This window comes from Glycine soja, chromosome 4, assembly GCF_004193775.1.
Source record: "Glycine soja cultivar W05 chromosome 4, ASM419377v2, whole genome shotgun sequence".
NCBI lineage: Eukaryota > Viridiplantae > Streptophyta > Magnoliopsida > Fabales > Fabaceae > Glycine > Glycine soja.
This window is the reverse complement of record NC_041005.1, coordinates 50,874,873-51,001,446: the sequence shown is the minus strand read 5'-3', so window position 1 is coordinate 51,001,446 and position 126,574 is coordinate 50,874,873. Positions and strand designations below refer to the sequence as shown.

The following is a 126,574-nucleotide window of genomic DNA, read 5'->3' as shown; positions in this document are numbered from 1 at the left end:
ATCGATATAAAATTATTTTAATTTAACCGAATTTAAAATTGTATTAAATATATAAAGAAAAAAAATTGTTGTCCATGATAATCTTATCAAAATTAAATAAAAAACTGTTTCCAGCAAAAGATATTGTAGTTTTTGTAAAAATAAACAAAACAATTTTATTATTTTTTTTCGAAAAACAAAAAATACTTTTTTTTATGATGAATAGGCAGACCAAGCACAAATAGTGTTAAAATCTGCACACCAAAATCGTATATACATCTAATTATTGTATTTAAAGTGGTTAAATTATTTATATAAAATTAAGCAATTAAATCATTTTAGTATGTGCAGTAAATTGATTAAAAATATACACAACTACTCAACACCTTAGGAGTATATATATATATATATATTCCGTTGATTAAAAGTCATCAGTCTTAAGATATTATTAATGAAGTTCCTCGATGTTCATAAATAAAACAGTTGACCTTATTGTCTGGACCGATATTAATAATTTTCTACTTTAGTTTTGATTTCCGATGAGAATATACTTAAACATCAGTTCAATTAAAAAGTAATTATGATCAACTAATGAAATGACAAGTAGTGCTAAAAAGGTGGGGTAACACCAACCAGGCAACGACTTTGGTGTATATATGTAGCTTGATGTGTGTAATTGTTTATCACCTCAGAAGCAAATGCTGAAAAGCACCATTCACCAATAAAAGGTAGACATATATCATGAAGATGAGATAATCTTTTCTTTGTGGTGGGAAAGGAAAAGAAGGCATAATTAATTGAACAGTGAATTGAGTATAAAAACAAATTAATTTAATTAAGAGCATAAACAGAATCTATGTGTAATATTCATGCACCCTGGACCAATTCTTTGTCATCCTCATTGTCGTGGGTGCCTTGTGAGGGACACTATTACTCAGCACCATGTGTTCTTTATTTCATCTTCTGCCATCACAATGAGGGGGATCTTGAAAAAGAGGGCATTGAAGGGAATCCAATCCGAATTTTAAAAGTGGCATATACAATGCATGAATTTAACTGAAAAACTCTAGCTTTGTCCCTAGACACGCGCTCTCATGTCTTGCTCATAATCTCTGCTGACACTTTGTCCTGGGGGAATGTATTGTACTTCATTCTATGCATGACTGCCTCACATTAATATTGTTTCCTTATAACTACATAAATTATATATCAGCTTATCCTCATCCCTTTTGACTAATTTAGAAACTAATAAAATAATAATATATATATATAGGGTAAATTATGTTTAGATTTTTTTAATTTCCGGTCAAAAATGAGAAGTCACAAGTTCCCGTCTAAGGCAAACTAATTATATTGTTCTACCACATGTTTATGCCTCTAGGTTTAAGTCATAAAAAAACTTGTGACTTTTCATATACAAAATCATGTCTTACTTCACTTGTATGTCTATGTGTTTACCACATAAAAACAATCTTATATTTTATTGTCTTTATAAATTTATACAATTAGACCTCTTTTACCTTTTTAAATTAAAAAGAAACTTTGTCTCGTTGTGAAAAAAAATTAAGATTAATTTAATTTTTTATTTTATAATTATAGCATATTAGTAATTAATAATAAGTGAAGTTTTAGTTAGCTAGCTCCAACATAATTATTTATCGTAGAGAATATGTGGTCTCTAAAAAAGAAAATAATAAATGGGGTTTATAAATTCTAGCCATTCCCATTTTACAGCAAAAAAAAAAAAAATACTAATCATTCATGTCAAAAGATAACTAAAAGGGAAAAGAATAAGGTGGGATGCATTTTTGACAAAGTTTAAGATTATGACCATTAGTTCACAATAAAAAAAAAAGGGGTTAATTGTCATCTTAACCAAACCTCCAAGACAGTGCTACTTTAAATTTATTCATTAAAAATAAGGATATTTACAATAACTTTTTCGTAACGATAATTAAATTATTGACAAAAATAGACATTTGATAATGAGATTTGATTGTCAGTGGGATATAAAAGTTTTCTTTTATCAACAAGATCAATTTCACATGAAAAATTATACTTATCTCAACGATAAAATTGTCGCTACTAATGCCACTGGAAAAAAAGTGTTTTATATGCAAGTGCATCTGTTGTCACTATGAAAAGTATTTTTTAATGGCAACAACACAATGTTAATAGTTGTAGGAAAAAAAAAATGATTTTTTATGCCACTGTAACTAATGTCGTTGGAAAAAGGTCTTTTTCTATCCAAATATTTCTGATGTCGCTGGAAAAAGATATTTTTCTATGACAATGACATTAAATAATGTTACAGTGAAAAGTTAAACTTTTATCCTTTTAGGCAATATTAACCAATTTTAAAATATATTCTAATAACAATATTTATTATTATAGGAAAAACTAAAATACATTATTACCTATAAAAATAACATAATGCAAAATTTTATCCTAATTATTTTTTTAATATATCAGCAATTTTATCCTAATTACATATCAACGAGAATTGCACTAGTAGTTCTCTGTCTAATATTGTCATGAAAGTTTTTTTTTTTTTTTCTAATTACTTGCGCTATGGAAATCTATATATGAAGTTGTACCCTCAAAACTTTTATTGATATAAGCCTGAGTGAGTGAATTCATTTCTTATTTCATTTAATTTATTAAGTTCAAACATCTTAATAATTGTGAAATTAATGTTCAAATTCTCCCTAACTAATAATTAAGGTGATGTTTGATTTGAGTGTTTGTTGTTTTATTTAAAAAAAACAGAAAATAAGAGCAAAAATAATTTTGTTTAAAATTTAGAAAATATTTTCTCTAAAAAATATTTTCAAAAACTGACCCAGAATTAAAAGTAACAAACCAATATTTTTAGTCTTTTTTTAAGAAATAAAAATATGATAATACCTTAAAATACTTTCTTCTGTATTCATATTTTCTAAATTTTAAAATTTTAAAAATAAACATTATTTTCAGAAAATAATAATAAAATAAACATTTAACCCAAACGTCACCTAAGTTTAATATAAAATAACACAGTATGAGTAACACGATATAGTCACGATCGACAGCACACTCTGAAAACCAAAAGAAAAAAAAATGGTTAAAATGTATGATATAAATTGTGAATTTAGTTGAAACAAGTTGACAAATTCTACCAACAGTGATCAGAGCTTGGTTGTGCACGATGCATGCAGCCAATAGCCATACTGAAGTAGGACAGGTTTTAGAAGTTAGAACATGGCGTCTGGCATTTTGGTACTTAATTACGTTTTCTCTCATAAAAGTAGGTTATCAATTAAGTACTCAACCAGTTAAGTTTAAAAAAGATGCATTATACCGTAGGTTCAATCCTCAGTAATACTATTGTAACAAAAGAAAAAACTACACAGTTAGTTTAAACTTTTCTTATATAATTCTAGGCAAGGTTGTATATTAAGTTCAAAAGTGTAATTGTCGTCGCAGCATCAAAAAATTTAAAATCTTTGTATCGCATTTGTCCACAACTTTTTTGGTTAAAATACTATTTTAAGTTTTTCTTTTTATTTAAATTATTTAATTTGATATCTCTATTTTTAAAATATTTGATTTGATTTTTTGGTTTTAAAAAATGTTCATTGTTATCCTTTGGTGTGATTTTATTAATGTTATTACTTATTAGTATCAATTTGAATAAAAAGACAACATGCATGTTTGCATATTTCTTCTTTTTCACGTCAAGGACACCAAAAAGACGCATAAACTACTCTTTGTAACTTCTGTCAAATCTACGTCTAAGGGTAATAAACATGTTATTGAACCTACTGAAACATTAAACATTTTTTTAAAAAAAAATAGCTAAAAGTTCAAATTGAACATTTTATAACAAGAATAATTTAAGTAACAAGAGTGACTAAAAAAGTAATTTAATCTCTTAATTAGCATTTTCTTTTATTAGATAAGTCATTCTTCTTTCTTTTGTGATCATTTTTTTTATTTTCTATTCTAAGAACTCAATTTTTTGTATGTCATGATTTTGTTAAGGAAATTAAGTTTGTTTTCGTGATTTTTTTTAAATTTTAATCATTGTTTTAAAAACAGGCTTGAACTAGTCATTTGGTTCAACCAATAATTTGACTGGAAATCGGTCTAGTATTGGTTCATTAACATCAAAAACTTGACTCATCTTATAACTGGTAAGATTTGGTTAAACTAGTCCATAACCGATAAAAAGAACTAGGATATTTAAAAAAAATCATTTTTTATTTTATATTATTACTCAATTTGATTTCTTTATTTTATAATATTTAATTTAATCCTAAGTATTCAATGTTACTCTTCCGTCCAATTTATTATTGTTTGTTAGTTTTAATTTGAACGAATGAGTAATATAACTAATATTAGAAATTTTAAAAAAATTAAATGACCACATTGAATAATTTGATAGTAAAGAAAAATTAATTAATTTAAATAAAAGGAGAGGTGGCTAAAACAACACTTTAACCATTTTTTTTTATTATATTAAAGTTTCTGAAGATTTCAAAATTGAATGACAATTATGATCACAATATAAAACATTTGGTTCAAGGATTCAAGACATTCAGATCAACACTTAAAGTTAGTCCAGAAATAAAAATAACAAGGTCACAATATCAAGTTGGATTTTAAAAATTAAATGAAAAGTTATGTAACTCAGGACATTGTTTCTGAATATTTTCTACTATGTTAATGGTTCTGTATCATCTGCATGTATCGACAAGTTATGTATACATCCAAGTTTCATTCTCCTAATTGATTGCCAAAACACATACATTTTCTAATGATTTCAGAGAATACTGAGCTTGAGTTGAGCTTGATGGTAGCACAGGAGTGAGTTTTGAGCTGGGTGATAATAATTGAGCACTATATGAACATTTATTGAGGGAAACAATGTGAATAACGTGGTAACCATAAAGAAAAGAATAATGTGAAATGGAACCATGGAAGCCGCTCAAGGAAAACTGCTAGCTTTCACGCCCATTGGAATTCTTCTTCTCAATTTTTTTTTTATCTAGCATGTATTAAGATTTCACACTTCTTTTAAATTTTCTATTTTTTATGAAAGAAATTTTGTTTATGTACTTTATTTTTGTTCCTTACTTATACATATGGGACGTGAGACTAGTTCCATTAAAAAAAGAGTTTGACAATTAATTAACTCATTTTCTTCAAGTAAAATCCCAAATGACTCACTTTATGTAAGTTTAGGTGTGTTTATATCCAAATTTATTTTAAAAAAAGTTTGACAATAAGTTTAATTACTTGCTTTTTTCTATAGAATCATAAATATTTCATAAAGAGTCTAGTTACTAACTTAAGAGTTAGACCTTGATGATGATAACAAAAGTCATTAAATAAGAATGACACTTAAAAAATAATGTTATTAAAAAAATAGTGTTAGAAAAGTATTTAAAAAAATTTCTAATTAATCATCGTCAAAAAATGTGAGCCCACATAATATATATATATATATATATATATAAAAATTATAAATGAAATGTAAAGTTTTAAGTCAAAAGATAAAGTGTATATATAGTAAGAATTGAAATTTTATCACTAAGGTTTAAATACGAAGTGAGAAATTATATTTTATTAGATAAATTTTATTTGATTGAATGTATTGGAAGTTATTTTTGTTTTAACTTTCAAGAAAACTTATTTATTATAGTTGGTGACAATGTTCATCATAAATAAAGAAGAGAAAATAGCGTAGAAACAACACATGAAAACATTTCTTATAACTATTAGGTGAAATACTCGAATTTGTAGGATGATATATTATTTAATGTGGATTATAATCTTATAATCATTTTTGTATTAAGTGAAATACTTTTGAGATGTTTTCGTGAACGTAAATAAGATGTTTCAAAATAACGTTAAATTCTTATGTTCATTATTATTTTTGTTAAGGTGTTTCTTATCTGAATGTGAATAATTTTATTTTATTTGTTAGAGCATTAATTATCCAAAATGAAATTCCAACCCCACTTAGATAAAGTAGTAAGTTGCAAACTGAAACACACATCGTGATTTAGTCACAAAGATTTGAACCAGTTAAGTTACTTAAATTTCTCTATCCCATTCTTAATTATTGTTTATTTCTCTAGCCTCATACCTCAGCTTTTGTCGCCTTGAGTTTGGTTGACCTTCGATAATGAAAGCCACGTTCCGATCAACATGGGAAATTTTGGGGGATCGTTACTTTAATTTTGACAGAATATATAGATAGATAGAGTTTAGTGCATTGCTGACTCCTGATTGCTGAATTAGATTTCTAATCTGTCTCCAGTACGTACTTTCAATTCGCATAACTAGCTAGTCTAACAAAGCTCCTGGATTTTTAATAAGACTAGCTAGCTTTGCCTAGATTTCAATCTGGCTCTAGTTAAATTATTGCAAGTGGCTACTATACTATATGGGCTATTCTTTTTCTCAACGGAAAGTAGGATTCGTATATACAAAGTACTAATAGAGAGCTGAAAACTAGAATGAAAAACTCATATATTTCTACTGTTTATTACTTCAAATTAATAGCGTATTTGAATTATAACGTCTTACAATATGCTTTTATTTTTTGTCAGCTACAAGCTGTAAATGCTCGTCATTGCAAAAACAACTAAGGTTGCTTCTGTTATATTTTACCATTTTAATGTGATATTCACACTAAAGTGGCCTTGTGGACGTGGAAAAACACGCTATAAGAAAGTGGGAAGAAATGCTGTGGTACGAAAAAGGTTGCACAATTCAATGGCAAAAACTGTATTGTTTAACTTGTACCTAATTAACTAAATATAATCAGCAACCAGCAAAAAAAAAAAAAACTAAATATAATTAAACATGTGGCTTGAATAAAAAAAATATAGACATGTGGCTTCACAATAATTTTGTACAGTAACATTTCGTAAGAATTAAAAGGGTAAATGAATAGATTAAATTCAAGTAAATGATTTTTTTTTATCAGCCAGCAATAACAATAATTATAGGTCATAAAAAAAGTTCCCAAAATATACGTATATTTGAAACACTGAATTAAAAATTGAGAAATATGTCGTAACTAGCAATTGAGAACGCAGGGCTAGCTAGTGCAAGCATTGCCTATGCACTCATTCAGTGATGCAGATGACATTACCCGAGCAATGAGAAATCAATGATAAAAGGTACGGAAGACGCAAGGTATACACATACTAATTTTACTCCTCTCATTCATTATTGTTATTGACTTGAAAAAAATAATTCTTGTAAGCAATCAAAATCTGAACGTGGCATGAGAAACTTTGTGAAGATCAACCTCGTTCAACATTCTATCTCCTCCTGCCAATATCCTCTTTTAGATCATAATTAAAAACTAATCAACCGTTTAGATTAAAACTTACTTAAAAGATGCCACGTGCCTATCTTTTATTTGCACTCCAAATATGAGATTATTTACTCGTTTATCAATAAAATTGAAAAGCATTAGGGGAAAATGCACGAGAAGTCTACTAATATATATATAGCTTAATGAAAAAAGATAATAAAAACAAAAGGAAAACTCCTTGTTTAATTTATTCAGGCATATAGTTCAGATATTATAAATTTAATTATGAATTTACTCAGATTAAACAATATAGTATTCAATTGTATTTGGTCGCTTTAAAATCCATTGGCAAAATTACTTCAATCAATATTTAACAATGATAGTTTCCAAGACCAAACTTCATAATATTCCAATGCAAAATCATCATGTATATGTATATACATGTAAAAATAGGTACATGAATGCATATATACATGGACAGCTGGCCACCCACAGGTTACGTACACATATTAATGAAATGAGATTAGTAGGCATGAATCGCAGGAAGAAACAAGTAACAAGACGATAAAACATCAGTTAAGAAGGCTCCCTAATTAATGCAGCTGTATAACAGTAACAATGCATTGCAAAGCATGTAAACCAAAACAAATTAAACCATGCATTATGCATATAATGATGTGTGATTAGACACTACAAGTGCTCAAGACCAAACCGAGATTATCTAAATTTGATTTTTGGATTGAATTAGGAGTTTTCAAAATAGATTCGCTATATTTTTTAACTAAAATAATATAATTCATTTGGGGTTATTAGTTGTCATATGACTAAATGATGTATAATTTAAGTTATTGAAAATGTATTCTCATCACAATGAGTTTTATGTCTCTAATTGGGGACTAGGTGACAAGTGGACATCATATCAATAAAATGCCTTGTACGAGCATATTGAATATTGATTATACATTATTTTATATATAAAAAAACGCCTTTTGGAATGCTAGAAACACATGTTTATTTTTATATTTTAAATCATAGTCTTCATTTTTAAATATAATATTTTCTAAACTATCTGATGAATAATCAATATTTTCAATAATAGAAGGTGTGTCAAGCATTTATAATTTCACGGAAGTTAGGGATTTTGGCCCGTGGTTAGTGGTTACCCATTGGAGAAAAGGAGAAGGAGAAAGGGAGAGGAAGAATGGAAAATGACTCTGCGACCTTTGCAAATGCGGTTTGAGAATGGCACACTATCTGGAACAATGGACTGCGACAAACAAGAGAAAAGAAAAGACTTAACATTCTATTCTATTTACATTTTTTATTTATATTTTTTTGTAAAAGAAAGAAAGAATCCTACTCAGCTTCACCTATAAAATAATATGAATGATTGAAGTTTGGGATCAAACCATGAGCGCTGGCACTAAACAGTTATTTGTCTTCACATAATGATGATGTTGTATACTCCAGCGTCGCGGCCAGAACAGTATGCTGGTCCCATATATATTTTTGTTTACAAATGCCATGCCAGTGATGCAATCTCAACCAATTTTTGATTTTTGACATTGTGAAGTACTACAAGTACAGCCATGGATTAGTTAAGATTGTAAAACTCAAATCCTTAATCAGACGCCAATATCATCTGTTTGCTCAGAAATGTATCCTAACATTCGGACAATAATTGGAATCAAATCAAGCCCCAATAGTTCACCAAGTATTCTATTATTCACTATACATTGATGTTAGTTTTGATCTATTAGAGATCAGTGACCACCGCAAAGAGGAAACTAAAAACGATTTGATGTTGCCATGTTATGCTTAATAATTACAAAAAGGAAAATATCAACTATACTGGAATGTCAATTGTTAGAAGTTGACAACGTTATTAAATTAGAGGTAAATGATTGTGTAAGTGTAATTAATTAATTATATATTGAAGCCTTGACCCTGCCCTTCCTTGCCCCTAAAACTATGGCCGCAAATTTGTGTATTAACAGTATAGTATTCGAAATGGCAATGGTCACAAAGGAGAACGTCATGTGTGAGTTCATTGGTAGTAGTTCTACAAAGCAATGTGGGGTAGTCAACATATGATTATATTAGTCGGCAGAGATTTAAACTATACGCAAAATGATCGTTTTCAAAGTCTACAAAAGGATAAATTAATAAGAGTATATTATTAAGAAGATAAGAATTTCAGATGAATGAATGGTACTGTTTCCTTCATACTCGTGAACCAATACCAAAGGAAAAAGCAAATTATCTCATGATTAGTGATAGAGGAAGTCATATTCAAATGATTCATATCGATTTACCAAAGTAATATACTTTTGCAATGGTTTAATGAGTTAATTGGGTTGCTTTTAACTTTTTTAAACAACATAAAATGAAGTCAAGCACAGTGTTTGACACGGATTGATAGTAATTATTAATCAACAAACAGATCTGTTACTAATAATAAATTAATAATCAAGCCATGCTTGTGTGATTAATCAAATGAGTTAATTGATGGTGGGATAATTAATAAGATGCATCACCTGAAAAGGAAGGGGCCTGTGTTGTGGACTTGTAGGCTAGAAACAAGCAGTAACTCCCAAAGCAAGCACTGACATTATGAAAATTCTAATTAAATGTGTCACCGTCCGTGACCTAACTCTAACGGCTGCTTACTTTAAAAGGGAACGTACACTATTGGTTGAAATCCAACTATGTATCCAATAAGGTGGGAAGTTTTGCTATAAATATGCATAGGTACCTCCCATTGAAACCACAGCACAGCAAAGCTAGCCAACCTTAAACAACCTTGTTATCTCTCTTTCACACTCACTTGTACTCTTATCTCTTTTTCATAACTTTTTTTGTACCTTCTGATCTAATGGCAGTTCCAGTGATTGATTTTTCAAAGCTCAATGGTGAAGAAAGAGCCAAAACTATGGCACAGATTGCTAATGGATGTGAAGAGTGGGGATTTTTTCAGGTACGTATCATCATTTATGTTAACAATGAATGGCTCCTAATATGATTTTATTTACATATCAAAACTCGTACTTTGTGTTATAGTTGATCAACCATGGCATTCCTGAGGAACTCCTTGAGAGGGTGAAGAAGGTTGCTTCTGAGTTCTATAAGCTGGAAAGAGAGGAGAATTTCAAGAACTCCAAATCAGTGAAGCTACTAAGCGATTTAGTCGAAAAGAAGAGCAGCGAAAAGCTGGAGCATGCGGATTGGGAGGATGTTATCACTCTCCTTGATGATAACGAATGGCCAGAAAAAACACCAGGCTTCAGGTATATAAAGTAAATCAACAATTCTTCATACTAAAAGAAAGTCAGACAATAACAAAAGCCTTATCTCAATTGGTGAAAAAAAAAGTCAGACATCACATAAAAAAATGATATTTCATATAAGGTAGGACACCACCAATAATTTCATACACACTCTCTTCTACCATACTTGCTCTTATCCACAAGAAATTAATGCTCTTATCTACAACTTTAAGCAAATTGAAGTAAATCAGAATTCAATCCGTCTTATTCTTGATGACTAAAATTGGTGATTTCACCAAAACATGGATGACATGAAAGGGAAACCATGAATTTGAAAACCATGGACAATGACCAAAGAACATACTAATTAAGTGGTGTCATGTCATGAGTCATGACACAATAGGTAGAGCATCAACATGAATGCATAGCTGACTTCTCACATGGATGACAGGGAAACCATGGCGAAATATCGGGCCGAGCTAAAGAAATTGGCAGAGAAAGTGATGGAGGTGATGGATGAGAATCTTGGCTTAACCAAAGGGTACATCAAGAAGGCACTGAATGGTGGAGATGGAGACAATGCCTTCTTTGGCACCAAGGTGAGCCACTACCCTCCATGTCCCCATCCAGGGCTTGTGAAGGGTCTGCGAGCTCACACCGACGCAGGAGGCGTCATCCTACTCCTCCAAGATGACAAGGTTGGTGGCCTTCAGATGCTGAAAGATGGGCAATGGATTGATGTGCAGCCTTTGCCAAATGCCATTGTCATCAACACTGGTGACCAGATTGAGGTCCTGAGCAATGGTAGATACAAGAGTTGCTGGCACAGGGTTCTGGCCACACCAGATGGGAACAGAAGATCAATTGCCTCCTTCTATAACCCTTCATTCAAAGCCACCATATGTCCTGCACCACAACTTGTGGAGAAAGAAGACCAACAAGTGAATCAAACTTATCCTAAGTTTGTTTTTGGTGACTACATGTCTGTCTATGCTGAGCAGAAGTTCCTTCCCAAGGAACCAAGGTTCCAAGCTGTTAGGGCCATGTGAGAAAAGCAACTTGCTTTCTTGTAGAAAATGCTTTTGCTCTTCCCCCCCCCCCCCCCCCCACACTTTTTTTATTTTTTAAAAAAAATAACTTCATCTTTAAGGGTCTTGCTACTATAAGACATGCTTGATAGTAGCAAAGGATATACCATTTGGTTATCATTCTCTGTATGGATTTCTCCAGAATCGAAAACCCCCATGGGTATTAGTCTTCCTTTCTTTACAATTTTGCTTTATTTTTCAGTGTTATGGGGGGAGCTAGTGTGCATCCATGCTTGTATTGTGCAATAGTTCTTTTAAATATATTCTACTCTAAAGTTGTCCACCATAAAGTTCTCTTTATTCTTCAGTTTGTATACTGTTGCCGTGTTCTGGTTTCGGTTATAATCCACATGAAGTAGAACAAACGCAACTGTCTCCATGTCCTGTAATATTTTCTAAAAGGCACCCCCTTAAAGGACATAACCACGGAGCATATATCTTTTTCAACACAATCAATTACAAAACGTTTTAGGACAAAAAATTGCCACTTACCCTCAGCAATGTTATGGAAATTTTTAAGTATTATATTTTCTTTTACTTTTGGCGAGGCATCATAACAAGTTTCATAATTGATTTCAGTTACACTATTTCGCTTGTTAAGTAGACAAATACAGATTTTATAAGTCACCAAATAGCCAAACATTTTTAAATCTCGAAACCCTTTCAAGGAAATAGTAAGTACTAAGGTAAAGTTTCTGTGAATCCAGTCACCCGACAGAAACTGTAAGGTCGATTTTCTTCTTCCTAGGAGCTAGGCCATTGCTAGATGAAAAATATAAATAAGATGGCAAAATATATATTTTCCAGAAAGCGTATGTTGAAATAGAGAGAGAAGATCTAAAGAGAATGTAAATAGGAGTCGGAGAAGTCTCTAACACTTTGCGTCTTGTATTATTTATATTAAAATGTGGCTAAGTGCAGCCAAATAGTACTAGTAGTATCTAATAATGAGAAGAAAAAAAAAAAGTCTATGGTCAGGCAGACAGTGGTGATACTGGTGAACTTTGAGACCCATCTGAGATCAACAATTTCCAGCTTTAAATGTAAATATACAACAGCCTCTTGCCACAATAACATGGAAAAAACATTGGCAAACCCTATATTCTCATGGGAAGCCAATATTAGAATTTGGTAGTAACTAATATACTATTACGATAGCAAAGTTCTGCAATCTTAATGTATAATCTGTACATGAGAATAGCGCATCTCAGTTCTTCACTTTTATACGCTTTATAGGGCCTTTTGATCAAGCCTTTCATTCCAATTTAGGCAGCGAATCAAGCTATGAAACCAATCACCAGTTTGGTCAAACTTGTTAACTGTTGGAAGTGGATGCTGACTCATAGATATTCGTACTGAATCTCCTCTTGAAAGTTGCTGTCTTCTCTTTCCATCAAATGAAACCCAGGCGTTGCTTCTTGCATCCTCTGGAATCTGTTAATAATAAACCTGTGTCACTCGTATTCTAATCACAAAACCTTAAATCATTAAATCATTAGTTAACCCCTAATTTCCAAATCAAATTAATGTGTCCATAAACTCACTGATTTTTATTACCATGCGATGTTAACCATGTAGCTTTTTCCAATACATGCCTAGAGACAATTTAGCATATTTGAAGGGAAACATTTTTTTTTTCTTTTTCCATAGAAGATGCATCATAAGCAATGAGACATACAGTGAGTAACTAACTTCACCTTTAATTCAAGTTGAGCAGAATCTGGAAGTATAACTGGTCTAAATGAGAGTGAATGTGGACAGATTGGGGTAAACAGCATGCAGGGAACGTTTGGATGGACCTGCAGTTTTGTTTTTGCCATTTGAAAATTGAAATAGATATCAATGAAAACAGTAATTAATTCAGGTCAATTTCATACTGTTACAGTGTAGTTACCATGCCATTAGAAGATTCATGCACAAATAGAATTTAAGAAGTTATACTAAAGCAAATTATACAAGACGACTTCTGAGGTTTCCATACTAATTTAAACTTTGTATGGAAATTCCTTGGATAATGACTTACCTCGCCATCCACAAGTGGATCAAAAGTTTATTGCATTACATCTTCAGAGTCGCTTAATATTTCTAAAGATGTTTACTATTCCACTTTCACATGATACAAGCCACACACAAAAGGAAGCATAAAAACAAGAGCATTTTCTTTATGGAATAACATAATGTAAGTACAGATTATAAGAAACTTCTTTTGGGGGAGGGAAGGAAGGAGAGGATGACTCTATTTAAAAAAATTCTTGATTTCATAAAATGGGGACAAACTAAAAAGGGGTTTTCAAAGGAAGGAAGGGGACTGCATTCAGGTGCAGTTATCTGCAACTCGCTCAGCTTTGTCAATCACCAAAATTTCCAAAGTAGTTAAGAAAAGATTGATGATTACAACTTAGTTAATATCACTAGTTTCAGTCTCCTTAGAACATAATATCTCATATAGTTTCTTAAGCTGCCTGTTGTAAATAGACACTAATTTAGGATAGAATCTTCCTGTATATATTCAGAATATATTTGTAATTATTAGGATAGATTTTATCTTTCCTATTTTTTCTGTCTTTCCCTTAATATGTTTAGTTTCCATATTTACTTTAATAAGTTTGGCCGATAAAAGGAGATATAAGGTAGACTTAGTGGTGAAGGGAGAAGTGAGGGGGGAGAATTCGTTGGTTCGAATCCACCCACTAACAAAAACTAACAAACTAACAATTAACATGTGACGATAAAAAAAAAAAGTTTGGCCGATAAATAGGGATTAAGTTTTCATATTTCCTTTAATAAGTTTAGCCTATAAATAGGGATTAGTGCTTGTATTAAAAAATATCCAATAATATTCAGCTCCTCTCTTTTCAAGTCTGCCACTTATAGTTCAATGCAGTTAAAGTAGGAAGACACATCAACACAATGTTAACCAATAATAGCTAGGGTTTGTAACCATTGTTTACCAATATTAGAAATGTACTAAAACTAACTCAACCTCAAAAGTTAGCTCGTGAGGGAAGGATTGCCCAAGTCTTACAAGGAGTATATTGGCCATATTCCTAGCCAATATGAGACATTAACAATCAAAGTATTCCAAGGCAAGGATATCAAACCAGTCATTCTAATTATTTTAGTAAAAGATACAACTCAAACCATGCTCCTAACAAATACAACTCTGGCTCAAGCTTACCATGGAACCTCCAGCAGCTGTAGAATAGGCAGTGCTTCCAGTAGGGGTGGCCACAATGACTCCATCACCTTGTACCTGAAAGACATGATAATCATCATCATATAGAAGGAATGACACTGCTTCCAAAAGGTGTTTAGAGATGGTGAAAGCTCTCATCACCGAATATAAAAGACAGAAATTTGGTGTACAAATAACAAATACATGATCAAACATGCCTTGGTTATAAGTCTACCATGTTCATAACATTCGATCTTTGAAAGGTATGGATTAGAACCCCGATCAACAACAACTTCATTGAGAATATCAAATACTTTCCCTGGTACAGCTTTACCCTTACGAAAAATTTCACATCGGAGACGCATTCTGAGAGTGATGTACACTCCATCTCTTGTACTATTACCATGGATAACTTGTTGTAAGTCCTGCTTGTAGTCTTCAAACTAGAAATAGAAAACAGAATTGAAATCAAACATATGGCTGAAAAGATACCAGCATTTCCTTATGGTGAAATAAATGATGGATTTGAAAGACATACATTATGAGAAGTCAGAAAACCAAGGGAACCAAGGTTAAATGACACAACAGGGGGAATAGCATTTCTGAACAGATTTGAAGCATGCAGTATAACACCATCTCCCCCCAAACATGCTACAAAATCAACTTTCTCATGTAGATCACTGAATCAGAGGCATTAGATATGTTAAGCAACAATTTAATGAAGCATGAATTTAATATAATGGGAAAAAAATAAAATTGTTACGCATAAATTCACAAATTCCAGTACCATGTATCCTGAGTATAGAAGGTCTGAACAAATCCAAACCCAGGAATTCTAGCAAATATATCATGCGCATCAGGTTCCACAAAAACATTCATTTTCTCTTGGTAATAGAGAAAAGAAGCAACCTGTGGATGAGATACAGAAACTCTACTGAGAATGAATTTAATCAAATTAATTACAAAAAAATCAGAATAAATATATAGTTTCCAAAAGAATAACAGAAGTATAAAATGCTGTTAGAATACCAATCAAAGCTCAAAATAGCATTCCCCAGTTCTCAAATTCCCTAAAAGATTTGTTTCCTAATTTTAATTCCTTTGTTACATAAGGAAGAGATTAAACATCTTGTCTCTAGCGCACTTTTAGTAATAAAAAAAATCCAACCATCCCCAATAGAATTCCATGCATAAAATTCCTCAGGTCCATCTTTTGAAGTTTACATCTACAATCCCATCAATATTGATAAATCAAATCTTTTACTAATTGATATTCAGCTCTCCAACTCTCTTATTAGGAATAATCATTAGATATAGAAACATGAAATAGGCAAACAAGATGTCTATGTCATAGGTTTTCATGAAGAACATCAGAATACCCGATGTTAGGATTAATATGAAAATTAATAATCTCTGAAATCATAAATAACTCAAAGTATATATGGAAAGCAATGTCAATGCTTGACATATGATGCTAAATCATTTTCAAATAAAGTATTCCCGTTAAGCTCCTTCATAGAGCAATTAGCACCTAGCCTGAGCCCTTATCTAAATGCCTCTCCCCTCCCCACAACAGGACTTGTCCCTATGTATACCAAAACACAAATTTGATCCTAAACATCATTGTTAGAAACTCTGATATCTAGGCTATTGGAAACCGAATATGCCTATTTTTCAATGGCTTGGATGCTTCTTAGAGCTGGAAAGAAAAAGAAAATATTACCTCTCTAGCTTCTTCCATGAGATGCTCTCCTGGCTTTTTCAACAGTAACACAGTCTTTGGCGTAGTTTTCCACATAAGCATCTGTTGCTGGGTGCTAGGATGAGTAAAGGCCAATGAGGATTCACTCACCCTCTCTCTGGCACAAGAAAATCCATCTGTTCGTACTAAGAACATCTCTGCTTTCTTTCTTGACTGCACCCTTACCACCCCCGTTGATGAGGCACACATGTCCCCTTCAATGAGCCCCAAGTCTTCATCAGATAAGGCTAACCCAGTCTTATCCTTATTAACTCCAATCCTTTGAGAGTTAGTATTGACATTATCAATATCATTGTTCACAATGGTAGAGAAATTGGCATCACTCCTGTAATACATTTCCCCTTCACTAAATCCATTAACTGTTGTCCTAACAGAACTGGAATTATTCAAATTTACTAACTTCCAATTGCTACCAGATGGATAATCCACATGAGCTGACCCATTGGAACTTTTTTCAGGATCCACAAGTTTAGGTTCAGGATTCCTCGAATCTGGCAGGCCTTCCAATCTTTTACCCTGATGACTGAAATGTGAGGGCTTTGGAATCTGTCTACTTCCCAAAAATTTGGACATCTCTTTTTTGGAAAAGATATCAAAAGGAGGAACTTGAGCTTCTAAAGGGCTAGTTTTTCTGGAGAAAATTGGAAAAGATCCTTCCCCAGTAGCAGCAGTGGCTTGTGATGAAGCAATATCATCAGGACTAAGTTCACTTAAGGCTCCATTACTTTGTGTTTTTTCATTATTCTTCTTTAAAGAGGAACATGAGTCAAATCTGCTAGCAGAACCATGTGTTGCACCCAAACCCTCTTGCAGCAAATTAGTATCTTTTTCCAGGGAGGATCCCTCGGCAATCATTGAGTCCTGCAGCTTTCCAGATCCAATTGTATAATATGATGACATGTCATTGGAAATAACTGCTTGATTAGAAAAAAACTGTGATGCAGGGCGAGTCATGTACTGCCTCCATCTGGAGACCATGGCAGATGTTCTCCAAACTCCCTCCTTACTATGAAGATACATTGGTCTTTTGCTGCAATCTGAAACATATGATGCAAACCTCTCAACCTGTTCCATCGTAGGTGCAGTCCTAACTTTAACAGGGATTCTGACCAACTTGATACTTCCAGATGAAATAGCATCACACACAGCTGCTTGATAGAAGTTATCTTTTACATCCTCTTCTCTGAGATCTATGATAGTTTTATATCCTTTATCCAGTAACCACTTTAGGCCTTCCTCTGTTACCTGCCCGCCCATGCAAAAAGCTGCTTCAGATTCTTTGGAGTCCATGTCCTCTTTTGAAGTGAATAAATACACAGGACTCCAATTCGCAAAGATCTCAGGAGACGGATAATCCTCCCCGTGAGGAAAGCCAGAATCATAGCACACATTCTTCAGTCTCTGAAGTTTCCTCCACACATCCAAGCTCCGATCATCACCGGGAATAAAATAGTTCTCAAGAGCAACATGCAAGCTCTCACAACACTTCTTCATCTCACTTCTGAAAAGGGCAAGTGGGGGGAGCGTATCCTCCATCATGCCAACCTCTGTCGAACGAAAGGGAGTCCCAATTGAAGACCTTCCAGAAAGAACATCCTGCCTCCCACCATTCACAAGGGCCACAATGCATCCAAGGACAGATACTATTTTATCCTCTAGAAGCGGTTTCTCATCCGAGAGAACCTCGTAGGAAACACTGCATTCACCAGTGAGAGGGTTACACAAGGCATCCATTAACGCAGAATGAAGCCTCTCAGAACTCCTAAAGATCCTACAATATGCCTCCACTTCAGCAATATCACCTGGAACTGGACCAGTCCATGGCAACCGTGATGGAGCATGGGACTGAATGGAATTCAAACTCTGCAAATGTAAACAAAAACATTTCAAAAAAAAAAAATTGAAAAAAGAATATCAGTCTGTAGTGAATTCATGAATGCATATAAAAATACCCCTAATGTGGTCATGGAAGATTTATTTACGCAGCATCAATTGGGTCTTCAAATAATTATATTTTGTCATCATATTCTATTAATCAGTAAGTAATCGTGATGGAAATGGAGGTTTTACTCAAAATTTTGAAAAAGTGTTAACAGTGAAACAGTAAAGAAGAGAAGAGTTAAAGAAACCTGAGAATCCAAACCGAAATTGAAGGAGAAAGAGTTGGAAAGTTGGGCGGTGACGAGGTGTGTGTTCCTCCGCAATTGGAAGCGGAAAGCCAACACTCTGGCGTTGCCAGAAAACACAGACACGAAGGTGGGAGTGATCCGGTCGACGGAGAACACCATGTGACACGTGCAGAGACTGCGTGCCAACATGGGACCTCACCAACACAAAGAAAAGAAGGACCTCGTTGGGAATGTTGATCGTTTGGATTTGGATTTGGATGCCAAGGAATGGAGGAACCCGACATGACTCCTTTACTTTGATTTTGATGTACACTGCCCTCATTGACAGCATGACATTATGTTAATTGTTTTTTTTTAATTAGGTTAAATTACTCATTTAATTTGTATCATTTTATAATTTTTATATTTTATAATTTTTATTTTTTAGTTCTTATAATTTTTGAAAATATTTTTTTAGTTTTTATAATTTATATTTTATTCTCTTTTAATTTATGTAATTTGAAAATTATTTTTTTAATCTTTATAATTTGCATTTTAATTTTCTTTTAATCCTTATCATTTGAAAATAGTTTTTTTAATTCATATATTTTATATTTTAATTCTTTTTTAGTCTTTACCATCAAAATGTGAATAATATTATCAATTATAATTAATTACAAAAATATTATTAAGTAATTTGTAACTAATTTATCGTAAGATAATTTGTAATAAAAAAATAGTTAATAATTTATAATTAATTTGTAACTAATTATTTTTATATTTTTTTAATAAGAATTAAAAGGTAATTAAAATACAAATTATAGGGACTAAAAAAATCACTTTCAGATTAGAAGAGAATTAAAATATAAATTATAAGAACTAAAAAAAATACTTTTAAACTATAGGGACTAAAAGATAATTAAAATGTAAACTATAGACATTAAAAAATCATTTTCAAACTATATGAACTAAAAAGATAAAAATTATGAAATTATAGGGGACCAAAGGAGTAATTTAGCCTAGGTATAAATTATTAACTATTTTTTATTACAAATTATCTTGCAATAAATTAGTTACAAATTACTTGTTAATATTTTTATAGTTAATTGTAATTGATAATATTACTCTATTTTGATGCTAAGAACTAAAAAGGAATTAAAATATAAAGTATATGGACTAAAAAAACCACTTTCAAAATGAGAACTAAAAGAGAATTAAACTGAAAAGGAATACAAAAAAATCATTTTCAAGCTACAGGACCTAGCAGAGAATTAAAATGTAAATTATAGGGATTAAAAAAATCACTTTCAAACTATAGGAACTAAAAATGTACAAATCGTGAAACTATAAGGACCAAATGAATAATTAAACCTTTTAATTATTTATTTAGTCTATTATTTTTTTAACCATGCTAATTAGGATTTTTTATTTCTTAATGAGATGAGAAATGATACTTTCTTAGTTAATTATGGAATTAATTTTCATTTTGGAACGTAATTAGATTTAAAATTTTCTTATTTCTCTTAAATATGTCTTTTAGGATAATTTAACTAAAGTTTGATAAATAAATTTAAGAGTCAATGAGTCTTATTCATTAAATAATCTTCTCATTTGATATTACATTTAAGAATCTGTCTCTTTTGAAGAAAAAATAAAATGAATTAGATTCTTTATTTCAGTTATTAATGAACATTGGTTATCATTTTTATGTCTTATTTAACTATGTAATTGTGAAAAATGTAATCATAGACGTGAAATAATGTGGTTATTGAGTTTATTAGTATTAATGGTTAAATTAATAATTTAGTTCATATAAGTTATTTTACTTTAAAAGTTAGTTTATGTATGAAAAAATTATAAATCTTAATTCTTTTACTAATATAAATTTGTCTACATAGTTATATTTTTTCTTAACCTCATTCATTTCTTCATTATTTGAGTCATACTTTCCGTCATCAATTATAAATGCTCATTACCTTAATTTATATTTCAAATACTAATAGTTGAAATAGTGAAAGATACAAGAAAAAGACATCGTAGAAGCAAAACTAAATATTGTTATAAAGAAGTTTGGCAAGATTGTAAAGAAATTTTTTATGTGCTAACATGTGTCGTCAATACTTTTCCCTTAATTTCGTAGGCATCAATGACACTAAGGATGTAAACACAAGTCTCTCATCTATAATTGCACCCTTAGATTTTCAAAGTTGATATCAACCATGGGATAAAATAAAGGTGATAAAAAGATATAAATTTAAAAAAATAAAAAGGTTTACGACAAATATATATATATATATATATATATATATATATATAAAGATATATAACACCAATGATTGTGATAGTCATGGTGGTGATAATAATAATAGTGATGAGATTGAGAGTGTTGATAATAGCGACGATAGTAGTGGTAGCAATGGTGACAACAATGATAATAATGATGAAATGATGGAAACAATAGTTGTAATGATAATGATGATAATAGTGATAATCGTGAAATGATGATGCTGACAACAATGATAACAATAATGATAATAATGACAAAAATGATGGTGATAATAGTCATGATGACAATGACAACATCAATGGTAATGATGAACTGATAATGGTGATGATGATAACAAAAATATTTTTTTTAAATTAAACCAAATTTAGAAATCTTTTTTTTATATTTTAAAAATGAATGTAAAAATGTTTTAAAATTGAGTTAAAAATCATGAAAAATGCTAACAACATTCTCTTTATGATTGACTTTTTTTTTTAAATTATCGATTTTGATATCTCATATCTAAATCAAGAAAAAGAATCATTAAGTTCAATCTATCAAAATTAATGATTATGATTTTTAACAAATTTCAGTCAATCACAAAAAGAATGTTAAAAAAAGTGTCAAAGAGAATCTCACAAGTATTTTCAAAAAATATTAGAACTTCAATTTTATCAAACACATTTTCTTTTAAAAATTACATTTCAAAACTAAAAACCAAAATCTAACAACTATCCCGAATGGACTCTTAACTTTTTTTGTGTGTTTGCATCACTGTTTTGCCATCCATCGCACACATTCCTAGGGCACCAACCATGACTGAAAGAATTCGTAAGATCCACGTTAAACATGGTTTTAACGTGTATTCAAACACACACTAACTGATCAAAAATTGCAAGCGGAGTAGAGAAGAACAATTGCCTTAGAGAAGCGTAAACACTCTTTGCCCGTGCATCACTAATAACATTAAATCTATATCTATATTTCGAAGAACATTGCAAGGACATTTAATTACAAAAATGATAAATAAACTATTTGATAGAGAAGAGGATTAGGAAAAAAAATGAAAAGAAAAAATGAGACAGACATTCTGCTTCGTAAACCTCTAAACCTCCTACATGATACTACGTTAGCTTGACTGTTCAAGATCAGGCAGAGATGTTGGCTGAAGATTTGATTTGGTGGGAAGTGGCCCTGTAGACTGCTTTAGGGACCTGGGTCTTTCTTCTCCCTGCAAGGAAGCTACTTTCTCAGGACCTAAATGTGCTCCTTCCAACTCAAGTTCTGGTTTTCTCTTTACCTTCTTTGTCAAAACACCATCTGCAACCCTGACATCATCCACGGAACTGCTTGAACTTCCCTTTGCTTTTTCTTGTTTTAGACCATTCATTGGACTTGGGGTGCTTGTATTAGAAACTTGCTTGTTCCCTGAAGTATAAGCATGACTGCTAGACTCTGGAGCTGATCTCTCTCGTAGGTTCTGCTGTGAAGTAATTGTATTAGTATCAAATCGAACGTTCTCCTGTTGCTTAGGTGCCAGCAACTTTTTCCTCTTAATTTTCTCCTGATCCTAAAAACAAACAAGTAAAACAACTGAAATAAAAATCAACTAAAATATCAATATTGTGCAATCAGATATCAAATCCTGGTTATCATCTGGGCATAAGAATCAAATGTTCTTCTTCCACTGTTAATTAGGTTCATTCAATTTTTTCCCTATATTATGGGCAAAAAGAAATTATCTTTAAATAAAATCTATTAAAAATACCAAGACGATTTGACTCCTTTTTCATGCTATGTTGCTTTGTGGAGAGTAAAGAGTATGAACATTGAAAAAAGACTCAAAGAAATCAACATTTTGAAGGCTTCATGAGAACAAGAAACATCTCCTTGGAGCAACCTAATTTTGGAATCCCAGACAGCCTCAGTTGTTTGAATTAACATCAGCTTTATTGTTTGCAAAGGGATATGTCCTTCTAATAGACAAAATAGACAAATGCAAACAACACTATATATCATATTCATTACTAACTTTTATTCGGCTTTTTTCAATAGCCTTATCCTACTAGGTGAAATCAGTTACATGGATCACATAGCACCATTGATTAAAAACCAAATTCTCACGGATATTATTCATTGTAAGATTCCTTATAATAATTTCCTCCAATGTTCCTTTTAGCTTCTCACTACCCCTTTTAGTTTTCACAAAGCTAAAAACCCTGCTATCTACTCTCCTCACCAGTACCTTCAATGGCTTTCTTTGCCCATGCCCAAATCACCTTAACTGATTTTTTATCTTTTTCTCAATAAGTGTCACACTAATATCTTCTCATATACAATCATTTTGTGCCCTGTCTTTTCTTGCATGGCCACACATTCATTTAATATTCCTATTTCTAACACTTCAAGTATGCAAGGAATACAGCAATAGGAGAGGTTCAGCCAATATACATTTGTCTGATATCGCAAAAAAGCATGGTAGTGTCACTATTAGAACCATGAAGGTAAATAGCATGGCCATGGGTTTTGAAGCTCTGAGTTCAGCTTACAACCAGAACTTCATCTTAAAGCTGCATGTTTTAGCTTGGGGTTTCAATAGGGTTCAGTTGCTCGATTTTGGTTAGGCACATGAGTTTCTCCCTCTTCCATCCAGAAAGGGTTAGAAAAAAAATCATTCTCTCGCCTTCCCTTTTTTATTTGATTTGTTATCTTCCCCTCCCAACATCCAAACACACCTTCAAAATTGGGGAACTTTGAAATGTTTATAAAAACGAACATGGGATAGAAACAGGACCTTATGATCCAAGTATCCATTTTTCTATTCACATTTCACTATAAGATCTTTGGTAAAATATATGACCTTGGCGACCTTAACTACCACGCCAAGCACATCTAGTTTCCAATATTGCAATTCCATTTAGGACACTACAGTCTAGAGCACAGACAATATTCATGAAACTCTTTCCTTAGTTAAACTTTTAAGAACAAGGGAAGCTTGTTCTTCTACTTTAGAGAGAGGGTGAGATTGAATAATGCATCACTAATATAAAAAATCATTAGTAACTGCAAAAAGGCATACCTTATGTTTGTTGTATAGTGCTCTGCGCCTCTCTTTCGCCCTGCAAATTCCACGTTTGATCCCATGGTTGTCCATGTAACCACTGGGCCATAACTGTGCAAGCTGAAGACAAAGACAACAAAGTTGAAAGTTTAAAAAATCAATATATTTGTTCATAGAATGCAAACAGATTAACTTTACCCAAGTCACACAACAAAAACTATACATTCAGTATACACATATATTAACTATTAAGTAGCACTAATGCTCCTGAAAGAAGAAAGTTGTTTCTTGGAAAAAAATTAAAAATGACAGTTAAGTAAAGTTCCCTGAATGAGTACTTCCTAATGCCAATAAATTCTCAAAACAAATTGCAAATCCTTTATTCATTGACTTCTAGGGATAGAACAAGGGGAAATTTCATAATTAACAGATTGTTATTTTACTTTATATGCAAATAATCTGTACATATAATAGTTTAGCTTATATAAGAAGGCATTAAGAAACCAAATCAAACTTAGAGAAAACAAGTCAAGAATTTCAAAAACCAAGTTGATTGAGTTTTTGGTCCTCAGCCAGAAAAACACAATGCAAGCAATCCAGTATCTCTGCAAAACCATTATTGAGAGGAAGATTTAGAAAATATGAACCACCTCAGCATACAACTTTCTAATCTGTGGACCGGCATTTTCATCCAACCCCTACAGCAATCACAAAAGGGATTCAATAAGAAAGCTTTATCACAAACAAAATAATTTCAAGAAAAATATCTATAGATCAAATCAATACATCTACAAAAAGATCGTAGAGATCACAAATCTTGTCCTCCAATGCAGCATCCATAGTAAACTTCCTTTTAGTTATTGGTTTTCCATCAGTACCAAATTCTTGAAAATCACCAGATGCTTCACCTTTCAGCTGCTGCTGAAGTGCCCAAAAAACACCATGTGTCCAAAAATTAAATGAACAAAATATCAGTTAAGCAAAAATATGATTGAATATCAAGATACAGCGCAGACATAATAAGATATAGAAAGAAAACACAATCATAACAGTAAACAATCAAATCCCTTTCCAATGATCCATTAGTAAGCTTGCCATAACTAGAGTTTGCAGAGCAAAAGCTAAATTACATTGAATCCATTATTAAGAGGAGTAACCAATAGAAAGGATGACAGGAGACATAGTATGGATTATGATGGAGGAAACAAGGCTACAATGATGGAGGACATGCAAAACATAAGAACACCAAAGAACATATCACATGATGTTGACAGACACAACAACAAACAATTAAAAGAATCTCAAGCTACATATTGGAGACATTGTGAACTCATAAGAATTGAACATGAGTGAAAATACAACACATTTAAGCCAGTTTACCAATATTTGATAAAGAATGCAATAGCAAGGGAAACTACAATAAACCTTGGATTCCAGAGTTGGGGCCTGCATCTTAATCAAATCAACAACTTCCTTCTTTATCTGTTGAAACCTATTATCCTCCTCCTGCTTTGCTGACAGACCCATATTGATCATTATTTTTAAGTTTCTCTGCAGTAAAAAAAAACATTGAATGAGTAGATAAGTAGTTTCAGGAATTAAGAGAACCTAGTAAACCTAAACTACACTGAATGAAAACAATGAATAACAGTTACAGATAATGTCAAGATACTATGAGATCAAAATATCCAAGAAAAATTAGAGGTGAAATTTGTATTCCTCGTGAAGACAGTTTTAATTGAAATAAGAATTGGCAAAGTAATTATTTATTAACAGATGATATAGCCATATCTTCATAGTCACATCACATTAAGGCGCTCAAACAGAGAGGAAATAGGAAAGGAAAATTGAAGCATTTTTCTTGGAAAATCACAGAAATTAATTAGTCTCTCAAATCTACAATCTTAACTAAACATGCAAATGGTTAGGTCAACATTGCACTCAAACCATATTTTTATCATTATTCTTAAATGATATACTAATAATTAAATCAACCCAAAAAAAGTACAAAAGCACAGAAACAGTGGACAGGGAACTTGAGAAAAAAACAAGCATACTTAAGTCTCTACTCCACATAACTTTTGGGTTTCAAGTTTCAACTATATATGTTAGCTAAAAGAAGCGAAGGGAGAGATTAAAGTTGGAAACTGTAACAACTAACACTAAAGGGTTGTCTGTTTATATTTAACAGGCTGCCAAACCTTTAATGTTCTTAGCTGAATCAGATGCCCAAGAATACTCATAAGACGGTTAATTAACTCTTTTGATACTTTCCCGTGCGTTGCCTGATGCAATGAGAACATATAGTTAATATTACAATGTTCAAAGCCCTTGAGTAAACAGTATAAAATAGTATATATGTTCAGAAGCATAAAACCAAGAAAGTAGCATCATCCAGTACCGCTAGTCTAGCAACTTTAGCAAGCTTTAGCTTTATTTCTCTAGGCAACCTCCTTTTGACTGCCTGGGATGTAGCATCAGCCTCTTGGTTATCCACTGCTGGTGGCCTAGCTGTAACATTATTCAAAAGGAACAAAGGTAAAGAAAAGAAAATTTTAGCATTCGAAACAAACATTTCACAATTCATATCCATGATAAATGTGAACATAAATATTCAATCTTACATTCTGCAACCATTTTTTCCAACTCACGAAGAGCCTTTTCAAGCATTGAAGTTTTTGGCCTAACACTAGAACCCTCTTTCTTGTGCATGTTTTCAGACTTCTGCATAACATTCAAATGAACTCATGAACAAGATAAGAACTAATAGAACATATATAGTTTCATGCTGTGCATAGAATTCCAAAATCCATATGCACAACTTTCACCATCACTGTCACAGTAATTGAAACAAAAATGTATAATTCACAAAGTGCTGGTTAAAAGGATAGTTTACTTCATCACTTAAATTCCTTATAAATATAACACACCACACCCAATGTATGCTGGCATACTTAAAATTAGGTGAATGTCGTTTCAAATGAAAAATCATGCTTCATGAAAACCAAGAGAACTAGCCAAGGACTGGGTTGAAGCAATAATGATACACAACTAAGAACTTGTGCCCATTGCTTAACATCTACATAGCATCTTCATGCAAAAGAAAAGGGATTCAGCAGTGCTTATTCTTTTGCCTTATTAATTGGCTCATTATTGGGGAATTCAGCTCTCATTTCATCTGGCACACAGGCATGTTTGGATTAGATTATATTTGGGAGAAAAAAAAAATTCCAAGAATAAAAGATTTTCTTGAAAAAGCTGGTATGTTTGGTAAAATAATCAAAGTGACATAAAAATAAGGCTTTTTTCTATGGTAAAAAAGGCTTCAAAGCGTGTGATTGAAAACTATCAGCTTATTTTTGCTTAACTTTCATTTTTCCCATTTTATCCCCAACAATTGATTATTTTAAATACAAAACCAACTAATACAAATAACTTCATACTCTTAATTTTACTATAAAAACCGATTCTTATAGACAATCCAAACAAAATAGATTATCTTAAAATCACTTTTCACCTAACATGATCAAACACAAGTAATTTCATATAATTAATTATAACAACAATTGATTATAAACAAATTGATTTATTGAAATAATCCATTTTTCATAGGTATTCCAAACACGGGTCTTGTAATCCCTTAGTTTCAGTGTAGGACTTGATCTCTTAGTTGCAATGGAAAGTGGTTCTACTAAGAAAATGATCATTTGGAAGGAAGTCATTGATGGTTGAAATTATCATGAGCCACTTGAGACCCAAAGGAATAACCCTTTTGTTTAATAGTAAAAGAGAATTGAAGAAAGCACTGCAGTGCAGAGCACCTCTTTTTATGGTATCGCTGGTTTCTTCAAATTATTTATCAAATCAAAATTAAAAAAGGGAGACACAAAAGCAAAAGAATAAAAACTTACTGTTGCTTGGGTAGCAGACTTTCCCTCAGACAAGTTAAGATCTGGCAGTTCACGCATACCATTTTTTTCTTTTGTCCAATTGATATCATCAATATTACTTGAGGGTCTTCCAGGTTGGGATTTGGAATGAGCATATGCACTTTTTTCATTGTATTTATGATGAGATGCATCAAACGATCCACTTCCATCTATATATTTATCACTAATGTTCTTAGATTGAAAAGCTCCTATCTTCTGCTTGTCAACATCTTTTGCATCTGTTACAGCAGGAGCATCATCACTTGATGTTTTCAAAGAGACAGAAGGGTTCAATATTGGTTTAGTATCAGCAGTTTTCTTTTTCGAAATAATTCCAGAGACATCCGATTGATTTGGAAGTTTCAAGTCTTCAATATGGTCACCAGGTGCAACCAAATTCTCAGATAAATTTAACATATTCTTTGCCTGTAGTGAAGCTGTTTTGGCAGATGCTGGCCTGCCAACTTTTACATTTTTATTTGATCCATGACCATCATTGTTTTCACCAGCATTCTTCAATATATCTTTTCTGCGCCTTTTCTTTGGTTGCTGATTAGGTAGTACAGGAGGTTCATTTCTGGTAATATAGAAAGAAACAATAATCAGCAAGAATAATTCATAATTTTTAAGACTCAATTCATTTTCTCCAATCTTAAACAAAATATATTCATTAAATCACTACAAATTTGTAGTCAAGTGTCAAAGGAAAGAATGTTTACGAATAAGCCAAAAGATAATGTTAACATCATTAGGAACACAAATAAAGAACTTACAACACTAGATTACCAAAGAAAGACAAGCATGTTGATAGATACCAAAAAAGCAAAAAAGTTATAACTGATGAATAATTTGAGCCAGCTAAAAAGATGTTATTTAACAGCAAATACAATAAAATGATAACAAGAGACCAACCTCAGAAATGAAAAGGGATCAACAAATAAAATAAGTTTCAAAGAAACCTTTCTATGATTTGCTTTAAACATGTGTGGTTTGAAAAGAACAAAATGTAATATTCAAAGTAGATTTTTTAAAACAGAAAAACTTACATGCGTTCCAATTTCCCCCTATTTACAAAGAACCCATCATGTTTGATTGCAGAATTATCAACCTCAAAATATTCATCCTGCATAATGAAAAGTTTAAGAGCATAAGAAAGAAATATAAAAACAAAAGGCCCATCATACAGAACAGTACTATTCCTGTCTTGGCAATAAAAGGTCATGAGAGTGATAAATAAACCAAAAAAAATCCAAAGATACCAACCAGTTCAGCATCATCTATAAAAGAGTCTTCAGTATCATACTGATCATCATCAGGAACATCAAGCAGATCCTCATCATCACTACTGTCCTTACCCTGAAAATGATTCAGGGTCTCATTTATTCACAATACAGAAGCTACAAAATAATGCTTAACACACATCTATAATACTAATCAATGGTTCAAATAACTAATTCATGCTGCTGATGCAGAGCATATAGTAACAATCTTAGCAAGCAATATACAAATACCGTGTAAAGGCGCTCAATCTTCTCTATTACAGCACTGAAACGGTTTGGCTGAGAAGGATCTGTTTCTTCAACCTCCACAGGTTGACCCTAAAAAAAATGGGCAGAGGCTTGTGAAAATAGTGAAGCATAAGACAACACATAATTTCAAAATAAATTTGAGGGGGGGAGGAGGGTGAATGAGCATGAAATGAGAGGACTTAGTATCAAAAGCCTAGAGCATTCAAGTCTTGGTTACCTTGACTAGTATAATTATGTTACAGAAGAAAAAAAATCAATTATGTATACCACATGTTTAAGAATTATGAGAGTAAATTCAAATAAAGAGAACTTAGTACCAAAAAAGAAAACCCATGTACACGTCCACTAACTACTACACCTTACATAATTCTCAAATATTAAAGACTCTACTAGATCATGGTAGGCCAGTCGTATCTATAACAGACATGTAAAACTGATTTCATAAAATTCCTAGCATTATGTAAATATGCACTAAAGAACAACACCTGAAGTATGATAAACAAACAGATGCTTGTTAAATAAGAGAGAAATCCTGCAAATAATAGTATCGACTGGTTTAATTGCTTAAACTAATGAAATAAAGTTCAGTAACACATCTCGGAAACTGGTTTACCTCAAACAACAGGAATCACGTTACAGAACAATTGCTCCTGTAATCCTATTTCACATTTTAGTACTCTAATTATACCAATTTACATCTAATAACCCCGAAATAGGAACATATATTAGGTTAAAAAGGCATATACAACACCATTGAAAATAAGGAATTCAAAGTCAGATAGGATTGATAGCTTGGAAGAACAACAATTCCAGTTTGGCACAAAACCCCTATCAAACCCAAAATTCGATCCAAAAACAACAGCGGACCACAATGTAAAGCACCGAAGCGAAAACTCCAACAGCAGCGAAAGCTGAAAAGACTTCACACGTGGAAGCGAATTAACAATGCTCTCGGAAATTAGAGAAACAGAGTGAGATGGAAGAAAAGTCTCACCGGAGCGATTGCGACGTGTTGTGGCGCCGAAGTGGATCCGTTGTGCTTGTTAGCGTCCTTCAACAGCTTCTTCCACGAAACTATGGTGGTCTCACCTGGCCAGAGCTCCACCGTGAACATTTGCCGGTCGCCTTTCTTCACGAACGACGACGGCGCCCTCTTCTCCTCCGCCATCGGAACACCGATACAGAGATTCGAGAATTAGGGCGCGCGAGAGAGAAGAAACATAACAAAACAAAAGGAATTGCTTGCTTGCTTGCTTCCGACAGATTGCGCGGGATTCCAAAATTAATTCATTCACGAAAATTAAAGAAAATCGAATAGATGGAGTGTGTCTGTTGGGGTTTTAACTGCAATTCGATTTTGGTCGTAAAAATTTTCCTGCTCGCTCTTTTCCGAGAAAAAAAAACAGGGAGGGAAAAGGGAGCTGGGTCGGGTTATTCTCTACGGGTCGGGTCAAAGTAAAACCGGTACTACTTTTTTGGATACCTTTATACTAATTAACTGTTATGAACTGTGCAGAGTGTCTGCTTTCGGTGAGATCTAGTGGCGACTGGCGATTACATACATCACATGCGGCTTGTCCATGAATAAAATGAGAAAAAGGGAATGAAATTGGTGTTAGAGTGTTGGGGATAATTGTTAAAGGGGTCAATTCATTAAGGCCTTCTTTATTCTTTTGGACCAATTTCACCTAACAAATTATTAGGGGTGATCCTAGGTGCACTTAACATTTTAAGTGAAAGAGTGAAAATGTCTTTCACTCAAGTTAATCCGTATGAGTCGTACGGATCAATTTGATTCATATGAATCTTACGGATTTCATACAGATCAAGTTGATCCGTATGTTTAAATTATACTTACGGATCAAGTTCATCCGTACAAATCATATGGAGCAACCATAGAATAATTTTAGAATTAACAAAAAATGTTGGGTATACAAGTGGTGCACCTATCATTACCCTTATTATGAGGGATATTCATCCATACTATTTTCTTGTACACCCAAGCCAAATAAATGAAATACCAATTTTGCCCTTTACTTAAAAGCAAAAATACACCATTCAAGTGCACTCGTTTGTTCCTCTTCTTTGCTAAGCTCTCATCCTCTCGTGGTGTGTTTTGAATCTATGGCTCCTCCACATACATGGTTTCTCTTCCGTGAGTCTCTTCTCCTCCCTTGCGAGTCTCCTCTCCTCCATCGTCGTGAGTAATGTTGTGTCATCGACGATGGGTTTTTATTTTTTTGGACTTCGTTTATTGAATAAGAAAATTGTTTTTTTATTAATATATTTGTATAAATATTATTACATTAATACTATTAAATATTTGTATAAATAGTGATCTGAAGTATAAAAAAATATAAAAATGATTTTCTTCATTCATTTATAAATATATAAAAGTTTTAGAAAATATTTAAAATAAAATTGTAATTTGATTTTGATGATATATTTTAGTTTGCTACATTAATCATTTAAAGTTAATTTAAATTTTATTTATTATATTTGTTAAAATATACTACATTTAATAATACAGTGGGATTTTAGAATATTTATTAATTACTTTTTTAGTTAGTTTTTTAGTAACATAATGAAATATTTTTGTTATGAAATATGAAACTCAACTATTATTTGAACGATTAAATGTTATTATTGTTTAAATTTTTAGATTATGATTAGAATTAGAAGATTGCGTTGGACTTTAGGCAGAGTTTTAGAAAAAAACTTTAGGTAAATAGGTTAATGGTGATGAAGAAGAAGGCCCTCGGCATGGAAGGCCGACAACATCGGCATGTAAACAATGAGCATTTGTAACTGTTGCAGAAAATGATAAGAATATGGATAATGTTGCTAATGAACCTCATGAGCAGCCTCAGGATCTAGTTACGAAGGATGTAGGTGGTGACTCACAGGATTTTTCAAGTAGGCCCCAAGATACATCAGTGCGACGACGAATTATGCTTATCATGTGGCATCAAAAGTGTGGACAAGAGAGGTAATTATTTGTTTAATTAAAACTTATTTAAATAAGTATTTGTCATTTTAATTTACGTAAATAATAATTATTTTCATGAATGTCCTGAGTTGAAGTTGGTCTATGATGGGAGGAAGGTGGAGAAATTTGGAAGGCATGCACTTGAGATTGAAGGTATAGTGGTTACTACGAAATTAAATTCTTTGATTACATGTTCATTAAAGACAGGCGACAAAGAATTTTTATTTATTTTTGCGGAGAGGTGACACAAGAAAACTAGTAATTTTCATCTACCCATAGGACATGGGACAACTATCTCTTAGAAATTCATGTTATAGTAACAAGTACACATTCAAATGTTGATAACACATGTTATAATAAAAAAAATTAACAAACATTGTTATCATTGTTATACCCGAACAAAATGATTGTCATACACATGACCAATACATATCATGCGAAGAACAAAACTATCTCTCTAGTTGACTTTTAAGAAGAAAAAACGCAATGCTTTATTGAAGAGAAAGAAAGAAGGATGACATTATATCTTGGTCCAATCACATAACTTATATCGATAGTATTCATCCACTTATCCATGATTAGCTACACGTAACAAATTTAATTAGTATTATTAAAAAAATATTTATATTAAAAGAATATTTATACATGAATGCATAACCAAAAAAAAAAAAAACTGTTCACGAATATTACTCAATGAAAAAATGGAAATCAATAACTAGTTTTTGGAATTATATGTTGGTTTCTTTGTAGTGCTTTAGGAATTAGGACAATGCATAAGAATAAGATTATATGATTGAAGGGAGTGATTTAGTGGGCTTATACGGCAAGAAGGGATGAAACTCAATTTGTACATATTTGTATTGAATAACTACAACGGGTATGCTTGACTTGTCATTTTTAATTTGGGAGATGAAGTTCCATATTGCTAGTTATATATATATAACTTCCTTGCTTCATTTTAGTTGGAGCGTGTGTTTAAAGGCAAGGTTTTACGAAAATTAGACGATTGAAAAAGATATGAACTAATGAGGCTGGTCAATATCGTTCTATTCGTCTTTGTGCTTTTTTGGAGAATATATTCCTACTGTTATGCATAAATACCTGCTACAAACTGAAATTTCTGCTCTGGCTTTGACTACGTGGGGATTTTTTTTTTCCCCTTCTCCTTGAAGATGGTAGTTGTTTCTTGCATCTTTCCTTATAGGTATTGTAGTAGAGGAAATTTCATTATAAATTTGTAGCAATAAGTCCAAGCATTTGAAAAAAAATTAACATAGTTACTGAAATGATGCTCTTGGTCTTTGCTAAAATGGCTCCCTCATCAGACTTGTTTCGGTTACAGGTGTACTTGACAAAACACTACAAAAATAGGAGGAAGGGTGATCCTGAGTTTGTGCTAGATTTTGAAGAGATTTATGTTATCGATTCCAAAACCAAGTCAATTACGAGAGCCAAAGTTTTGGTAAAAAAATTGTTTGTCAATTCTCAGTCTAGTTGCTTTTGGAATATTTTCTGCTGGTTGTTGCAACTACTTGTCTTCCATAGTCATTTTTCTCAGCCTTGAATTTGGATTACCTTTACTGTTTAACAACTTCTTTGTTAATGCTAGACATTGTATTCATGGAAGTGCACCTTTGCTCAAACTTAATGTTCTAGCATATAGATCTAGAATCTTAGTTAAAATCCTGGAAAATACCCTTACATGATGTTTAGAAGAAACAAAAAGCTCTGGTTTAATTTATTGGATTTATGACAAGTTCTAAGTGAATGGTTCTTTTTTATATATAGACGTGAATCCCACAACTAGAAACATAACCAATGTAATCCTTATTAAGTTTAAGCAGGTGTTACCTTACAAGAAGATTTTGAGGGGTTGAGTTAGGCTCTAAGTCTTAATTTTAAAATGATAGTAAAGCCTATCTTAGATCTTAGGTCCCAAACTCCTGATGTGAGCTCAGAAATCTTGTTTTTTTCCACCTCTGCATACTTCTAGTTGTTAGTTGAGAGTTGAGACTTGAGATGGATATTATGCTTTTACATGCGACTTTGTGTGTTGGGTATATTGATAGCTATATGATTCTCATACACTACAAATAAGCATGATAATTCCCGATGGTATTTCTAATTTTATAGGCTATACATTATTTTTGGTGTATGCAATGTAGAATTTTTGCTATTATAAAGTTTCCATCTCTGTTAAAAGAATGTCTCTGAAAACTGATGGCTGTATTAATTGTTTCTGGAAATGACCTTGCTTTGCATTTTACTGTCTAAAGAAAACAAAAGAATCCAACCAAAACTGGATAATTCTAGCTGATGTGTTAGAAGTTGGAACTAGAACTCGTTACCCTGATTGAATTTGCCTTGCATGGCTCTAGCACTTGTAGCTTACGGGTGCTTAAGTAGGGTTTTCTCATAAACAGGGGAATTTTTTTTTTTCTTCTCTCCTCCCACCCCATCCCGGCTTATCTTTGTAAGGCAGGCGTTATTAATTAATATGGATAATTGTCGTCTGTAATGTTAACATTTACACTAATCATCAATGTGCCTTCTGTAGGTAACAGCTCCTGGAGGGAGAACAAGAGATAGAAGGAGTGATTTGCTCCTTCAAAAGATAATACATGCGGTGACTATTTCTTTCCTGAATCATTTGTTATTTATCTTGACATTACAATTACACCTCTGAAACGCAATCTTATTTGCAGAGTGAAAAAGAGGATCCAACGACTGTCATAGAAAAACAAGAGTGGGAGAATAGCAGAGAAGAAATGGAGAGACATCTTAGAAAGCTAATAGACTTGAGCATTTCAAATTGGTTTTGAGTGATAAGAAGATATTCTAAGAGTGCCTCATGGGTATACACAGCATAGCATGACAGGATCTGCCAATATGCTGTTGTGAACTGCAGATGAATGCTCTCTGGATATACCTTGGTTTTGCCCCAAACCTAGTGAATTAAGATAAGAATACAATACATTTTCTTCTCCACATGTATGTGCTAATTAATAAACGTAATCACAGTTCAAACTTCAAAATATTTTTTATTTGGTTACAACTATACACTTTTAATTTGAATTTTACTTAAAATTACAGTCTCTTTCTAACATAATTAATTTTATTAATGGAAGGAACCCAAAAAAAAAGGTTAATTAATTTTATTTAAAAAATTAGTCTTTTATTTAACAATTATATATTTTTTATTTCATGAAGTATCCATTGTAGAAGCAATTTTATTTCAGTAATGGATTAACTGTTTCTGTTCATTTTTTATGTTCTATTTGATTCATTTAATTTTAAGTGAAAATTTTCATTTCATTCTTTTTTTAGTCTAGTTATCACGAAGCATCTCAGAAGTGGGATCACATTACATGCTTGCAGTCGAGTAAAGACCACGCAACCACTCTCTTCGATCGGTGCTGATTCCTCATTCGATGGCTACTTCAAGTTCAACTACACTTTCAACAATTATTTCTTAGATTCAAATTCACAATATCAAGCACCTTAGTTCGCATTAAAAAAAATGATGAAAAACAAATTCTAGCAAATAAGGATGAATAGCTTCTGACAAATAATTTCATTTGGAAACAATTCAAAAATATGTACCTCTAAAGGCTCTAAAAGTGTGAATGGTGAAAGTGGTTCCAAGGGGCTAAGATGTTTATTTGGGTATAACTAGAATCTCTCTAGTCTCTACTTCAATTCGATCCCTTTTAGGGTCTGCCTATGTTTCCAGTTTTTACCATTCCAGGCCTATCAATAAATGAACATAGGAAAGGATGACCCCATATCATCGTAAACGATGAAATGCAGCTATGAGATGTTGAAATTTTAGCAAGCAAAAAATGAAGCAGGGAACATTTCCTTTATCCTAAGGTCATATTATGGAGGTTGAACTATAGTAGGCAACGAACTTTGAGTACAATGCCTGGGCTCCTAGCCTGCATATATAGATACTATAGATTAGATGATGTTAAATCAAAACCTTATGAGCTTCCTAGCAAGAACAGCTTTCTGAAGTTGGCTTGGAATGGTTAGCTGAACTTGAAGAAGTGGAGAGAAAAAAGGGCCATATGTATTAAATTAAGTACATAGATTGGCATTGGCTGAAGCCTAGTTGCAGTTTTGTCCTAACATCTCTTCAAAATCACTTTGTCATGTGTTTGATTGGCCTCCACACGTAGACTGGTCACTGCACCGCAACAAGCAAAGACTCCTGGCCTGCACCACCTGTTAGATAATATTGATATTGAATTAAACATTTTTTGCATGGGGATCACCATCTTATTAAAATACGCTTTTATTATATAAATAAATGCTTAAGGGTGTGTTTTTCATATTGATATTGAATTTAGTCAAGATTTGACTAAATTCAAATTAGAGCTTAGAAGCATTTTTTTTTAAAAAAAACGGTTACAATAGTGTTTTTTATATTTCCTAAATAATGCTCCACGTGGTTTACCAAATTAATGAAACACGTCTGTATAATATTTTAAGCCTTCTGAATGTCTTAATTATAATATTGAATTTACTAAAATCCCGAGATCTGATGCAATACTTGCATATACTAAATGCCTTGTCAATGTCATTTTGCAGGCTAGTCCGGATTGAACCACTATTAGATGGGGGATAAAAATGCTTGACTTTAATTCGTGCTCAAATTTGAAGCTTGAGCGCCCTACATTTTCTCAAGTGATGAGATTGATTGCAAACTTGATGTAAGTCACAAGCTATAACTAGTTGAGGCAAAAAAGTTTTTTTTTTTCTTTTCAAATTGCCTAAATTCAACCTTCATTACTAAATAATAAGATGGAATAGACATGAAAACTTAATTTGTATCAGATTTTATGGACTAAGTCCATTGAAAAACACTTAGTTTTAATTCATATATAATTAGAATTGAAATCTCAATTCCCACATTTTAGCAATGAGTTTATGTCAAATTGGTTGATATCTAATCATTTTGTCACCTTAACAAATGACATGTTAGGGTTACCAGCAAAGATTTACCTATAGGATTACTCCACATGCTCGAATTATAAGTAATTCAATCCAATTATAACTACACAACTAGTCCATAGGGTCCAAGGAATCTCCTTAAGGAGGATAAAGTGGTGCTAGAGGGATTTGAACGCACACCTATGAGGAAGGTGAAAGTCAATTTAAGATTCTTGACAATTTGTGTTAATTTTTTTATTTGAATGATGTCTCATGAAAAAAAGTCTATCATAATAGGCTTAATTATATTTTTTTACACTCAATTTTTTAATTTTTGGTAAATTTTACTTTCAACAAATTAATTTGACTCATTTTATCTTTAATTTTTTAAGAAACTTGTGAATTTTATCCTGTGTCATTTATCTATTAATAAATAAAAAAAATTGGGATAAAATTTGTCCAAAAAATAAAAAAGATAAGGGTAAAATTCAACAAAAAAATAAAAAAGTTAGGTGCAAATTTCACCAAACAAATAAAAAATTGGGGTTAAAATTACAATCATGTTAGGAGTAAATTGGCATGGCTAAAATTTATAAATTTTTTAAAAGTTAAAGGTAAAATACATTAAATTAATTTGTTAGAAATGAAATTCATAAAAAAAATTGAAGATAAAAAGTATAATTAAGTCATCATAATATTTACTTATGAATCATATTCTATAAGCATACAAATGTTAGAGTTATACGACATGGATTAGGGGTGAGGACACATCACAATACATGACTGATATAGTAAATTTGTATTGTATTTTATTGATGTAACCCTATTTGTTAATACGGATAGTAGAAACAACCGCAACTATCACTCTTCCTCACAAGGATGTATAAACATACTTGCTCAACCTCGATAATCTTGTGTTTGTGTGTATTTACTCTAATTTTGGAATTTCGGTTGCTCCTGTTAACACTAATTTTATATTAATAGTTATATTATAAATTTGAGTTTTAATTTCCTTAAAAAAACCTCTCAGATTCCATCTTTAAAATAAAGATATGATCTTATTATAATTTCTTCTTATGACACATAATTTCACTATTATTTAATATTTTGTGTTTTTTAGAAATATTTTTCAATCTAAAAAAAATACGTACATAAGAAATATTTGCTACTTCTAACTCTGTAAGGTAAGCAAAATATTAGATTTAGATCATCGATTAATCTATCGAAATCACCTTTTTTTTACATAGAAATCACTATTGGTTGTTTCATCAGTAAAATAATTATTTATATTCAATTTAATAATTTGATAGAATTGAGAAATAATTTTTTGGATATAAATACTACATTTTAAATTTCCCTTTCTCTGAATATGTGTGATTTGGTTTCTTTGTTATAGAGAGGTTAAATACAGTTTTATTATTTAAACTAAAAAAACATCATATCATGTATGTAACATTATAATTATCTTCATTTATCACTTACTTATTTTTGTATTTTTTTCATATACATACATTTAAAAATTAATGAAACAATTTTTTGGTTGTCCTATTTTGTTCAAAAACCATTTCCCGGAAATAATATATATATATATATATATATATATATATATATATTATAATACTAAAAATTAATTTGTTTGAAGGCACATACAATTCCTTGTATCAGCTAGCATGCAAGATATAGCTGCAGTAACATAACTTCTTCCTCTTGAGTCTTGAGTTTGTCATGTCATGCAAATCTTCCAGCCATAGCTAGCTAGTGATTTGAGGGTTGCAGTTTCTACCAACCACACCTTTCAAATCAGAGGTTCCACCCAGGGAGTCACCATTATTTACTAGCTATAGTGCTTGCGCTTCATGATATATCTTTGGTCTTCCATTAATTTGATGGATAAGCTTGAGACTTCTCCTTTCCATTGTGGTCGCGACATTTTAATTGTTTTCTCCTATGCCCTTTTACACATTACTCTAAAAAGCTTTTATTCCTTGCACACAAATGGGAATAATAATCCTTTCCTTTCGATTTGATGGTTGAGCGCCCCACACCTAGTTTCCACTACCCGTCATTCAAACCCTAAAAAAGTTAATTCAATCACACACACACCAATACAAGTTAATCGAACACCAATATATATCATCTCAAACCTGCACCAAAACCTTGTTTTAAGTATATAATAAATTAAGTACACCCTAAAAATCCACATACTTTGGAAAGAGAACCCTGAAACAGTTCCAATTAATTAAATGAGCAAAAGAGAGATGCATAAAGAAACCAAGGGTTAAGAAAATGGATCACAAGTGTTCAAAACTGATAAAGGCAAATTAATCAATAAACATGAAATAAAGGCATAGTTGAATTGGCTTTAATTGTCACAAACCCTTAAACAAACACTTCCTTTCTGTGCCACTCAGAAAGTTGTTCATCCACAAACCCATAATGGAATGCTCCGCTATTACTTTTCTTTCTTGCTATATACCTCTTTATCTTTCCACCTCTCCATTCAACAAAGCAATTAAGAAACACAAAAGATAGAAAGAAAATAAAGAGAAGGAGAAGGGGAGAAGAGAGAAAGGTTGCATTGAGAGATATGGGGAGGGGTAAGATTGAGATCAAAAGGATTGAGAACTCAAGCAACAGGCAAGTTACCTACTCAAAGAGGAAGAATGGGATCCTTAAGAAGGCAAAGGAAATTAGTGTTCTATGTGATGCTCAAGTTTCCCTTATCATCTTTGGTGTCTCTGGGAAGATGCATGAGTACATCAGCCCCTCCACTACGTAATATTATTAATTAATGAGTTCTTCTTTTAAACTACTTCATCTTCATCTTCTTTGCCTTTATCTTTGTTTCCTCAAGAAGAGTTCAAGTGCAGGAAAATATATAGCTTTATTTCACTTATCTATCTGCAAAAGTACTCATCACTTCTTTTAATTTTTCTTTGGATCTTTTGTTTGTTAAGGTTGATTGACGTCCTGGACAGATACCAAAGAGCCTCTGGGAAGACCCTGTGGGATGCTAAGCATGAGGTAGGGTTTTTTTTTATCTTTGTAAAGAAAAAAAAATGAAAAACTAAAAGCATATCTAGTAGTTTTGCTTGATTTGCCTTGCTAAAAATATGTTCAGGCTCAAGAACCGATGTTTCTATGAGTAGATCTACATTTGAAACATGTACTCTACTCCCTCTCTATATATATCTGAGTGTTATGACTTACACATATTATATATGTATTATTATCATAACATCTTATTGACAAAGAAAGGCAAGAGCAGCAGTATATGCCTATATATGAACGGATCTGACTATAAAACAATATCCACTTTTCTTTGCAAATGTTTCAAAAAGCTGAATGGCGTAGGAGTGAGCAACAAAGATGTGATGAATTTTCTCCCTTGACTACACTTTTCTTCCCTGACATTGGAACCAGCTTTAACCTATAGACTATAGAGCCAGATCTAGTACAAATATAATGTTAATTTATATGAAAATTTTTGCTTTCTCGTCTATTTTTGTCTTTTTTTGGGGGGTGAGCACACAGAATGTATGTTCGGATTTACAACAATAATAATGTTGTTGAACTCGCTGCAGAACCTCAGCAATGAAATTGATAGAATCAAGAAAGAGAATGACAGCATGCAAATTGAGCTCAGGTATATATGTAAATATAAACATTGATGCACCTTGTTCTAGCTATATATATATATATATATATAAGTATGGTACTTGATAGAACATTATGGCGGAAGTTGATCCATGTAGCCGACCCCATCTAGTGGGATAAGGCGTTGTTGTTGTTATATATATATATATATCCAACAGCATGATCTCTTATTTTTCTGATCAAGTCAAGTGTATACGTTACAGGCACTTGAAAGGAGAGGACATCACGTCACTGAATTACAAGGAACTGATGGCTCTAGAGGATGCCCTTGAAAATGGCCTCAGTGGAGTCCGTGAGAAAAAGGCAATTATTTTTAATATACTTATCATCATATATAGCTTTATTATTGGGTTAGCAAAACTTAAACAAGAGTTTAACCTCAGACCTTAATTTCTTGTTTGTGCCACAGATGGAAGTGCACAGGATGTTCAAGAGAAATGTACGTGGCTCTTTTTTCCACTGTGTGTGTATATATTATTAACGATAAAGATTAACAGTTAATTAGTGTTTAAATATAAAACATGATATGTATTTATAACCATAAAGTTATTGGTTGTTACTTATGATTCCTATTTTTTTTTTTACAATAGTCAATTATAATTCTCATTTGATTATTCTATAATGTAAATAATAATAATGATGATGTCTTTTGGAGTAAAAGTTTTTGATATATATGATAAAAAAAAGAATACTGACTCTTGTTTAATTCCTTTGATAATACTGCTCAGGACAAGATTTTGGAGGAGCAAAATAAGGAACTCAATTTCCTTCTGGTACGTGGCAATCTATTTGTGTATATATATATATACATTAATGTGTGTCCCCAACTTCTACCATTCATGTTTCTAATTTGGATCGATATCCTTCTTGTTCCACACATAGTTGATACAACACATATACTAGCTCGTACAGTGATGCATTTGTTATCATAGTCACAAATGCCCAAGTGTGTGTTTGATATTTAGTTGACACACATTTCAAAACACGTTCAACTCAAACCATGAATCTAGTATCATTGGATTTAACATCTATTTCAAGCTTTCTAAAGGAAAATCAAACAAACATTCAATTCTTATTTGCTGCAGCGTATTCAGCTGTTCCATATACAATTGCAGGTTTTATTAATTGAGATAGCTGGGAACGAATATGGCTGAACTTTTTTATTTTAACAGAAAAATATTGTTGAACTTAATTAGTACGTACACACACACATATATATATGCAGCATATTATATTATATTAAGAATAATAATTCTCACGTGTACAAGCCAATGGGTTTAGTGACGGAGTTTTAAATAATTGCCATAAATTTTATTGTCGTCATGGGATATAAAAATAAGTCAAATCTCTCATCTACCTAGGTGAGCCATGACCATGAAACAAGTGTGATGATAATGAAAGAAATAAAACTAAAAGAATAGGAAAGTGAGAGATGTGATATATATATGATACTAGCTTGCTAGGGTTAAAGAAAACATAATTCTATTATTAAAGTTTTAGTCGCTTTTAACCTAAGTTTATCTATGTTATTAGGTTTAGGATATTTATTTATTATGAAACATTTATGAATACCAATTTTGGTATTGATAAATATTTGAAGGACACCCAAATCCAATTTACCATTCAGCAACTGGTTTTCATCCATTCAAAAAGGATTTTTCTTTTTTTTGCTTTAGTTAAAAAGAGAAATTTATACTATAATCCTCACGGGAAAATTTATGAACCATCTAATGTAACTAAGTGTATTTTAATTGTTCTCTTTCTCTTTCTCTTACAGCAACAACATTTGGCACTAGAAGGTATGGGAAACATGCATGGACAATGGATTTAACGAGATTAAAAGGGTATTCAATTCGCATATGCAACGCGCAGCTAGCCTAAAACAGCCAAATCTAAAAGAAAGAATATAGATTAATGGCTGGTCTTGTCAAATTAGTTCTGCTCAAAGCCTTAAGTTATATGAACTTCTATCATTTCTGATTTCGGCCGTATTTGTTAAAGCTCGGTAGTGTATCTCTAAAACTTGTTATACGATTATTGAATTCTGATTACGAAACTATCAATTAATGTGCATGTATGCTGCCAATTTGAGTTATATATACATGCATGGAGAAATGCTAATTACTTGCATGAATTTAATTTTTATGTAGTATAAAAAAAATTATATTCCTAAAATCAATTAGAAATTATTGTTAATATAACTTTTATGGTGATTATAATAAATCAACAAATTAACTTATTATAAAAATGATTTATAATTAAATGATATTATAAAAATATCTATTAGTATTAATAGTACATATACTATTTACTCTTAATTACTTGCACACCAATTCTTTATTTTTGGGTTAATAGGCACTCAATTAATAAAATTAGATGCAGAAAACTGATCCACCCCACAAAGGTCAGCATTGCAAAAGTAAAATAGCACTAAAAGCATCAAATTCTCATTCTTAATATATTAGGACCACAACGATATTATATACTTGGAGATTTTTTTAAAGTAAACTTGGCGATTCAAGTGAGTATCACTTTACTGATTATTTAACTATGTAACTTACTGATCAATGTTAAGAATAAACTACAGTTTACTTTCTTGTAGCTTGGCTCGAAATCCTTTACCCCCTCCAAATTGTTAATTCTACAAAAAACTGCTAGGTTAAATTGTGTAATAAGTTGTTAGTTTAGTTGAGAAGTTGAGAGGGCTTGTGCAAGACCTAGTTAGAAGACGTGAGTTGCCTTGTGAAGGTTGGGGGTTGGTCTTTCCTGGAGGCAAAAGTGAAGGTGCTTGTTCTAAATTTGCCTCTGCGCGCGATTAGGCTGAAGCTCAAAATTCTAGCTAGCACATGGGCTCTAATATTGTTTATGTTGGCTGTGTTGCGAGAGAAAATAAGTTTTGTTTCTTGAATGCTAACCTTCCTGCATTTGTTTTCTGCACTTCTAGCTACTATTATCTCCTGCACTTCTCCTTGCATTTCAGAAAGCTCGTTCTGAAATGCAATGAGAGGTTTAAGATACAATAATACTGAGAGTGCATGATGCAATATTAGCCTAACCTCCCACCAAGGCTTTGCAAAACAGGTGTGAAATGAGAGGCCCTCTTTGGGAGAGTTTAATGGACTTCTAATTGTTGTTAACTCAGGACCTCATTCATGGTGAATGAGTTGGCCCAATCTTTACATGGCAAACCCAAACAAGAATGAGGACAATGGATCTCTTGGCGAATGGCGCCTTTAGAAGGTATAAACGACTCTGTCTTTTGGCCATTGAATAAAATCAGCATGGAATATGATGAAATTAAGGTTGTGAAATATAATATTGCAAAAATAGATGGAAATGGCAATGTCCTTGATAGTGTTGAGGATGAAGCTCCACTCCAGGCTATCAAAAGCTTTCTTTAGTTGATAACCATGAATCCGTCTTTTTTTCCTTTGAGATGCCTTATGAAATGAAAGATTTCATGCGCTATAATGATGTGACTTTCCCTTTGTCTTCTAGGAATGAAGCTACATTGGTTCCGAGCGATTGGCTAGGATGGAAATGACTTGCTTGAGGTGGGTCACGATGATCTTGATAATAATCTTGTTGTTACATTGCACAAGCTTATGGCTCAGTATTACTTCAGGATTTCTAGGTTGTCTATCTTAGGAATGAGCACTAGTGAGATTATAGAAGGAAGCATTGGATAATCATTGTCGAGGTTCCACTAATATAAGGAAGATCTTGTTGTTTAAATAGATTTGAAGAAATTCATGGTTAATATTTCAAGGTTAACTATGTCATTGATTAATTTCCTAGAGTCATCGAGCAAATCTTTGATAACATTACACTTCTTTCTAATGATAGTGGATATGTGAAAAAATATGGTATTTCTATTGCAAAACTTTCACCAATCTTTAAATGTGTGCCCTTTGATATCAAAAAATGTCTTCCTGGTATAGGAAGTGATTCATCTTGATTTTTTTGCGAAAATAATGTCAATATTAACAAAATGCTTGCTAGATAAATTACAAATAAGGTTAGGAAAGCAGCATGAGCCCACTCCTTTAACATTCCATGATAAAATGTTAAATATGAGAAATGATTAGAGGATGGACCACACACCAACCTTAGTTCAAGGGGATAACCTCTAACGTGCGTCAACGTAGTATAACGAGATCTCATACAATAATTGTCTTTCTTACCTTATTTGTCACCTTTTCTCCATTTAATGGACTCGTCACTTTGCTTGCAACCTACTTGTCACCTTCTATGTGTGTCCTTGACAAATTACTTAGTAGGAAGAATACAAGACTTGTACATACCATTTGGTGGCATAAAAAACATCAAATCTCACTTGAATGCCCACGAGCATATTGAAGGCAACCATTCATCCCAAATCTTCTATATCTCATGAGCTTCACGGGTGTTCATGCGTCCGGGGTCGGGTTTAACTAAACTTATTATTCAACCTTATCAAAATTTTACGGGTTAGATTGGGTGAAATTTGTATAATTTTTTTTACAAACTCAATCTAACTCAACTCAATCATAAACGAATTGGATCGAGTTATGTTAATTGCATTTGAATATTTAAAAATATTTTTTATTTAAAAAATATTTGTTTAAAATAATAATTTATTTTTGTCTAAAACTTTATAAGTATACAATGACTAAATATATTTTAAAGAAACTAAATTATGAAAATATTTCACTAATGTAATTAGTGATTTTAATGCTAATATAATATTTTTATTTTAGATAGAAATAAAGTATGATACTAACATGTGAAAAATAAATAAAATCAAGACAGATAAAAACAACAACTTAAAAAAGAAAAATTATGGGTGATTTAATTTAATAAATTGAGTTAAAAATTATTAATTTGTTTTATATTTAATAATTAATTTATATATGTTATAAATTAAATTATATGGTATGAGTTGTGTTGATTAGGTTCAAGAAAATAAAACTAATTACCCAACTTGCTCATGATTGGATTTTGATTGGGTTAGGTTTGATTCGATCCAAACATTTAAAAAACCCAATCCAATATAATTGGATCAGGTTATGTCACGGATAGACCCAACCCCGTGAGTAACATGTTTGGTCTCAGTCCTAATATCTTCTATATGAGTGACTAGTCCATTAAAAGTCTTCTCATCAGTTGCTTTAGCTTGTTCAACTTGCATTACCTCTAAAGGCCTAGTGGATCAACCCTTATGGTTTGGATGAATGCTTTTTCATGGGAAACACTAGATCCTGTTTCTCCAAAATCAATTTTTCCTCCAAACTTGAATTAAAGGCCTTACATTGTTTCTTCTTCAACACTTTCATTTGATAGAGAAATTGTAATTCCTCCTTGGTGCATATACTTCTCTTGTCATTATTAGTTCCAAAATCATGTATGTTTATTGTCCCCACTTGTACAACCATGCACGTGCCTTTTATGAATAACCCCTAGTAACCATCGGTGTTATTTTATTTATTATTCCTTTTTGGTTGGTTCTACCATCAACCAAATTCTTTATTGACCCATGCTTGACATTATTTGAAGTAGAATCCAATTGAGATTTCCCTCACGTTAATTATTTCCTACACAAACCTCTTTGTCGTTTCCATGAATTTGCAAATTTCTCTTTGAGCATTTTGTGCACAAATCACCATTTTATCTTGTCCATTAATAGTTATAGGACTTACCACTAGTACTATTCTCATCAACAAGACTACTTTTTTTATTCCATTTAATGATTGGGATTGTGATCCAGTCTTGGCTGTTATGGTGTTTTCCATCACATAAATAAATCCTATTTTTTTGTCATTTCCATATCAAATACAACATAATAAGTTGGTAAAAAGTAATATCTCTTGAATGGAGACAAATATTTGTATGATTTAGGAGTCCATGAGTAATTCCCTTTTCCATAACATTTTCATTATTGTATTGCTTTTCCTTAAACCCAGTTTAAAAGCCTTGTGGTTGTTTATTCTTCAACACTTTAATTTGATAAAGGATTTGTAATTCCTCCTTTGTTCGTCTAATTCTCTTATCATTGTTTGCTAAAGAATCATGTACTTTTGTTGTTCCTACCTGCAGAGTCATGCACGTGTTTGCCATAACCCCTTATCTCCATTGGTGTTATTCATTTTTGGTTGGTTCCCACCTTTAATGAGATTATTTCTTAATGCATGCTCGACATTATTTGAAGTAGAATCCAATAGATATTTTCCCACTTTATTGCCTGAATGAACCTTTTTGCCACATCCCTGAACGTATAGATTTCCCCTCTTAGCGTTTTGAACATGTATCACCATTTTATCTTGTCCATTAATAGTTGTAGGATTCATCCTTAATATTATTTCCATCAACAAGACCTTTATTTATTCCATTTAATGATTGGAATTAGGATTTTGTCTTGACTGTTATAGTATTTCCATCACATAAATCTTATTTTTTTGGCATTTCCACATCAAGTGAAAACACCAATAAGTTGGTAGAAAAATTGTATCTCTTCAATGGAGAAGCAAGTATTTGTATGATTTAGGAGCCTAGAGGGCATCCCCTTTTCCACAACATTTTCATTACTATATCGCTTAGACTCCAACCTTGATTTATAAGTCTCATGTTGTTTCTTCTTCATAATTTTCACTTGACAGAGGATTTGTAATCCCCTCCTTAGTGCATCTACTTCTCCTGTCATTATTTGCTCCAAAATCATGTACTTTCGTTGTTTTCACCTGTATAGTCATGCACGTGTTTGTCACAAATAACCTATTTATCGCCATTGGTGCTATCCCTTTTTGGTTGGTCCCCTCCTTTAATCAAATTTTTTCTTAACCCATACTTGACATTATTTAAAGTAGAGATTTCTCCATTTTTTTTACCATGTGAATCTCTTTGCCACATCCTTTGATTTGCAGATTTACTTGGCATTTTGCACATATATCATCATTTTTTATTTTATCCGTTAATATATGTAGGACCCACTTTTAGTATTGTTTTCATTAACTAAGACCTTCCTTATTATTCCACTTTATAATTTGAATCGTGATCTAGTATCTTGACCATTAAAATATTTCGACTAAAATATGTTTTTCATCCCTATAAATATCGAAAAGTTTAGAACCCGTCCCTGCAAAAATTTTGATATGTTTTTCGTCCTCTAAAATTGAAAATTGTTATATTTTGGTCTGGAGCCAGACTTGGATGAACTCGAGCCTAGGTGACATTTTTAAAAAATGAAATTATAGTCTAAAATATGTTTTCGGTCCCCATAAATTTTGAAATGTTCAAAATTCGTCCTAGCAAAATTTTGAGTCTTTTTTTCATCCTCCAAACATTGAAATCTGTTACTTTTTGACCGAGACGTTGGTTCGTGTATCTGAACCTAGGTGTTACTCTTTCATTGGTTCCATTGATGACTATGAGAATGAGTGATTTTGGGGGGCTAGAAACCACCATAAAATGGTGGAAAAAAAACCCACAAATTTGTAAATCTCTCTTCCCTAACCTCCTTCTGCCCTACCTTTTTTCATCTTCTCCGTCCACTAGGCTAATCCGAGAGAGAGGTGAATTTAAAAGCCAAGTTGTTGAGTTTGTCGGCAATGTTTGATTCTGATAGAATATTGGAATTGATATTCATAACATTGAGTTTGAGAGTGATGATGTTAGGTTTTTAGAAGAAAGGGAAATTCAAAGAAAAAGAAGATGACATGGTCAATAAGCTGGTGCTAACCATTGCAGTTGAACAAAACATTTAAAAAAGAAAAAATAAAAAAAATGTTTATTTAAATTCAAAGAAGATGAAGAAAGTTAGGGAAGAAGGAGATTGGAAAATAGAGATTTACAAATTTATTGGTTTTTTTTTTGTATTTTGTGACAATTTTTAACCCCAGAAATCACCTACTCCATAGTTATTAATGAAATCAATGAAAGAGTGACACATAAGTTCAAATATCCGAACCTATGTCCGAACAAAAAAATAATAGATTTTAATTTTTTAGGACGAAAAAAAGATTCAAAATTTTATAGGGATAAATTTTGAACATTTCAATATTTATAAAAACGAAAAACATATTTTAACTTATAATTTAATTTTTTAAAAAAAGCCAAGTAGGCTTAGATCCGTCCAAGGTTGACTCCGGATTAAAATAAAATATATTTTAATTTTATGAAGACGAAAAATATACCAAAAATTTAAAAAAAAAACAAATTCTAAAATTTTTGATATTGATATGAAAAAATATATTTTAATAAATTATTTTGATAGCATAAATCCTATTTTTGCGCATTTATACATCAAGTGGAACATCATAGATAAGTCTGTCAGAAACAATATCTCTTGAATGGAGTCAGGTATTTGTATGATTTCAGAGCTAACAGAGGATCCATGGCCCCCTTCTACATCCACACTCATCATCATTACTTACACATTCTCCTCTCTCTTATTTTCACTTTCTTCGTGCTTTATTTCAGTAAATCATCACACTCTTGAGTGGTAGAGTCACCTCATAAACTCTAGGAGAGTTTTCCTTCATCTTTTCCCAAAGACATGTCATTAATAAAAATAGTTTAGTAAGTTTATGAATATCCCTAAGCTAAATGGTTTGTCTATAAAAAAACCAAAATTAAAGGTGTGCCATATATGTATGAGTTAGTATACCTATGGGAAATATTAATGGTAAAATATATATAGTTGTAAATAAAAATAAATAAAAGACAATGAATATAAAATAAAAATACGCACATTATCTCAATAAAAAAATAAAATTGTATGATAATTACTTTTAAATTTATTTTAATATTTCCCCCTTCAAATGAGAATAATTTTCAAAATAAATTTGTGTTTGAATTTTACTTATTATTATATTTTCAATGTTTTCATATTATTTTTTAATATATTTATTTAATTTGTTTTTATATAATAAGATAGTGTAACTTAATTTATTTGATATTAAATATTTTATAAATAGCACAACGTTTATGGTTTTTATTGTTAATTTAATTATATTTTGAAAACAAAATGTAACTTGCTATATTATATATACACATGAAATTAAACTACAATATATTAAATTTGATTAGATGAAATTGATTATTAACCTAAAATAAAAATTCAAATAATTTTAACATTATATTAATATGTATCTTTTTAAATTTGCCAAAATAATATGTATTTTAATTGAGCCACTTTAAAACATGTTTTATAAAAAAAGTTATAACTAAAAACACGTACTTTTTAAATATATATTTTTGGAAACAATTCATCATACTTTACTTAAAATAATAATTAAGCATAGAAATTAAGAGATAAATTATTATTATATATATTTATCAATTTCTATATATTACATTACTATATATTTGATTTATATATATATATATATATATATATATATATATATATATATATATATATATATATATATATTAAAAAACACGATCAATTAACAAAATCGTGTCATTCTATATAAGAAAAATCAATTTATTCATATATTTAGATAAATATTACATTAATAGCATAAAATATTACATTAATACTTCTTCTCAAATTTAATTTACTTTTACATATATATTTATCAAAATTCTGTATATTATATGCACATTTGAATTTTTTGAAAATCTCAATTGAATAACAAAACTATGTCATACTATATATAAAATTCTATTTATGTATACACTTTCTTAGATATTATATTAATGAAATTAAATGTTATATTCATATTTACTTTCAAATACAATCTACCTATATATATATATATCAATTTTTTTATATATTACATTAATGTACATTTATTTATTTTTTTTTAAATTTCATAAATTGATTTAGGTTTTCTAAAAAACAATTTATTTTAAAAAAAAACCTAAATCAATAAGAAAAACTGTATCAGACTATATAAAAATTATTAGATAATTTAAGTGTGACCACTTGTACTTAGTTTAAGAATTTTATATTTATTTGACTCTCTTGTTTTTGAGCGAATATTTAGATTACTTGAGGCCTGTGTAAGGTAGCCATTGAACGGACTTAAAAGAAAAGTATTTTATAATTCCAACTGTGGTTAACCAGGCATATTGGAGAGATACAAATGTGAAGGCAATAAGAAAAAAAAAGTCCAACAACTATATAATTTTGATATTGGATAAAAGTTATATAATTAAGTACTTGATGAATTTCAATACTTTTTTTATGTAAACATTATTTTGAGGAATTATTTATGTAAACATTAATCCTGATAATACGCTGTAAAAAGCCCGTTCCTTTTTCTTTTTTTTTGAAAAAAGCCTGTTCCTTAATCTTATCATCTTTCGCATACGTTTGGACTTCAAATTCAACCGTAATTTTAATAATTATTTTTCGTAGTATTTAATAGAAAGGTAAACAAGAGGATTTTTTTTTTTTAGTTTTTAAGTAAATAAATAAAAATCCTTTTACCTTTTGATACTGTAATGAACATTCCAAATTTTTTTAAAAATGTTATGTCAAGAATGTTTATTTGGAAGCATTTTTTTTGAGCTGGAATACAATTTTTTTCTTAAAATGCATTGATTTTTAAAGAAAAAATAATCTAGCTATTAAAATTATTCCAAAACTTAGAGGGTTTATTTGTCAAAAACCAAAAGTCACTACTCACTAGGTAGTCATTTATTAAAATTATTAATAATCATTAAGCTTTTCCCATTCCAAACAATGCAGTGAATGTTATCCTAGTTCCTCTTCACCGAGTGTATATTTGATTTGGTGGAGAATTAATTATTTGTTTTGTGATAGGAAGAAACTAGTAATAAGTAGTAGCCAATAATCCCTCTACCAATAATAATAATAATAATAAGTAGCCAATAACATTAAAAAAATTACAAAAAAAGTTATCAACAAGAAGATATGCACAGACTACAAACAAACCGATAAAAAACATATTAATACGAAAATGAACAAAGCGAGGATTCAGGTATCCCAAATCTGAAATCTCCTTCAAAAGGATGCTTTCTTTTTCTTTTTTCTTTTTACCATATTTAATTACATAATTTTCACTATTTTTTTTTTTCTATAATCTAATCCCCTCCAAAACATAAACGGAAAGATTTGATGGAAAAAAAAACTATGGGTGGCAAGGTTTTAGGGACGTGTCATAGGAGGGACAAAAAGAGAGAAAAACATTGATGAATGATTATGAGAGGCGCGTGGGGCAAAACGGTCTAATCAACATCGAATTTAGGTCCTCGCAGAGTATTACTAATTACTATAAATAATAATTAATAAAAAAGAAAACAAATAGTTGAAAAAAAATAAAAAAATCTTGCTTGGGTCGGAAAGAAACGAAGGAAGCAGTGTCTCTCGTTCGCTTTGGTTTTGTTTTTCTTTTGTTTGTGCTGTTTTTCTCAAACCGTTTTGGTTTTGGTTTTTATTTTTGTTTTCGTTGACAATTTCACCAACCATCTCTTTCTTTCTCTCTTTCCTCTGCGCGCGACGCAGACCCAACTCTCTCTCTCTCTTCAACCCAGAGGGAAAAGAAGAAAAGAATATTTCTCATTTTATTATCTTTTATTTTCTGGAAAAAACCATTCTTGAAAAAGGCCTAAGCCTAACCTCCTTATCCTCAATCTCGCACATCCTGAGAACAAGGTAATATCTTCTTTTCTCAATTTCTTCTTTTTTCTTTTGTTTTTTTTTTCTAATTTTTCGTTTTTGGTTTTATATTATTATTATTATTGTTATTATTATTATTATTATTATTATTATTATTATCGTAGCGTATTTGCACCTAGGAACTCGTGACAGCGTCTGCATTTTTCTGCAAGTAGGGTTTTCTTTAGCTAATTTTTCCCTCACTTTCCGTGCAGAGGGTATCAGGATAATGCCGCTTTCTAGGGTTTTCTTTGCAGGCAATGGTTTTCACGTGGAGGTAGTGTTCTTCTCTATTTTGCTTTAATTCGAGGTGCCGTTTCGTTTGGTTGTTGTGTGGTTAGGTATTTGGTGATGCATTGTGGTGATTCATTTACCTTTCTTCGTTTTCTCGTTTTGTTTTTTTTGTTGAAGTTAATCAGAGAGTGACGGCGGGTTAGTGGTTGTGTGTTTCTATCGTTGATGGTTTTTGAATGATTGAAATGGGGTCGTGTGGGAGATCTGCTGCCATTGATGATCCCTCAGAAAAGTTTGTAATTGAGCAGCAGCATTTGTGCTCAGAGGTTCAAGAGCAGGTTGTTTCTGTGCAGGAGTCTTGTTTAGAAGAAGAGGCTTACAATGTGGTGGACTCTAATGTTGAGCTCTCCACTGTGACTGATGGTTGTCTGCGAGGGGACCGTGTCAGTTCTGAAGGACGTGTTGATGTTACCGAGGGGTCCGGAGAGGGTTTGGGTTTGGCGAGTGAATGCAAAAATGCTGATTTGTTGCCACTGGAGAAATCTACTCAGGATGATTGTCAGAATTGTTTGGGTGTTTCTTGTGGGAGCATTGAAGTTCTCTGTGTAAACAGTGGCTCAGAGGGAAATTTTCAGAATGAGGGTATCTTTGATCAGCTGTCGGGGTCCTTAACTGCAGATGATTCACAGAGGCGTTGTGCTCAACAGGATGAGCAGAAGGATGATGAGTCAGGGTCCTTAATTACAGAGGATTCACAGAGGCATTGTGCTCAACAGGATGAGCAGAAGGATAATAAGAGTGACGTATTGCCTGCAGCAGGAGATGATTCGGATGTCGTGGAAGGCAAAAATGATGAGACTGGTGTTCTTGCTGATGCTTTCAGTCATGCACTTGATTTCAGGGATTGCGAAGTGTCTTTGGAATCAGAATCCATGGCTGACTTGCTAGTTGATTGCAACCAGCAAAGTGAGCAGGAGAAAATTATGAGAAATCCAGATCCCTTGTTGAATGTAGTTGAAAAATGTGACGCTCTAATTGGGGAGGAAACTGATGCTTGCAGGAAGATATCTCCTACTCCGGCTATGGAAGTGCCATCAGGTGCATTATGTACAGATACAGAAGTAGAGAGCATAAATGATCACCCATGTGATCAGAAAGATGGTGAGGAAACTGATGCTTGCAGGCAGATATCTCCTACTCCGACTATGGAAGTGCCATCAGATGCATTATTTACAGATACAGAAGTAGAGAGCATAAGTGATCAGCCATGTGATCAGAAAGATGGTGAGGAAACTGATGCTTGCAGGAAGATATCTCCTACTCTGGCTATGGAAGTGCCATCAGGGCCACCATCAGGTGCATTATGTACAGATGCAAAAGTAGAGAGCACAAATGATCAGCCATGCGATCAGAAAGATATTGAGGATCAGAATAGTACTTGTGAAGAAAAGTTTAAAGCTTTTGTTGATGAAGAAGTCATCAACATTAATTCATGTATAAAAATATCATCCTCTCTAGATTGCCAGGAGACTGTTGCGAGCTCACCTGTAGTTGGTTTTCCTTGTGAGCCTGCCCTGTTGGATCCAGGGTGTGAAATGAAGAATGACATGCTGCAAATAGATGATTTCTGTAAATTGAAGGACTGTTCCTCAGAGGAAACTACCAACTCTACCTTTAGAAAACCATTTTCTCCTGAATCAGGTCTGCCCTCTGTTGCTTTAATTACCAACTGCTCTGCAAAGGATGTTCTTGATCTCCATTCTAAGGGTGATGATGTTTCCATTAATAATAATAATGCTGTTAACAATCCAGGGCAGATGGATAATGATGGAACAAAAGCTGTTGAAGTTGATTGTATCACTGAAAGCATACCGTTACCTTCTCTAAGGGATAGTCGAAGAACTAAATTTGGCCGTAAGACACAAACCAAAAAGGCTTCAAGAAATTGCAAGAACAAAACCAAGGTGACGCATTCAAATGGGGGTATGAAGCTAAACTTAGAGGCTGCTAGAAAGAAAAGAAGTTGTTTCTCCAAACCAGCTCGTTCTTCTGTCTGGGGATTGATTGGGAATATTGAACAGTTTTTTGAGCAAGATAATGAGCTTGGAGTTGGTGAAGCTGTGTGCCAAGAATTGGGGAAGGCTAGAAGCAAGCGTCAAAGTGGGAAAGCGGTTAAGAATGGTGCAAGTACTACCTCATTGAGTTCAGTACAGAAGTGTTCTGTTTCAACTACTCGTGTTCGTCTGAAGATTAAATTTGGGAAAGAAGTTGATTTAAGTTGCTCAAATGTCTTGATTCCAGAGTCAGTTGATGGTTTGGCTTCTGCTTCTTACTTGGTGTCTGATTCAGGTTCTCAGAAAGTAGCCGGCAATGCTGATGATAAAATTTCTGATGCGGTGGCTTTGGGAAATTCAGAATCTTTCAGTAATGACCTGGGCAAGGATGGTCTTGTTCTAAATGAACAAGTTGCAAATAACCCCTTAGAAACTACTGAAATAACAGAGAAGTCATATGGGGATGCAGAGGAACCTTGTCTTGCTGTTCCTCCTGAGAAGGTGGTTGAAGCATTGATTGAACCTATGAGTAATAAGGGTATGGATCCTGGAACCTCACCTGATTCTGAAGTTATCAATTCAATTCCCGAAGTCCAGATTGGAGAAAGACATCAAGAAGACGTACATCATGCTGTTTTAGGTTCTTCTAAAGAATTAAATTCTAAATTGGATGTTACCATCAGTAAGAGAGGGAAGAAGAAAGAGAAACTTATTTGTTCTGGTAATTGTATCACTGAAGATGGATCACAAGGTCCACGTGGGAATAGTAGAGCTAAGCATTCAAAGAATCACAGACGTAAGAAAAATTGCAGGGATGCATTTAGCTCTTTGGAGTTGCCCACTGAGATAAGCAAATCTGTGACCAGTAAAGAATTGTCCCCAGAATTATTGCCCCATTCTGGAGAGACCGAACTTGGAGGCTCCGTCGAGGCTTTGAAAGTTAAAAATCATATGGACGCTAAGACAAGTAATAAACCATCTGTTGACCATGGATTTTCAGATTCCCTGGTTTCTGAGAAAATGCTGTCATCTGCAAGACCTTTGGGGCGTAAACTACCTAAAAGTCTTAGACCTAGTAAAGTTAGCAAGACCAAATCTAAAGCTTCTGACTCATCTGGCAGGAAAAAGACTACTGCTGGTACATGCAAGGAGAAACAGAAAAATCCAATTAATAAGAGCAAAGTCAAGGGAAAAGGTGCCTCTCTTAAAGTTACATGTGAAGTGGAAGATTGCCCACATCCAGGTAGCTTTTTGTGTCAAATAAACAGCATCATATGTGATATTATTTTTTGCATTTTGGATTCATCTGAGAATGACCTTGTGTCCTTCATGAATATCTAAGTCTTTATTTTATCATTTCGTTATCTTATGTGTTAGTTATATAAATAGGATGTTTTTTTGTCTCTTAGAAGCAAATGCTGGAAATCATAAGCTGGATGCTATTGGAAAAATTATTGCTGATGACAACAGAGTATCGGTCAATGTATCTAATTTGGACATGCTGTCTGGTGTTGGTTTTGGGGAGCAAATTCTATCACCCCGCAATGCATGGGTGCGTTGTGATGATTGTCACAAGTGGCGGCGAATTCCAGCTGTGCTAGCAGACCGAATTGATGAAACTAACTGCACCTGGTATACCATGTTTCATGCATATTATTCATTATTATTTTTCTATAATTTTTTATTAGAAGCTGAAGAGGCAGAATATGATATAATCATGTATTTGTTTGTAATATATTTTTTCACAATTGACTTCACTTGTAACTAATTGACCATGCACATCAGTCATTATCTGGGTTTTAGTTGTAAAACTAGTCATGATTTATATTTCTACAATCCTCTTATGTCTTTGCATACAGAGGTACATAAAGCAAATGCCTTATTCATAATATTCCCAGTTTAAATAACTTGCACCTTGTCATGGGTGATATTCTTTTGAAGGACATGTAAGGACAGCAGTGATAAAGCCTTTGCTGATTGTGCTATCCCTCAAGAAAAGTCTAATGCAGAGATTAATGCGGAGTTGGGATTATCAGATGCCTCGGGTGAAGAAGATGCATATGAAGGTTCCAAAAATTTTAAGGAATTAGAATATTGGCCACCTATAGGTATGTTACATTTGTTAGCAAGTTCCCCAGGAGTTTTTTATTTTTAAAATGAAATTTAAGCTTGAAGCTAGACTGTTTTAGGAATGTGATTTTATCGTATTGTCTGATGTTTAATTTCCTTTATGCATTGCAGTTTCCCAGGAGTCAACTTTTACCAATATTTTGACCAATGAATTTCTGCATCGTAGCCATAAAACTCAGACTATTGACGAGGTCCTGGATTGTTCTGGTTTTTAATTTATTACAAATGATTATTATCATATTACATAATTTGATAGTTATGTATATGTTTTAGTGTACTAGTGACCATGTTGGATTAGTGTGTACGTACTTAAATGTGAAACTGGTCATGATGGTTTCCTTCTGTGACTTAGACCTTAATGTGCTGATATGCATATGTTCTTTCTTTCTTAAGTACATATGCGTTATTGTTTTCCCCCCTTAAATATTGTGAAATAGGTAACTGCTCCTTTTACAATACTCTCTCACAAGATCATGAAAGCCCATCTGAATCAGAGTTGATCGACATGTAGAGCATATACCTAAACACAATGGTGAAGCTAGACTGTTTTAGTTGGGGTGGCTATATACATAAAATATTAATTAGAAAGAAACTTTTATATCTTTTATTGTAAAATTTCATATGTTGGGCAATAATCACTTTATAAATTTAGAATTCCGATTATTACATAGGGTCACATATATAGTAATTTTATGTAAGATTACTTCAAAATTTCATAGATGCCTACACACAAGTTACATATAGCAAGTTTACTAAATTTGGAAGAATAATTATTTCGCATAGCGAAGAGCCTCTGGGCAATGGGGTACGAAGTTTTTTTTAATTATGATGGGACTTATATCAGCACAACTAGAAAATGTCTTCAAGTCACTGTATAATGCATGTATATGTACAAAAATAATTCCCTTATAAACCAAGAGATTTGAGTCATAAAATTACTATTTGAAGTAAAAAATTATGTATTGTAATAATATTGGTTAAGTTTTCCTCTTGATATAAATTTATTTATATTATTATCATATTGTAAATTTTTGCATAACGAAGACATAATCTATATGCTGTGTGAGATTTTTCAAATTAAATTGTAAAATTGAGTGAATTTTGATAAAACTCTTTACCTTCAAAAATTTTGATTTTTTTTTCTTTATATAAAAAAATTCTTATAAAAGACAGCGAATTAGAAAATTTGGTGGGGCCATGACCCCCTGCTAAATATTAATTGAACTTTTTTGTAGGTGCAGAGGATGGATGAATTGTTGACCTTATATTATTTTCTCATGTATGATGAGGAACTGTATACTTCGATGCCTTGCTTCCAATTGCTACATATAGGCCTTTCTTTTGCTTTTACATCAGTCACTAATAGTTTTATTTTGCATTTTGATTGAGATTTATATGGTGGATAGCGCTTAGGTTTCTATTAAGTTTGCTTGGAATTTGCAACTTTGTGCATCAGATTTATATTCCTGATTCATGGCTCCTCTGAACTTGTATCAGATAATGGTATGTCATTGCAAGCCATCTCAAGGAGGAAAGTTAGGCTGTGGGGATGAATGTCTAAATCGGATTCTTAATATCGAATGTGTGCAAGGAACCTGCCCATGTGGGGACCGTTGTTCCAACCAGCAGGTTTATAAACTTGATTTTTTTTATTTATTGAAAATATACTAGTATTTGGTCTTTTTGTCAAATGGCATGATTGCCGAACAAATGTTTGATTTCAGTTCCAAAAACACAAGTATGCTAGCCTGAAGTGGTTTAAATGTGGGAAAAAGGGTTACGGACTGAAGGCAATTGAGGATGTAGCTCAAGGCCAGTTTCTTATTGAATACGTTGGAGAGGTAACACATACAATGCTTCTCTTTTTTTTTATTATCCCTATACTAATTTAACAATTTTACTTATTTTGTTATGATACATGAAATATTGACCGTTGAGACTGAATATCAAAATTGTGATCATATTATGCTTTGGTTCCATATTTTAGCTGAATTTTTTGGGAAAGGATGAACGAATATTACCTTCTATGGAGTTATAGGTGCAGTTATGTTAGATTTGTCTCACTCAACTCTATTCTTCTCATTTGTTTCTTTTCCCCCGATATATTGTTTGTGTCCTCATCCTCCTTTCTCTTCTTTTCGCTGCAGAAAAAAAATATTATATGATGTAATGCTGCTAATTGATGTATTGGCATTGCACTCAGTGGGGAGGGGGCTGATTTAGTTTTTAATAAATCACTACCATGTGTATCATCAAGATGGACATAGTTTGTCTCGCTTCTTTTTGTATGATTTGAATTGCTCTAATGCTCTTTAAATAGCGGTTAAGAGCCATGGAAAACTATTAACATTTTGCTTAGTAGTAAACAAAGAATGTTATATTAATCTAATGCAGTAGCAGTGTAGCACATGTGAAAAAGCCATTGGGCTTCGTGGACAAAGGACATGGTTTTTCTTTATGGGTTTGATCCACTCAACCTGATAGCCTATGCATGTAGGCTGGGGCTAAATAATAGCTTATGTCTAACAATCTACTTTTCTTGTTAAGGGAGGAGAAGGATTATTCTAAGCAGATTGGATTCTGTAATTAATGGATTAATTTATATCTTATAGAGTTAGAATTTGCAATGCTATTCTATGTAGGGGCATTGATGTGATTTGTGTTGTATATCCAATTTATGGTCCAAACAGGTGCTTGATATGCAAACGTATGAGGCACGGCAAAGAGAGTACGCTTTGAAGGGCCATCGGCATTTCTATTTTATGACCTTGAATGGTAGTGAGGTATGAGTTTAACCTGTATCTGCATACTTGAGTGGAAACAACTTGTTTCTTTTTTGCCAAGTAAAAATTTAATTGGTTGGCTAAAAACATACAGATTTGTTCATGATAGCATGCTACGCAACATAATTATTTACAAAATTAGATAGCAGTTGTAGTTTAACTTTTCATATAATGCATTCCATATGCATATGCTGTGGAAATTCTCTTCTCTTCCCTTCCTTCAAAGAAAAACAAAAGTGGAGAAAGTTATATTCTGGGAATAGAATTCTTTTGCATTATATCTCCTGACTTCAAGGTGCTACAGTAATTTATAAGAACCCAACATGTAACCCATACTGCCTTCCCCCTAGAAATGTCCCTGTACAAATTAGGGAACCCAGAAACCACCTCAATATGAAAACCATGCCTTTGAAGCGTCACTTACTCTGCCATGCTATAATTGATTGTGAACTGTATCTTGTTAGCAATATAATTGTCTTGGTAATTTACTGTTAGTGGCAAGTTAAATGGAATGTTCTGTTTTACTTCTGCCAATAACTTGGTGGGAATCCACAATGGAAATAGAGAAAACAAATTAATAAAATAATGATTATATTGCTTGATTGAAAATGAAACAGAGCAAGGAGAAAGATCTCTCCTCAAAGGGTCTCCCCTTTCATTGCTCAGCACTTGCTCAATTCTCAAATGCCAACAAATGGCAATTTAGAATGATCCTCTTGCCCTTCCATCCCCCTATTTATTTATCTAAGTAATTCCTGCTAATTGTTCTTAACATGAACCGTTCTTTATTTTTCCAAGCAAATGTCCTTTTACCCGTCTGTCCTAACATAGCTTGTGTGAATGAATATGTTGGAATTGATGAAGTAATACCAAGAACCAACAAAATATAGTTTGTCTTGATGATAGCTTTTTTAGTTATTCATGCCTTCTAGTGTTGATTAATCCGGGATGTCTGTTTATTTTGAGCTCATTTCATGACATGCCTGTATCTGGATTCTGGACAACTTATCAACTCATCTGGATAGTTATCACATTAAATTTTCCACTTTTTTTGCTATTTGCATCATAATTATTCCGAGAATTCAGTTGAGACATGGGAATGGTGTCCTGTGGTTCTTTCAGCATGATTTGTTATTGTATCCCTATTATTATTAGGTTTTTCAGTTGTTTTCTGCTTTGCCATTCACATTTCTTTATTTTCAGGTGATAGATGCAAGTGCAAAAGGAAACTTGGGGCGTTTCATTAATCATAGTTGTGATCCTAATTGTCGGACAGAAAAGGTGAGTATTATACTATTATTACCTGCTTTTTTTTTTGTGGTTTACTAAAGAAAGGTTATGATACTAGAGAAGCTTTTTTTTTAAATAATAATATTGGGAACTATATTTTTGCTAGCTTTACATTTTGCATTCTGCTTATCTTATACTAGGAAATGTGGATTTAGGCTTTTCCAGAACATTTTCTTAATGCCATTTTGCACTTATTAGTTCCCGGAGTATGAAATTCATAATTATTCTGTTGTTTTCTATCACTTGACCTTGTGTTTGATCCTTTTTTGCAACAGTGGATGGTGAATGGGGAAATCTGTATTGGACTGTTTGCATTGAGGAATGTTAAGAAGGTGTGCCTTCAGCCTTCACTTACTACTTTCATGTGTGTGTGTGTGTGTATTGTTAATTCCACTAGATCTTGCAGTTTTTGATGTGGATCATTGTTGCTTCTACTTTTCAAATTGTGACTTTGGAAGTTTGAAATAGTTACTTCAATTTATTTTCTTGAGTCCATGTCTGTTGTGTATTATGATTTGTGATTATCAAATATGTGAGAAAATGTGAATCTACTTAATTTTGTACTTCAAGTATTAAAATTGTTAGTTATGCCACCTTTCCACTACTGATGAAATATAAAAATATTTGGCCATTTGAGTCAGAAATGCTTAATTGAACAGAAGGTTGGATGATTAATGATTATAGCTCTTTTTTTCTGTTAGTAGATTTGTGTTGATAGTTTGGAGGACTTGGAGGTCCTATTTTCATACCTTTTAGTATTGAAATATGAAACTAATTGCTAACCTTAATTGTTTCCTTTAGGCTTTAAGCATGTTTAAGTATTATTCTGTGCTAAGCTGAATTTGTTTACCTCCACCTTCCCCAGGATGAAGAATTGACATTCGATTACAACTATGTAAGGGTTTTTGGTGCTGCTGCCAAAAAATGCTATTGTGGTTCGTCTAACTGTCGAGGTTATATAGGTGGTGGTGATCCACTTAATGCTGAATTGATAGTTCAAAGTGATTCAGAAGAAGAATTTCCCGAACCTGTTATGCTTACCAAAGATGGTGAAATTGAAGATGCTGTACCTACACCCAAGTATTTTAATAATGTTGATACAGAATCTGCTAAACATATGTTGAAAGACAGGGATATATTGGAAAATCCTACAACTGCTATAGATTCAGATGGTTCTCCAGAGAAAGAGAGTTCTATGAACCCTGCCTCTGCCGTTTCTCTGTTGCACAGCTCAGCAGAAATGGAGGATTCAAAGGGCAAATTACCATCTTCTGTTAGAGATGAAGAAATTTCTCTACAAATGGAGGATGTAACAAGCAAACCCATGCCTTCTGTACACCAAGGATATGAAAAGGAATCAGAGTTTGCAGACAAAACTTCTTCCATTCAAAGATTAGAGACTACTTCTCCCCCTACAACTGTCAGCAAAATGTTACCGAATTCTGCTGGTAGTAATAGGGAGTCCAAGTCTGAAATAATTGGAGGCAAGAAGACTCCTAAGTTAAATGGTTCTGTTAAAAAGGGGAAGGTTCATGCTAATCCTCCAAATGGCCTTAAAACTGAGGTGACAGCCAATCGATTACAGGTGTCATCTATAAAACACAAAAAAGTAGAAGGTTCTTCCAATGGACGGTTTGAAGCAGGTTGGTCATCCTCATTTGTTTGGTAACATTATTACTAAAATAAATTATAATGGATAAAGCTTTTTGTTACCTGCAGTTCAGGAGAAACTTAATGAGTTGCTGGATGGAGATGGTGGAATAAGCAAAAGAAAAGTACGTACTTTCCCACATTTATAGTAGCTTAGTGAACATAATATTTTAAATAGGCACATTTATAGTAGCTAGTGCATGCATGTGTGCTACAGTGTGCTTTCCCACAGTTAATATTGGTTATGCAACAAAGCAAGGGACATCAGCCTCTACTGCTGTAATATCTTAAATTTATGTTACAGACAAAAAAAAATCTTAAATTTATGTTTGTCTTGTAATCGGTTATGAGAAATAGTTTGTGTCTCCTGTTATCTTTTCTTTTTTCAATTTTATTACTTGCTCTTGAATGCCTTTATATTGGAGGTATTACAGGGATAGCTACCTGGGTAGTTTTATGTTTGAATTTTCACCATTTGACTGCCCTCACCCTTTTTTTTTGTAACAGGATGCCACCAAAGGGTACTTGAAGCTTTTGTTTCTCACTGTGGCATCAGGTGATAGAATTAATGGTGAAGCTATTCAAAGGTCCTCTCTTCTCTGCCTTTTCTGTTTCTCCATCAAGCACACATTATACACTCATATTTTATCATGGTTCATGGTCATGAAATACTTTCTAAAGTAAATTTTAAACTTTGGTTACAGCAATCGAGATCTTTCCATGATCCTTGATGCCCTTCTGAAAACAAAATCTAGAGCAGTGCTGAATGATATAATTAACAAAAATGGTAATACATATTTTCTTTCTATGTAATGTAGTTTCCCCCCCTATATATCTGAAATGTGTAAAACTCATCGCACATTTGGTTGTGTTGAAAAGTAATTATAGTGTTGCCTTCCAGGTTTACAGATGTTACATAACATTATGAAGCAGTACAGGCATGACTTCAAAAAAATTCCAATACTACGAAAGCTTCTTAAGGTGCTTGGGAAATTACTCATAATTTAGTTGTTTGTTATATTCCTTTTGTCTGGAGAGGTTATATATATATATATTTTAAATTACTGCATATCATTGAATCATAAGATGTGTATTTTTACATCTAAAGGAGTATGTGTGCTTTCCTTATGATACTAAAATGGGGAAGGTTTGTTGAGCTTGAGCAGTTGGAAACTTATTTATCATGACATGCTATTATTGTTCTTGCTGAACAATAGAAATCCTTAGGTAGTGTTTGGATAGAGAATTTCAGAATTCTTAAGGAATTTAAATAAAATGCATGCAAAAGAAAGGGAGAGGAAGAGATAGAGGCGCAGAAGGGAGAGAGGTGCTGCAAAGATATAGCACACACCGAAGTTTCTGAGTGAGACTGTGGAAGCATGAAGGAATTTTTAAATTCTTTTTTTAGGTGTTATTTGAATTCTTTCCATTTTACTTGAAAAATACCCTGTAAAATTTCCATCATTTTAAAATTTCTTTGGTTTTGATATCCAAAATGTCATTTTGATATATGGTATTTTAAATCCACTTCAAAATTGAATTCCTCTTAAAAATTCCCATCAAAAGACTTAAATTTGTGTTGAATTCTGTATGTTATATGATTGTTATGATGCTATTTGTTCTATTCACCTGAAACGTAAAAATATATTTTGCAACTTTTGTTCAATGACCATATTTTGACATTTGCATGATGATAAAATATTTTATTCCCCCTTCTTGATTTTGGTCATTTTCTCTAATCATTGAGTTTCAATATTAGAATGTAGGGAAGGTTCAATCCTGTAATTATTGATCATATTATTCAATAAGTTGATGGATGGTAGATCCCAATCTTTTCTTTGTTGTCCTCCTTTCTGCATTCTCTCATTCTGAGTATCAAGAAAATATCTGGCCCTTGCCTGATCAACTTTCTTTTGCAGGTCTTGGAGTTCCTAGAAGCAAGCAAGATTTTGACATCTGAACATATTAATGGTGGTCCTCCTTGTCATGGAATGGAGAGGTCAGAAAATTTCAAATTATATCATTCTCCCCAAATTAACTGAAGCAATTGTAATATTTGTTAAATTTTGTTTGTTTGTTGTATGCTGACACTAAATTTAGTAGCAGTTTTCATTTGACTTTTTCTTCATCACCCTTTTTTGTGTGGCTTGTATGAATATGATTGACATAAGCTACAAAAAACGTTATTGTTGAGTGCTTGGAAGCATGAAATATGTTAACATCAACATTTCCTATTCCATATTTTGGGAGGGAATTGAATCAATTAATGATTTATAATATTCCTGATTCCGAAATGATTAAAATGGTTGGGCTTTTACTTACCCTTAATATCTTAGTATCTCAAGCTTATTTTAAGTATAATGACCAAAAAATATTGTAGGGATTACAAGGAGATGTATAATCTTAGATTTTATTTATTTTTTATTTTTGCATTTATTCATAAGCATTACATTAACATGACATATTTTTAGTAGTCATCAATAAGTATTGATATTCCTGTTGTGCTTGAAATATTAAAGAATGTCAGTCTTGTAGATATATTCTTCCGATTAGGATGGAATTGATTGTTAATTCATTGGTACTCATGTCTCATTTACATAGGCTTTTGTTTCATTCTAATTCTATTGATACCATCTTCACTTGTTTATTGTTGGAAACAACTTGAAATTTTCTGCCCTTCTTTAGTTTGTTAGTTGTTGTTACTTGCAATTTTGTTTTGACTTGAAGAGATGTTGTAATTATTTATCCTTGCAAATGAATTACCTTATTTTCTTCCTTATAACTTAGATGAAATTGTTCTGCTGCTCTCTAAGCTTCTATTCTTTTACTAATAATTTGTTTTTGTTTTCAGCTTTAGAGAGTCAATGCTTTCTCTGACAGAGCATGAAGACAAACAGGTATCTGTTATGTTAACTTGTTCATTTCTATAGTGTACATGAGTGCCAAGAAATATACTTTGAGGATTTTTCTTATAACCATGTGCATAAATCTGTTTTGGGAGGAAGGAATTGAATCTTTGAGTCTTCTCATTGTTTTGTTTGCACATGTAGGTCCATCAAATTGCTCGAAACTTCCGAGACAGATGGTTTCCCAGACACGCCAGAAAACATGGCTATATGGACAGGGATGATAACAGAGTGGAATCTCACAGAAGTTTCAAGTGCAACAGATTTTCAGCATCACACAGTCAGAGGCATGAACAGGATTTAAGGACTACAGAAGCAATTGATTGTAGTCAGCAGGCGATGCTTGTGACAACTCCAGTAGATGCTGAAACCTGGGAAGGCTGTCCTGTGCAGTCTCTAGATGGGGTTGAAATCAAAAGAGCTAAAAAACGCAAGCGCAAAAGCCGATGGGATCAACCAGCCGATACAAACTCGCATTCTGATGCCGTTATGAGCTCTATCGGTGAAAGCCAGAACATTCCCGAGGATGGTCCACCAGGGTTTTCATGTCCAGTAGGTTCATTAAATGCTTCCCTAAACTCTGGTAATCTTGCCTTGCAAAATGCAAGCCGTTCTGGATGCCCCTCTGATATAGTTATTGGTCATCCAAAAGAGAAATTTAACTCTCACTTGCCTGTCTCATATGGAATGCCATGGTCTGCCCAGCAATATGGAACACCTCATGCTGAATTTCCTGAGTGTTGGGTCACTGCACCTGGCATGCCTTTCAACCCATTTCCTCCACTACCCCCGTATCCACGGGACAACAAAGACTGTCAACCTTCTAATACTACTAATGCTATGATAATTGATCAGCCTGCTGAAGTTAAGCAGGGGGATACCAGTGGTATGGTTAATTGTTGCTCAGATGATATGATTCCCAGCACAACTGGTGTTAACTCTGAAGACTCCAACCTACTGTTTGAGGACGATAAACACAAACGATTGAAGGGTGATTCCAATGATTTGGGAACGAGGTACTTTAGACAGCAGAAAATACACCGACCATGGTTCAAGAGGAATGCATGGAAATGTGATGAGAACAACTCTTGTGGTGATATGTGCAGTATAGATGTAGGAGATGTACCAAAAGAGTCAAAAGTTACTTGTGACGCGGAGGATGCAATCTGTAGAGAGGAGTAAGGTGGCGATATTATTTATTAGCATGCACAGCAGCAATATCAATATTGTTCACAGGAAAAAGAAATATTTTTGTTTTCTTTTTTCTTCCTTATACATTAATGTACTGTCAATTCATTTGTTCCTGAATCTATTATTCAATGAAAATATCATTCAATTTCAGCATTCTTCTCCTTCACTTTCTACACTACCTGGGGCAATTCCGCCGTTCTTAATACTAATCCGCCCAAACCTTCAAGAGGTAGGTGTTTCTCTTGACTTATAATCCTCTACAAAAATGGAAAACCTCATATGGTAATGCACAGCATTGATGAGACAAGTATTGTTTGTTTCAACATTTTCTTAACATTTAATGAGTGGGCTGAAGTCTGAAGCTAATGGCTGTTATCTTTATTTACAAATAAGTAAAAAAATGATTAGTTCCCTTTCTATCATGACTTCTGTATGGTTTATTGTTTGAACCGGAAAGATCATGTGTGTGTGTGTCATTGATTTTAGATTCTTTTTTAAAGTTGGTTCTTTTTGTGGTTCAAAAGCTTCGAAGTTATACCTGTGAATGTCTGGAGAATTCGGGAAGAAATGTTTCTAGTTTTTGATAGGGCCCATTTTCTTCTAGATTAGAAATTGTTAATGGTTGCCAATGTTATTTTTGGTATAGAGCAGGGTATTCTGTTTTTATTCTTCCACAGCAAACATACGCAGAGTTTATTGATTTTCCAGAAGTATAAGAGAAAGAATTGTCTCGAAGTAGATCTAAAGAGTTTTGACTATCAACAAGGTAACACCCTAGGTATGTCTTTTAAAATAATAATCATACAAGTTGATGATTTTCGATCGTATGCAATCAAGGTTCTAGGGTTTGTTGACAGTACAATATATTCTAAATGCTTGGATTCTAATATATATGTTTAAGCAAAAGCGATTGGCGTTGAAACATAGGCAATGTGCGTATGCACTTAACTCTAATTTTTTTTTCTTTTTATGTTAAAGTTGAGAGTGGTAAGGATTGAACTTCAGATTACTAAGGCATAAAGATTCTGATTTTATATCAAAATTAATCTGCTAAAGTTTTATGCTTGTAGGTTAATGTTAATGATTTTATATCTAACAAATTGGACGAGAATATATTTAATATTTTTTCATGTTGGTTATTTCCATATCTTTCCATCATAGTTGATACGTGCACTTTTTGTTATTAAACTAAAGAAGAAAAGACAACTTGGTAAAGTTGAATGTGCCATAATCAAGCTGCTTTTTGACATGCTTAAGAAATTTTTTGCTGTCCTTTTCTGTTCGTTAAACCTGACCCCACCGTGACATTCCCGTTGTTTGAAACTGAGAGTGAGATCTCTTTCACTTGGTTTGATGGCGAGAAAAGTAATCGAATGAATGAAAATGGGAAATAAAGTGAGTTTATTGTGTTTGGTCTGAGAGAAATTGACAGTGAAATTGAAAGGAAATAATATTGAGGTTGTTTGGTTTGGATAGGAGAGGAGAGTAGAAAAATTAGATTAGAAATAAAACTGCTATTTACTTGCATACAACTGTTGATCCAACAATGTTATACAATTGATTATGAAATAAAAACAACAAGGTTACAAACTAATGATCCATATATATGAAATGACTGGCCCATTGTATAATGAATCACTTATTTTTTCTATAAAAAAAATGAAATGGAACAACCCTAGTTCTGTCTTAATCCTTAATTGAGTAAGCTAGTAACAGGGTTACGATTGCGGAAAATAAAGAACTGAACCATGTCATTAATGCAAAGTTCGTACCAAAGAGAACAAAAGAGAGGTTGTAATGAAATTGAAATGAAATGGTGCTAGTTCTAGGTTGGGCTTATTCATTCGCATGCCAAATATCTATGCCCGACAATGTGCCCCAGTTTTCTCTATAGTCTAATCTTATGTCCTCTTATCCAAAGATTCATATACCATAAAAACCATAAAATTTGTGTGCTTCAAGGGAATTGGTTTGGAGAGTAATGGTACATAGAGAATAGATCCTCTCATGAACTTCCACGCGACCACTTCATGTGAAAATTGTGTCTATCTTTCTTTCAGGAAAATTAAATAGGTGCATATTAAAATTTGCGTACTTTTAAGAAGATAGACACAATTTTCACATGATCACATCATGTGAAAATTCAACATGAGAGGATTCCTTCCCTGATAAATATGTAGAGAGCAGCTTTGCCAGCAATCATTTGGGTGGGGGAGGGAGGTTAATTTATAATGCCATGTCAATCTTCAAAGTGAAATTTCTTTTATACACATGTATTTGAGGCAATAATAACAGGATGGTGAATGAATACGTTGTGAAGAGAGCATACTGGATTATATCAATAGTCTTGCAAAGGATGTGAGAGCCATTTTGAAAATCTGGGAGTCTTCCACCGGGTTTCATGTTAAAGAATGAAGAATCCAAGTTCTTGCCAGTTATGGGATTGGCATGGTGAGATGTATAATCAATGCCTTTCTCTTCCACCGCAAGTCTCACCTTCTGGGAGTCCAAGATGATGGTACAATTGCATTTTCTTATGCTCTTGGAAGTATCAGGTTGTGCTAGAAGTGAACTATAGTTTGTTCCAATCAACACCAGAAATCATTCAGATCACTGACGTCTGCAAAAGAATGATATCCAAGTTGTCACTAACCAACATCTATTATTATTAAAATTCTTGTATAAAAAGCTTATAAATTACAAAAACCAAATATATTATGTGAAAGGCTAGCAATCAATATGAGACAATGTGAGATAGGGTCAAGAAAAGGATAAAGCATCTTTTACTAGCCACTCTAACTAAATAGCCAACCTGTGACAGAAGCCTCCAAATAAGAACTAATGCCACATGTCACAATTCAAAATTGATGGATAATACAGAAAAATCAAAGCCACAGATTAAAATATGTATTGCTATCATTCCAAATACCAGAAAATTGACATGCAACCTTGATTGGCAGTTGTTACATCTGATTTACAGCTATGATTTATTATTACTCAGTAAAATTTCAGTATATATATGACCCCATTAAAAGAGTAAAGTGTAACAAGAGGTCTACATTCAGAAGTATACGAAAAATATGGGAACATCCAAGAAGAAACCATGACCAACCCCAGAAAATGGATAACTAAGAGTTGATCAAATGAAATGTATCACCCCAATTCACATAACTTCAATAATCAGACAATAAAACAAATATTAGATGGGGGTTCAGAAGATTCACAAAGAAAACAAAAGCAATCAATTCAATTATTACGATGAGTGTAGAAAAGAAAACTCTATAAAATAGTTGGACAAACCCAGATAAAAGAAGTGAAATATACCCAGAAGCAGAAGAAGAGTCAGGAGACTGGAGTGAAGAAGAAAAGAAGTCAGCGTTGGGGATCGTGTGAAGAGTGAAATAAGCACAAACAAAAAACGAGTCTTTTTGGTTTTGCAGAAATCAATGACAGCTAAAAAAGTGGAAACCACAAACGGATTTGAGATCAGAATTTTACAGCAAATAATAATAAAGTTACACTTTAAGGTTGATGTTGAAACACAAAGGCATGTATGCCTACTCGGTCAACTGAATGGCTACATGTCACGTAATAATTTTTCACTTTTTCTATATATGGACCATCTTACATCATCCTTTGACTCCCAAAACCTTTCTTTTCTTAAGAATCATAAATATTAAGAAAAAAAATACCAGCTCCTCTAAACTGTATCTATTTAATAAATAAATTTTTTTAATTTTAATTTTATGCAATTGATCTTAAATATTCCTAGCATTTGATGTCGTATTATTTCCTGAATTTGACATTAATTGTCATATTTATCTCTTAAATTTGATTAAATTTAATTTTTAAAAATATTAATATATATTAAATAAATTTAATCTAATGTACGTTATATTTATTAAATATAATTATTTAACTTTGAGTTACTTTAAAAAAAAATTGAGTTAACCGGGTTTTCATGAACTATATTAGATTATTTATTTTGAAGAGAAAATCCATATTACCTCATCCATACGACCATACCTCATCTCCTAGGCTAAATACTATTAAATTTCATTTTAAATATTGATTATTGAAAAAGAAATTCCACAGTTTTAGAATCTTACTTATTCCAAAATTCTCATTAATTTTACCTAACATTCAACAGTTATTTATGTTTACTCAAATAGATTAAATAAATTTTCTTCACTCAAATAGTCAAATGTACTTTCCACAAATAAATATATAAGCTGTTTGATAATTTTATAAATATACAAGAAAGTACATGTTGTAACAGTATCTTGTATATTGCATATATGTTTTTTTATAAACTTTATTCAAACGTAAAAGAAAAATATAAATTAAAAAATAAAACATTAAAAAATATACATAATTAAATTTAATAAAATAATCAGAAAATATAAATAGTTTATGTTTAGGAGAGGAAAAAAAGAAATTTTAGAAAATTCAAAAAGGAATCAACTCAAATAAGTAACTGGAATTTAAGAAAAAAGAAAAGTTGAATATAAAATCAAAATAATTAATTAAAGAAACCTAGGATTTGAGAAACAACGAAAATTACATGTTAATTAAGAATATGGAAATTTGTTTCCACTGTGTAAGAAAAAATTAACAAAACGGAAGCTTTTTTTTGTTGCAGGAGTGTGAATTCAAAATACACAATGGAAATAAGTTTTTAATATGTTAATTTTTTTTCACTTTTTTTTGGAAAAAATAAACACTAGAAACTTTTTTTTATTGTATTAATTTTTATATATAAAAATAACACAACGGTAACAAGCGTTAGTTGTGTTAAATTTTTTCAAAAACATTAACAAAATGAAAACTTATTTATTTATTTTTAATCAACAGAAATATGTTTCTGTCGGGGAATTTTTTGACTAAATATCGAAAGGATATTTTTATCTTTCCACTTTGGTTGGGTAGTTTAAATAGCTATGAGTGGTGCTAATAGCAATGCTCGTCCTCTAATGAGAAAAGATCTACAGAAGTTTTAAAGCACATTTGGCCCATAACAAACGGCTAACCTCTCATCGAGACCCCATACATGAAATTTTTAGTTTCTTTTTTTAAAAGGAGAAAACAAAGTAATAACAAAAGCGATAATTTATTAATTTAAGTCAAAAGGGTCATATTGATTTTCTTCAGGCCTTTCAGGTTGTTTGGGATTTTAGAAAAACATTATATACTAAACGCCATTAGTTCATTTTTCAAATTTTAATTTAAATCTAAGTATAAAATAACTAGAATTTATATTATTAGTGTATTTTAACTGATTCAAGGAATTCTACTTCTTTTTATAGATTTTATAATATATTTATATCCAAATACATTCTGCAATATATTTCACATTAGGGAAACTAGTTTTTATGGTATAAAAAATTATATTGCAAAACTTAATTTCCTAAAAAATTACAAAATAAAATCCAATCTTTCGTGGGCCCTCGTCTCAATAAGAAAAACCCAATCGTTAAACTCAAATCAACGTAGCAGCAGCTCAATAGAAATATGGATTTTTCTTGCTGAAGCACTGTGGCTAAGCAAAATAACTCTTATACAATAGCAATATCTGGTAGTTCCCATTCTCAAGCATCAAAGTTCAAAAAACGCCTACCAGTCATATCACATGAAATGAAAGTTGTACAAACTTATGGCATAGATACTTAAATATGACCTTTTATATATATATATATATATAATACTTAAATGTGACCTCTAAGTAGGCATAACAAGTGATATTAATTAGACATATTAATTCACTATGCCCTCTCTTTCATCTTGAAAACATTTGCGCTCTCACTGCAATTAATCACGTCGGATGCATGCATGTCATTTGGTAGGACCAATGGAGGCTCCAACCATTCATTTCAAAACTGGTGTTCTGGACCAAAATCGGTGCTTGAACTTGAACATGTCTTCGAATTCAATTTGGGGAAATCAAGAATCTGTTTGATGCTGCAGATATGGTTCCAATTTTTTAACTTAATTCTACTCAAAATAAATTAATGCTAAGGACCTCTCCAATCACCCCTCTCGAACGGCTTTGCTAGCAGATCCTGCAACTATAACGACATTAACCAAGAAGTGGGAGCTACAAATAATTTGTAGAATTTGCATTTTCATTTTTATTTTAATTTGGAAAAGAAAACACAAATAAGTTTACTTTTGTGGTTTTTGTTTTCGGAAGAACACATAATTCTAACGATTTTTCTATATGTATAAGGTATATAGACTAATAGGACAACAATACAAGAACTATAATATAATAAATATTTGTTTAAGTAATAGATTGATTAGATTCTTTACTTTCAAATATAAACTTTTTATTTTTATTCTCTTAACATATGCATTAATTGTAATTAATATAATGCTTAAAAATGTTAATATAATGTTGAAGTGATTTTAGTAGTTTGCACTTGAAGGAAAAGATCTCCTTTCACGCCAATAATCAAATTAACAATTGAAATTTATTTATTTTTAACATCAATTACTCCATCTTTACATTTGTTATTTAGGAAAAAACAAAAGATAAAGAAAATGTGTTTATTATGTGTATATTTTTCTTATTCAAAATTGAAGTATATTTTCTTATGAATTATTAAACCTTTTAGTCCATTTTTTCCTTAAAAAAAAGTATTCTTAACTTTATTTTTTATTCATAAATTCGATTTTTAATTAATTGTATAAATATTTATTTAATTTTTAATATTTTTTAATTTGATTTTTATATTAAGGATTAATTTTTTATAAATAATATTGTTGATAAATATTTTGATCATGTGGTAGATATAAAATTTTTATAATAGCATGATGCAAACATATGTTTTTAATTGAGTACCAAATAGTTATTAAAAAAACATTTTTAAATTATAATAATTTGAATCAAGCTATTTAGGTAACTAAATTTAAATGTGAATTTACGTGTCTACTTAATAAGAATAAAATATAATCGAAAAAAGGAATTGAAGCTACTAACAAACAATCATATAAAGAAGATCAATAGTAAATTATATATTCCGTTCTTGTCTTTAGATATATTCGAGATTCCTCTCTCTCTATATATAATATCAGTTGACTAAAACTTTTGTATCAGGCATGAATAGTACTATATATATGATATGTGATGAAGTTGGTTAAGAAACAGGATAATTTATTCTAATTGGAACAAAAATCGGTAGCTTATATTAGTGTCTTATCATGGAAAGTAAGCTCACCAGCAGACAAGCTAAGTTTCACTGTCATAAGAAAAAATAAAAATTCAATAGTTAGTTTAAGAAAAAAGAGTGAGGTTTTGATGGGTTTGTGGTTTGCCATTGCCGCTATCCCCGTTTTTCCCTTTTGGTTAATATGTCGTTTTGGTTTTCCAAACTCCATCTTAACGGCCATTTATTGCCAGGAAACAACTCTTACTGTACCAAAATAAATCATTGCATGTAACTGCCATCACAAATACTATGGTTCTAATAAGACTATCTTGCTTTCATTCTAGGGAGCATCATTAATTGTTCTATATTGCGGTTGGGATGAGTCAAAAGACCTTACGTTGTGGGTAATTAATTATGAGAAAAAAAAAATTGATGTGATTACAGTTGTGATCGCGATGTGATTGTAATAACTCAATTTTTTTTTTATATTGCGATTGCAATTACAATTTAAAACCATACTGAGCATCATTAAAGTGTTTATTTGTTTCATAAGTTACCTAGGCCTATAACTTGGTTCCTTTATTTGGGTAAATGGTGAGAAGCTAGCTATGTCCAAGAGCAATGTTTTAAAGCCTTAATTAAGGTCCAAGAAACGGCTCCCCCTTGATGTTTTATTAGTAAATGAATGAAAGATGGATAGAGCCTGTCATTTTTATGTTGTTATGTCTGAATGAATGGAATGATGTTTTAGTAAGCAATGCTAGATATGTTCTCTAATCCTCCTCACCTTGTTGCTTGTAATTGCCGATGAGTACCAATTACATCTTCATAATTAATTAGGCCCTCATGGATGGTCAATACTGTAGTGTAACTAAAGTGAGAGGCGCAGATAGAACTCTTCTTATTTAACACTTCATCGCTTCTTTTTTTCTTTCAAATTTGGGTTTTATGATATTTCACGCAACATATATATAACAATTACTTTCAAACAAAATATATGTTAGGAGATCAAACAAGTAAACAACTAATGAGTTCAAATTTCTCAAACATAAGAAATCCACTAAGATATGTAAACTACGTATAAGGTTATAAGTTCTAATCTCAGTACAATTGTAGTATAAAAATATTCTCCAACAGAATCCAACTTGAGATCATGTCCATCCACATAGCCCTGCTGAAAATGAAATACACAAAAAATGGCATTCAAGTTAGTGGGATTGCTTGTCTTGGTATCCATGATAGGGCACATATGGAGCTTTGTTTCAACTAACCCCACAAATTCGCCTCCAATTGGGTTTCATCTTGGCTTGGTATCCCAAATATCTCTACTATCATTATTACGTTGTAGCCTAGCCTGCATGAGTTATATTTATCTGTTTTGCAATTTATTGTGCACATGCCTTTATCGGTTGTTCCCTAATATAAAAATAATACTCCAAACAATATTACCAAGTTTAACGAATTTGTTAAATAACTAAACAATTAGTTTGAAAATATTTTTGTGATACCACGACGTCATTTTTCTTATTCAACTTGTCATGGTAGAAATGTGAAAAATAGATTAATCTGATATTAATTTGTGTTGCTCAACTATATATTTTAATTAAGTACAGACTCAACTACACCAAAATTTAAAAAAAAATAAAAAATTGGCCTTCTCCTTTTGTGATCAAAAGATAATAATTGTAAATCATGGTAGCATAAAAAAACAGTAATAATCTTTTTAATTTCAATGTATGTTACTATTTAACAACCTAAAATGTCGCGAACTAAAATGTATTCAAAATAAAAAATATAAAACTAATACTGAAACATTTCATGATAAATATAGAATATATTCTGTACTATGAATTATTATACTCAAACTATCAGATCTAACTCCCTGCATGCCTACTTGAAACACTAGGCTCCTAATTTGATCTGTCATTAAGAAAATACGTTTTATATGGATTAATTTGTCTCTACATCCAATGATTCAAACAGAAGGTGAAAACCTTAAATATATCGTTAATTCTTAAATATAATATTGGTGAATATTTTAAAGTGGTACTATTTGATATGAATTCTGAATATGTATTAGGATATTTGAATGTTGATAAAAAGAAATATTTTAAAAATTTTAAAATTTATAAAAATTAAAGTTAATAATTTTTTGAAAATTTAAAAATTAAAATTAACTATATTTATAAAAAAAAAATGAAACATATTTTTACCGAAAGAAAAAGCAAAAAAGAGAAGTTGTGTTGCATTCTAAATTCCGAAGTCAGGCCCACCAACATTAGTATAGAAAACCACTATCCGCAAGTTTTAACCGCTCCAACTTCTATTTTGACGTTGTCAATTTCAAATGAACGAAAAGGAGAACATCCAAGATTTTTAAAAATTAAGGGATCCAATTGAATTTTTCAAAAATTGAGATATTTTATTGAGCATTTAAAAATAATTAAGAGACCATTTTAATAATTAAGTCCAAAAGAAAGGAAGAACATAAAATTGCTACTTTTCCCAGTAGCGATTTGAATTAAAGTTACGTTAATTATGATTAAGGTGTGTTTGTGAGGTTGTTTGCATCAACACAAATGAAAATTTTCACTTTTCAAAGCACAAAGATAGGAAGTAATAATTTATTGGTTTTCTGTTAAATCTAAGTTTAAAGGTTTGAAAGTTTAAACCAAACACACACTAAATAGTAAGAGGAAATAAATACTTTAGATAAAAATTAGAATAGGTGTAATTATGTAAATAAAAAGTAGGGAAATACATAACAAGAAAACTAAAGTAGATCAAATTTTGGAATTTTTATTAGAGAGAAATAAAAACATTGAAAAATAATATTATAAGATTGTTTGACTTGGATAAAAGAAAAGGAGAGGAAATAGATTAAAAATAAAAATACCATTTTATTCTTTTATATATATATAAAAGATTTATCATGTCTCATAAAAATGACCATGTATTCTTTATCAACATCTACATAATTTATTATGATCCTACCACAACTAATTATGGATAATGCATAATTAATTATCAATCACTCATTTGTAAGGGTTATTTTGGACACACTTTATTATACAATTTGTTTCACTATTTCACGTCACTCAAATGAAGAACTTTTTCATGTGAATCTATTTTTTTTATTTCTCTCTCGTAATTTCATATTAACTAAAGAATATTCATTTTTAGTATCTATTCTATTTTTATTTAATTCTCTGATCTCAACCTCTCACTTAAATCAGCTCTTTCAAATATTTTAAAAAGGAATAAATAATATATGTATGAAGAGTGTAAACATTTTTCAATTAAAAATTGTTTCAATCTCAAATTCTCAAATATCTTGAGATATTATCTGCTTTAGTGCTCAATATGACCTATTGCAGTTTTGTCCTTAAAAGACACATCAATTGATTAAAGAAGAAGGTCGTTTATAAATTCTCGTTGACCTCTACTCCTAAGTGATGAGACTTTTTGGCATACTAGAGCAAGTCTCCCAACTAAGGTTATGGGACAAGAGTGGTAGACACCATGTTTCGACTTCAAATCCTCAAATATTGTTAGGGTCACCTCATCTCATATGAGAAGTTGTTCATTTTGATACTTAATGATCTGTCATGATTTTATCCTTAAAAGTTTTTCAAGCCCATCGTGGGACCCAAGGCCATTCCACTCTGGTCCCTTAGTCTCCATTGAAGGACTTGTTCTAGTTTGCCAAAAAAAATTGTATCACTTAGGAGTTGAAGCCAAAGAGTGTTTATAAATAATCTCCCTCCCATAATCCACCGAGATGTCTTTTAAGGGCAAAATCATAACAGATTATTGAACATTAAAGTGAAAAATACCTCTGATAAGGTGATCTAATGATGTCTATAGATTTGAGTTCGGAATAAAAATTATTATGAATAATAAATTAATTTTTTATAAAATTTATATTAAAATTTATTTTTAATTAATTAATATTATAAAAATTTTACACTAATAATATAGAATTACGAAGTTCAATAAAAATAGTCCTTTTTTCCGGTGAAACATTCAATAAAAATAATAAAATATCATGTAATTATGAGTTTCATACGTGAGACCAAACGGCCCATAATCATCAATGCCCTTGTATGTTGGGCAAAGTAGGAGATATTTAGGACAATGCAATTGGCACGTGGTCTCAAGAAATTATGGTGCAATTGACTATTGTTAACACCTTTCTACTAGGCAAAAAAAAAAAAAACATTTTATTAGTCAAAGATTTCATTTTAATAAAAAACTTATTTAATAAAAAAACTTATTTTAATCATTTATAATATTTCAACCTTTTAACTCGTAGTTAAGAGTATTTTTATATTTGTGTAATTTTATAGTCTTTCATTTATTTAGAAACTTTAACTAAAGACTCTTTTTACTCTTTCTCATACGACATATTCCGTACTTTCTTCATTTTTTTTCCATTCACGGTTATATTTTACTATCCAATCACTTTATTTTTATTTCCCTCTTTCTTTCTTATTATATAGTAATCCAACAGATCTCTTATTCATTATATTCTTCCTTTTATCATTATTCAACTTAATTTCAATGGCTCTATAAGATTAAGAAGCATAAGAAAAGAAGTACTCCTCCTCCGTGAAACAGGTCAGAGCCACCGACAGTGGGACATATATAACAACAGTAGTGTCCATAGTTGCGGTGACTAATTCTTAATTAATCATTTTCACTTGAATGCTAGTGGAGGATCACGCACAAACAAATGAAATAGGGGTTCTGTGTTCTGCATTTTGATACAATAAGTGGTGCTAGACCCACACACACGATTTGACGTGAGAGACCACTTTAATTTGTTACAAAAGCCCATCCATCACGTGCATTAAAGCACCACAATATTAAAGCCTTCCTCCTGAATCCTCATATGGTCGGTTTCAGTACACACATTACACAACCTACGTTCATCATCAAATGCATTTAATTTACTCTTTTTTTCTACTAAATACTACACAGAAATTAAAGGGGTGCTATCGCAGCGAGCAATCTGTGGGTTGTATCTACACTTAAATAAATGAACAGTCTTACTTACCACTATTTCATTGATATTGGTTAAAAATTAAATGAAAAAAATATTTATTACGTAAATTATAAGAAAATGTCAAAAAAATAAACCATAAATAACATGATTTTTTATGTATCAATAAAAATATTTTTACTTTAAATTTTTTAACTAATGTGACTAGGACACTGATGATCATTTTCTCATAGATGAAGATGAATATGCTGGACTAAACTTGATGAGATTATAGCATAAAGAGTACAACGGTGCAATTATCATATCACTGTAAAATGCTAAAAAGAAAACAATTAAGGTTCTCCTAGAGTCATCAGATTGTCCAACTAAACGTTAATTATTACTCTGTTCCCATACCAGCTTGTTTCAAATTAAAACTCTTGATATTTTACAAATCTAAGATTAAATTTATAACTTTTGTCCCATTATATACTCTTGTTTGCATACGAGAGTTTAAAGCTTAATGAAGTTTTCTTTTAACCTTCAACTATTTCCTTGCATTTGATATTTTAAATATAAATAAATAAAATTAATTATAGTTAATATTTGTTTTGGGCAAAATGAGGCTAACACACCTCAAAAGAAAAGACTTCATTAAAATCCACGAGCAAAACGAGTTTCCAAAGCATCAGCCATAATAGGACAGTAAATGAAGGAAGGAGGAAATTCAAAAAAATTTACATTTCCATTTATGGCTAAACCATGTTTAGCCAACATCCGCAACTTGATTCGCTTCTCTGATAATATGATTCCAAGTGAATTTGCACCAATGTTGTTGAAGCATAGTTAATATACTAAATCATAAAAACATTTAATATATTTTACATTTAGTATATCAGAAAAAAAATTAAATTCAAAAGATTAATCGAGTAAAGTAAAATAAAGTTCCAAATTTGACGACTTATAGGTTAATTTCTTAAAAAAAGTTATAAATGTTTTTTCAATTTGAAAACTTTTTCTATCTTAAATTTAACACTATTCTCTTGCTCTAAACTTGCATTAAAAACAGCAAAGGAAAATATTGAAATTATTTATTAAGCATACTGAAAAAAGATAATTGTCTTAGTATTTTGTCTTTTTCCTTCTTGAGATTTTTTTCTTCAGAATAATCTCTAATTAATAGAATTAATAATTGATGTCATGTACCAACAAAACAAAAAGATTAGTGTCAAATTATAGTTGGTTATGTATCTTTGATAAGATCATACACAATTGTACATTTCAAATCTCTTATTTAGAGAGTCTGTTTAAAAGAATTTATTTATGATTTATTTGAACTTATTTTTTACATAAACACTTGTGTAAATATTTGAAAGATTTTATGAAAATAGATTATATATAATATGTTCATAATTTATAATGTTAAATTGATTTCAATAAATTCTATAGAATAACTTTTGAAAAGAACTTACAGCTTGTATGAAACAATTATTTAACTTATTTTAACAAGTACTCATTCAACAAGTCTTTAATTAAGTTGTTTATTCAAATGGATCATAATTATGTTAATTTGAAAATTTAAGTGTCAAGATAAATTCATTAACTACCACTAACTACTTACGGTTTACTATCACCTACCTACAGTTCAAACCTACTAGTACATGGTTACAAACAAAAACAACTAGTAAATATCTCATACCATGAGTATTTTTTTAATATAAATGAAACATTGAAGAATATTTTAAAAAACAATTTATTAACAATATATATATAGTATACTATTAAAAAAGCACGGGAATTTGAAATTTTACGTTCACAAAATATTAACATTAATCTAATTAACAAATTATCGATTTACCAGTAATTTAAAAACACTTTATTGTATTTAATGTTGATTAAAAATAAGTATTAATTAAAATTTTTAAAAAAATATTTCAACAAATCAATAATTAAGAGAAAAAATAATTTGATATAATATAAAAATTCAAAATGAAAAAGATACATGACTATGTAAAATGAAAAAAAATACATTTATAGGCTATCTAAATTTTTTTTGGTAAGGGTAGGCTATCTAATTTAAAATAATTATTCAAATTTATTATATGGAAATAAATTAAATGAAATTTTCTATTACTTTATGAATGATTCTAAATCATGTGAATGAAAAATATAATATGATAATTAGACATGGTTTAAACGTTTCTCGGACTAGCGATGACATATTAACTTGGTGGATTTGATTACTTTTGCTTTTACAAGTGAAAATGAAATGAAAGAAAAGTGAAGGAAAATTAAACGATCTGAATGGTTGTTGAATGGAATAACGAGAACGTGAAAAATGGCGTAATTAAAACCTAAAAAGACAATCAAACCACTATCTAATAATCTTACTTTCGGATTGAGACCTGAATTGAAGCAACATAAAATAGAAAATGCATATTGTGCATATGTATTCGTCGAAGCATACGGAGATGGATGTTAACACAATGATTGAAAACAAAGCAAATTAAAAGATGATGTTATTGAAATGAGAATGACGTAAAAATATCAATTCCTACACAAATGCAGTTTGCAATTTCTTATTGACGCACACGGAACCTTCATCCTCGTCATAATATTTCCTTATATCACGCTTAACATAACTTAGCGCAGCCTCTCGTTAAGTTTGCTATCCTGATTTCATTTTTATTTTCTTTTTTAACAGTAAGAATCAAAAGATCTATAACAATTCACAAATCTTTTTTAACCATTTGAACTAAAATATTTACAGTGAGATAATCCGGTCAAATATCATCATTACAAACTAATATTTTACTATATATAAATGTTTATTTTATATAATTAAAATTTATTAAACACATAAATTATATTTTAGATTTATAATAAAAAAATTGTATCATAATATAATGTTATTTTAATTATTAATATATTTTTTAATATATATATATATATATATTAAAATTTAAATTAAAACTAAAGATATTCAAAATGATAGACAGAAAAAGATGAACAATTAATTTTTTTCTTAAAACACTCTAGATGGGAAAAAAAAACAACTAAAAATGATCCCGTTGAAAAATAATAATAGCTAAAAACGTATTGATTCAAGATAATTATATATATGTAAAGATAATATTTTAAAAAATATTTAATGCAGTTATATGACTGAAATTCTAAATTATAATAACTAGATTTAAATGTTATCTTCATTTGGAATCTCTTTTTAAAAAGCTGGATAAAAACAACCAATAATTTTTTTATGGATTAGATTACAGATTCTAATTCAAGAAAAATTGGATTCCCCTTCAATAATTTATTAGAATAAATTATACTGCCATTTTATAATATTTTTTTAGATTACAAAAAAAATTATTGTGAATGTTAAAAAAAATTGTATAATTTCACGAAGTAAAAATATTTGTATAATTTAATCAATTTCTAATAAGGTAGTTGAAAGTAAAGGCAACAGACTTTATAAGAGGACATAAGAATATAACATCATAAATTTTAGTTTCAATGTGTTCTTGCACCCGGAGAAGAAGGTCGGGTCCGGTGGTCAAAATTGTAGGACATTCAACTTGGTAAGCTATTATCTTTAAAAAGTCACATTAATACTTAATAATAGTTTTAACTGAAAAGTTATTATTGTTGAAGTGAGATCCTTCATAGTTTGGCGTGGGTGTGGGTGGGAGCTTCAAAAGCAAACCGAACGAACCAACCTCTAGTAGTTCCAAACCAAACCAAAGTTGTGGCTGCATAGTATATCATCATATTCATATCACAAATTCAAAACACAACAACAACAGAACACACTCACTTAATTCTTATTTAGTATTACTCACTCACTCGCGGTCTCTGTCTGCGACAACACAAAACGACATCACTCTGATTGTCTCATTAACGTAAAAAATGCTGCAAACGGATCCCGCCGGAGAACCCGCCCGAGGCGGCGGCTCTGGTGGCCGCACGGTGGTGGTGGGGGTGAAGATGGACTCCCCCTGCAAAGAATTGCTCACGTGGGCTTTGGTCAAAGTTGCACACCCTCGTGATACCGTGGTTGCTCTGCATGTTCTTGGAAGCCATGGTAGGAGAAGAAATTCTACTTTTTTTTTTCTTTTGGGCTTTTGTTTTTCTAATGTGGAGATTGATTGGTGAAATGGGGTTGCATAGAAACTGTGAATGGAGTCGGGAAATCGTCGCTGCTTTCGCTTGTCAAGGCATTTGACTCTGTTCTTGCTGTTTATAAAGGATTCTGCAATTTGAAACAGGTTTGATTTCTCACCGTCCTTCTTTGTGGATTTTTTTTTTCAATTTCTATAACGGGATATGCAAATTCACTTGGTGTCTTCAAATTGGTTGGGAAATGCAGGACCTAAATTGTCGTCCTTTTGCTTCCTATAGGAAACCAAAGAGGAAAAAAAACATAATTTCAAGTTTATGGAATTGGTTCTTCTTTGAATTCTATGAATAGAACGTATTGAATTCTAAATTTTGTTTTTTTGTTTGTTAGGTAGATCTCAAGCTCAAAATTTGCCGTGGTTCATCAGTGAAGAAAAGTTTGGTTCGAGAAGCGAATGGTTATTCTGCAACTCACATTGTGGTTGGAACTACTCATGGCCTGCATAAAATCCGGTCATCTACCGTTGTAGCTAAGTACTGTGCTAAAAAGTTATCCAAGGATTGTTGTGTTCTTGCGGTCAACAATGGGAAAGTTGTGTTCAAGCGTGACAGCTCACCGCCGAGTGTTACAGAGTTACAAGGTTTCTGATTGTTCTTAGTTTTGATTGTTGTGAATCTCATGGACCTAGTAGGATTCTCAGTCATTGAGTTTGTTTTGCAGGGATTGATCGTCATAACAGAAATGGTTTGATCGGTTCAATTCAGTGGACACTCGGTAAGAGCACAAAAGTTCTGAGTGATGACAATTCAGGGATGGAAGCGGATGAGAAGAAAACTGGCCAGGTTTCGGATCACAGTTTGGCTAAGTTATTTCTGGAATCTAAAGAAACTGTTCGAAATCCGAGCTGTTCAATCTGTGGTACAACCCTGGCATTGCCAGACTCTTCTTGCTACCAATCTGCAGATGGGGTTTCTGGTGATGATGGTAGAGAGAATTCTTTGGCTATAGTGCCAGTGCAACCCTCCGTTGCAGCCATAACGGAAATGAAACCAGGTTGGCCACTACTACACCGCGGAATTTTATTGGACAGGCAATCTGCTGATAGATTATTGATGCATCCCCAGATCTCCGTGGTCCAGTGGGCAATGAGGTTGCCTTCTAGAAACCTCTCATATGCTGTAGATTGTAATGAAAAACCTAACATTTGTGATCAAGGTCAAGATCAGCATGCCGCTTTAGATAGTGAAAGCGGCGCTCTTGTTCCAGTAGATGCTGAATTAGGGACCGCTTCTTCGCCAGAACACAATTCAGGAAACATTCCCAAAGAATTGGAGGGTCTTCATGAGAAATACTCATCAACTTGCCGATTGTTTGAGTACCAAGAACTTGTATTGGCCACATCGAATTTCTTGCCTGGTTTGTTTCCTAGTGTTAGTTTGACTGAGTTCAATTTAACAAACTGGTTTATTTCTATCTTTTAATGTGGTTACCAATGTGATTTCAGGAAACTTGATCGGGAAGGGAGGAAGCAGTCAGGTTTATAGAGGCTGCCTTCCTGATGGCAAGGAACTTGCCGTCAAGATTCTAAAGCCTTCTGATAATGTGTTGTCAGAATTTCTTCTGGAAATAGAAATTATCACTACCTTGCATCACAAAAACATTATTTCCCTCCTGGGGTTCTGCTTTGAGAATGGCAAACTTCTTCTGGTTTATGATTTCTTATCAAGAGGAAGCCTTGAAGAGAACCTTCATGGTACACAAATACATTACTATTTTTTCTTTTCCATGCGGTGTGGTAACTGTTTATTTACTTCCTTTTATTCCATGGCAAAACAGGTAATAAGAAAAATTCACTTGTGTTTGGTTGGTCCGAGAGATATAAGGTAGCAGTGGGCATTGCCGAGGCTTTGGATTATCTGCATTCTAAAGACGATCAACCTGTGATCCATCGGGATGTAAAGTCATCAAATGTATTATTATCTGAGGATTTTGAACCCCAGGTATTTATCTTTTGATTGAATGACTTAATTTTGCATAATTTGTATTTATCATGCTCATGTTCTGCTTGATTTTCTTTAGCTCTGTGATTTTGGACTGGCAAAATGGGCATCATCTTTGTCATCACATATAACCTGCACAGATGTTGCTGGAACCTTCGGGTTTGTACTTTTAAACCCTGCATAATTATACCATCTCCCTCATGCGTACATGCTGCACTGAGAAAGTGTATTAGAATTTAGAAATGGTCCTAAATTATGTATTACATTCATTTATGCAGTTACTTGGCTCCTGAATACTTCATGTACGGCAAAGTAAATGATAAGATCGATGTCTATGCATTCGGTGTCGTGCTCCTTGAGCTTCTTTCAGGGAGAAAGCCCATAAGCCCTGATTATCCAAAAGGCCAAGAGAGCCTTGTTATGTGGGTGTGTTTCTGTAGTCCTATGCTCTGGCATCTCCTCGTTTACTTATTTCCTAATCATATGTATTGTGAAAATTACAATCGAAACACACTTTTGCAGGCAACTCCAATTCTAAATAGTGGAAAGGTGTTACAATTGTTAGATCCTAGTTTGGGTGAAAATTATGATCATGGGGAGATGGAAAAGATGGTATTGGCAGCCACTCTCTGTATAAAACGTGCTCCAAGGGCTAGGCCTCAAATGAGCCTTGTAAGTGGTCCACTTTTGACTTTATTGCAAATTGTGTGCACTATGTCATCAAATAATGGACTCCTTTGTTGCATATTGAGTGTAATTTCCTGGACAATGGACGGACTTTTTGCGTTTTGCTTATCCTAAATCATGTGGTATCTGACCTCTATAGTGCAGCCCTTAACTTTATCTTCTTGTTTGATCCCCATAGAAATATTCTCATTCAGTACATTAGTCCTTTTTATTGAAAATCTCATAGATATTCTCTCGGACATTTGGACCACAGATCTCAAAGCTCCTTCAGGGTGACGCCGAGGCAATCAAGTGGGCTAGGTTACAAGTTAATGCTTTGGACGCACCAGAAATGCTTGACGATGAAGCGTGTCCACCTAGTAATCTACAGTCGCATATAAATCTTGCACTGCTTGATGTGGAGGATGACTCACTTTCCATGTGCAGTGTTGAGCAGGGTCTCACTTTGGAGGATTACTTGAGAGGCCGGTGGAGCCGTGCATCAAGCTTTGACTGAGCAAACTACTAGCAAATTGCTATAACAAGCTCAACTCTTTGATCTTAATCTTTTTGTAGATACAGTTTTCTTGTGCCTCTTCAATTAACATTGGCATCTTCTATGGGTTTTAAATGGATTTAGGATGAGAGGTTGTTTGTGTGTACCCTCCTCCTTTCCTTAATAATGAGGAAACTAGGCCTTGTAAGTTGTTAGGCGAGTTCCCCCTTTTCATTCTATACATGAATTGGTGTTTTTTTTTTGTTCATGATCTCAATTGGATCGAGTTTTGTAATATGTATTGGTAAAAAGATGAAGAAGTTGTATTTAGAGCATAAGGATCATAGTTCTGCATTTTAACAAGGCTAAGCAAATCAGTTTCTTTTATTTCATTGAATGTCTGTTGCCTTTTAAGTTCTCCACACATAATCTGTTTCTTTCTGCAGCTGTATTTGTATCGAGTTATACAAACATGAATACCTGTCATAAATTGGATGCTAAGTTAACCTCTTAATTTGAGAAATATCCTTTATAGACAAAGTTTACAGAATTGGGGTTGACTTGATCAAATAAATAAAATTCGATATAACCTCTTAATCTGTTTTTTTATTTTTTATAATTACATTCTAATTGAAAAGAAAGGATAAATTTTTCACTGTCATACATATTTTCTGTAAAGCTAATAGAAGTAGTACAATTTTTTTTTATAACCCACTAAGATTGGCCTAGTAGCAAAAAGTTTTGGTAGTTTGCATAAAATCTTTGGTTTAAACTTAAAAAAAAAAAAGTACAGATTGTTTGTTTATATATAGTTTGGATGTGGACCATAAACATATGATTATTTCTTTATAATTGGTTTCCATTTTCTTTTGTGCTATAATTGAAAAAATGCTTTTCTTTTGGCCTGATTTTATCAATCATGTGCATAATTTTGCTACGGAATGCAGCAGATGATGAAACGCAGACGAATCCGACCGTGATGAGGGAATAATAGGAGCTATTAAAAGTAGCAGTTGACGCATTGGGAAAGAGGGGCAGCGGCTATGAATAATTGAATGTGACATTGGAGGATTTATAATTTTATATCATTATTCATTACAGTTATCAGAAATTTGCTTTGTACAAATGGGACCCTCTTCAGAATTGTTTATCAACACATAAATCCAAATCACGAAATGTCTCCTTACCGTGCAATGAGCTTTCTAAGTTTTTTTTTTTTTATCGTGATAAAGTCACTACCGCTACAACTTTGGGAATTGGAGATAATCATTCAACAATGGATTAAGAACAAAATATACCTTCTTTATTGTCAACAGCTTAGTGGGCGTTTGAAAAAGAATTATAAAGAATTTATACGAGTTTATAAAAATTTTATAACTTTTCCTATTTTTTAAACTTATTTTAATAAAAAAGTTAAACATTCAATTGATGTAACAATTCTTATATAAGAACAATTATTTATATAAGCGATGGTTTTTTACTGTTCTCAAGAACTTTAAGATAGTTATGACCCATTTTAAATTCTGAAAAATTACTATACAAGTAGATAAAAAAATATTGAATTTCTTGTGATATTGTAGGGTCACCAAACACGAATTAAGCAACTCCGCTAAAATTAAATTTATAAAAAATAAGTTAGGCGTTTCTTCCAGTTGTAATATCTTGTGTATCAGGGTGCGCCACTGAATCATGTATATATTCAAAGACTTTGATGAAGATGCTCGAGTTATATTTAAGTTAAACTTGCACCGGTATGTCCGGGAGTAAAATGCTGGTAAAGTCGGTAGCAAATTTAATTAGGGGAAATGTAAGCATATAAAGATTAATTTTACAGTAGCTTTTAAGTAGTGGCGAATCAAAAACCCTTATTTAAAAAATAAGTCTAATAAATCAATATGTAAATAAATTAATAAGAAAAGTGAGAAAATAAATAATGGGTTTAAACACATAAAATTAAGATAGAATATTAAAACATGTATTTATTTATCTTCATGTGAAAGTAAATAATGAGATGTAAATATATAAAATTAGGGATATAGATAACTTTATTAAGATGAGGAGGTATATTTGTTCACACTCAAATATATTTCTTAAATGTATGTTTAGGTAAAAGAAAAAAAAGAAAAGAAACGCATTAGATAGAATGCACTGACCCTATGTAACAAAAAATGGTTATAAACAAAGAATGTACATGGTAAAATAGGAAGTGCCGTATCCATTTAAGAAATTAAACCTTATCCATAGTAGAAGGTCCGAAGCTACTGGCAAACTAACAATAACACCCTCTCATGTATGTCTTGGCTATTCTGTTTTATTTAAAGCAACCACCAAAAAAACAAACCTTAGCTACTACGACCACATCCTTTAGTCATGGCCACAAGTTGCTCCTACATGGTTTCCACCAAATTATCCATGCTAGGTTGGAGTGGAGGAAGAAGAAGAGAAGCCAGAAGCCGGAGAGCATTCTTGGTCTCAGCTCAACAACAAAGCGATGTTAAGGAAGCAGAGAGCTTGAAGGTAGAAGAGGAGCAAGAGCAGGAACAAATGCAAACTCAAACACCGAAGCCAAAAGGAACAACACCAAGGCCAGTGGAACCTCAGTTGAATGTGAAGAGCAAAAACATGCTGAGGGAATATGGAGGGCAGTGGCTGAGCTGCGCCACACGCCATGTGAGGATCTATGCTGCGTATATCGACCCGGTGACTTGTGAGTTTGATCAAACCCAGATGGATAAGCTCACCCTTATTCTTGATCCCACTGATGAGTTTGTGTGGAATACTGAGACTTGCAACATGGTTTATTCTTACTTCCAGGAGCTTGTTGATCACTACGAGGTACTTTCCTTAGACACAATCTAATTTATTTTCTTTTGATATGTCTTAGATTAGTGTTACTTACAAACAAGGTTTTAAAATCGTGCCTGATTGTGATTTTGGCTGCAACATTAAGGATTTTAAGATTTTTGTGTTAGCAATGCGACCACAATTATGATCATATTAGCTACAATTTTTCACAATATCAAAAAACATGACGAAACAAAAACTATGATCACAATTTAAAATCTTGCTTAGCAAAATTAGATATATACCTGAAATTCTGAAAAGAGATAAATAAAGAATTTTACTAAAATCTCTAGATCATGTAATTTTTTTTTATATGGTCATCTAATCATAATTTGTTGTGTATATTAAAATTGTTGACTCATGGTCTTATCTAGATTGATGTCTAATGAGTTGGCAATGTGTAAATCTTAAGTTAGCATGCACAAAAATTAAACTCTAGAAAATATATAAAATAAAATTGATGTTCTTAAGCTATGGTAATCCAACATGCTATGGTAAACAAGAACACATTAGATTTTTGATGTTCTTAAGCTAGTTTTGTGTGTTGAAATACTAACCTGTGATGATGCAAAGCAGGGCGCTCCATTGACAGAATACACACTTCGCCTGATTGGTTCAGACATAGAGCACTATATAAGAAAGATGTTATACGATGGGGCAATCAAGTATAACATGAATGCAAGGGTTCTGAATTTCAGCATGGGCAAGCCACGGATCATGTTCAACAACAATGATATCCAACCTGAAGATGCAACTGAGAAATGATTTGTGAAATACACCAAGAAAAAGTGAGTAATCATTGGTGGTTTGCATGTGATTGTTTTGTAAATTATAAAAAAATTCTAGACCAAAATTAGACATTTTTTGGAGTCGAGTAAAACTAATGCAAACCAAAAGATAGTTACAGATACAGAGTATTCTTACAGTCCGTAATATAGCTTCTGTTCCTCCTCATGTTACTAAACTAGTATAACCACCCCTGCTACACAAATGGGTGTTATATTAAATATTTAGTAATTTAATTTTTATGCATTTTACTTTTGGTACAAAGTTATAAGATATGTATGACATTAGTAAACATACACAACTATTTTAGAGTTTAAATATGTTTTTAATATTTGAAAATATGATTATTTTGCAATTAGTTTCTCTTTAGATTTGTTTCACTTTTATTCCTTAACATTTAAATTAAAATGGTGGGTTTTTAGTCTCTTATCAGGGTATTTATAGAGAATAGAGATAAATGATTTTATATTTGTCCACAAATACAAATGAAAAAACTTTAATGGTAGATTAATTGCAAGAATAATATATGGTTGCGTAAAATAGAGACTAGAGAGGTACAGGTACAGCAAAAGAAAATGTAAATCATTTGATAGTCTTCCCCTTTGATAAGAGATTGTACAAATGTTAATTAAGTCACTTGAATGATTCTACATGGCCACTGGGAATATAAAAATATTCTAAAACAAAGGATATATATATATATATATATGATTTCCTTTATAAAAGAGTGCAATTTAATAATGCCAAATTCATGGATAAAATTAACTGTAAATAAACATAAACTTAGTTGCCCTCCAAATTTGCAGGACTCTTTTTGCTTCTAAATATATAGCAAAATCCCAGTAATTGATCATGCTACATAACGATTTATATGAATATTTATTGGCCCAAAACTCATAATAATATCCACAAAGTGGATCATTTTATTGAAATTGAAACGAATGTTTTGTTAAAAGCTGTAGCTTGTAGCATTGTCAATTCCAAAAATTCCGATTTTTCTCTTCTGTTAATTGCACAAGGTCCCGGTTATAGCAAATAAGTTAGGTGTTAGCCTTTTGAAGTGGAATGTTCAGCAAATGAAAGAACAATGTTTGCCTAGAAACTATTTCCATATGCATCTAGTAAACAGTAGAGAGCAAGTAAACTTAAAATAAAATAAAAAAATAGACCTCTAGTTTGCTACCAAGCTTTAATTCACATAATTGTAAGGCTCAATTGTTGTACGCTCCTTCCTAGGGTATATTTGGATTTCAAGTAAAAGAGTCCAAAAATATGTTTAAGAGTAAAATTTTATCTCCAAACTTCATTTTGAAAAAGTAAGACTTAAGATAAACTTGCAAACTTTAATTCAAACATTCACGTAATGATTGATTACTATCACCTCCATTTTTCCTGCTTCTAATTAGTTAGAATATCTCCAATAAAAGATGTTTGTTAGATTTCTTAAGAAAATAAATCATTTATTCAAGAAATTCCATCGTTAAAAAAAGTCTACGTGTCTTTATAATAAAAATAGTTTTTTATATAAGAAATCATTTTTTAGTATTAAAAAATTATTTTCTTTGCATCAACCAACATTAATCCAGTAAAAAAAATATAAAAATATGAATTTTTAAAAGTTTTTTATCATTGAAATAAATATATGTATGAATATCTTAGCTGAAAATCATAAAAATAAGTCTCCATATATTAAGAAACTCACTCAAGACGCTTAGATTAAAGATGTCTAATGTGTTGTTTCCCCTCATTAAAAATATATGAACTATACTATCTCGTACCATTAAATCAACACAAATATGAGGAGTGAGAGTATGATGAAAAGTGGGGTGGAGAATAAATATGATTAAAAAAGTTGTGCGTATCTGCAGAAAAAAAGGCATTAGAAAATCTTTGCTCTTTTCAGTTGGTCCACTTCACTAAAGTGTTTTTCTGTCACACACACTCAAAAACCTTTGCATGGAGTATTTGGTTTATACTTTTAGACTTATCAAATTTTTTTTTTGCAGATATTATATTTTGTTTTTCTGTCACTAATTAAAGTGTTTTTCTGTCACACACACGCAAGAATAGTTTTTTAGATTAATATTTTCATTCCAAATGGAAGAGTAACTCTTAAAAAAAAAGTCCAATTTATATATACAGAAGATTTGTTTTAAATTGAATTAAATCAGTTTTTAAAATCAGTTATTAATTATATCGTGAGTAGACCGTTTTAACCCTTTGGATTCACACTCCAAAGAACTTTTGTCGCCAACAAGTGCTTATTACTCTTCACTGGTCATTACGGTCTAAACTCACCCTTTTGGTATGCTATGATAAAGGAAAATCAGATTCATAGAATATTAAACACAGACACAAACATGGTAGAGATTCAACAGGAAACTGGGACCGCATCACACCCCAACATCCAGAGATTCAACTGGAAATTGGGGAGGGTTCTAAGTAAAAAAAAACCGCTCATACAACCAAACTTCAATACCTCAACTGGGCAAAAATATGAAACCATCTCAATAGATTTTAATCACACAAAAATACAAACAATAGAAACTTCAATACCACAGCCACCACAGATTTTAATCACAGCATATCAATTATCAATTTTGAAAAAAAAAATCCAATCTTTATTGTGCAACCATTATCATTGTGGATCTGCGAGGACTCTGTCATCTTGTGGGTTGTCCTTCTCGTGGTGGAGCTTCTTCCAGGTGCTGTGGGGCACGGCGATCTCCGATAGAGACAGGTTCTCCTGGAGGCTACAATGGAGATTCGAGGCGAGGGATAAGGGTGTGGGTGTAGCAGAAAAAGTGAGTGTGTGAGAAAGAGAAACCGAAAGAATAAACGAGCTACACGTGTCTAATTTTTAGTAGACAAGCATTTAACACGTAATCTCGGATGAAGCTTTTAAACTAATGGAAAAATGAAAAATCAATAATTGAATAATCTTAATAACATTATGAGAAAAAAACAGCTGTGCTGTGCTGGTATCACGTGACGTAGTGTGTGGGTCCCATTAACTAACTGAGCGCGACCCGTGCCTTCCGGTCAGAAGTGAAGTTGACGGTTGTTGGATCAGACCCAGATCCACATACTCACCGGCACCCCCGGTTCACCAGTTAATAATCATAATCCTAACAAATGACAAACAAAAGAATTTGCATTTATTTTCATGTTAGTTCTTCCGTCTTCACACCACCACCTTCCACTTCCACTCTCTTCTCCATCGATCCCATTTCCATGGCTTCCTCCCTCGGCGACAACTTCAACCTTCTCTCGCCTCAACAGGTTCCGCTCCTCTCTCTCTCTCTCTCTCTCTCTGTTTCGTTCCTATTTTTTCGAATTTCAACGAACGCTTTTTCTGATTCTGATTCGGTGACTCTCTCAGCAAGAGCTGGTGAAGATGCTATTGGATAACGGCCAAGAGCACCTGTTTCGCGATTGGCCTGCTCCCGGCGTTGACGACGACCACAAAAATGCGTTCTTCGACCAGGTTTTGTTTCATTCATTCGCTCAATTCAATCACATACATAGTAACATAGATAGATCTGTTTCTTCCTTCATTCCTTCTATATTCCTAAACGACACTGCGTTTTCATTAGCTGACTCGACTAGATTCGAGTTACCCTGGCGGTCTGGAAGCATACATCACAAATGCTAAACGGCTCTTGGCTGATTCTAAGGCTGGCAGAAACCCTTTCGATGGCTTCACACCTTCCGTAAGTCTTTTAAATAAACGTTTTTTTTTTCTTTTCTATATGCTTATATTTTCAACATTGCACATCTTATGTATAACTATATGCTACTGTAATAAAAATCAAATTCTCGGTTTAGCCATTGAGTAATGCATGAGATTGTGTTGTGTGGTGGTGGTGGATTTCCAGGTTCCAACGGGTGAGACTTTGGCGTTTGGTGATGAGAACTACATCAAATTTGAGGAAGCAGGTGTACTTGAAGCTCGGAAAGCTGCGTTTGTTCTTGTTGCCGGTGGTCTTGGCGAGCGTTTAGGATACAGTGGGATTAAGGTATGCGTTGTCGATTTGTGTCATCCTTATTTTGTTCCTCTGCTATTTGTGTGTAATGTAGATTTATACTCAGGTTAGAGGAATGTTTATTCTAGTGGTTTTTATCTTACTCCTATAACAGAATAATCGTGGTAGATTGAGGAGGCACCCCTAATACTAGGGCAGAGTGGCATGTTGGAATTGCACAGCCTACCCAAAGGATTGCTTTACATACCTAAACCGCAAGCAGTCTTACTTTTACCTAGTCACAGTTACTCAATTAGCCCTTAGGCTCCAAGGGATTTTCCTAAAGAGGGTTGTCCACCAAATTAGATTTTTGTGGCTTTGGAGAAAATTGAACTGCATTCATGGTGAGAATGAGAGTTAACTCTAGATCCTTGGTCACTTGTGCCAAGAGGCGCTACACCCATTGGCAATTGGCAGAAACTCTTAAAAGTCTAATACTATGATATGAGGACTGATGGAGTCTTTGCTGCATTTTTTCATATTACAGTTGGGTATGATTTTCATTGTCTGTGCCTCGGTGGTTATGAAAACTTCTTACCAATGGGTGTGTTTCATGCCTTTTAACAGTCTTGGTTCTGATGCATTGTAAAGGGTTTGTTGTGTTTGTGTGTGTGGACAGTTCCAGTATGTCAAGGGATTAATTCCTGATTCTTAATTGTAGCTTCTGCCTCTTGCAGCTTGCGCTTCCTGCAGAAACCACTACCAGAACATGTTTCGTACAGAATTACATTGAATCTATATTGGCTCTTCAAGAAGCCAGCTCACAAGGTTAGTATCAGTTGCAATTTTGTTGTATAAAAATAAGAGTCATGCTCATCCTCCTGATTTGGTTACTTATGTGGTAAAACAAAAATGAAACATTGATAAACTTGTTCATATAAATATTTAATACAGGAAACAGATAGCATGTTTAAATTATACCCAATGTATAAGACCCAGAGTCCATTTGTTTTGATGAAAATAACTTTTTTTGTGCTTAAAACTATAAAAAATGACTTCTTTTTTTTAAAAAAATGTTCCCAGTAGAAAATACTTTCCTGGAAAACATTTTGTGGTAAATTTTTCCTAAATTTTTTTTTCTGCTGTAAGCATTTTGTGGTAAATTAATCTCAGACTTTCATTTTCTTCTGCCTCTCTTTCAAGCAATAGCCCACTCTCTTGTAGTTATTAATGTTGACTATTATATTTGAAAGTCCTTTGAAGCAATGGTTGTGTTTTTCAACTTTTAGGTGAATCCCAGACACAGATTCCTCTTGTTATTATGACTTCTGATGATACCCATGGACGTACTTTAGAGCTATTAGAATCAAATTCTTATTTTGGTATGCAACCCACGCAAGTAACACTTTTAAAGCAGGTATGTCTTTTGACATCTCTTGGAAAATTCAATTTTGATTTAATATTTAAATGGTGAAATTGTAAATTTAGTCCCTATATAAAACACTGTTTCCTGGTCTAGTCCCTACATGAAAAAACTCTACATTGTTAACAAATTAGTCCCTATCATTTATTAAAGTTGTAATGGTATTAGAATTTTTTCCTATAAGAACCAAAATGAAAAACAAAAAATGGTGTCAAGTATAGGGACTAATCTAATACTATTATAACTTTGACAAAGGGAAGAGATCAATCTGTAAATGTTTTTTTAATGTTGTAACTAAAATGTAGAGTTTTTTTCATATAGGGACTAATAGTCTTAGCCTGTTAGGTGTAGGGACCAAAATTTCAATTTAACCATTTTTTAAATAATTCTATACTTTGCATGTTATTCAGGAAAAAGTTGCATGCTTAGAAGATAATGATGCCAGGCTTGCATTGGAACCACAAAACAAGTACAAAATTCAGGTATTGTTGGCTTCTTGTTCAGTCCTGCAGGGTAACAGTATGGTTGTGTGATTGAGAAGTTTATTTAGCAAAAATCAATGAATGAGATGCATTCTATTAACTTCACAATTAGATTTTCAAACTAATTGCAATCTATTGACCATTTCGCTTTGGGTAGACAAAACCTCATGGACATGGTGATGTGCATGCGCTTCTTTATTCCAGTGGCATTCTGAAAGTATGGTATGTCTCAAACAGTTTACTTATCTTTTAGGATCAGTTTGTGTGGTCAATTTCATTTTTCTAAGTTGTAGACATTTGATAAATCTTTTCATTACATGTTTCCAAGTAATTTAAAGAATATTTGGAATATATTTGTGCACAACAAAAAACTTTTATGTAAAAGTATAACTATTGATTTTTAATTCTGTAAATTGACGGGATTGTATTCTAGAAATCCAAGAAATTAGAAGTGCATAGGGTTTGTCTTTCACTTATATACTTTGATCATAAAATTTATATATTTATAGTTTTATAACGGTTTACATTTGTTAGGTATGAAGCTGGGTTGAAATGGGTTCTATTTTTTCAAGATACAAATGGGCTTCTCTTCAAGGTTAGTTATTTTGACATTTCATACTTTCAAACACACTTTTCTGGTTTGCCGATTAATATATTTTAAGTATTCATTGCCTAGTAATTTGAGGATGCAGGCAATTCCATCAGCACTGGGCGTCAGTGCTGCCAAACAGTACCATGTTAACTCTCTTGCAGTACCTCGAAAAGCAAAAGAAGCTATTGGTGGAATTACCAGACTCACTCACTCTGATGGTAAGCTAATTGTTTCATCCCTCACAGACAGAGAAAATAATGCTGATTTGATTCTGGACTATATGTTAATGTGGGTGAGGATAATATACTTGTTTTTGGTGTATTTCACAGTGGAGTATAACTTCTTTCTTCTGTAAAGTAATTTGAAACTGTAAATTTTATGAATGTTATTATTTATCATAGTTAATGGGTAAATGGTAGACAATGATAGTTTATGAGGGCAAGATGGTTTATATGATTGAAATCCATCCACTGGTATTGATGTAGGGCTGGTCAGGTAAAGTGCTTGTATTTTTTAATGAATGATAAAAAAAAAATTGTAAATATTGTGCATTATTAGGAAATCTTGTCTTAAACCAACTGTTATACAAACAAAAGTTATAAGTTAATATGGGTATTAGTAAGTACCTACTTTGATTACATAGGTATTCATAATGTTCAAACAATTTGATGCTGATCTTCCAGGTATTCACTTGATCTAATACAATTTACATTGTTGATCTGTTAGTGGAAGCCAAATGTTTTTTTACAGCTTTTTCATCCCTCTTGTTCTCTCTTTGTATGTTTGTGTGTGCACCTCTTTTTATTTTTCCTCTGAGAATGGAAAATGCTACCAAATTCAATTCAGTGGTTACTGACAGAGATCTTTTTGTTTGAGAAAAAGTATTTGGAGTGAGATCAAACTTAAAATAATAAGTTGCTATTTAACGAGACTTTTAAAGTGATATTTCTTATACTTTTCCATGCTAGGTAGTTTTATTCGAATGTATCTCTATCTTGACTTCATTATGTCACTGCTACTTTTTATGAATTTCCTGGATTCATATTTTTAGCATTTGATGATTAATTCAAAAACATAATCAGGGAGGTCTATGGTGATAAATGTGGAATACAATCAGCTAGATCCTCTTCTTAGAGCAAGTGGATACCCTGACGGCGACGTAAATTGTGAGACTGGCTACTCCCCATTTCCAGGAAATATTAACCAAGTAACCCTCTTTTTCATACTTCAACATCCTCCTCCCACCCCTCCCTCTCATGGAACTTACCTTTTTCAATTATCTATAGTTGGGATGATATATTATTCTTATTTGCGTTGCTCTCACCACACGGTGTGTGATTTTAATTCATAATTCATTATGTTTGGAATACTAGAAATATCAGGCTGTTATAACCATGGTTTAGTTATAATTGTAACTGACAATTATTATTATTATTATTATTTAGTTGAATTGTCATGATTGCATAGAGACAATATCTTAGTGACAATGTCTTATTCTAACAGTTGATTTTAGAACTTGGTCATTACATTGAAGAGCTCTCAAAAACAGGAGGTGCCATTCAGGAGTTTGTTAACCCAAAGTAATTCTTCTTTCTAATACTCACTATACTATTTATTTGGGAAATCTCTAAAAACCTCCCTGTATTTTGACCTATGTATGCTTTGGTCTTTGTTACATTCAAAATGTGTAAAATGGTACATAAATGTTGAGTTGTGCACTTTACTTCAATTCCGTCACAACTGTTAAAAAAGTGGATGGAGAAGGACACGTGTCACTATCTGGTTATTCTAGAACTATTCTGGAATCAGGATGCTTGGCATTTTCAGTCCATTTTTTTAGCAGTTGTGGTGGATTAGGAGTAAAGTACACAACTTGAAAAGTTTTGATTTGAGGACCATTTTGCACATTTTGAAAGTAATTGGACCTAAGTGCTCATGGGTCAAAATATCGTGTGTATTTTTTTAGAGTTTTCCCTTATTGTTTGAAACACTTTGCTGTAGCATGCTTCAATTTTCAATGCTATATTAATATATTTCCATACTGCAGATATAAAGATGCCAGCAAAACTTCATTTAAGTCCTCAACTCGACTTGAATGTATGATGCAAGACTATCCAAAAACATTGCCCCCATCTGCCAGGGTTGGATTCACGGTAAATTATCTATTTGAGAACAGTGCATAAATCTTAGCAAATCAATGCTTATCGAGCTCAACTTTTCCATCCTTGGACCTAACCTTTTAGGTTATAGATGTAGTCCATCCATGCTGATGCCACTTTAGTTAATGGATGGTCGGTTGTTATACTTGGTACTACCTCACTGGTTCTATGTAATTGTGTAGGTGATGGAAACGTGGCTTGCTTATGCACCTGTGAAGAATAATGCCGAGGATGCTGCCAAGGTACAACATAAATTCTAATGTACTAATTTACACATTGAGAAACAAAGTTGATAAAAAGAAATAGAGGGAGTATGACTTTTGAGCCCTTGATTTCATATTGAAGTGTAAGCACTATGCAGTACTTAATTGAAGTAGATTGGTAAGGTCTGACAAAAGTTTGGATGCAATTGGGAAGTTTGGATTTGAAATTCTATTTTGATGGTAGAGGTTTTGAATAATGGTATTTTAATTCACTAAAAAGTTTTTCAAGAGAGAAATTATCTCTTATACATTTTGTTAATATTACTGAAGGTGCCGAAAGGAAATCCATACCATAGTGCAACTTCTGGAGAAATGGCCATCTATCGTGCAAATAGCATTATTCTCAGAAAGGTAATGTAGTGCTTTTACCCTCAAGTCTTGAATGCCATGACGCATAGGTTTATTTTGTTATTTGTAATGTCTTGATTTTTGTTTATGATTTATTGCAATTTCTATAGGAATTAGTTTTGAAAATATTTGCTTGTTATTTTTAGCTAATGTTAAAGTATTTATCATAGAATTAAATTCCCTTTAGAACACTGTGGATTAGGAAAGTTCTATAAGATTGTTTACTTGCCAATGAAGCTCTAATATGCCTATAAAAGGGCCTGCAAGATACAATTTATATTTTTGCTTAGGAATGTAATTCCAAGTCCAAGTATCTTCCTTGTGTCCAGGTTGATTTAGAATTCCAATGTATGTATATCCTTCTTGTGCTTTTGTCTAACTCCTGAGATGCCAATTGTTACAATTACAAGTTTACAACCTACATCAGACAACTGAGTAATTGTCTCTGCATTTTTTCTCCTGCCAGGCTGGTGTCCAAGTAGCAGATCCAGTAGTGCAGGTCTTCAATGGGCAAGAGGTTGAAGTTTGGCCTCGTATCACATGGAAGCCAAAATGGGGTCTGACTTTTAATCGAATCAAGAGCAAAGTCAGTGGAAATTGCTCCATTTCCCTAAGGTCAACTCTGGCCATTAAGGGTCCAAATATTTTTATTGAAAATCTGTCCGTAGATGGGGCTCTAATCATTGATGCTGTGGATGATGCAGAGGTATGGCTAGATAAATTTATCAATATTTTATTTTTTTATTTCCTGAGTTTCATATTAACTGTTTGCTCATAGATGCCCATACCGGGGTTGGACAATAACTAGTTATGTTGAATAGTCAAAAAATAGATTTAGTAATAGTTGATAACACTGAGATGTAGAAATGAGGTGTACTAACATTACTCAAAGGATAATTAGGGTAGATTTAGTTTCAATTTTCAACACCATAACATAGATTGAGAACCCAAATTACACAGCAAGCCATAAAACTACTGGAGGCTAGTTTTTCTTAAGAAATACCCAACTAAATAGCCAAGTTATCCAAATTTAAATACAAGACCTTTTTTTTTAATTGACTCTCTGGAATACTAAATTCCCAACTGATAATTTCATAATCCTGATAATTTCACATGGTCTAGTGATTTCTATTCTTTTATTACTCTACTCCTCCACCACTATTTCTTTAAAAAATTAATTAAGGCTTGAAACTATATATTTACCATGAATGCTCATGTTTGTGTTTATTGAATATTTTAAACTGATTTGGGATTTTTTTGAAAAAAAAAAGGTAAATGTGAGTGGTTCAGTTCAAAACAATGGTTGGGTCCTTGAGACCGTTGACTACAAAGATGCCTCGGAGCCTGAGGTATTGAGAATCCGGGGTTTTAAATTTAACAAAATTGAGCAGCTGGAAACGAAATACTCTGAGCCTGGCAAATTTCACTTGAAGGCTTGAACATGCATCCGTGTAAAAGAAGTTATAGTCCTCATGCTACATTCATTATTATTCTTTGTCTCTTTTGTAACCTGTCTTTCTACTCTTTGGCTCAAATGTTCTAAGCAGTGGGATCAGAAGTTTTGCAGAGTTTCTCTCCGCTCCCCTCCCAATCTTAATTAAGGTGTTTGATGAGGATAAGTGCTAATGTACTATTTTGTTCATAAGTTTTGCCCCCACTTCGATTAGAGAAACTGTTTTTGCATTCCTAGCTCAATGTGTAAAGAATCTGAGTCCATTTGTATTGCTGTGTGCATATGGAAGACGGTTGACGTGCATTTAATAATGTGCCAACAAGTTGGACTAAAATAAAGATCATATTGATTGTTTTACCCATCATATACACTGGATCTCAATCTATGTTCCCTTTTTTCTTTCCCTATTTTTTGTTGCACCCAAGGGGCAAAAAATACTAAGGACAGTTAATACATGATTGTTATTTTATGTCGATTATACTTTAAATTCAAAAATACATAATAGTTTTGAAGCGAGACGCATCAGGTGCTTCCCTGGACAGCAAACCAATCTGCGTTTGAATCGAAAAAAAGAAAGAAAAAAACTAATATCCGAATGCTGCCATTTATCGAGATATAGCTGAAGATTTCACTCTTTTTTCTTTGGTCCTAATGTAATAAAATGAATTATTCTTAAACCTACAGAAAAATTGTTCTTATGAGATATTGAAGATTGTGTGTTTGTTTATAACAGTTTTTTCAAGAATTATTTTTTTAAAAAAATAACCACTTTTTATTAGTTTTTCATGTGTTTGCTTCAGTTTTTCAAAATTAATTAGAAGCTGAAAAAATCTAAATTTTGATTACAACTATAAGTTATTTCGAATTACTTTCATAAAATCAGTTGTTACTTTTTTAAAAAATTGTTTTTATGATTGTAAACAAATATAAATTAATCGTAAGAAAAACATAAATTAACCTTTGTCTTTTATTTTACATTGGAATTATTGTTTTTTTTAATCTCTAACAAATTAGTCATATAATTTAAAACTAAAAGTTTATTTATTAACAAAATTTCAATTCAAATTAAACATGGTCATTGAGTAACCAGAATGTCTCATTTATAACGTTTACCCTTTATATTTAAATATGTGTAAAACACTAATAAATATCTTTGTTTGTTTATCCTCTATATTTAAATATGTGTAAAATACTTTTAATATCTTTGTTTGAAACCAGTAATATCAATTAAAAATTTAAGAATATATTCAAAGTATTCTTTATAAAAAAAAAATCTCTTCTCTCAAATTAGTCATTAGTATTTAGCGGTTAAGCCAAGCATCGAATCAATTTCAATATTTAGATCTTCAATCTAGTAATTTGGATTCTTTAACATGAGGAAAGTATATTAAGAATACGATCAACAAGTTTCTTATAAGATGGGTAAATCTAAAAAGTCAAAGAATTTTAAACACAACCTTTAATGCTTTCTTGTGGTTAGCATATAGGTCTCCAATATATGATCATATTACAGTGCTTTTGGTACTAGAAAATTTGTAAGAATTTACCATAAGTAAATCGTATAAATTGACTTAAATGAAAATTAAACCCATTACTATTTTCAATATAAAATTAATTATCTCGTACAGACTTTATAAAACAGAAATTTATAAAATATTTCATATATTCAATATAAAATAATAACATTTTATTTTTTTATTAACTTAAGCTACACTAAATTAAATTAATACGAAAAAAATCTTCCTGTTTAATACGAGCATAACCCCACAATTTTAAATAAAATCGTTAAAATAATTGAGTATAGATATCATATATGGAAATCCGACATCCGTAAAATGAACTATGTCTATGCTTCTTATAAAAACTGATTCCAATAAGGCAAGGCAAGTCCTAAAAGCAAAGTTAAACTCATCGTGTTTGTTTGTTTGTTTAATTGCTAAAATTAAATGGATTAGGTTTTAAATATTGAATTTATTTTAATGTTTATATTTTCAATATTAGCTCATTAATTTAGGTCATGAATTAAATAATTTACTTCATTTAATTTATAGCTTGTGAGTAATTATTAGTGTTGTTTTTAAGTCATAACATAGTAATTGACTAATTGTTAAACTTAAAAAACATATAAATTATTACAAAGTTTTAAAAACATTGAAATTCTTAACCTAGTCTTATATCATTAATAAAATAAAAATAAGTGTGCGGATGAATTAGCAGATCATGCACAAGGAATGGAGGAAAATTTCATGATGTTTGAGCAACCACTTTTTATTAGTTTTTCATGTGTTTACACGGAAAATTGATAAGCAGTGAAAAGTGAAAACGTCTTAGGTGCGAAGAAAATGCTTAATAGAAGCGGGGAAAAAAATCTATCTTTGGGTAAATGTTTTTGGTTTCCACTTTTAATCATAAAATCATTATGTTATTTTAAAGTTTGCGCAGAAAAAATAGTAAAAATATTTTTTTTATTAATTTTACTTTTCTATATAAATTTTCAAAATAAAAATACCAATTTGAAAACAGAACATTTTTCAAATAAAATAACCCCTCTTTTATTTCATTCAATACACTTCTTAGCGAACAACAGGGAAGATTCAATTTTTTTCTACCACACACTTTTTCTAAACAAATTGAATAAACTAGATAGTTCAAACTAAATTAATTAATTTGATGCGGAATAATTTAAATAATTATTTTATTTCACTTCAAACTTAGATTAAGCTAATTATAATTAGTTTGTTTTTAATTTAATTTTTTCAATCAAAACTTACTTCTTGAACATGTCGTATTTTTTCTCCGTCAAAGACCATAATTAATAAATTAAAAAATAATTTTGTTCGTAAAATATAATTATCACCCATAAAATAGTTGAATTGGTCATGATCTCTCAGAAAGATTCTCTTATTGATTTTTAGTAACTCTAATTAACTCAACAATTAAATAAAATAATGATGTGATACATTTTTCTCCCAAATAAACTTGTCACTTTTTTCTCCTTCAAATTAATTACTTCCACACACAAATATATATTTTTCTTTATTTTCTTTGCCTTTATCCATCCTTTCTTAGTACTTTGTTTATGTCTGGCAAACCGTTGTGTTAACAATTCCACACGTTATTGTGTGTTTGATCGCCAAAAAATTGGAGAGAAATAATGAATTAGGTGTGAATCTTACTTTTCTTTTTTATTTTAATTTTCTTTATTTTTTTTCTTATCCAACGAAAATTAGACACGGGATCCTCATGATAAAGGGTCCAAACGACCCTTAACACGTGCTCTTCTTTAAAAGATACCAGGGTAGGCATGACACGCGCATCACATTTCTTTTTTGATATTTTGTTTAATTCTCTTTTAATCCCGTTGAAAAATGATTTTTTTAGTTTTTATATTTTATATTTTAATTTTTTTTTATTTTTATATTTTGAAAGTGATTTTTTTAGTCTATATATTTTATATTTTAATTTTTTTTAGTCTTTATCATCAAAATATGAACAATATTATCAATTACAATTAATTATAAAAATATTAACAAATAATCCGTAACTAATTTATCACAAAATGATTTGTAATAAAAAATAGTTGATAACTAATTTATAATTAATTATTTTATTTTTATTTTTATAATAAAGACTAAAAAGTAATTAAAATATAAATTATAAAGAATAAAAAAATGATTTTCAAACTACAAAAACTAGAAGAAAATTAAACTTCATTCTGGATTCTACTTCTTAAACATATTATAAAGACTAATATGAATCATGAAACTATGCTTAATTTAACCTTATTTTATACCCGTATGACGTTGAGGATATCACGTCACACTTAGTCTTAATGAATACAATTAAGTTTATTCACCCCGAACACCGGTTTACTTCTTGAAATGTCGATTTGATCCATTTGGTTTGGATTTTATTTTTTTTATAGTTGACTTAACCGAAAAACCAGCTCAACTCACATGTCGCTGTAGCTCAATCAATGAAGAAAAAAAAATCATCTTACACTCTAATAAAGTATACGCAACTCTTGAAAAAAGAAAGAGGCGAGAAGGTAAAAGATGTGCACAAATAGTTTGATAGAAAAGAGAAGAAAAAATTAATATATCAAGAACGTAAAGTGAGTATATATAGAAAATAGCGTGTGAAAAAATGGATTCACACATGACAAATCCCAACAAAATTTTTCCACGGAGATTAATTGTAGAACATAATATATTTTGATAAAAAAAAAAAAAGTATGACATATCCAATTGGTAGAACCTTGATGAGTCGCTTTCAAAGAAAAAGCTACGAAACTTCGCACAAATTGCCATGGCGTAGACCAAATGTGTTATTCCCGTACACAAAGGACAACTTTTAGAAATAGAAACCACAACATCCACGCATGTTTCCTATGTTATTTAATTACACATTTTGAAAACCAACATAAAATAGCATATATATATATATATATATACATACAAGTGTTAAGAGTTATGGTGAGTAATAATAAGAGCAGAAATTCATACAGGCTTTTAAATTGATGTTATTTGCAAATATGTGTCTCCTAACAGCAACTGACTTGAAGCGTATTTTTGAGAAAGTGGACGTGAATGGCGACGGATTGGTGAGCCTTGAGGAACTGAATCGATTGCTTCAGATGACGGGCAATTCCCAATATAGCATAGAAGAGTTGGAATCACTTGTGGAAAAGAAAAGTCTTGGTTTCAGTGATTTCTTGTTCTTTTACAACTCAATATCGGAGCAGAACAAGGGAGAGAGCAAAGGAAGTGAGTTGGAGAGCGACCTGGCCAAGACCTTTGAGGTGTTTGACTTGGACGGAGATGGTTTCATCACAAGCCAAGACCTTGAGTCTGTCTTGAAGAGGCTTGGCTTCTGGGATCAAACACATGCCAAGGATTGCAGAACCATGATTCGTTTCTATGACACCAATTTCGATGGTCGCCTTGATTTTCAGGAATTCAAGACCATGATGTTGCTCACCAAAGCTTGAATATATTCATCATTCAATTCATTTTCCATCTCAATCAATAATACTATGGGTGCTTTTCTGTTCTACAATATCATTTTTATGGCCTCAACTTCTTCACTCTGAACCAATCATGTTATGTGTGTTTTTAAGGTTATGTCCTCTGCTCGATGTATGCCTAGTGTTGTTTATATTAGTTAATTAAGCCCATGCTACTATCAAGATACTTCTCCTTTGTTTCTTTAACTTTGAGGAAAGAAAAAGAAAATTTTTTAAATTTAGATTAAAAAGAAAATAAATGAAAAGAAAAGTTCAGGAATCATTTGATTTCTATTTTCAAAAAAAATATTTTTTTAGCAATGTTATTGACTAGTCTCTTATGTTAATTATTGATTGGTCTCTTCTGATAGGATGTTTTCTCTTAAATTTTTATTTATTTATAAGATCTCAACATCAAATATTATTTAAGGAATTCAAATCCAATTTTATATATATTTTTTTATATATTGTGAATAAATCTTAGAAAAAACCAACACAGTCACAACGGGATGAAGTTCCATCGATACTAAGTCTACTTCATGATGATTTGTGCTCTTGATGAGCTAGAAAAGGAGGTTTAAGAAAATATTTGTCGGTTGTTTTTTATCTTTTATTTTCAAAATACCTGTTTTGGAAATAGTTTTCAAAATGTAATAGATTTTGGGTGGAAAATTAATTGTTGAGTTGTATGGAAATATTTTTGGTAATAGATTTTAAAACTAAAAAAGTGAAAGGAAATTAAATTAATTTTTTTTCTTTTATTTGTTCTTTAACCAAATAAAAATATATATAATTATTATGTCTTTCCTCTAATTCATTTTCTTTATTCTCATTCCATTAGTTCTTTGGATGAAAATTAACAAAGAAGTAAAACAATTAGTTGAAGCAGTTCTACATTGCTGAAGAGTTCTAAAAATACAAGTAAAGATGCATAATCAGCATATGTTTAAGAGTTCCGTTTACACAACTGAGAGTATGTACGACTTATAAATGGCTGTGTGTGTGTGGTGGGGGGGCTTACGTTAACCTTTTTAATTTATTCACATTTACAAAAAATAAGAAAAAAAAATTTCTGTGTTAACTTTAAGTCTTTAATTGTAGTTTTTCTCGTGTTCATCTCATCTTTAAAAAAAAAAAATACCAAAGACGACTTATTATAAAATGACCTGGCAGCTGGCAAATTCGGCCATCTTCTAGAGGCAAAATTTATTATTGCATTTAATTTAACTAGCTATATCAATGAAAGGATCACTTCTTATATATTTACATATAAAAGTCTAAGCTAGCACTTATTAAAACCAATAACATTGACATTGCTAGATCTTTTATTAATCTTTATTTCCCAAATATTAGAAATAACCCGCATATCAATTATTGGATTTTTATAAACCATGGGCAGTGTATAGATGGCAAATACACCATATTATTCGAAAAATTAATTATGAACAAATAGTATTTATATTGACAACATAAAGGTTTTTATACTGTTAAATAAATAAAATTATCATGATTATTTTATTGAATTTTATATTAATAATTACATTAAAAATCATTCCTAATATTATTGTTTACTAATTAAACTGCCCAAGGTTTTTACCAATTTACTGTGTAATTTTTTTTACATTATTCTTACATAAAAGTTGAAGTCATTTATTATTGTGTACTAAACTATGAATTTAACTCCTTTGATGTGAAGACCGCATTTCAGAGAACAAAGTGCAATGATAACCAATTAACCATTAATTAAGAAATTAAGGTTGAGATTGTAATTAATTTTAGATTTTGTTACACATGTACAGTATTTGATTTTAACCATTAATTTTCTAATCAATGATTATGAGTGTACTTTATCCTTTAAAGTGCACTCCTCACTTTAGAGGTGCCAAATCCCTAAATTATATATTTTTACTCTCATAAAATTTGAAAATTGATTTAGCATGTGTTTGAATTGTTATTTGAAATTCAAAAATAGATATTCATATTTTCATAGACAAGAAACATAGAAGAAAGAGTGTCTATTCGTTGAATTAAAGTCCGTTTATGTTAGGAAAAGTTTATTTTCAAACACAATCTTAGTGTTACCCTGTTAGGTATTTACATAGTAAAAAAAATCATTAAACAAGATTGAATATACATAAACTAAACTAAAATAACATACAGTAGTGTCAGGAGACTCTTTGCTCTGCAAGATATATACGAAGGAAGGACAATCGATCTATATAAATTTGATTTAAGATTTTACACATAATTATGTAACTATAATAACTTCATAAATAATTTTAGACTGACATCTAATTATAAATTATTATAATATAACTTTTATTATAAAAATTAATAAATTATAAATTATAATTGAATTGAATGATAATATAAAATTATTTTATATTCGTGATATATAATTTATTTTCTTGAATATAAATCATCATCTAAATATATATTCTTTTATTTAAGGATTTAAACATGGCTAGTGATGACTACATAAATGCGTAAACATGATAACTGCATAAATCCGCATGCCATTGAATATGATCTACATCTACGTCGGCCATGAGAGTTCAGTTTACGACAAATTTCATTCTCTAGGTGACATTATTTACTTTGGACAACCTCAACGTCATCGTGGCCATATATATAACATATTATTCCATGTACAATGTTGAATCAACTTTGTATAGTTGTACCCTCAATAACTTTCTTTAGTTGTATTTTTCTTGAACCACTTGCCAAATTTTTTAAAATCTTTTCATTTTCTTTCTGTGATCTATCTGTTAGCTTTAAAATGGCTCAAATTTTATAACCCATTCATTTCCTTCCACGGTTTATCTTTTTTTTTAGCATTAATAAATGGCTCGGGTGCCACGAACATATATAAAATGAGAATTTAAATTTGATCAATTATCAGTTGAATTGCACTATTATTTAATAATGAATTGACTTATGATTAAAAAAGTTCCATCCTGAAAAAGTTTAAATTTCTTATGTAATAATTGCAATATATTCAAACACACTTTTTGAATAATTTAATATATATATATATATATATATATATAAAATTATTAAATCAAGTCTAGTAGTCAATTTTCCATTGACATACCTATATATATAATTCAGGGTATGCAAATGCATCCCTAAGTTTAATTAGTTGCATTTAAACGTCTTGAATTTTTGTGTTTTTTCCCTTTAGCAAGTTTATTATATTTGAACCCATTAATTTTTTATTTCTCACTCTTTAAATTTAATTTTTTTATCGATAAATATTATAATTTGTTAGTCTTATTAAAAATATTGATCGGAAGGATTTGAACTTGTCAATAGTTCTAGCTGCAAGTAAGTTTCTTTGCCTCCACTAACCTTTGGGGTCCTGGACCCGCCACCACAGCAATTCCCTTTAGTAGGACTACTTAATATGCACCAAATAATGTTGAAGTCTTGAAGGAGGGGCAAAAACAGGCTAAAGGTCGTTTAAAGTAATTCGATGCTATTGGGTGTTTGATTCTTAAGTACTCTATAGACAGGTTTGACCAGTGCATCGTCTGTTGGCATTGCTGCGAAGTTCCCATTCTTTGACAAATTGTTTAACTAGTCACCATAATGGATATTTACATATATCAATTCTACATATGCATGAAGTCATGACATTACATATACAGAAATTTGACAATTAATTGTTTAACAAATATACATATAGTTGAGCTGCCATGTAAACCCTCAAATATTCCAACTTGGAGATGCGAACACGAAACTGAGCAACTAGTAAAAGTCTTAGTGAAATAATTTGCAAGCTTGTAGGCATTTTTTAACATGAACTAATTTGAGGAATGCAGACTCTTTTTTTTTTTTTTACTTATGAAAAATAATTGCTGGTTTGACACAATTTATTATAAAAATACTTTAAGTTTTAGTTTGCCAAAATTCTCTTATAAATATTTTATTGACATGTGAAGGGTTATGGTAAAAATATGTTTGTCTTCAAAATATTTTTTGCTCTCTCCCTCGCAACACTCATCAGTGTTAATTTTTTGCTAATTTTGCATTCTTGGCCGCGTCAACCATCAAAGTAGTACAGCTAGATACGATAGATATTTAATTGCTGTAGAAAATAAATGTGGCAAAGTCTCCTATGTGCCTAAATTTCTGTGTCATTCAATGAATATGATTAGGCCTGAACTTCTGTTTTCTGTTTCAATTGCATATGGAAAGGCATTAAGTTTTTAAATATCAATCTGACAAATTATCTACGATAGATAAGCAGCAACGTTAAAGATTTCCTTTTCTTTGGTTATCTAGACATATACAATAATACAAACGAGGCAAAACGAAAACATTATATTGGAAAAGGAGAGTGAAGTTGTTCAGAAACATATTTAAGTATCTAATTAATTATTATAGTTAAATTTTACCCTCTAAAATATACACTACTTTAAAATTTTAATTTATACTATCAATCACCAACTTAATTAATTATATATTGTTTTAGAATAGGATTCATTTGTTAAAATTAGAGGTTGTTTACTCTAGAGCATAAAAGTGTGTTTTACCCTTACTCTTTGGTTGAGTGTGAATTATGTAGTAATTCTTTAATTATGGTAAAACTTAATCATATGTTATCAGGATGATTCTGGGAGGTAACATATGATTAGGTAAAATATGATTAGATTAGATCTGGTAGGTTTCGAGGGATATAAGATAAAGTACTACTAAGGATATAACTAGGTGCACTCTATGCTCCAGGTCGGGTCGGTTGGCCCGTGATCCGCCGTGTGAGGTAATGGACTCGGCCCATAAGGCTCGGCCCAATAGAGACCACATCAGTGTACACTGTACATATATAATTCCAGAAGAATTTTCATTGGAGTTATCCACATCAGTCATGATCTTTTGAGCTTACTTTCCGCATATAGCAAAGCTTGTAATCGCAATTTTGGTTTTGTTTATAAGCTACAGCAAGTGAAATCATTGTCTCGGTGTCTCATGCTGTATATTTTTGTTCCTGTTGTTTTATAGTTTGTTCTTTGTACATAATTTCTATCCATTATTTTTTTCCTGTGGTCCATTTTCGTGTCACCCCTTCTCGTTCAAACATAATTTGGGCGAGTTTTTGTGGATGATCATTCTATCTTGTCCGGGCTCAACATAGTAATTTGACTCTGACTTAATATATAGTCTAACACAAAGGTCTAAACATCACTCAGTCTATATATAGTGTTAGTGTGTTATAGTGTTCGAGCACAGGAAAGGATAGAAGTCTCACTTTTTCTTTCAATAAAACAGAGGCAACACATAAGAGAAGCATTTTTTTTTCTTTCCTTTGATTGTAACAAAAAGGAGCCAAGCACGTAAGAAATCCATTAGAAAGGGGACATTTTTTTTTTTATTTGAACAGAGAAATGAAGCACTCGACAGTCGTGAGAGAAAGAAAAGAAGAAAATGGTGGCAAGGAAAAATTACTTAAATGGGCTTAAATTGAATTATTTTTAAATAAAAAATTAGTTTTTTAGTTCATTTAGAAAGTATATCTCATTAGCTTGTTTCGTTTCGCTTGTTCCTTTTTCCATAAATGTCTCTACCCATATCTTTTTATATTTCTTATTCCTCATAAAGAAGTCAGTCAGCAAAAAGGGCACTAAAGGAGTAAATATGGCATTTGAACGGTAGTAACACTAAGAAGGAATCTCCATCCATAATCACTGCACTAATAAAAATTAATAATACCAGGTATCCAATCTACCAAGAGCCAAAAGGTAATCTAGAAAGAACAATACTATAATGAAAGAGGTGTTAGGTCCAATTGCATGTTTAACTGTTAGTGCATGATAATGTACAATTAAAATACTAAAACAGACTAATTACCAATCAAGAATATAATCCCAACTGAAGTATCAAACCCCAGCTTAAAGATGATTTCACTAGCTTCCTTAGCTCTGTTCCTATAACCTAAAATGCGCCTGCAGTATTTAATAGCCTGCCAATGTATGTTTCATATATTTCCACAACAAGACGAGGATTAGTGTCCACCAGCTCCGCATAACATTCATTTTGAGTGAGCGAGTCCATGTGGTCCAAGATCACTGCCAAGGACACACTTTGTAATTGTTTGCAATTGTATTGATATGCAAAGGCATAGTTAGAAATAGCTTTATCCCAATTCATTTTGGCGATCAAATACTTTTCACAATATGTCTTGAGATGCTTGACCTGATACTTTTCTCCTAAAACCAACAGGTTACAGGCCAATTCGTTATCAAGGGACGCTTCAGCAGTGTATAAATAATTAACAAAAGCATGAAGGGTATCATATGATACGTCAGAAATCTTGATGGTGCCACTCCGCCTTTCTGTCATATCATTCTTGAGCATTGCTCTGAAAACAGGAGAGCGACTAACCTAATCGTATCATAAAACATCATTAGTTTCATCAAGAACAGCCAAAACACAAGAATAAATCATAGCAACATCAATGTAGCAAATCTAATCAAGGATGCCTAACTGCACCGGAAAGCAATATCCAAAGTATTTGTGATGCTTGCCTCATTTATTGGTTAAATAAACCAGTCAGGGATAAAAATATTGTGTTAAATTTTGTTAATCAATTTACATATCCGAACTGAGTCCAATTCAATGTGGTGAGAACTACAAGATTCTTGAATCTAATCTGCATACAAATTCAGAGTCAATTCACAGGCCATTGTCAAGCATTTCTTAAAGAAAATTACAAAAACAAAAATAAGAAGAAAGGCCAAATTTTGGATTAGGAAACAAGTTAGGTGGCATTTCCTTCTGTTCAGTTAACAGAAAGAAAAAACTAAAAGTACGAATAAAAGTTATAGCCTTTCATGAGCCATACATATCCTTGGTAAAAATTGTTTCTCAACTCATTTGATCATTATTATAGCATATTATACTACTACTTCACTCCTACCCTGATTTTGGACAAGATAGGTAACACAATCTAGTATACTATGGCATGCAATGTAAAAGTTTCTTGTCATCAACTTAAATCTTGATTGTTTTAGCTGTCAGGAATCAGAGGGTCAGTTGACGGAGGCATTTTTCCCCCCTTCAGGAAAACATGCCTTACGCCGCATTTTATGTGCAATTGCCCAAGATAAAATTTCTGCCAAACAGGCCATTATTCACCTCCCTAGCATGGATTTCAAAATAGCTCCTAAAAGCCTAAAACCTTATTTGCTCTCACCTCTCAGTTATCAAACAGTCAAAATCATCACATCCATTATTGAACTAGTAAAAAAAAAGCTGCATCATTTAATTCATAAATTCAAAGAATAAACCACCATTTTCATTCTCAAACTATTACCCTCTATCCTAAATAGACACCCTAAAGTCTAAAAATTGTTTAAGTAGTTCCTAAAGTATTGAATATCTATCAGTTGAGTCCTAAGTTGTTGTATTTCAGTAAAATTCAGCGACTAATTTGGAGGAATTTTCAATATTTAAGGGAATCCTCAACATGATTTCTAATAAACTTCTAGTACTACTTGAGTAATTTTATTCTGCTGTAAGGACCATTTAATTGACAGTTTACTCTAAATTCAAATGTTATATGCCAGATACGCATGAAACCTAATCCACACAGGTAAAAAAACAGCAAGACCATAGCTTACATACACATGGTTCATTAGAGAATCACAAATTGATTTCATAAACCTTTCACACATAACTTCAATTTTTCGTATATATAAAAAAAATCAGCACAAACGAGGATCAATGAAAAAATCAATTGGACAAAACTAAATCACAGACCACGGACACTGTGATCACAGTAACCACTTAAACCGGAGATATAAGGTTGGTTGAGAGGTTAAGAAAGAAGGGAAGGGGGAAAGGTCGCGGGTTTGATGCCTGCTACTAAGAAAAACTAAACATTTGCCGGAAAAAAATACAGTGACCACTTAAAATTGGAGAGCAACACGCATGCTTCGTCTCAATTGAAAGAGAAGAGAAGAAATTGGCTGACCAGAAGATGCTTGTGAGCGGGAATGGGAGCGTCGTCGGAGTCGTCGACGGGAACGAGGACGACATCGGCGGTGGAAGCGTTAAGATTGGGAGAGGGGAGAGTGAGGAAGGAGACTTTGGATTTGAGCTCCTCGATCTCGTGGCGGAGCTCCTCCTCGGCCTCGTTGGCCTCCTGGTAGCACTCCCTGCAGGTTCCCGAGTCGTCCACGTCGTACTCCTCCTCGCACGAGAGGCACCGCATCACCAGCTCCTCCGCGTCGCTCTCGCTCGTGTTGCTGCCCATCTGCGCCACTGCCGAATACGCCGCCGTGCACCGCCGCGGAGGCATTTCGTACACTGCTGTGCTCTCACGCTCCTAACGACAGACAATAAAAAAAAAAAAAAAGCTTGCTTGCTTATATACCCTAATATTACAGCCAATAGTACTCAGTACTCACAAGAGAAACGTCGTTTGAGAGGTTCGTCAAACCTCTTCATTAATTTATTTTATTTATTAATTATTTATTTATTTTTTTAATTTTTTGTTAGGGTTTGTATCTTTTAACTTGTTAGTTGTAATACAATTTATATATTTTAAATTATAGATTTGAATTATATAAAATTAAATACTTATTCTATGAATGTACAAACTATATATATATATATATATATATATATATATATATATATATATATATATTATTTTCAAAATTTAAATATGATTTTAATATGTATATGATATTTTATCATCTGTTTTTATATTTAATAAACGGTTTAACCAAGTTATAACTCAATCTAAAAAAACTCCTCCCACTTTCCTAAAAAACAAAAACCTGCTGAAATGTTTGAGTCGTGGATAAGACTATGAATGAACATTTGATAGGGATAACTTTTTTGTTTTCTAGGAATCTCAAATTGAAAATTTTAATTTTTTATGTATGACATATATTTTAAAAAATTAACATATATTTATTATTTTATAATTTTTAATAAATAATAAAAGTGTATTTAAAAATATGTTAAAGAATATATTGTTAGTACTTATAAAATTTTTGACCTTTTGAATCAATCATAAATTAACTATCATGCATAATCAAATCGATGATTTTTTAATAATTATCTCAAAAATCATATCTATATAATATTAGAGTAAAATGTACATATCTTTTTTAAAATTTAAAAAAATTACACATATTTTTTCTCTTTTTCTAAACTATATATATGTTCCTCCCGAGGTTTAAGAAATTTATACGTCTCCCTTATATTTTTTTAAATTTACACAAACCTCATAAATGTCGTCTAAATATTTGACAATAATTAATGTGTATTGATAATTTTGATTAAAACAAATTAAAATGTTTTACATCCTCATAAATATAGAAATATTCAAAATTTATCGCATTGAGATTGGTGAATTCTTCCTCCCATTCATTATACAATTTAAATAATTAAGCCTCTGATGACCAAATAGTTTTTATAAAATGAACTTGAGGAAATATATTACGTACCAGTATCAGTAACACACCATTTTTTTTATAGGCAAAGAAACTTTTATTGAAGGTAGAGAGCTACACTACTTTAGCACAAGTAGTAACACACCGTTTGATAAACAGAATTTAAGCACCAGTCTAAACCAAGAGAAATTTCATACCCAAGCTTTAGGCAAAGCCAATACTCCAAGGGCCTAATATGTTAACATGATAACAACACCATAAGATCATTTAGCAATAAACCTGAGTTCAAAATACCTAAACATGCAAAGAGAAGGCTTACAAAATCTCAATGAAAGGATCTTGCAAGAGGATTTTAACCTCAAGATCTGATTTTGCATTCAATTCTTGTAAAACTTACAAAAAATTATTTAAGATCTCAAAATAAGATATACTTTTAGAGTAAAGAATGAAGAAGATCTTGAGAGTGATATGACACTACGGAATCTACAAAAAAGTGATTAAGATCTCAAAATGAGATTTTTTATCAAAGATGCTCTTAGAACACTGAACTAACCAAACTGGCATATAACACCATGAAATATATTTCTGAAATTTCACACTTTCATCATGGAGTTGTCCTTAATTCTTCATTTGCATCATGTTAAGACATACAAGTTGAGATATTTGTAATGAATTAGTGATACATAAATTACAACATCTCTCATGCACATGCAATAATACTAATACACAAACCCAGATTAAGTCAAGAGATTGCACGTATTAACATAGCTCTCAATATTTATTATTAAAAAAATTAGTAAACTATATAATTACAATATTAAAATGGAGGCAACGAGGTCGACCCTGAGTTAGTAATAATGTGGTACGGTCAGTGTTACTTCAGTATTCATCTCTTGGCATCTCACAAATTAAAGGCCTTTTCTTGCTTTAAGAAGTTGTGACATTTCCCAATTGAGTCATCTACCCACCATGTCCTGGATCAAAAGAGATTTGTCAAAAGAGTCACAAGAACAATGCAACACGTATGAACAAATCATATGGGGAAGACCAAGTGGAGTGGTTTCAGCTATATTTTCAATAGAATCATTAAGTTAAATTTGGATATTATTAGTTTTCATCTTATGCTTCAAATAATAAGTATTATGAAACGAGAGTTGAATAACATTATTAACCCCGTTTTACATATAACACTAGAATCTGCAGTGTCCAAGATAAAACAGAATAGCTATCAATAACAGCTTAGAGAACATCATTTTGCCATTTCCTCTAATCATACCTTCCATAAATGCCAAGAATTATGACTGCATTTGGTCCCCAAATGCAATCGGCCGGAACCCTCTTGTAAGTTAAACTGAGCAACTGACCACTCATAATTGAAGTACTTGTGCAACACTCCTGGCTGCAAACGCAAAGTAATACAGAATCAACAAGGGAAAAGGAAATTGATCATCATGCTCTCTTAGAATTATTTTTTAAATGATAAAATTTTGGAAACAAAAACAAACTGACTAATAGAGAAAAAAAAATCCTTGGCATTATTGCTCTTAAAACAGTAAGCAACTCAACAATATCTCTTAATTACTGAGTCTCTTGACCAATTATTCAACAAGATCCTAAAGCACTAAGAATTGAAACAAACAGAAAATTAGAAAATAAACTCTTCAACATTATTGCTCTAAAATATGAAACACAATATACAAACAACTCAAAAATATCTCTTAATGACTTGGTCACTTGACCAGTTATTCAACAACATCCAAAAGCACCAAGGCATTCTCCAAGTCCCCCAAAATGCACCAATTATCACAAGTGCTATTCACTTTTAGGCTTTTCAACTCCTCCCATGGGGAATAAACATTGACAAAAATAACACTTTGTCCACCTTCATTCCATGCTCCTTCAGGGCCAATACATCCAATTCCTTGAAATGAATTTTTCAAAATAAAGTACTCCCTACTCCGAAGACATGATAATCCATTCCACATCATATTCCCCCCAAATAGCTTGACATATCTCCTTTTTTATTATCTCTATTTTGGTTTCTTGAATACACACCATTTGCACCCCCTCATCTACTATTACTTTTTTTATAAACTTCCATTTCAATCCCCCTCACATTATATGACAGAACTTTCACTGGAAAAGCTCTGCAAGTTCCTCCTGGAATGGCTATTTCCGCAACCTCAGCTTCCATTTTGTTCCATCAATTCTAATCTTGGCAATAACTTCAGCATCATATCCACAAAAAGTTACACCCAGTCTTTTGCCAATATTTAACACCCTTCGCGCCTCTGCCTTGACATCATTGAATCTCATTAAGTTACTCCCTGTTATGCTCCCCATCTGTCTTCAATTCGAACTCTGTTTACCGGTGAGAATACATTCCGATCACCCTCTTCGCGCATTTGGCCCTCATCTTGCAGCGATTGCATCGCCACCAACACTAGACGTTTGCTACCTCCAGCTGCATCTTGTGGGTTGAGAATTTAGATACCCGAATCTGGTAAATAGACCCATCGATCCTTACCCCTCTGATTCCTTGCAATGGTATCAGGAGGAGCATATTCAACATTTGTTAGCTTTTGTGTCTCCTCTGCAATTTGAAAAAATTATTTTTCAAATAGTTATACAAAATTTTAAATTAGTAAAAAATTAAAAACTAATTAAAATATTTTGAATAACATAAATCACATCAATCTAATAGTCTAACTCAACATTATCCTTTCTTTGATTGGGGGAAAGGTGTGAACGAGAATGATTGAATATGGTCAAAATTCAAACTTGAATGAAGCTAAACGACAATTTCCAGTGACCAATTTGGTTACTTTATTAATGTACCAGAAATTTCATGCTTTTGAAGTCCGAATCGAACTGATTTGTTCCATCAAGAACGGGTATGTCCAATCTAAAGTTTCCTAAAATTGGTATATTCTTAAACTGATAAATTGTCGAAAATCTATAAAACTCAATAGGTTAACCAATCTTGATTAAAACTATTTTTTTAAAAAAAAACTTTTAAAATAAGTCATTTTTGTTTTAAAAAAATATTATATATTATGATATTTTGAAGTGAAATTTATTTTTTATTATTACCAATTTATATATATTATGTTATTTTTTGTTTAATATCATTAGAATATTATATTAAAATATTTAAAAAATAATTTATTAAAGTCAATAAAACTGTAATTAAATCATTGACTTTTAAATTAGTATCTTAATCGATTTGACGATCAATAAGATTTGAAGAATATTGGGAAATTTGACTGCCATTAAGAATTTAAGACCCAAATCTAGTACAATCTTATGTGAAGCCCTCCATATGACAATTAAACAGATTTTCCAGAAGGTTAGTCATAGTAGCTAGTACGAGTATTTGAATAATAGTTCACATAAGCTTGATCTCTGTGCATTGAAGAATAATAGTACGGATTCAAAAAGTAAAAGAAGACCGCACAATGATGATTTATCCGTTTTCGCTGTTAAGTCATTCCAGTTAATGTCTTACTAGACTTATTTGAGGGCTTCCCCATTTTGCGACTCTGGCAGCCAAGTAGTAGCGGTTGGTTCCAACATCACAAATTAAAGCAAATAAAGAGCACAAGCTGCCACGCCAGAAAAATATTACAATTTCTACAAACTAATAATAGCCTTACACAGTCACACGACCAATATATTCCTTAGCCTATACTCTAACTCTGTTTTATTATTTTTAAATTAGAAATAAAAACTCAAAGGACACGCCCTTTATTTAAACCACAGAGCCACTGAGCTAGCTTGGGAAGGTTAGAAGCTGATACGAAAGCATGGATGCTGAAAAGAAGGGAAAGGATGCAGAGGAAACAGAGCCATGGCACAAACCCAAGAATGGGAGCGTCTTCCCTAAAGAGAGAGTTTCTGTGAAGCAGATGGTGTACAAAAAAGTGAAGCAGGTTGTGGTGGATTTTGTTGAGTCCACGGCTAAGAAGGGCTCGGTTTCGCCAGCTCCTGAGGCCTCAAACTCCAACCATGAATAGAAAATAGTAACTACTCTGTACACTCCTCAGCAGAGCTTCTTAATCTTATATATATTTATACATATATATAGTGTATTGCCTTTTACATATATAGTTGATCCATTTCTTTGTCATTCATGGAGATGGTTATGGTTAATTTTTTAGTCTCTTTTTCTTTTTTCATTTCTTTGTACCTTTTCTTTTTGGGGTTGGGGTTGGGGGTGGTGATCACCATTTTATGTATCCATGGTTTATCTATGTGATGTCCTTCTATTCTGAATTTCTGATCAGTCATTGCAGAAAACAAAAGGACAAGAACCCATTTTTCGTGGGGATTGTCTTCTAACGAACTGCTTGTCCATGGATGAATAGAATTAAGTGTGTTACTGTGTTTGGATACCATCAATATCATGGTGGATCCAATAAATTCACGTAAAATACATGATTTTTCAGAAGCAGTCAGGAGTTACTTCAAAGGCACCGTGATTTTAATCTCGATTTCGTGTGATTGCATCATCATCCCAAACATACACTAAAGCCCACAATATAAACAAAACAAAACAGCGCATTTGGGGAAATAACGAAATGCTTGTCCAGGAGTAAATTGAACCAAAAACCCAGAATTCAAGTGTAATTGGAGTGTTTGCCAAACACAAATCGGGGTTGGGAGTTTTGAAAAATGTAACAGCGGTGGAATCCACGTAAGGATCTGTTCGGTAGAGTGCAATGACAAAAAATGAAAATAAATTATAATAAAAAATAAATAAATTTAAGTAAAGTATAAAACTATAAGTCTCGTCTTTTTCTGTAAACGAGTGAATATAGTACTAGTACACTATGCTCTTTTTCTTTTCTTAGTACTGCAATTAATAGTTTACTGATGGTTATTTCGTACGAGAATTGACACATCATAGATGTGGCTTGAAGTGATCCAAACTAACTTGAACCCAGTTTCATCCATCTTGACGCTGAACCATTTAAGGATAAAGTAATTTTCCAAGAGTGGGGAGACAGAAAGCAAGGTAAAAATACCTCTTTCGGCGGGTAAATAAAGCGGTTCTTGCATAGTTGCATGGCAAGTGTATGCTTCAACAAATTAACAATTTAATGGATTTATCTTTTTCTCTTTCCCAAGTTAGAAAATCTGAGATCCCATTCCCACAATTGCTTCCCCTTTGTAGCCATCTAATTCAGGGTAAGGAAGATAGAGATATGCAACCACTAATCAGTCAAAGTTCTGTGACCATGAGTCACTCAGATGCGGGACAAAGGCTAACCATCTTTTTTTTTTTTTTTTGCCGGCTTTATGGTAGAGGCATCCAAACCTAAATTGATTCGAGAGAATTTTCTTAATCACATTACTCGTTAAGGATATAATTATTTTTGAATTCTTGAACCACTTTTGAATTTTATTGTGTCATATAAAATATAATATATATTTTTTTATTTCAGTGTTAGATCTCATTTTGAGTTGTTGAATCTTGTTTAGAGAATTCTTGACGATAAAAAAAATATTTTTTTAGAGTTCTTCTCCTAAAAAATAAGGGAAATCTTTGGTGACATCTATAAAACTAGTGTAAATAAATTCTTGAATTCAAGAATTCAGATTAAGAACTTCCATTAAAAATACTATTAATCCCTTGAAAGCTAAGACAGAATTTGTTAAAGCAATAATAATGTAATACCCGCATATCTTGTTGTAACAGGTGTGAAATATTGGATAGCATTTATTTGTTTGGAAATTTTTCCTGACATATGCTGCGACTGGTCAAATATATATCTTTGTCAAGTTTCTGAAATTTGTCTTTTCAGTAGACTTATAAGGAGTTTTTTAAAATGCAAAAAAAAATACTAAACATGTAAAAAATGACCCATGGATCATTCATATGTTCTCCACATTTTTTTCTATTAACTATCATATTAAGTTATATAAAATAAAAACAATCACATTAAGCAAAACCACGATTACATCACTCATACGTTAACAAAGCGATCATGTAAGATATGTTCTCTCCACTGTTTTTTGTTTAAAAATCAAAGCTTATCTATTTGACTATTATACAATAATGTTTCCCCATATATTTAAAAGATATATGGAGAACTTAATCCCAAACTCGAGTTGCATAACTGTGTTTAAGAATTTCGAGTTCGGTGTACTTCATTCCACCTCAACCATGAATAAACAAAGAGTATTCACTCAAGCATGATTTAAAAAGGTATTGCGTAGAGCAACCATAATTGAGCAATAACCAATGCTACATAATAATTTTCCTGTATAAAAATAAAAAAAATCCAACCCATCACGACAAGCAAATCATGCAAACATCATCATAGGTATAAACAAAAAAAGGGAACGGGCATTCTATTGGTTTAGGATGCACCATAACTAAAGGAATAGTCCAAACGCAAAAGAAAAGGGGAAGAAAGAAAGTGATACAACATACAAATTGCAATGACACCAAGAGAATCTCTATTACCAGTTTCCCTCTCTCTAGTTTCGGTCATAGAAGCAGACACCATATGCTGAAAAGTCCAACATTCGTAATTGATTATTCTAATGAAAACATGAAATGTTGAAGACTTGAACTCTTTGTGCGCGTTCACACTTACCGTAGACAAATGGGATAGAAGGCCCGTCTTACTCCACATATTAATCTCTCTCTATAAAGAGAGACAAAAAGGGAATCTAGTTATGTTCAATAAGGCAAATAAACAATCAAAAATAAAACAACTATAGACATATTTATGTTGAATTTCAAAGTCATGACTCATGATGATTACAGTATTACCTAAAAAATGTCAATGTTATCCATTATGCATATATATAATTTTTGTCTAGTATTTTTTTTTTGTGGATTTACAGCACATATACAATTTTATTAATGTAGAATATTATTATACATTATTCATACACTATATTTTGAATATGATTAACACATAATATAGTTAATATATATATATATAATGTCTATATTGATAATTGAATTTATATAAGACAAGTTTATATTAATGGAGCAATCTTAACACCTACCAGTAACTTTTTCTTATCAGCACATGACTCTCTCTTTTTTTCTTTTTTGTTTTTTAATTATGCTTCATTAAAAACAAGGCAAAGTACTAGTGGTTATATCAAACAGGATTGTTCCACCTGATCAACTTTTTATTCATGATAATTCCCTGTTTTGTTTCAAATACAGGATTCATCACTATATTAGCAAACAATATGCAATCCTATTTTAAATAAGAGCAATTACTGTTATTTTACCGAAATACAACCTGCACGAAACAAACAAATTCATACCTAGACGGTTATGATTTTTTTGAAAATAAATAGTAATTAAAAAACTAATAAATGTATGAAGTATCTTTTGATAGAATACAACCTTGGTGCGGATATTACGAAATAGCTTTCGTAAAATTTTAGCATTTCCGTTTAAATAAATTGTGTCCCGGATCATGCAATGGAAAGAGTCTCTCCTTAATACTAATAATAACAATAATAAATGCTCTGTTTCATATGTCTCTAGTAAATCATTAGGATAATAGTTCGGAAGAATCTAATTCGCTGTTTCTAGGCATTTCCTGACGTACCATGGACAAAATTCAAATAGGTCATTTGGTAAAGCACATAATAGAAAGAAGACACCACAATGAATTCAACCAGTAAGAGCATACTTATAGTACATAGTAATGCATTTTGCACTACGCATATCTATTTAATGGGACCATGCCCGATCACAAAAGAATTATTTTAACCAACCAATTAAATATGGGCTGCTTATTTAGCAATTGATGGATGGTAAACGAGTTAATCATCAACCAAATATATCGATGAAAAGTAAACGTAAACGTAAAGTTATATTTCTTAAATTTTTTTTTTTAAAAAAAATGTGATATAAAGGCCAAAATTGATGGATGGAAAGTAACGACGCTATTCCGTTCAAATTCTTCGAATGAAATAATTATCGATACTAGGCTGTTTCCGAATGATGACTATACTTTGACTGTTTTCGGATAAGGAAATTTATTGTGATTCTGGTTAAAAAATTTACATGTATTTTTTTTAAAAAAAAATTACAATAAAGATTTAACAAAATTAAAATAGAGGTAACCTTAAATAATATTTTTTTTATAAAAAAATTAAACGTGTTTTAGTTTTTTAATCAGTGTTTTAAACACATTTGTTGCATTCTTTATACTGTAACAAAAATAATTAAAACATGTATGCATGGTATGGTATAATAAGGAAGACTAAAAGCAGTTTTTCATAAATAACTTGAGTATTATCAGTCCCAATCGTAGCTTTAGCAATTTTCAAACCCAGCATCACACATTTTCATGTTCACATTTTTCTAGTGTATTTACAAATCATTTTTAGTTTATAATGGAAGTGAAGATAAAGGAGAGGATAAAGAACGAAAAAAGATATATATAGTGGTTTGGTTCGACAAAAGAAAACATGAGAGGAAAAAAAATGGAGTGGGTCTCACTCCAGATGAGTGAAATTAATCATAATTAATTAGTTAAGAACATTAACCTCCAAAGAGACATGTGCAGCTTTGACCACCAGAGCCCTGGATATGCCTATTTTCATCCTTCCATTTTCAAAGACACCAAACTATAAATATTTACATAATAAAAACTTAATTAAACTGCTTATATACAAACACATCCTAAATTTAAAGTCACCAATTTCACATAGTCAAGCTACTATGTGTGTAGGTAACCGAAATTACATTTTCTCTTTGACTATGAAAACAACCTTATATGAGAATTTATGCGATAAACACTAATTAATTAAACTGTTTATAGAAACAAATTCTAAATAGTCAAGCTACTTTTGGTTTTTAAAATGTACTATCTGACAAAATAATTCTTAAAATTTGATTTTAAAAATAAAAGAGAAAAATCAGTTTGTGCCAAACATTTGTCTCCGGTGTATCAACATTGGTCTTAAGATGGTGAGGTTAAAATGTATATATGTAGATATGTCTGCTAGCTAAATCATCATGATCAATCATAGATCTTTTTAGAGTTGCATTAAAGGCTATGAGTAATTGAGTATTATATATATGCAGCAATTTCTCCTAATTATGAGAAATGTCTATCTAGATGATGAGGTAGGAGTTGGCCCACGCCATCCACTTGGTGTATAATATAATATAATCATTGTCCCTATTTATTTTTATTTTTTGGTGGGTTTAGGTGGTTCAATTTCATGAGGTGAATTGAATGAAGACACTTTATATGATGAACTATTCTCTGAGAATCCGGGCTGCTTAAAAAGAAAACGTGTGGGTATGTGAATACATTTTAATTTTTAAAAAATCATTTTATCATATAATCTGTCTTCATATAATAGATTTGAGAATTCATTTGTAAAAGTAAAATTTTAATTTTTTTTCACTCTCTAAATTAACTTATTTTTCATATTCTTCTCTTATTATAAAATATTTTTCGCACAGGGATTATAAAAGATTATTTCTTTTAAGAGTTTAAAATTAAACTTAAATTTTATTCTATTCTAATTTAATCATAATAATTCATATTTTTATAAATTTAAATAAAATTATTATAATTATTATTAAGAATATATTATTATCTTTAAACACAAATTAAATATATTTTATTTTAAGTTATAATAGATCCTATAATCTTTAAAATGATGATATTATAACTGTAATATTATTTTAAATTTAAAACAAATGAAATAATTTTTATATATTTCTATTTTAATTAATATTAAAAATAGTAATAACATAAGTGTCTAGTTTTTAACCTTTTTTTTATAGTTCTTAAGCTTATTTGTCAACCAATAAAAGATTCTCACTTTGATTCGTAGTATAAATTATTCTTTCAAGAATTTCTCTTACAATACAAGAACGCTCTCTAATTAAAAATTTAATTTTGTTTGACATAAATTTTCGTCATACATTTTTTGCATATATATTTAATAATGCGAGAGTATATCATTTAATAAGTGGCTCATTAAAACGTTATTATTTAATAAATTCAATATTTTACGGAACTTGATAAAAAAATATATTTTTTGGTACATTTATTAATATTTATTTGATAAAAATATAAAAATTTAGTTAATTATGTAAAAAATTACATTAATAATGTATCAAATTAAAAAATTTAAAGTGTGTTTAATTTGTAAAATTATTTTTTTACTAATAGTTATAAAACTGTTACCTTATTTTTAATTGCGAAACTTATTAAAAATGAAAAATAGAAATAAAACTATCTTAATATGATATACTTTTACAAAATGTCAAATTTAGCGGTTCCAATAATAGTATAATTTTGTTTTCTTAAAGAGATGGAACACTTTCTGCCGATGCCTCTCGTCATTGATGACAGAAGAAATCTTTGAACATGACGCTCGTTGCTACCCCACAATGACGTTCCACACCGCGTCACTTTTCCCACTCAGAACACATCCTACCCACTGCCTAAATTTTCCACCGTTAGATTCAACTTTCCTAAAAAATATTTTTTTAAGGGTATTCTAGTAGAATTAACAAATTGCATTAATTATTTCAAACTCAATTAATTAGCTATTTATTTACTCTCTTGTTTTGCCAAAGTTATTTATTTGCTTATAGATAGAAATCAGTGAATTAATCAACTAATTACTCAACCTCTTATAAAAAGTTACACATATTAATCTATATTTAAGTTAGTGATACTTTGTGTCAAATCACCTAATATGGACAAAATATTATAAGAGATTTGAAGAGATTTTTATTTTATTAAAAGACTTCAACTAATTAATAAATAATGTGCCATAACTAGAATTGCAAAACTTTGTGGGAAAATGTAGAATAACGATAATTAAAGATGGCGATTATTTAAGCCCCTCAAGGCCTCAAGTTGGATTAACCACAAATCAACAATCATACAGAAAGCGAAAGAGAAAGTGAGAAAATGATGAGGAAATTGAGTATTTGTGAAACAAACACAAAAGCAGAGCAGGGTTCAAATTCAAGCAAGAAGAATGAGAGTGGGAATATAGAGCCATGGCACAAACCCAAGAATGGAAGTGTAATACCCGCCAATAGAAAGTCTGTGAAGAAATTGATGTGCGAGTGCATAGTCACCATGTGCTGCAAGTGCTCCAAGAAGATAGTTCCATCACAGAGTGCCACCAATTCTGAGTAAAAGAAACACTGCATGTTTGTTCTGCTAATAAGTTTGCTAATGATATGGGTGCATAATTATAGCTTTTCATTTGTATTTGTACAAGCTTCTGAATCTTGATGTCTCTTATGTTACACACTTTTCTTATTAATATATACTAGTATTTAGCAGCAATTACTTGGGATCATCACATCTCCACCTCCCAATATTAATCATTCTTATTATAATTTTAAATGAAAAGACATTATAAAATATTCAACTCAGTAACAAACATGACATTTTTAACAAACGCTCGTCATCATATTTTGCTGACATAAAAAAATTCACGCCCTTTTACAACTAAGCCTGTCCGTGAAAGGATGAAACGATAGCCTGTCACATACATTAATA

At 31.7% G+C, this 126,574-nt stretch overlaps 9 protein-coding genes, 1 long non-coding RNA gene and 1 pseudogene across 17 annotated transcripts; 7 read left to right on the top strand and 4 right to left on the bottom strand.

Moving 5' to 3' along the window:
- The first annotated feature begins 10,034 nt into the window (after positions 1-10,034).
- On the top strand, positions 10,035-11,938 carry LOC114410387 (1-aminocyclopropane-1-carboxylate oxidase 5-like). The gene is made up of 3 exons (XM_028374318.1): positions 10,035-10,271; positions 10,355-10,581; positions 11,012-11,938. Exons 1-3 carry the CDS (start codon positions 10,170-10,172, stop codon positions 11,607-11,609), a joined length of 927 nt encoding a protein of 308 aa, XP_028230119.1. The 5' UTR covers positions 10,035-10,169; the 3' UTR covers positions 11,610-11,938.
- A 574-nt stretch (positions 11,939-12,512) lies between these two features.
- On the bottom strand, positions 12,513-19,011 carry LOC114410386 (NAD kinase 2, chloroplastic-like). 2 transcript variants are annotated; one of them, XM_028374317.1, is made up of 8 exons: positions 18,715-19,009; positions 16,547-18,448; positions 15,611-15,732; positions 15,362-15,503; positions 15,042-15,266; positions 14,827-14,901; positions 13,346-13,447; positions 12,513-13,082 (listed from the first exon to the last, which is right to left on the bottom strand). In XM_028374317.1, the coding sequence occupies exons 1-8, from the start codon at positions 18,901-18,903 to the stop codon at positions 12,879-12,881; spliced, it is 2,961 nt and encodes a 986-aa protein (XP_028230118.1). In that variant the 5' UTR covers positions 18,904-19,009; the 3' UTR covers positions 12,513-12,878. The 2 variants fall into 2 exon arrangements, 1 of the variants encoding a protein (XP_028230118.1); XR_003666292.1 differs by lacking the exon at positions 12,513-13,082 and having other exon boundaries at positions 13,373-13,447; positions 15,059-15,266; positions 18,715-19,011.
- Positions 19,012-21,863: 2,852 nt separating this feature from the next.
- On the bottom strand, positions 21,864-31,003 carry LOC114410385 (ubinuclein-1-like). 2 transcript variants are annotated; one of them, XM_028374316.1, is made up of 13 exons: positions 30,473-31,003; positions 29,461-29,547; positions 29,213-29,305; positions 28,996-29,072; positions 27,932-28,526; positions 26,645-26,744; positions 26,422-26,531; positions 26,222-26,305; positions 25,446-25,571; positions 24,807-24,938; positions 24,671-24,718; positions 24,039-24,140; positions 21,864-22,529 (listed from the first exon to the last, which is right to left on the bottom strand). In XM_028374316.1, exons 1-13 carry the CDS (start codon positions 30,644-30,646, stop codon positions 22,089-22,091), a joined length of 2,169 nt encoding a protein of 722 aa, XP_028230117.1. In that variant the 5' UTR covers positions 30,647-31,003; the 3' UTR covers positions 21,864-22,088. The 2 variants fall into 2 exon arrangements, with proteins under 2 accessions (XP_028230117.1, XP_028230116.1); XM_028374315.1 differs by having other exon boundaries at positions 24,807-24,941; positions 30,473-31,001.
- Positions 31,004-39,869: 8,866 nt separating this feature from the next.
- LOC114410384 (floral homeotic protein PMADS 2-like) lies at positions 39,870-43,183 on the top strand. Its single transcript, XM_028374314.1, has 7 exons — positions 39,870-40,177; positions 40,360-40,426; positions 40,987-41,048; positions 41,263-41,362; positions 41,469-41,498; positions 41,788-41,832; positions 42,837-43,183. The coding sequence occupies exons 1-7, from the start codon at positions 39,990-39,992 to the stop codon at positions 42,888-42,890; spliced, it is 546 nt and encodes a 181-aa protein (XP_028230115.1). The 5' UTR covers positions 39,870-39,989; the 3' UTR covers positions 42,891-43,183.
- A 9,298-nt stretch (positions 43,184-52,481) lies between these two features.
- LOC114410383 (histone-lysine N-methyltransferase ASHH2-like) lies at positions 52,482-67,057 on the top strand. Of its 6 annotated transcripts, none has more exons than XM_028374312.1 (20): positions 52,482-52,661; positions 52,880-52,941; positions 53,076-53,589; positions 53,659-56,195; positions 56,362-56,584; positions 56,894-57,060; positions 57,194-57,273; positions 58,580-58,711; positions 58,807-58,923; positions 59,773-59,865; positions 61,069-61,146; positions 61,431-61,487; positions 62,021-62,798; positions 62,875-62,930; positions 63,313-63,392; positions 63,510-63,592; positions 63,707-63,786; positions 64,725-64,804; positions 65,657-65,702; positions 65,856-67,057. In XM_028374312.1, exons 3-20 carry the CDS (start codon positions 53,135-53,137, stop codon positions 66,891-66,893), a joined length of 6,180 nt encoding a protein of 2,059 aa, XP_028230113.1. In that variant the 5' UTR covers positions 52,482-52,661; positions 52,880-52,941; positions 53,076-53,134; the 3' UTR covers positions 66,894-67,057. The 6 variants fall into 6 exon arrangements, with proteins under 6 accessions (XP_028230113.1, XP_028230111.1, XP_028230114.1 ...); XM_028374310.1 differs by having other exon boundaries at positions 53,076-53,605; positions 53,675-56,195; XM_028374313.1 differs by having other exon boundaries at positions 53,076-54,599; positions 54,711-56,195.
- A 1,580-nt stretch (positions 67,058-68,637) lies between these two features.
- LOC114410381 lies at positions 68,638-70,467 on the bottom strand. The gene is made up of 2 exons (XR_003666291.1): positions 70,227-70,467; positions 68,638-69,522 (listed from the first exon to the last, which is right to left on the bottom strand). It is a non-coding gene; the product is annotated as an uncharacterized LOC114410381 (long non-coding RNA).
- Positions 70,468-82,572: 12,105 nt separating this feature from the next.
- Positions 82,573-86,708, top strand: LOC114410380 (annotated as a pseudogene).
- A 1,884-nt stretch (positions 86,709-88,592) lies between these two features.
- LOC114410379 (NAD(P)H-quinone oxidoreductase subunit M, chloroplastic-like) lies at positions 88,593-90,264 on the top strand. The gene is made up of 2 exons (XM_028374306.1): positions 88,593-89,151; positions 89,737-90,264. Exons 1-2 carry the CDS (start codon positions 88,687-88,689, stop codon positions 89,923-89,925), a joined length of 654 nt encoding a protein of 217 aa, XP_028230107.1. The 5' UTR covers positions 88,593-88,686; the 3' UTR covers positions 89,926-90,264.
- Positions 90,265-93,061: 2,797 nt separating this feature from the next.
- Positions 93,062-100,997, top strand: LOC114410378 (UDP-sugar pyrophosphorylase 1). The gene is made up of 17 exons (XM_028374305.1): positions 93,062-93,228; positions 93,329-93,433; positions 93,543-93,659; positions 93,825-93,965; positions 94,649-94,739; positions 95,201-95,328; positions 95,745-95,816; positions 95,974-96,038; positions 96,351-96,411; positions 96,509-96,626; positions 97,491-97,615; positions 97,912-97,988; positions 98,456-98,561; positions 98,750-98,809; positions 99,101-99,181; positions 99,645-99,884; positions 100,450-100,997. Exons 1-17 carry the CDS (start codon positions 93,082-93,084, stop codon positions 100,615-100,617), a joined length of 1,902 nt encoding a protein of 633 aa, XP_028230106.1. The 5' UTR covers positions 93,062-93,081; the 3' UTR covers positions 100,618-100,997.
- A 4,089-nt stretch (positions 100,998-105,086) lies between these two features.
- Positions 105,087-105,823, top strand: LOC114410377 (probable calcium-binding protein CML44). The gene has a single exon (XM_028374303.1). It carries the CDS (start codon positions 105,151-105,153, stop codon positions 105,619-105,621), a length of 471 nt encoding a protein of 156 aa, XP_028230104.1. The 5' UTR covers positions 105,087-105,150; the 3' UTR covers positions 105,622-105,823.
- Positions 105,824-111,309: 5,486 nt separating this feature from the next.
- Positions 111,310-113,994, bottom strand: LOC114410376 (BTB/POZ domain-containing protein At4g08455-like). The gene is made up of 2 exons (XM_028374302.1): positions 113,612-113,994; positions 111,310-112,020 (listed from the first exon to the last, which is right to left on the bottom strand). The coding sequence occupies exons 1-2, from the start codon at positions 113,936-113,938 to the stop codon at positions 111,571-111,573; spliced, it is 777 nt and encodes a 258-aa protein (XP_028230103.1). The 5' UTR covers positions 113,939-113,994; the 3' UTR covers positions 111,310-111,570.
- Positions 113,995-126,574: the final 12,580 nt, after the last annotated feature.

Excerpts from the sequence above, each read along its gene's own strand:
- LOC114410378 (XM_028374305.1), top strand. The coding sequence starts at position 93,082 with ATGACAAACAAAAGAATTTGCATTTATTTTCATGTTAGTTCTTCCGTC. Across the intron at positions 93,966-94,648 it reads TAGGATACAGTGGGATTAAG|CTTGCGCTTCCTGCAGAAAC; the intron begins GTATGCGTTGTC and ends TGCCTCTTGCAG. Across the intron at positions 95,329-95,744 it reads AAGTAACACTTTTAAAGCAG|GAAAAAGTTGCATGCTTAGA; the intron begins GTATGTCTTTTG and ends CATGTTATTCAG.
- LOC114410383 (XM_028374309.1), top strand. The coding sequence starts at position 53,135 with ATGATTGAAATGGGGTCGTGTGGGAGATCTGCTGCCATTGATGATCCC. Across the intron at positions 59,866-61,068 it reads TGACCTTGAATGGTAGTGAG|GTGATAGATGCAAGTGCAAA; the intron begins GTATGAGTTTAA and ends CTTTATTTTCAG. Across the intron at positions 63,593-63,706 it reads TGATATAATTAACAAAAATG|GTTTACAGATGTTACATAAC; the intron begins GTAATACATATT and ends GTTGCCTTCCAG.
- LOC114410376 (XM_028374302.1), bottom strand. The coding sequence starts at position 113,938 with ATGCCTCCGCGGCGGTGCACGGCGGCGTATTCGGCAGTGGCGCAGATG. Across the intron at positions 112,021-113,611 it reads CCGCTCACAAGCATCTTCTG|GTTAGTCGCTCTCCTGTTTT; the intron begins GTCAGCCAATTT and ends TGATACGATTAG.
- LOC114410384 (XM_028374314.1), top strand. The coding sequence starts at position 39,990 with ATGGGGAGGGGTAAGATTGAGATCAAAAGGATTGAGAACTCAAGCAAC. Across the intron at positions 40,178-40,359 it reads TACATCAGCCCCTCCACTAC|GTTGATTGACGTCCTGGACA; the intron begins GTAATATTATTA and ends TTGTTTGTTAAG. Across the intron at positions 41,363-41,468 it reads GTGGAGTCCGTGAGAAAAAG|ATGGAAGTGCACAGGATGTT; the intron begins GCAATTATTTTT and ends TTTGTGCCACAG.
- LOC114410379 (XM_028374306.1), top strand. The coding sequence starts at position 88,687 with ATGGCCACAAGTTGCTCCTACATGGTTTCCACCAAATTATCCATGCTA. Across the intron at positions 89,152-89,736 it reads AGCTTGTTGATCACTACGAG|GGCGCTCCATTGACAGAATA; the intron begins GTACTTTCCTTA and ends GATGCAAAGCAG.
- LOC114410387 (XM_028374318.1), top strand. The coding sequence starts at position 10,170 with ATGGCAGTTCCAGTGATTGATTTTTCAAAGCTCAATGGTGAAGAAAGA. Across the intron at positions 10,272-10,354 it reads AAGAGTGGGGATTTTTTCAG|TTGATCAACCATGGCATTCC; the intron begins GTACGTATCATC and ends TTTGTGTTATAG. Across the intron at positions 10,582-11,011 it reads GAAAAAACACCAGGCTTCAG|GGAAACCATGGCGAAATATC; the intron begins GTATATAAAGTA and ends CATGGATGACAG.
- LOC114410385 (XM_028374315.1), bottom strand. The coding sequence starts at position 30,646 with ATGGCGGAGGAGAAGAGGGCGCCGTCGTCGTTCGTGAAGAAAGGCGAC. Across the intron at positions 26,745-27,931 it reads AGTCTGCTACCCAAGCAACA|AAGTCTGAAAACATGCACAA; the intron begins GTAAGTTTTTAT and ends AATGTTATGCAG. Across the intron at positions 25,572-26,221 it reads TTCAGCTAAGAACATTAAAG|AGAAACTTAAAAATAATGAT; the intron begins GTTTGGCAGCCT and ends TTTTTACTGCAG.
- LOC114410386 (XM_028374317.1), bottom strand. The coding sequence starts at position 18,903 with ATGTTGGCACGCAGTCTCTGCACGTGTCACATGGTGTTCTCCGTCGAC. Across the intron at positions 15,733-16,546 it reads TCATGGAAGAAGCTAGAGAG|GTTGCTTCTTTTCTCTATTA; the intron begins GTAATATTTTCT and ends TCTCATCCACAG. Across the intron at positions 13,448-14,826 it reads CAGCTGCTGGAGGTTCCATG|GTCCATCCAAACGTTCCCTG; the intron begins GTAAGCTTGAGC and ends ACAAAACTGCAG.
- LOC114410377 (XM_028374303.1), top strand. The coding sequence starts at position 105,151 with ATGTTATTTGCAAATATGTGTCTCCTAACAGCAACTGACTTGAAGCGT.